The sequence below is a fragment of the Lithobates pipiens genome, unplaced genomic scaffold (genome assembly GCF_037356315.1).
Source record: "Lithobates pipiens isolate NorthernLeopardFrog02 unplaced genomic scaffold, aLitPip1_a1.2 Scaffold_13, whole genome shotgun sequence".
NCBI lineage: Eukaryota > Metazoa > Chordata > Amphibia > Anura > Ranidae > Lithobates > Lithobates pipiens.
In genome coordinates, this window is record NW_027507718.1 from 228,396,621 (window position 1) to 228,540,799 (window position 144,179).

At 43.8% G+C, this 144,179-nt stretch overlaps 1 protein-coding gene and 1 long non-coding RNA gene across 4 annotated transcripts; one reads left to right on the plus strand and one right to left on the minus strand.

The window, feature by feature from the left end:
* Positions 1-14,624: 14,624 nt before the first annotated feature.
* ACER1 (alkaline ceramidase 1) lies at positions 14,625-88,862 on the minus strand. Of its 3 annotated transcripts, none has more exons than XM_077476302.1 (7): positions 88,716-88,862; positions 84,808-84,904; positions 38,039-38,153; positions 37,683-37,821; positions 23,973-24,110; positions 19,024-19,161; positions 14,625-15,271 (listed from the first exon to the last, which is right to left on the minus strand). In XM_077476302.1, exons 2-7 carry the CDS (start codon positions 84,901-84,903, stop codon positions 15,094-15,096), a joined length of 804 nt encoding a protein of 267 aa, XP_077332428.1. In that variant the 5' UTR covers position 84,904; positions 88,716-88,862; the 3' UTR covers positions 14,625-15,093. The 3 variants fall into 3 exon arrangements, with proteins under 3 accessions (XP_077332428.1, XP_077332429.1, XP_077332431.1); XM_077476303.1 differs by lacking the exon at positions 88,716-88,862 and adding an exon at positions 43,722-43,796; XM_077476305.1 differs by lacking the exon at positions 88,716-88,862 and adding an exon at positions 61,130-61,214 and having other exon boundaries at positions 84,808-84,875.
* On the plus strand, positions 42,476-65,965 carry LOC143974683 (uncharacterized). Its single transcript, XR_013272262.1, has 3 exons — positions 42,476-42,746; positions 60,875-60,968; positions 65,858-65,965. It is a non-coding gene; the product is annotated as an uncharacterized LOC143974683 (long non-coding RNA).
* Positions 88,863-144,179: the final 55,317 nt, after the last annotated feature.

Sequence of the window (144,179 nt, forward strand, 5' to 3'; positions counted from 1 at the left end):
CAAAAAACAAAGTACCCCATGATTAGTGGGTCCTACGCTATCCATAGACTGGGAGATCCTGCTCACTAATCATGGGGTACTCTGTCGCAGCAAGTGGGCTTAAGCACATATAGCAATATGGTGTGACCAAATCCTCATATTTTTTGATCATGTTTTTTGAATATGTCTAGGTGTTTTAAATAAGCTTTGCTGGAGTTAAATGACTTTTTTGCATGTATGCGCTATAATATTTTGCTCTCTCTTTTTTTTTTATATATGGAAGGGGAGCACGGCAAGAGTCAGTTTAAACATCTTACAACTACCAAAATAGGAAGGGGGAGTGGCACTCCCACACCCCTTCACTTACTTCCTGGCATCACAGCTCTAGCACATGGGGGGGGGCTGTGGTATGGAGGAAGGGGTAGGGGAGAAGAGGATGCTAATGAAAAACCACTCCACATAAACTGTTGGTGGAAACATTGGAGGCAGGATCTTTTCCGCGTAGGCCACCTACTTTACATTTAATGATGAGAACTTTGGGAAGTAGCAAAGAAAATACTGGGGTACAGGGGACTAGGGAAAGTGCAGAAGCTGGGGTCAATCCTGGAATGGGAAAGACGAGGAATAAAGTATATTGCCCATCTCTACCAAGATGGAAACGTTAAATCTTTCCAGGAATTGAGAGAGCTATATGGAATCCCGAACAAATCCTTTTTTAGATACCTGCAGGTCAGACATGCATTGAAAGAACAATTTAGAGGGAGGATAATAGAATGGAGTAAGATACCACCACTCCTGAAAGTTTTTAGTGCAAAAACATCAAAAGGTTTAATATCAAAAATCTACCGAGCATATAGAAGGGGAATTTGGGAGTAACGAGGGCTCTGTCAAATAGGAAGAAATGGGAAAAAGATGTGGGGAGTAGATCTGAAATACAATGGAAAAGAATTTTGGAACTTGCCCCACTAGTATCGTTGTCCCCATCCCAGAAGGTGTCACACTTATTCCTATTATACAGAGCCTATTATACCCCATGCAAGCTTTTTTTGTTCGGCCAAAGATTGGATGCTACTTGCCCCAGATGTGGAAGGGCAGACGAGGACTTGATCCATATGTTTTGGAGATGCCCGAAGTTATTCCGTTACTGGAGAAAGATAGTGGGAATTATGGAACAGGTATTCAAAGTCTCCATAGAAATGCAAGCCATGCTATGCGTGTTGGGATGGATGGAGTGTGAAGGTAAACCAGGTAATATTCAGCTTGCAATTCTGAGATGTTTATATCAGGCAAGGAGACTCATTGCGCAAAGATGGCAATCGCCCCCATACCTCCATCAAGTAGAGAGTGGGAACAAGGTATGAACAAGGTCATTTAGAAGGAAAGAACGTCATACATTAGACAAGGTGCGCTTAGGAAATTAGATAAAATTAGATAAAATTTTGGAGAAAAAAAGAATAACCTTAAATTAGTCAAAGAGATATCGAAGTAGGAAGAGAGCAAGGATAGGAAATAGACAAAAGATGAATGGTGATCCAAGGAAAGGCAGGTGTTAGGTGAAAGGTGGATGAAAGGGAAGGAAGCAAGTGTGTGTAGGTATGGTGAAATATGCGTACAGGGAGGAAGAGTTATATACAACTTGTTATCTATGACTCCCATTAACCTTTTAGAAAAAATTACATTTTCTTTTTTTTTTTATCATTACTTTATATAAAGTAGAGATGGGAGGAGTGGGCGGGTAATTTGGGTGTGGGTAAATGATGATGAATTGTATAATGTAAAATGTTTTAATAAAGATATAAATTTTTAAAAAATTAAAAAATTTGACTGCTAGTGAACATAACGAATATGAATTTATCCAAAGTTACGAATTATCGTTAATAACGAAACCCATATCTAAATGAATGGAACGTAACAAATTAATAATAATAAACAATAATAATAAAAACATATTATGATTATTTATTATTATTTTGTTCCATTTCATTTGTTTAGATGCGGCATTCGTTATTTATGAATATCCATAACTTCGGATAAATTCGTATTCGTTACGTTCACTAACAGCCAAATTTGAAAGGAAATTCCAATACCTATAATTTATTAGTTAGTTATTATTAGTTAGTTATTATCTCATTATCTCAAATTTTTGGATTTTTGGATTTTTCGTTCTTTTGAATTTTCGGATTTTCTGTTCGGATTTTTGAATTGTCAAATTTTCGAATTCTTAATTTTCTGATATCTGAATTTACAAATTTCAGAAAAAAACACAGAAAGCGAATGAAACTAAAACAAACACATTTTTCGGCAGTGAACATGTATACTTAGATCTTTGGAGAGAGATACTGTAAGTACACACTACAGCTATATATGTTTTGTTCAGATTTCATGACATAGATCAGGGATATGCAATTAGCGGACCTCCAGCTGTTGCAGAACTACAAGTCCCATGAGGCATAGCAAGACTCTGACAGCCACAAGCATGGCACCCAGAAGCAGAGGCGTGATGGGACTTGTAGTTTTGCAACAGCTGGAGGTCCGCTAATTGTATATCCCTGACTAGTGATGGCCGAACAGTTTGCCCGGCGGTCGTTTCGCGGCGAATTTCGGCTGTTCGCGGTCCGCCCGTTTGGTGGACTATTGGCGCCGTTCGCCCGGCGGACTTCCGTGTTTACTGTGTAAAAGAACTTTGACCTATGATGACACATCCATCATGGGGTACAGGACACTTGGACATTCCCCCTAACCTATAAATACACCCAATCCGGCGGCCATTTTACATTCTTTCTTCTGTCACTATAGGGAGAGGTTGCTGTGTGGAGCAGGGAGAGATTACAGTGACCCAAATCGCTAGCTATTTGGTACACAAAAGTTCTTTTCAGGACTGGTATAGGTGTTAGGTGTAGTTCAGGATAGGCAGTGCTGTGCTAGTGATTGTTGCAGCAGCCTGAGTGTCTTTTGTCAGTTTAGAGAAAGGGACAGGACGGTGTGTCTGCTGTAGGGACAGTCAGTTCAGTCATCATCATTAGCTGTTACTATCAGGTCCACAAAAGTGCTATTCCAGTTATTGTTCCAGTAGCCTCTGTTTTGTCAGTTTATATAGGGACAGGCAGGAAGCAGTGTGTCAGGCAGTGAGGGTCAGTTTAATCAGTAGCTGTTACTATTAGTTCCACAAAGATTCTTTTCAGGACTGGTATCAGTGGTATGGTAATAGGCTTGTACACGTATAATATTCTTTCTTCCAAATATAGAAAGAATATTATACTTGACTGCTGCCCTTCTACTGCAGTCTGCTAATCATTCACAACCCACTTGTTCCACAAAGCTCCTTATAAGGACTGTTAACTTGGTCTGTCTAGGGTGCTACAGTACATAGGGTTGAGTGAGGTACAGTCTGCCATTCTATAAGGACTGTTATCGGTCCACAATACATAGGGTTGAGGTGCACTACTGCTGACCGCTGCCCTATACTGCAGCAGTCCTTCCTCGGTATAGGGACTGACGTACAGTCTGCTAATCACTCACACACAACCTACTTGGTCCACAAAAGTCCTTATAAGGACTGGTAAGGTATAGGGTACTACAGTACATAGGGTTGAGTGAGGTACAGTCTGCCATTCTATAAGGACTGGTATCGGTCCACAAAACATAGAGTTGAGGTGCACTACTGCTGACCGCTGCCCTATACTGCAGCAGTCCTTCATCGGTATAGGGACTGATGTACAGTCTGCTAATCACTCACACACAACCTACTTGGTCCCTAAAAGTCCTTATAAGGACTGGTAACTTGGTCTGTCTAGGGTGCTACAGTACATAGGGTTGAGTGAGGTACAGTCTGCTATTCTATAAGGACTGGTATCGGTCCACAATACATAGGGTTGAGGTGCACTACTGCTGACCGCTGCCCTATACTGCAGCAGTCCTTCATCGGTATAGGGACTGACGTACAGTCTGCTAATCACTCACACACAACCTACTTGGTCCACAAAGGTCCTTATAAGGACTGGTAAGGTATAGGGTACTACAGTACATAGGGTTGAGTGAGGTACAGTCTGCCATTCTATAAGGACTGGTATCGGTCCACAATACATAGGGTTGAGGTGCACTAGTGCTGACCGCTGCCCTATACTGCAGCAGTCCTTCATCGTTATAGGGACTGAGAGTTTTGTCACACAGTCATTTAAAAAATGACAGGCAGAGGAAGAGGCAGGCCCTTCCGCAGGGGTGGTAGGGGTAGGGCAGGAGCAACAAGTGGGAAGTTGCAGAAGGTGCGTTCAATTACTTTAAAGGACGCACCAGACTTGGTTGAGTGGCTCGCTCAGCCTTACTCTTCTGCACCCTCCTCATCCTCTCAATCTGCACCCTCTTCTTCACTCTCTGCTATGTGCACCCCCAAAGACACTACCACCAACAACACCACCACCACCACCACATACCTTCCGCTTGAGTCACAGGAATTATTTTCCGATCCATATCAAGTGGACATTTCTGATGCACAGCCACTCTTGGTATTGGATCAGGAAGAGGAGGTAGCAACAACCGCTACTCAGCAGTCTGACGACAGTACCCAGATCAGCCCAAGGAGGAGGTTGGTCCCCAGTGTTGCTGCCTACTCCGAGATCTCTACTTATAGCGGTGGGGAAGGTGACGTTGATGATGACGTGTCTAGTGATGTCACGTGGGTGCCCACAAGAGAGGAAGAGGAGGGGAGTTCAGAGGGAGATATGGACCAGCAGATAGGGAGGAGAAGCAGGAATAACTTACATTGCACAGAAGGGACAAAGCAGACTGCAAATGTATCAGGAGCGAGTCATCGACCATGTACGGTCACATCTGGCGCTCCCAGGACACCGGCACATGGCTCCGCAGTGTGGGCTTTTTTTAACGTGTCCGCTGCTGACAATAGCGTTGCCATCTGCAATCTTTGCAGTCAACGCATTAGTCGTGGTAAGCCCAACACTCACCTAGGGACGACCGCCTTAAGAAGGCACATGAGCAGCCATCACCGAGCCGAGTGGGAGCAACGGAACACACAAAGCCACACTGCAGGCTCTCACCATCCAGCTTCATCTTCTACTTCTCCTTCTCCTCTCTCCTCACAATTGTCCTCCACTCCACCTTCCATCACGCCAAGCTCACGTTTTTCTGCAAAAAGGCAGGCTTCCGTGGGCCTAATGTTCGAGCGTAAAAAAAATGATGACGCCGGATAACCCTCTTGCCCAACGGTTGATGGCTGGTTTGTCAGAACTCATAGCCCGCCAACTACTGCCATATAAACTGGTGGACTCTGAGGCCTTTCGCAAATTTGTGGCCATTGGAACACCACAATGGAAGGTCCCAGGAAGGAAGTATTTCTCAGAGAAGGACATCCCAGAGCTATATGGCCATGTTCAGCGGCAAGTGAATGTATCTCTGGCACACAGTGTCGGTGCCAAGATACATCTGACCACAGACACGTGGTCTAGCAAACGTGGGCAGGGAAGGTATATCACTTTTACTGCCCACTGGGTGAACCTTCTGACGGCCGTCAAGCATGTAACCCGTGGCACCCGTGTAGATTTGGTTTTACCGCCATGGATTGCATGCAGGCCTGACTCTTCTTCTCCTCCTTCTCCTACTCCATCCTCCTCCCTCTCCTCCTCAGCTGACTCCTCCTTTTCCGCTGCTAGCGTCTCTTCCGCTGCGCCGCCCAAGCTCCCCAAAACCTATTCGACATGCCAGGTGAGACGTTGCCATGCCGTGCTGCGTCTGTTGTGCCTGGAAGCCAAGAGCCACACTGGCCTGGCACTCCTTTCAGCTTTGCGTTCACAGTCAGATCAGTGGCTAACACCCCTCAATTTGACAGTTGGTAAAGTGGTGTGTGACAACGGTGCCAATCTGCTTAGCGCATTGAAACAGGGCAAAATCACGCATGTGCCATGCATGACACACGTCTTAAATTTGGTCGTGCAGCGATTCCTTGTCAAATAACCTGGGGTCCAGGACATCTTGCGGCAGGCAAGGAAAATCTCGGCCCATTTCAGAAGATCTTACACGGCCATGGCTCGCCTTGCTGACATTCAGCGGCGACACAATCTGCCGGTCAGACGTCTTATTTGCGATAGCCCGACACGATGGAACTCAACCTTCTATATGCTTGATAGGCTGCTCCAGCAGAAACGTGCAGTTAACGTCTACCTGTATGAACTCTGCGGCAGAACCAGTTCTGGGGAGCTGTTTTTTTTTTCACCGCGCCAGTGGCTGCTCATGCGCGACGCATGAAGACTTCTGCGCCCATTTGAGGAGATCACCAAACTGGTCAGTCGCAGCCATGGCGCCATCAGTGACATGGTACCTTATGCCTTCTTTATGGAGCGTGCATTGCGTCGTGTCATTGATCAAGCTGTGGAGGAGCAGGAGCGGGAAGTTGAGGAAGTCGCAATGCTGGATGAATTCCCAGGGGGGGCTACTCTATCTGAGACAAGTCAACAACAGGAGTCTGAAGAAGAGTCAGAGGAGGATGGTGCTGGGGTGGATGAGGAGGAGCAAGAAGAGCATGCTTTAAACCTTTCTGGGATCCCCGTTGTGCGTGGATGGGGAGAGGAGAATGAAGAGGACGACATTATCCTGGATGATGAGCAGGAGCCAGGCCACCACACCGCTTCCAGTTTAGTGCAAATGGGGGCCTTCATGCTCCAGTGTTTTAATAGGGACCCCCGTATAAAAAGCATAAGGGTCAAGGACCAGTACTGGGTGGTAACGTACTTAGACCCCCGGTACAAACACAAAATGGTGGAAATGTTACCGCCGTCACAGAGGGCTATCAGAATGCAGCACTTCCAGGCCTTGCTTTGAGAAATGCTGCATTCTGCTTTTGCGTGCGCTAGCAGAGGAGCAATTCCCACTCCCAGAGAAGGAGTTGCGGGTACCAATCCAACAGCGCCTGCAAGAAGAGGCCGGTTTGAAGATGTGTTGGTGACTTTGGATATGAGGTCATTCTTTCAGCCGACCCATCGACAGGTGTCATCCGGATCCAGCATCAGGGAACGCCTAGACCGTCAGGTGTCCGACTACATCGGGTTAACGGCCGATGTGGACGCTCTGAGGAATGATGAACCCCTGGACTACTGGGTGGGCAGGCTTGACCTCTGGCCAGAGCTTGCCCAATTTGCAATCGAACTGTTGGCTTGCCCCTCATCCAGTGTCCTGTCCGAACGTTCAGCGCAGCAGGCGGGATCGTGACCGATAAGCGTACTCGCCTAGCTCACGACAGTGTTAACTACCTCACATTTCTAAAAATGAATGAGGCATGGATCTCGGAGGAATTCAACACATGTGACCAGTAGACCATGTATATGTCGATAAACAATTTTTTTAATCGAGCACAGAGACCTTATTTCTTCATTTGGCTCACTTCCTTGTCCAAAAAAAGCACACCGTACTATTTGCCCCTACCCTCCTCTTTGAAGAGGTTGAGCGGTGTCATATTTCTACTGGGGCTGCTTATTATGAGGGGCTCCCACCATCCCTGTGCTGTGCTGACTTCCTCCTGGGGCTGCTTATTATGAGGGGTTCCCACCGTCCCTGTGCTATGCTGACATCCTCCTGGGGCTGCTTATTATGAGAGGCTCCCACCATCCCTGTGCTATGCTGACAACCTCCTGGGGCTGTACCTCTGCTGTGCATATTTTGAGGTGCTCCCACCATCCCTGTGCTATGCTCATTATGAGGGGCTCCCACCATCCCTGTGCTGTGCTGACTTCCTCCTGGGGCTACTTATTATGAGGGGCTCCCACCGTCCCTGTGCTATGCTGACATCCTCCTGGGGCTGCTTATTATGAGGGGTTTCCACCATCCCTGTGCTATGCTGACATCCTCCTGGGGCTGTACCTCTGCTGTGCATATTTTGAGGTGCTCCCACCGTCCCTGTGCTTTGCTCATTATGAGGGGCTCCCACATCCCTGTGCTGTGCTGACTTCCTCCTGGGGCTGCTTATTATGAGTGGCTCCCACTGTCCCTGTGCTATGCTGACATCCTCCTGGGGCTGCTTATTATGAGGGGCTCCCACCATCCCTGTGCTATGCTGACATCCTCCTGGGGCTGTACCTCTGCTGTGCATATTTTGAGGTGCTCCCACCATCCCTGTGCTATGCTCATCATGAGGGGCTCCCACCATCCCTGTGCTGTGCTGACTTCCTCCTGGGGCTGCTTACGGTGCAGGTGTCAGTGCTGTATATCACGGTGCTGATGTCAGTGCTGTATATCACGGTGCTGGTGTGAGTGCTTTATGTCATGCTGCTGATGTCAGAGCTCTCTATCACGGTGCTGCTGTCAGTGCTGTATATCACGGTGCTGGTGTGAGTGCTTTATGTCATGCTGCTGATGTCAGTGCTCTCTATCACGGTGCTGCTGTCAGTGCTGTATATCACGGTGCTGGTGTGAGTGCTTTATGTCACGCTGCTGATGTCAGTGCTCTCTATCACGGTGCTGCTGTCAGTGCTGTATATCACGGTGCTGGTGTGAGTGCTTTATGTCACGCTGCTGTTGTCAGATGACTCTATCACAGTGCAGGTGTCATTGCTGTATGTCATGCTGCTGATGTCAGTGCTCTCTATCACGGTGCTGCTGTCAGTGCTGTATATCACGGTGCTGGTGTGAGTGCTTTATGTCACGCTGCTGATGTCAGTGCTCTCTATCACGGTGCTGTTGTCAGTGCTCTCTATCACTGTGCTGCTGTCAGATGACTCTATCACGGTGCAGGTGTCATTGCTGTATGTCACGCTGCTGGTGATCATCTCCTGCACCCTCTTCTTTGCCTACCCTGGTCCCTGACCTTCCCTCTCCTCCATTGCCTTCATGCGCTCCACAGTCATGAATTGTCACAACAATTTCCCATATAAAAAAAGAATGCTTGTTGTTGTCGATCCCATATTCACCTCATACATGTGTTATGTCATTGGCCATGTGGTGAGACTATGTTTGCACAGCTATTAATTATTTTGTGGCTGCAAATTTGACCTGTAGGTTTGCGAAGTTCGCCTCCCATTGAAGTCAATGGGGCCCGCCGCAAACGTTCCGGTTCGCGAACTATCGGCCACGTTCGCGGTCTGCGTTCGCAAAACGTCCCGTCGGAAGTTCGTCCATCACTATCCCTGACATAGATTTACAACTTTAAGGTACTTGGTAATGCGTGAGATCCAGAGATGCGGTTACAGTTGCTGCAGGTGGTGTCAGGACAGCTGCATCAGATCTGTTTTTGCCTTCAGACTGACAGGAAGTGCCATGAAATTTTGTGTGACATCACATTTCTTTTCTATCAGCTCCTGGACTTTTGATTCCCCTTCAAAGTGCTCCTTCCAGTGCAACATGAAATTGCACAATCAGTGTGACAGCCTGGACCTGCATAATGTGTTTAACATTTCTTTCATTATTATATTCTTAGATAGCAAATACCTGGTTGATCCTGTTATTTCCCTCTACTTTTTTATTTAGAGTGGCAAGGCTATTCAAGCAGATCCTCTAACTTTTAGCTTTGCCATTCTCACTGTACATGCTCCAGTTTTCCCCTGGGAAAAAGGTGTGCTCTGCTTTGAACCTGAGTGTTAGATTAAAGAACTGATTCCCAGCATCCCTTTAAATGTGCATGTTCCTCTTTGTTGGCCATTGGGTGTTGCAGTCATTATCTGTGCAGTCTGTTCCAGACGTGTCTGACAGAGTGTAATCAAGCAACTAATTAGCAAATGGCACAGCTAAAGTCTGCACCATCCAGTGATCAGCAGGGAAGAGCATGCTCATCCAAAGGGATGTCAGGGATGTGTTTTTTTATATAAAACTCAGATTCTCAACTTTGTCACATGCTGAAACAAATCTCTGGAACACTATTAGACAGTAAGGTGTGGAGGTACACGGGCTACATCACATGGCCACAGGATAAAAACGGCAAAAAAGGTATCAGAGTTTAGTAAGTGATGCAATTTAATGTCAGGGCCCTTTTAAAGCAGAGCTTTACCATAAAGGGGAAGCTTCACTTGTCTGCCTCCCCCCCCCCCCCCACTGCCACATTTGGCACCTTTTAGGGGGGAGGGGGGAGCAGGTGCTTGGTTTTGACAGGTACCCACCGCCAATTCTGGCTCAGTTCACTGTGACGAGGTGGGCCGGGCGTTTGGCCCCCTACTCCTTCCCCTTGCAGCTGCTTGCACAGTAGCAAAATGGCTGTGAAGATGCAAGGCTTCAATGTCGGTTTCTCTTAGCCAAGATGGTGGCACCAGCACCAACGCTGTATCCTGGCCTAGGTCAACAAGGCCCAGGACTAGGCCCAGGCCCAGGACTAGGGCAGCACTTTGCAGGTAGGCAGCATGGAAAGAGTCCCCGTCAGCTGGTGCTACACTGTTAGTGAAGCACCAGTCTTATGGGGCAGACTGGGCTGAGAGGCAAATTATTATAGCGCCCCCATAAAGTGGCTGCACTGTATGTGGGCGGCTGCCATTCCGCAACTGTGGGGCGCTGCTTCCAATTTTGACTGTCCTATCATCGTGCACCACAAATCTTCCTCACTGTGCTATATGTTTTCTGCTGCACCATTGGCATAGTTATATCTTCTTAGTCCTATCCATAAAATTATCAGAAATTTGTGCTTAACCACTTGCCGCCCGCCATATAGCAGAATGGCCACAGCAAAGTTGTTGTGTTATTCTGATCGGACGTCATATGACGTGATCAGGATAACAGAGCCAGATAACAGAGCCAGCGCGTGCCATTTGACACACTGCAACTCCATTCGTGGTATGAAGCCTCTGACAGAGACTTCTTACCACGTGATCAGCTGTGACCAATCGCAGCTGATCATCGCGTGAACCAGGAAATGCCAATAAACAGCTTTCTCCGGTTCACGCTCACAGGGAGTGCTGATCTGTGGCTCTTCCTGTCAGTACATTGATTATCAGCACAGCCCCCATCGAAAGGTGCCCATCAGCTGCCAATCAGTGCCCAACACCTGCCAGCCTGTCCCCATAATAAACGAATGTCAGTGCCGATCATTGCCCACAACAGTGTGCAGTCCCGTGACCAGACTCACGGGGGTATTGACCAGCGTGGGAGCGAGCCACCGGCGGCGCGCTCCTGATGGCAGGGCGGCATTGAAGATTGGACGTGCATGTACGCCAATATGCCTGCCCGTGCCATTCTGTCGACGTACATCGTCGTGCGCTGGTCGGGAACCGGTTAATTAATTTGGATTTTCGGACAATGCAATTTTTAACGAAAAACTAAATTAATAAAAACTAATTTCGGGAGTAACTAAATAAATGTATTTTTCGGACGAAAACGAAATTCCGAAAAACAAAATATTTCAGTGTGCACATGTCTAATTTTCAATAGAGTAGGGGATGGTTATAGCCCCTGTCAGATTATTTTTTACCATCCCTGTCTCATTGCAGAGATTTCCCTTCATTTCCTGCCCCATAGCCAAACAGGAAGTGAGAGGAAATCTATGCAAATTAAGGGAATCCATTGCCTCCCCAGGCCTCTAGAACTAGTGTACCCACTTGAAAATTTTAGGGCGGGTCTTAAACAGCAAGGGATGTGGCATTGGCAGGAAGGGGTGGGTCATATTTAAAATAGGGGGTGCACAAGGTTAGTCAGGCCTAGGGAAGCACAAAACCTAAATACACTACTGGCCACCACCAGAGAATCGGCTTGGGTGAGGACACCGCTGGATGCCTGGACAGGTAAGTGCCTTAATTATGCAATAAGTACATCTAATGGGTATATAAAAGCACTTCAATTAGTACTTCAGTCCTTAAGGACCACCAACAAGTCACATTTTCCAGGCTTCAAGGCAATTGCAAGCTGGCTTTAACCACCTCGCGCCCGCCCTACAGCCGAATGACGGCCGTAGAGCAGGCGCGTTCGTCCGGGAGACGGTTCCTGGACGTCCTAATGTTTACTTCCGCAATGCGCGCCCCCGCGGGCGCGCATCGCGGAAGTTCTATGTTCGCCGTGTCCCCCGGGGACAGGCAAACACAGATCGCTGTAAACGGCCAATCGCAGCGGCCGTTTACAGCGCGATCGGCGTGTCCAATGGGAGATGATCTCATATGTAAACATATGAGATCATCTCTCAGCGCCGCTCTCCCTCCTCACACAGACAGAGTGTGAGAGGGGAGAGATGAACGGCTGCAGCGGCAGCCGTTCTGCTTTGCTTTGTTTTGATTAAAAAAAAAAAAAGTAAAAAAAAAGTGCCATCCTCCCCCAGCAGTGCCATCCATCCTCCCCCAGCAGTGCCATCCTGCCCCAGTGCCATCCACCCCAGTGCTACCTGCCCCCAGTGCCATCCACCCCAGTGCTACCTGCCCCCAGTGCCACCTGCCCCCAGTGCCACCTGCCCCCAGTGCCATTTGTCCCCAGTGCCATCTGTCATCAGTGCCACATATAAGTGCCATCTGTCATCAGTGCCACGTGTCATCAGTGCCACATAGTGCCATCTGTCATCAGTGCCACGTATTAGTGCCATCTGTCATCAGTGCCACGTATCAGTGCCATTTGTCATCAGTGCCACCTGTCAGTGTCACGTGCCATCTGTTGTCAGTGTCACGTGTCATCAATTCCACTTATCGGTGTCATCTGTCATCAGTGTCACACGTCATCGGAGCCATGTATTAGTGCCATCTGTCATCGTGCCATGTATTAGTGCCATCTGTCATCGTTGGCACGTATTAGTGCCATCTGTCATCAGTGCCACATATTAGTGCCACGTGTTTTCAGTGCCACGTATTAGTGCCACGTATAAGTGCCACGTGTCATCAGTGCCACATATTAGTGCCATCTGTCATCAGTGCCACATATTAGTGCCATCTGTCATCAGTGCCATGTGTCATCAGTGCCACGTATAAGTGTCATCATTGCCACGTATCAGTGCCATCTGTCATCAGTGTCACGTGTCATTGTCCTGGTGCTTCAAAAGTGTAATAAATAGTCAACAAGTTAGATGTGTAATTTATGTTCCTAGAACACATGATGGCGCTACCTGCATGTTGGGCCTCTCTATGTGGCCAGGCTGTGAAAAAGTCCCACACATGTGGTATTGTAATACTCAGGAGGAGTAGCAGAATTTTTTGGGGGGGTGTCATTTGTGGTATACACATGCCATGTGAGAGAAATAACCTATTACAATGACAATTTTGTGGAGAAAAAAAAATGAAAAATCTTAATTTTGCAAAGAATTGTGGGAAAAAAATGACAACATCAAAAACCTCACTATGCCTCTTACTAAATACCTTGGAATGTCTACTTTCCAAAAAGGGGTCATTTGGGGGGTATTTTTACTTTCCTGACTTGTTCGGGTCACAAGAAGCGAGATAGTCCACCAGTACATCAGATGTGATCAATTTTGTGCGATTCGCACCACAGCTTGTAGAGTCTCTAACTTTCACAAAGACCAAATAATATCCACTAATTTGAGTTATTTTTACCAAAGATATGTAGCCGTATAAATTGTGGCCAAAATTTATGAAGAAAAATTAATAATTTGCATAATTCTGTCACAGAAACAAAGAAATATGCGTTTTTTTTCAAAATTTTCAGTCTTTTTTCATTTTTAGCGCCAAAAATAAAAACCCCAGAGGTGATCAAATACCACCAAAAGAAAGCTCTATTTGTGGGAAAAAAAAGGACAAAAAATTCATTTGGGTACAGTGTTGCATGACTCAGTAATTGTCATTCAAAGTGTGAGAGCACCGAAAGCTGAAAATTGGTCTGGGCAGGAAGGGTGTTTAAGTGCCCAGTAGGCAAGTGGTTAAAGGATTGTTGTCTCTGGTTAAGTACACATCGCTATATAAACACCAGTCTGAAGGGCACTTGGTTCCGTAAGCATTTACAAAGCATCCATGGTGCACTGAACAGCTTTTTTGAACTAGTAAGCACCATTCCTCTCCACCCATGGAAATGTTCAGTACTGTTCTTAATAGGAGAAGCAAGAGTGTTATTTATCAAGTAGATCAGAGATATGCAATTAGTGGACCTCCAGCTGTTGCTGAACTACAAGTCCCATGAGGCATAGCAAGACTCTGACAGCCACAAGCATGACACCCAGAGGTAGAGGTATGATGGGACTTGTGGTTTTGCAACAACTGGAGGTCCGCTAATTGCATATCCCTGAAGTAGACCTTTGCAGTCATTATTGAACTTCAGTAGGCAGTTATCTGGCATTTAACACGCTTTCGGTAAAGTTCTGCAAAAGCTTTCAAAATATTTGATAAATACCTGCTGAAAGTGATGCAAAGGTTCAAAGCTAAGATAAAACATACCCATTTAAAATGAAACATGATAATCATTTCACCTGTGATCCTACAAAAAGATCTCGTCATCACATCTCTTTAAAACTGAATACATATGAAATAATTTGAATATTAATTAGAGTCACTCCGTGCCTTACTTGCAATTATTTAGCCAAAAACCTGTAGGCAGGGGAAGCTATCTCCGCCGGGAGAAGGAAGTGATTATTGCCAGCGGCTATACCATACAGATAGGTACACCATTGTGAATGGGGCCTTATAGCTGTAATCCAAACAAAAGTTAGGACCTTCAGGAGAGATAACATGGATCCACTCCATGGATTGCCCATTATTTACACTGAAAAAAAAATTTTTTTTTTCAAAACATCTTGATAGCAACTATTTTACACACAATTGTAATATATGTTGAATAAAACAGTGCTGTCCATAATATGTACACATAATTACAGAACACCTGATTGTGTTTCCCTGGCATTCCCCAATGCATAAAAGTCTGGATACAGTCATTGCAGAAAACAGTAACTTCCCTCCCAGACAAGGTTGATACAGGAAGACGTCCAATGATCAATATTTTGTGCTGTACAGGTCTACCTGTTAATCCCCATCCAGGTAAAAAATAACCACAATCTCTATTACTGTTATAGCTCTTGTTCCAGGATACACAACGGACATTATACCAAAGGCACATTTAGATGCCCATCAGGATTTGAAGTTCCATTTATCACAGGAGTGGGTCTGATGAGAGCCTTAATTGAACCCGCATAAGACTAATCTCAACTGCAGTAAATTCAGATGAAGATTTCTGATTTTGGCTACTTTAGTGTTGCAACATTTGATGGAATCTTATGAGTTAGCAGTGCTTTTTAACGTCTTTTTTCGTGGCAATGGCTAAATAGGGCAATCCAAATCTTGTGGACTTGAGCGGCCAATACTGAACTTGAAGATTACATTCAGGAATCTCATACTGAGCATCGAAGTAGGCAAATACGGTATTAACGTGGCATACAGTCAGACAAATGAAGATGTGCCTGTGAGAATCAAAAAAATAGACAGAAATCACAGTCAGCTACATGTACTGTATATGCAATAAATACATTCAAAAGAGATTTGCATTAAATACTATCACATTAACAGTAACACTGTGCTGCTTGGTTCATTTAAAGTGGAGAAAGGAAAATTCAAGTAATTGTAATGGAAACCTGCTTATTTCCTTGAAAGAGAATCATTATCTGCAAGTGTTACATTTACACATTACCTAGAATGAGTATGCCCAGACTGTGGACATTAGGCCAGTGGTATAAGTAAGGCAACCCCCCACCTTGCGCTGCGAGGCCGGCCAGTTAACTTTATGATATGATCTTTTCTTAAAAAAAGTAAATAGTGCAATGTGCCAATATCAGTGCATTGGCACTACAGTGATCCCGCCAGACTGCACTGCACACCAGCTGCTTGTGAATTAGCCCTTAATGTATATGTGTTAATATGTATGTGTGTTTATGTGTTTAGTGTATGCATGTTGATGTGTACATTTGTTAGCCCTTGTCCCTTGTACACACGGTCGAACATTCCGACGGAAAATGTCCGATCGGACCGTGTTGTCGGATAATCCGACCGTGTGTAGGCTCCATCAGACTTTTTCCGTCGGATTGTCCGACCAACAAAGTTTGAGAGCTGGATATAAAATTTTCCGACAACATGATCTGATCGGACTTTGTCCGATCGTTTGTAGAGAATTATGATCGGACAGAGTGCCACACATGCTCAGATCAAATTACGAGACTAAAGCTATTGGCTACTAGCCTGAACGTAGTCCTATCGTAACGAACTAACGTCATCACGTTACGAACGATCTGCAAAACCAGCTTTGGACATAATCCGTCAGAAAAATTCTGGCCGATTTTGTGGTCAGAATGTCCAACTGTGTGTACCGGGGCTTAGGGTCAAGTCACACTAGTGATACTATATGCCAGGGACAGGATTATTATGCAGATCAGAAGCAATACACTCTAAAGCTGGCCATACACCTATAGATTATCTGCAGATTTTCTATGGTTAGATGGAAAAAGTGCAACAGATTTCTCCATGTTCGCTAATCTGTGTGGATGGAGGAATCTCCCACTTTTTCCATCTAACCATAGAAAATCTGCAGATAATCTATAGGTGTATGGCCAGCTTTAGTGCCAAGCTTCTCTCCCTCACTGTTAAGATGAATGTGCCACTGTTTTATCATTGATGAAAACACTGCAGGAAGTCACGCGTCACCAATCCTGGCAGCGAGGAAATTACACCTGGATCCAGGTGAGTATTTATTATGCTCTGCATATAATCTTGTCGCTGGAGATTCTGCCTTATAGTTCTTGCACTGGCAGGTAATGGATAGTCAGTGGGCAATTTTCCTCCTACAAACCAGCAACATAAGGGAGCAATATTCCTCTCACTGGCCTCCAATGCAAGAGGGATTTATCTTCCTACTAACTACCAATGCAAGGGGGCAGTCTTCCTTCTATTGACGACCCAAGTAAACAGTATTCTTCATAATGATTGCACACCTAAGGAAGCTTTCATTCTTCTACTGACCACCAACTCAGGAGAGAATCTTTCTGCCTACTGACCACCAGTGCAAGGGAACATTCTTCCTTCAACTGGCAACCAACATAAGAGGGTATTCTTCCTTCTACTGACCACCAATGTTAAGGAGCATTCCATCTGACCATCCACATAAGATGATGTTCTTCCTTGTATTGTCCCGCCACATATATGAGCATTCTTTTTCCTACTGACCACACACGCAAGGGAGCATTCTTCTTTCTACTGAACACACACGAGGGAGCCATCTTCCTTCTACTGACCACCAACTTAAAGGAGAATTCTTCCTTCTTCTGACCACCCACATAATGGGGTATTTTTCCTTCTACTGATCACCAATGTACAGGGTAATTTTTTCTCACACTAACCATCAATGTAAGAAATGTTACATTTTTACTTAGTTTTGTTACATTATCCAATCAAGTGCAAGCAAAAATCTTTTTTTTTTCCTTGCACATGATTTAATATTCTTTGTGAAGTGAATTTTCACTTACCTTCAACTCTTTCATTAAAGCTATTATAAAGGCTGGTTTCCCCCCCAAAATAACAAACATGTTATACTTACCTGCTCTGTACAATTGCACAGAGCAGCCCCAAACCTCCTCTTATGGGGTCCTCCACTGTTGATCTCTGCTATGGGGCAGACGTCCAGGCTTGCTCCTAAACCAGGCTGTGTGCATCCATTGACACAAACAGCGCCACTTGGCTCCACCCTCCCACTCTCTCCTAACAGGATTTGATTGACAGCAGCAGGAGCCAATGGCTCCCTAAGTATTTAGGGAGGTGAGTGGGTAATACCGCTACTGTAACGCTATGACTTTAGAACCATTTTAACCGCTTAAGGACCGCTTCACGCCAATGTACGTCGGCAGAAGGGCACGGCTGGGCACAAGCATGTACAGGTACGTTGCCCTTTAAGTGCCCGGTCCTGAGCTCTGTGACCATGGCCGTGAGATCCGCGATCGGGTCACAGAGCTGAAGAACGAGGAGAGGTAAGTGTAAACAAACCTCTCCTTGTGCTTCCTACTGAGGCTGTCACTGATCGTCTGTTCCCTATTATAGGGAAAGATGATCAGTGGCGTCAGACGCCAAGCCACGCCCCCTACAGTTAAAAAAACAAACACACTTAACCCCTACACTGCCCCCTAGTGGTTAACTCCTTCACTGCCAGTGACATTTTTACAGTAATCAGTGCATTTTTAATTGCACTGATTGCTGTATTAATGCCAATGGTCCCAAAAATGTGTCAAAATTGTCAGACTGATCACCGCCATTACTAGTAAAAAAAAATTATTAATAAAAATGCCATAAAACTATCCCCTATTTTGTAGACCCTATAACTTTTGCGCAAACCAATCAATAAACGCTTATTGAGATTTTTTTTACCAAAAATATGTAGAAGAATACGTATCGGCCTAAACTGAGGAAAAATATTTTTTTTTATATATTTTTGGGGAATATTTATTATAGTAAAATGTAAAAAATAATGCATTTTTTTTTCAAAATTGTCGCTCTTTTTTTGTTTATAGTGCAAAAAATAAAAACCGCAGGGGTGATCAAATACCACCAAAAGAAAGCTCTATTTGTGGGGAAAAAAGGACATCGATTTTGTTTTGGAGCCATGTCACACGACCGCCCAATTGCCAGTTAAATCGACGCAGTGCCGAATCGTAAAAAAGGGCTTGGCCCTTTAGCTGGAAAATGGTCCAGGGCTTAAGTGGTTAAGACAAGTAAAAATTCACTTTTCAAATTGAACATGCTCTAGGGATCCAGTAAACCAGCCAAACTTTTCTTTTGAAATTCTATTCTCTATAACAGGGGTCTCCAAACTTTCTAAACAAAGGGCCGGTTTATTGTTCTTCAGACTTTGGGGGGCTGGACTGTGGCCAGCAGGAGTGGAAATTTTCCTGGCTTCAGTGGGAGTAAACATTCCCACATTTGGTGTTAGGGAGAGGAATAGTGCCACATCGTAGGCATCATAGGGAGGAATTATGCCCCATTATTGGTATCAGTGGCAGAAATGTTGCCCCATTGTTGAAGTCATATGGCAGAATAGTATCTCATATCAGTGAGAGGAATAGTGCCCCGGGGGTCTGGCATGCAAAGGGCCGCATCTGGCCTCTGGGCCTTAGTTTGGAGACCACTGCTCTATAATTCGATACATAACTCATATATATATATTAGCTGTTCTTACCAGAAGCTATGCAAGTAACAGAAGTTGATCCTTTTCCAAAAATTACAGCAGAGGCGATCACTAAGCCAGCAAGAAATGGCCAATAGCCACAAATAAAATGACATGAATGCCAAATTAATGATGTCCTTGTCAGTGCACCTGTGTATAATAAGTGAAAAAAAATATTATATGACCAGTTAAATGCTAAGGAGGTTTTACATCAAAAAAGAGACCTCCAATTCAGACTCCTACACTCCTTTTCCTTTTGTCACAATAGATATGCTACTATAATACATTTTGTATTATCATGAGTTATGACTACTCTGGTTCGGGAGTAGTTTGGTAAGGTGGATCCCTCGATGGTGCAGCATTAGAATAGTCTTAATTGAGAGTTAACTATTTGTTAATAGGGGAAAAAGAATTTTAATATACTTTTAATAGGTTAAATCAGAGATATAAAAAATGTAAATGAGGTGGAGTGGAGGGGCTGATGATGTCACAATACCCTCGTCCAATCAGAGAACGCCTTGTATTAACTAAAATATTGTCAGATTTGATAAGTAGATTGCTAAATGACTGCCCACCTGGATATAGTGCCGTCTTGGCAATTGATGCGGTCGGATCACTTTTGGCTCCGGTGTTCACTTATTGTGTACTGCAGCAGGCAGTTCCCCACGGCTTTATTAGGAGGCTGATACTGCTCTTATAGGTAAATCTTTTTTATTTTACCTCACTTTTGTGTCATCTTATTACTTAAAACAAACTATAATCGGTGGTCCGTTTAGAAGATTTTTGGTACTGACAGATATGACCTCCCTTTGTGATTTATATACAGGTGGGCAGTCATTTAGCAATCTACTTATCAAATCTGGCAATATTTTCCCAACTATGGAATACGGCTTGACGGCTCGATTGATTCAACGCAGGCTACCTTAACTATTTTCAGGTATATTTTTTCCGCAATTTGTTTTCTTCAGTATTACCCAGTTAATTCAATATAGCCCCTACTGCATCATTCTAATTGAAATGTCCATCTCTACAGATTGTTTTGGGGTCTCTGCGGTTTATCTGTGCGGCTTTCTTTACCCTGACTAGGTGCACAATACGGTGTACATTATTTTCTATTTTTTGGACTACACAATTTAATGAGCCTTGATCCACCTGGTAAGATGCTGTCTCACTTACCTGTTTACCCTAATTATTGTTCTTTATGCAATGTTTATATTCAATATTCATGTACAATCATGTGATTGTTGTTTTATTGTTTGTAATTTCTTTTCTTTCATATACCTCATTTGCATATGTATTATTAATTCATGTAACCTTTTTACCTTTACTTACTGTATTGGTAATCTACTTTCCTCTTCTTGATTCGCCGGAGCCGCGATGACGTCACTCCTGCGCATGCGCAGGGCCGGTGCACCCACTAGGCGGATTAGGCAGCCGCCTAGGGCGCACTGCCGCCTAGGGGCGCAGCCGACCCTTGCCTCCCCCTTTCTTCCTCTTCTCCCACCCCCAAGCTCCCGGCAGAGCCACTGACAGGGGACCCGGAGAGCAAGGAGTTCAGTGCGGCGGGCGGGTGGTAGCCGTGTGGTGTGCAGCTTCTCCCCTCTCCCTCCCAGGATTTCACAATGCTGGAGGGAGAGGGAAGTCTGTGTAACAAGGCAGGCAGCCAATAGCGCTCCTCTTCTGAGTGGGAGGGCGTGACTGCTAAGTTGCTCCGCCTCCCACTAACTCCTTAGCCAATCATATTGTCCAGCCCGCCACATTTGACCAAAAGATGTTGGCCAGAGCAGGGCAGGATGGAGAGGACACAACATACCTGAGCATGGGGAAGGTATGAGATAAAACCTGTCACAATGCTGGCTGCAGAAACGTATCAGTGTTCTCCTTCTCTGGTGCTGTGTGTAGGATATGCAGAGATCACACTGATCGGGAGGACTTCCCCTCCTCTTCTCACTCTGCTTCTTATCTGTGTTTTTATTTACACTTAAAGAGGAAGTAAACCCTTCCAAACAACTTGGACCTATAGGTAAGCCTAGATTAAGGCTTACCTGTAGGTCCAAGCAATATCTCCTAAACCTATATGGTTTAGGAGATATTTGCCCGAAAATGGGCACCGCTGTCTACGGCGCATGCGCCGTAGACAGCGGCGCGCAGGCGCACTAAATGCGGCAAATCCAAGAATGGATTTGCCTAATTTGTCGACTCCCGTGCGCATGCGCGGGAGTGACGTCATCGCGGTTGCGCCGCTGTGATTCGTCGGAGCTGCGAGACGCCACCAGCAACATGGATGCGGCGGACTACAGGGGACAGCGGCGACTTCGCTGGCTCCTGTGTCAGGTAAGTGACACATAATGAGCTACTATGCGATGCATAGTAGTCCATTATGCTTTACCTTTGCAGGGAAAAAGAGAGGAAGTAAACCCATCAGGGTTTACTTCCTCTTTAACACAGGACAGGAGAATGCTGATTAGACTTCTGCAAGACCTGCAATGACTGCTGTTTCTATAGCTATATGTGTCCATCCATGATTTGTTTGACCTTTTATTTATCTTTGAAGGAATTAGGTTGGTCAGGCTGGGAGCATCTCAGACCTGTTAACCATTTACTGTCCTCCTTTGCTTAAGAAATTATTGTTAGTTTTTTTGTTTTTTGGCACATTGTTATATCTTGTAAACTCCTGTTTACACAGTGCAGTGATCAATGTTTTTCCACACTGGTCACTGCTAGCCTAGGAAACACTTGTACTATGTCTGCAGTCTCTGACCCTCTCCTGTATCATGTCTGCAGTCTCTGACCCTGTCCTGTACCATGTCTGCAGTCTCTGACCCTCTCCTGTACTATGTATGCAGTCTCTGACCCTCTCCTGTATCATGTATGCAGTCTCTGACCCTCACCTGTATCATGTCTGCAGTCTCTGACCCTCACCTGTATCATGTCTGCAGTCTCTGACCCTCTCCTGTACCATGTCTGCAGTCTCTGACCCTCTCCTGTATCATGTCTGCAGTCTCTGACCCTCTCCTGTACTATGTCTGCAGTCTCTGACCGTCTACTGTACTGTGTATGCAGTCTCTGACCCTCTCCTGTACTATGTATGCAGTCTCTGACCCTCTCCTGTATCATGTATGCAGTCTCTGACCCTCACCTGTATCATGTCTGCAGTCTCTGACCCTCTCCTGTACCATGTCTGCAGTCTCTGACCCTCTCCTGTATCATGTCTGCAGTCTCTGACCCTCTCCTGTACTATGTCCGCAGTCTCTGACCCTCTCCTGTACTATGTCCCCAGTCTCTGACCCTCTCCTGTACTATGTCCCCAGTCTCTGACCCTCTCCTGTACTATGTCCCCAGTCTCTGACCCTCTCCTGTACTATGTCCCCAGTCTCTGACCCTCTCCTGTACTATGTCCCCAGTCTCTGACCCTCTCCTGTACTATGTCCCCAGTCTCTGACCCTCTCCTGTACTATGCCCCCAGTCTCTGACCCTCTCCTGTACTATGTCCCCAGTCTCTGACCCTCTCCTGTACTATGTCCCCAGTGTCTGACCATCTCCTGTACTATGTCCGCAGTCTCTGACCATCTCCTGTACTATGTCCGCAGTCTCTGACCCTCTCCTGTACTATGTCTGCAGCCTCTGGCCATCTCCTCTACCATGTCTGCAGTCTCTGGCCATCTCCTCTACCATGTCTGCAGTCTCTGACCCTCTCCTGTACTATGTCTGCAGTCTCTGACCCTCTTCTGTAGTACGTTTTGCAGTGTCTGACCCTCTCCTGTACCCTGTCTGCAGTCTCTGACCCTCTCCTGTACTATGTCCCCAGTCTCTGACCATCTCCTGTACTATGTCCGCAGTCTCTGACCATCTCCTGTACTATGTCCGCAGTCTCTGACCCTCTCCTGTACTATGTATGCAGTCTCTGACCCTCTCCTGTATCATGTCTACAGTCTCTGACCCTCTCCTGTATCATGTCTGCAGTCTCTGACCCTCTCCTGTACCCTGTCTGCAGTCTCTGACCCTCTCCTGTACCCTGTCTGCAGTCTCTGACCCTCTCCTGTACCCTGTCGGCAGTCTCTGACCCTCTCCTGTAGTACGTTTTGCAGTCTGTGACCCTCTCCTGTAGTATTTCTGCAATAAAGGGGGGCTACAGGTATGTTGGGTGGTGAGGGAAGAGGGCTGTGGGTGCAGTGGGTGGTAAAGCAAGGGAGGCTGCAGGCACAGTAGATGATGAGGAAAGGGGTCCCAGATGCAGTGGGTGGTGATGAAAGGCATGCCTAGGCACAAGTGATGGTTAAGGCGGGCCTGTAAAGAAAATTTTAATGTATAATTCAGGGCAAGGGGCTTCATAATCCAGAGCCCACCAAAATCTTCAGAACCAGGCCCATGATGCTCGTAATCCAGGCTGAACGGTCGCACTTGCAATTGGCCCTGGTGTTCACAGTGAAATAATTAAAACTGACAGATTGTCACACAATACACACTGGGATCTGTGATCAAAGAGTGTGTTGTGCTATTATTTAATGACACCTCACAAAGCCATGCAGTGTATGTTTTTTTTTTTTTTGGGGGGGGGGGGGGGGCGCAAGTAGCTGGTCTTGCCTAAGGTGCAAAATAGTCTAGCACCGGCCCTGCGCATGCGCATGGGAGCCGACATGAGCGGCATATCGCCATGATCTGCGGCCTGCTCAGTGCGCCTGCGCGCCACTGTCTAGGGTGCATGCGCCGTAGACAGCGGTGCCTGTCTTTTTGTAAATATCTCCTAAACCGTATAGATTTAGGAGATATTTCTTGGACCTATAGGTAAGCCTTAATCTAGGTTTACCTGTAGGTCAAAGTGGTTTGTAAGGGTTTACAACCACTTTAATCCTGGAACAAAAATCCACATTGTCATGCATTTGTGTCTATAAAGAGGAGCCAGGAAACATCTATTGTATAAATAAGATATACAGTAATTATAAACTCTGTGCACAACTTACTTTCTTATCTCCTTCACCAGAACATACAGTATGTGGATGGTTATACAGTTCAAAACATAGGCATTGACTGTAGGCTTCACAAATGACAACAGTGTACTGATTACTGCTGTGATGAAGATGACAACTCCAAATTGACTCCTGTCACATAATAAGACATATTACTTGGTTACTGCAGCCAATAAACAAATTAAATCAACTGCATCTGTACTGGTAAGTATGAACTATGACAATTGGGAGATACACATACTGTATGACGGATATGTGATTGGCTTTTATTATCTATTACATAGGGTCTGAGTCAAATTACCCATCATGTCCACCTTACTGTTAATGAACAACAAGGCCCAAGAGTGGCTTTCAAATCTGCCCACTGCCATGTACTGTCAAACAAAAGTAAAGTGGACCTGATGGGGAACAAATCTCTCAGTTCCTCTTCAGATATCGACCATCCATACTACAAAACTCCTCGGCCATGTACCTGTCATTATGATGAACACAGAGGCCAGGGAGGAAAGGAGCTACCACCAGGAAAGTGATGTTAATGCTTTATTGAATTTCTCTCATTAAATGGACTCTCTGAGATGCAATGTTTCCTGTACACAATCAGCATTTCACTTATTAATTTTACTCTTTCCTCTTTTTTTCTTTGTATCCTTTCATTTCCTAATATTGCGGACAGCAGGATTTTCTTCTTTGCGTGTTTCTGAAGGTTCAATACAGTGGCAGGTGATCGTAGCCGCATTAGTGTACTTGCAACGACACAGTTGGGAACTGTCCGTGATACTTTTCTGTTTACACTAATATAAGGTCAAGAGATGAGAAGGAAATCTGGGGACACCCTACTGACCATGCTCATTTTTATGCAAGCCCACAAAATAATGCTCCCCATTCCAACAAATATTTAGCTTGTATAAACGATATGTACAATTTAGCAATGCCTATAAGGTCAATCTGGAGGGGTTTTAAACTTAAAACATCAATAAAGTGTGACATAATGTGAACATGACTAGAACTCTGAAATACCCAGGGCATCCTGGGAGAGAATCCAGAAACAAGTTGATAAATAGAGGGGATAGCCAGATTACATCTTATGGTGGGATTGGTTTAAAGGGGACAATCAAATAGAACCTGTGCCTATTCACTGTACACACTGCACACATATGCCGCAACCCTTGTATTTACAAAATACGCAAAATTACTGTGCAACAGGTGACAGTCTCACTGACACACATAAACCTCAGGACAAATGGACTTTTTTTTTCAAATTAATCTTTTTCCATACTGTACATATGCCTTTCTGCACACAAAAAAGCATCACTTTGTCTGAGCCTTCCTTAATGTTGAACTGCATTAAAATCAGCAATCATTGAAACATGAACCCTTTTTTTCAGAATTATGTATTGTACACCATAGTTTATCATCTGCAGTGGTCAGGAGTAAGCAAAATACAATACAATGTATAGAGCGTTGATGGTTGGGTACACAGGTAATGCAAATGGGATCTTTGTATATACACACAGCACTGTACTGTCACCCTCATATAGTAGATGGTTGGGGTAGATAGATAGAACAAGATAGAGAGATAGATATAATTATATAGATAGATAGAATAAGAGATTATATATATATTGTAAGGGATCTTCCCGGGGTAGGGTGTGTTTGGACACAGTTCACAGCAGACTTGGAATTTATAAAGCAGATCTTGGCGTTTATTCGTGGTACAAACAGTCCAGCAAACAAAATATACAGCAACACCGTGCTTTCTAAGTACAACAAAAATAAAAGTCCTAGCCCGGCTGGGCGCTTACTAACAGGTTCTGCTCACCTATCTGACACTTACAAACACAGCGTCTTTCGCCTGGATATCGCAGGGTGAGTTTTAGCTCCAGCAGTGGCTGTGCTTGCAGCTTCCTTCAACACACAGATTGTTCATTCCCTGGCTGAGAAGCAATCACCTGCAGACCCTACAGAGCCTTTAGCTTCCCAGGCTAATTAGGATCCAAGCTCACCTGATCCCAAACCCAGAACTGGATCGGGGGATGTGGAATGACAGGTCCCTCTACCAAACCTACCTGCCATTCCATATAAACCCAGGCCCGGCAAAATTAAATAACAACTCAGCAGCATATCGCTGCTGAGAAACTGATCCATCCTGGATTTACCATCTCACACTGTGTAGCAACCTAGGTGAGATGTACACCCCCTCGATCACTTCTCCAGTGACATGTCTACATATCCCCCCCCTCTTTTTCAGACCGGAGGGCTGAGCCTTTTGTCCCCACAGACAACTTACCCTTGACAATGCGTCAGCATTTGCCTGTAATTTCCCTGACCTGTGTTCCACAGTGAAATTAAAGTTTTGTAGGGAGAGAAACCATCTAGTCACTCTTGCATTTCTCTCCTTGTTTAACTTCATCCATGTTAGGGGGGCATGGTCTGTCACCAACTTGAATTTCCTGCCTAGCAAGTAATACTTTAAAGATTCTAGGGCCCACTTCACTGCCAAACATTCTCGCTCCACAATGGCATAATTTTTCTCGGCCGGGGTTAGTTTTCTACTCAAGTACGTCACCGGATGCTCCTCACCATTCACTACTTGTGAGAGTACTGCACCTAAGCCTGTGCTAGAGGCATCTGTCTGGACCAGAAATTCTCGCCTGAAATCGGGGGTGACTAACACAGGTGGTTGGCACAAGGCAGACCTAAGGCTTTGGAAAGCCTCCTCGGCCTCTGGGGTCCACGTGACCATTGCTGTCTTTCCGCCCTTTGTCAAGTCAGTTAGCGGAGCAGCAACTGAGGCAAAGTTCGGCACAAATCTACGGTAATAACCCGTAATACCCAGGAAAGCTCTAACCTGTTTCCTTGTCAGGGGTCTAGGCCAATTCTGTATTGCCTCAATTTTATTTAGCTGTGGCCTAACCAATCCTCTTCCAACAATGTAGCCCAGATATTTGTTTTTGTTTTTCTGTAAAAATTCCTGAGCCTCCTGTTTCTGTGACACTGATAGAGTATCACCTACCTTGACTGGAGGGATTGGTTGTGACAAATTATTAACAGTATTTGTCGCCCCCAAGGATTCCCTGTCTTTCCAGGGCTTGATCAAGTTTATGTGATAAACTTGGAAAGGCTTCCTTCTACCTGGTTGGTGCACCTTGTAGTTCACCTCACTGATCTTTTCAACAATTTCATAAGGACCTTGCCACTTCGCCAAGAATTTACTCTCAACAGTGGGGACTAGTATAAGGACCCTATCGCCTGGGTTGAATGTCCTGATTCTTGCGGACCGGTTGTAAATTCTACTTTGGGCCTCTTGAGCTCTCTGGAGGTGTTCCCTTACCAGGGGCATTACAGTGGCTATACGGTCCTGCATTTGTGCTACATGCTCAATAACACTCTTGTATGGGGTGGACTCATTCTCCCATGTCTCTTTTGCAATGTCTAGTAGACCCCTAGGGTGATGACCATAGACCAACTCGAATGGTGAGAACCCTGTGGACGCTTGGGGCACCTCCCTAATAGCAAACATGAGGTAGGGTAATAAATGATCCCAGTCACGACCATCTTTTGCCACCACTTTCTTCAACATATGTTTCAAAGTTTTATTAAATCTCTCCACCAATCCGTCCGTCTGGGGGTGGTACACAGAGGTACGGATGTGTGAGATTTTAAATAGTCTGCATAATTCCTTCATTACTTTCGACATAAATGGCGTACCTTGGTCAGTTAGGATTTCTTTGGGGATCCCAGTCCTAGAGAACATATAAAACAACTCACGTGCAATTGTTTTAGATGCAGTGTTTCTTAAGGGTACAGCCTCAGGATAGCGGGTCGCATAATCCAGGACTACCAAAATATACTGGTGTCCTCTAGCTGACTTTACAATGGGACCCACTAAATCCATGGCAATACGCTCAAAAGGCACCTCTATAATAGGGAGCGAAACCAAAGGACTGCGAAAATGTGACACTGGGGCACTAACCTGACATGTGGGGCACGACTCACAGTATTTTTTAATGTCATCATATATGGCCGGCCAAAAAAACCTCTGGAGAACCCTCTCTCGCGTTTTGTCAGTCCCCAAGTGTCCCCCAAGAACATGGTTATGTGCCATGTCAAGCACCTGACGCCGGTACGGCTTAGGTACCAGAAGCTGTTCCACAATCTCATCTTTAACCTTATTGACTCTATAGAAAAGATCATTAGTCACCGAAAAATGTGGAAATCTTTTTTCAGCATCTGGTTCCTGAGGTACCCCGTTCATAACAGCAACCTGCTCTCTCGCATTTTTGAGAGTGGGGTCCTGTAATTGTGCAGTCCCAAAATTATCGCTAGACACCTCTAAGTCTAGTATATTTTGCTCAGTGGGAGGAGCCTCCTCCTCCCCAGCCAGGACCTGCAAAGGAAAACAATCATTTTCATCCTGCACATTTTTATCATTCACAGTGGACAAGGCAACCCCCTTAGAGGTATCCTCACTCCTTTTGGGGATTTTTCTTTTTTCCCAAAGAGCCCAGAATAATGGAAAATCGCGCCCCAATATTACATTATGCATGAGGTTTTTAACCACACCCACTTCATATTGTACGGTGCCTTGTTCAGTCCCGACTTTAGCCAGCACTATAGGGTACACTTTTGTATCACCATGTATGCACACAACACTCATATACTTTTTAGACTCTAAGTCCCCAGTCACCAGGCTAGCATGCACCAAGGTTACAAGGCTTCCTGAGTCCATTAACGCTTTAACAGGAAAGTCATTGATTGTGATGTTGCAGATTTGCGGTTCAGTCTCTAGTCCAGGAACTGCAGCACAAGATGGTTCCGCAAATAGCGACTGACGCCTGCTAGCGTCACATTCCATGGGTTCAGAGGTAAGAGGGCAATGGGCCGACACGTGTCCCGCCTCATGGCATCTCCAACACTGGATAGGGCCTGGTCTCTTTGGCAAGGAGTCCTTTTCAGAGCCCCTTAGCCACCCGGGACCATCACCAGTCTTTTGTCCCTGAGACACCACTTGAGCCCTTTTCCCCCCATCAGCACCCCTCCACACTCCCCCAATAGATGGAAGTCTCTTACCAGCTGACGGCACAGATCTGGCGCTCCGGGGAGGTGAAGATGCTGCAGGAACATCACGGAGGTAGTCCTCAGTCGCCTGGAACCTCTCCACAAGGTTGACAAGTTCGTTTGCATTCTTAGGATCACCTTGTCCCACCCAGCGTTGCAAGTCAGTAGGAAGGGCTCGGAGGTAGCGATCCATCACGACCTTCTCTAGGATTTGTGCAGGAGTAGAAGTGTCTGGCTCCAACCACTTTCTTGCCAAATGGATTAGGTCATACATCTGGGACCTCGCTGATTTGTCCAGACTGTAGCTCCAGTTGCGTACCCTCCGGGCACGGACTGCAGTAGTAACTCCTAGTCGGGCAAGCATCTCCTCTTTTAGCCGAGTATAGTCCTTAACCTCTTGCTCACTGAGGTCATAGTAGGCCTTTTGAGGTTCACCTGTTAAATAGGGCGCAATTACCTCTGCCCACTCAGCGGCTGGTAACTTCTCTCGCTCAGCCACGCGCTCAAATACTGTTAGATAGGCCTCAACATCGTCCTCAGCAGTCATCTTTTGCAGCGCTTTCTGCACAGTCCTTCTCCCAGAAAAAATCTCTGGAGCGGCTCCCTCCATTGTGGGTGGATTAGCAACCACAGGCGCCTCTCGATTTACTATCAGGTGCTCGATAAGTTGTTGTTGGCTTTGGCGCAAAGCTTGCAACTCTTCCTTATGCATCCGCTGTTGTGCAGCCATCATCTGCTGTTGTGCAGCCATGGACTGTTCATGTCGTCTATTGGCCTCTGTCTGCGCCTGCTGTTGTGCAGCCATCATCTGCTGTTGTTCAGCCATGGACTGTTCATGTCGTCTATTGGCCTCTGTCTGAGCCTGCTGTTGTTGCAAACTCACTTGCATAAACTGCTTCAGCATCTCCTCCATGTTGCTGGACTGTTTTTGGAGTGTAGTTGCAGCTTTCACCCAGGACATCAGCAGCTGTAGCCAAGTCTGTCCACACCGTTGCCCCTAGCAACCGCGTTGCCCGCTACCTCCACCAATTGTAAGGGATCTTCCCGGGGTAGGGTGTGTTTGGACACAGTTCACAGCAGACTTGGAATTTATAAAGCAGATCTTGGCGTTTATTCGTGGTACAAACAGTCCAGCAAACAAAATATACAGCAACACCGTGCTTTCTAAGTACAACAAAAATAAAAGTCCTAGCCCGGCTGGGCGCTTACTAACAGGTTCTGCTCACCTATCTGACACTTACAAACACAGCGTCTTTCGCCTGGATATCGCAGGGTGAGTTTTAGCTCCAGCAGTGGCTGTGCTTGCAGCTTCCTTCAACACACAGATTGTTCATTCCCTGGCTGAGAAGCAATCACCTGCAGACCCTACAGAGCCTTTAGCTTCCCAGGCTAATTAGGATCCAAGCTCACCTGATCCCAAACCCAGAACTGGATCGGGGGATGTGGAATGACAGGTCCCTCTACCAAACCTACCTGCCATTCCATATAAACCCAGGCCCGGCAAAATTAAATAACAACTCAGCAGCATATCGCTGCTGAGAAACTGATCCATCCTGGATTTACCATCTCACACTGTGTAGCAACCTAGGTGAGATGTACACCCCCTCGATCACTTCTCCAGTGACATGTCTACAATATATATATATATATAGATAGATAGATAGATAGATAGATAGATAGATAGATAGATAGATAGATAGATAGATAGATAGATAGATAGATAGATAGATAGACAACATAATTTAAAAACAAAGAAATTAGCAAAATAAATGAATATAGACAGATAGAATTAAGATAGATAAGAAAGATGCATAAGAAAGATAGATAGATAGGGACTGGCCAGAGAGCCACACCTGTGTGGTTATATATATATTATATCGATTTTATATATATATATATATGTAGAAAGTATTTGGATTGGAGCACAGATGTATCTTATTTCTATTGTGTAGAGCGGGTCAGTGACCAGACCTGAACCTGTATATCTCCTACAGCTTGTGTCTATCTGCCCCATATTGGCACTATAGGGGTTATTTACTAAAGGAAAATCCACTTTGCATTGCAAGTGCACTTGGAAGGAAAGTCGCTGTAGATCCGAGGGGGACATGCAAGGGCTTCCACTCATTTCAGATCTACCCCTTAGATTTAGAGCGACTGCACTTCTAAGTGCACTTGCAGTGCAAAGTGGATTTGCCTTTTCTAAATAACCCCCTATACCTAGTGAAGTATGCTACAAGCAAATAAGTATTTTGCATGTTGCAGAGTAGAGTAGAGTGGAGTAGGGACTGGCCAGAGAGGGATTACTTTGTGACCTAAAAATCCCTGTATGTGTATAGCAATTCATCCAGAACTTTGACTATTACAGGAAATTCTCATGATACTTGGCTTCAAAATAAAAATAATCCTCTGTAATGAGGGAATGCAGTCTATACCATTCTCTTTGCTTCAACATGAAACAGGAAAGGTGCGGGGTGACTTTTTGTTAGTTTGTCTGCTGTTGGGCACATTAGAACAAGAAGAGACATTGTCAGAGTTCCCCCTTACATCAAGGTCCACATCAGAATCCCCCCTTACATCAGTTATCCTTGTCAAGGTGCCCCCTTACATCAACTGTATGCATCTGAGTGTTTCAGTACATAAAACTGTCCAGAGCAGAATCCCTCCTTACAACTGTCTTCATAAGAGTCCCCCCTTACATCAAATGTGCTCATCAGATTCTTCACTTACAGTGGGTATAGAAAAGAATAGCCCCCTTTAAAATTATCACATCTTGTTGCTTTGCAGTCTGAAATGAAGACAGACACTGTTTTTATTTTATACAGCTGTATTTACTCAGTACAACTTTACAAATTACAAATTACAAACTGTACAAATTAACTCAGTATAACATCCAAATGAAAGATATAACATAAACATGTCAGAAACAAAATTCAAAAACAGAATCACTGAGTTGGAAAAGGGATCACCTTCTCCTAAAAGTGACATGTAAACGCAATCAGGTGTAGCTAACCACCTTCTTAATGGCTCACAAAGCCATTTGATCTCAACTGTGATCAGCTGTGGTCATTTTCATTAGCTCAGCATGAAAAGAGCTTTCCGGGAGCATTTCAGTTCCTGATAGTGCAACTGAAGCAAACAAACAACTATGGGTGGCAAGGCACTGTCAAAAGATCTCCTGGGTAAAACTGTGGACAGGCACAAGTCAGGAGATGGAAACAAAAACATTTAAAATGCTTTATCAATGCCTAGAAGCACAATGAAGTCTATTATTAAGAAGTGTAAGGTATTTGGTATAACACAGACCCTCCCTGGATCAGGACGTCGCTCCAAATTGGATGAAAGAGCCAGGAGGAATCTGGTCAGAGAGGCTACCAAGAGGCTTTACAGCAACTCTGAAGCAGGTACAGGAATTTATGACAAAGAGTGGTCATTGTGTGCATTTGACAACGATATCACAAATTTTCCACAAATATGGCTTGTATGGGAGGTTGCAAGAAAAAAGCCACTCCTCAAGAAAGGCCACATGCAGCCACGACTGAGCGCACCTTGAAGATTCTGAAGCCACATGGAAAAAGGTGTTGTGGTCAGGTGTTGTGGCCTCAATACCAAACAATATGTCTTGCAGAAATCCAATACAGCTCACCATCCAAATTTACTATAGAAACACCATTCCTATAGTAAAGTATGGAGGAGATAATATCCTGTTTATGGAGGTGTTTCTCTGCAGCACGGACTGGAACACTTGTCAGGATAGAAGGAAAAATGGATGGGGCAAAATACCATCAAATTCGAGGAAAATCTGCTGGCCTCTGCCAGAAAGTTGTCAATGGGAAGAAGATTTACCTTCCAACATGAAAATGACCCAAAGCACAAAGCAAAAATAAACACACATTGGTTGAAGGAGAAAAAGTTGAATGTCTTTACATGGCCTAGTCAAAGCTCAGACTTAAACCCCATTAAAAATCAGTGGAATGACTTGCGGTTATCATACATTCACCATTAAATTTAACTGAACTTAAGCAGTTCGGCAAAGAATAGTGGGCAAATATTTTACAGTCTAGATGTGCAAAGTTAGTAGAGACATAGCCCAACAGACTAAGGCTGTAATTAAAGCAAAATGTTGCCCAACAAAATACTGACACAGGGGGGTGATTTTTTTTTCCAACTCAGTGATTCTGTTTTTTTTATTTGTTTTCTGACATGTTGGTGTTATATCTTTAACTTGGATGTTATACATTGCTGGATAAACCAAAAGAAGTGTTTGTCTTCATTTCAGGCTGCAAGCATTACAATTCGATTTTTTTTAAAGGGGGTTGATTATTTTCTATATCCACTGTACATCAAATGTCCTCATCAGAGTCAGCCCATTTACATCAATTGTCCCCATCAGAATCTTTCCTTATATCAATTGCCCCCCATCAAGGTCCCCTCTTACATAAATTGCCCCCGTCAGAGTTCCCTCTTACATAAAATGTCCCCATCAGTGTTTTCCCTTACATAAAATTATCTCCATCAGAGTTCCTCTTATTATATAATGTCCCCATCAGAGTCTTCCCTCACATCAAATGTCCCCATTGGAGTCCCTCCTTACATCAGATGTCCACACCAGAGTCCTCCCTTTCATCAAATGTCCATATCAGAGTCACTCCTTATATAAAAGGTGCCCATTGGAGTAGCCCTTACATGAATTGCTCCCATTAGACTTCCCTCCTTACTTAAAATGTCCCCATCAGAGTGCCCCCTTGTATCAAATATCAGAGTCCCTTATTACTTCAAATTTCCCAGCCAGAGTCCTCCCTTAGATCAAATGTCCCCTTCAGAGTCTCCCCTTATATCAGATGTCCCCATCAGAGTCCCCCCTTACATCAAATGCTCCCATCAGAGTCCCCTTTATTATCAATTGCCTCCATCATACTCAGGTGTTCCGTTCACCCCCATGCAGGGGGTCCAATTGATGTCAATTGGCACACAGTGGCTACATGAACACAATGTGACATTCACACAGGTGTGGGTGCACAGCTCTGAACACACACCGTCTGTGCAGCACTATAGAAATCAATGGAGCCATGCACATAGTCTACGCACAGAAATGTGTGCCGTGTACAGCAGTCTACAAAAAATGTAGAGCACAGCTGCGTCCAGGGTCATACATATCTGCAGACTTTAGACGAGTATGCTTGTAAACACGTACAGTATATACATACACATGTGGGCCCCATTCACACTTCGGCATACACAGGCAGAAGCACTTATTTCTGTTCTTGTTTTTCTGTTTGTGATTCTGTAAACATTCTAAAAGCACGCTAAAATGCGCAATGCACTTGTAGTGACGTTATTTCTTGATGGCACCCCAAACGCGGGTAGCCGTCACGCATTTTTCTGCAAATTTTTCATGTAACAAAACACATGAAAAGTGCACAAAAACCCACGACACAAGACGCGCTTGGCTCTGTTGATGATATTCTTTAGCGAGTTCTTGGGGTGCAGGAAGGCCCATTTAAATTAATTGTGCAGCGCCAAAAAGGCGCAAAAAAGCGCTACAAACACATTAGCGTCACTCAAGTGTGTACGAGCCTGAAAAGTAACTAGAATTGTATGTGTCTAAAGCCGCGTACACACGTAGCCGTCTGTCCGACGTACTTAGTCTGGCGGACTTCCCGCCAGACTGTACGTCGGACTTTCCGAACGGGCTACTTGCCCACACACGGCACTTTTTCAGCGGACTAATACGGCGTACTAAGTCTGCCGTACTATCCGCCCTACTTTTGAAATGAACGGACTCGCCCACACACGCGGAGGAAAGTCCGCTCATTTCGAGCGCGTCTCCAGGTAGGCGGGGCCCACGAAGGATACGTCGCTGGCCCCGCCGCCTGGTATGGACTTAAAGGGGAACCCCAGCGCTGAAAAAAATCGGCGTGGGGGTCCCCCCAGGTCCACATCAGACCCTTGTCCGAGCACGCTACCTGGCCGGCCAGGAAAGGGGGGGACGAGCGAGCGCCCCCCCCTCCCGAGCCGTACCAGGCCGCGTGCCCTCAACATGGGGGGGGTGCTTTGGGGGAAGGGGGGGCCCTGCGGCCCCCCACCCCAAAGCACCTTGTCCCCATGTTGACGAGGACAAGGGCCTCTTCCCGATAACCCTGGCCATTGGTTGTCGAGGTCTGCGGGTGGGGGGCTTATTGGAATCCAGGAGCCCCCTTTAATAAGAAAAGAAAAAACACAACACATGTTTTTAAAATAATTTATTGCACAGGTCCGGTGGTCTTCCGTCTTGGGGGGGTCTTCTCGCCGGACTCCTCCGCTATCTTCTGCTAGCTCTTTTACTAGCGGAGGAGCCCGTTTTCGGAGCTGTGCAATAAATTATTTTAAAAACATGTGTTGTGTTTTTTTCTTTACACTTTTTTCCACCCGGTGAATGGGTACGGGTACGTGGTACCCCAATACTTATTCACATAGGGTGGGGGGCCGGTATCTGGGGGCCCCCTAATTAAAGGGGCTCCCGGATTCCGATAAGCCCCTTGCCCGCGGACCCCGACAACCAATGGCCAGGGTTGTCGGGAAGAGGCCCTTGTCCTCATCAACATGGGGACAAGGTGCTTTGGGGTGGCCCCCCCTTCCCCAAAGCACCCCCCATGTTGAGGGCACGTGGCCTGGTACGACTCAGGAGGGGGGGTGCCCCCTTTCCTGACCAGCCGGGCTGCATGGGTACGGGTACGTGGTACCCCAATACTTATTCACATAGGGTGGGGGGCCGGTATCTGGGGGCCCCCTAATTAAAGGGGCTCCCGGATTCCGATAAGCTCCTTGCCCGCGGACCCCGAAACCAACGGCCAGGGTTGTCGGGAAGAGGCCCTTGTCCTCATCAACATGGGGACAAGGTGCTTTGGGGTGGCCCCCCCCTCCCCAAAGCACCCCCATGTTGAGGGCACGTGGCCTGGTACGACTCAGGAGGGGGGGCGCCCCCTTTCCTGACCAGCCGGGCTGCGTGGTCGGATAAGGGTCTGATATGGACTCTGGGGGGGAACCCCACGCCGTTTTTTCGGCGTAGGGCTTCCCTTTTAAGTCCATACCAGGTGACAGGGCCAGCGAGGTGTCAATCTTGCCAATGGAGGCGGCGACATTGACTTCCTGTGTTAGTCCCTTGTACCTGGAGCCGCGTTCAAAATGAATGGACTTTACTCCATGTGTGGGCAAGTCCGTTCATTTCAAAAGTCTGGCGGATTCCCGCCATAGTCCGGTGGTTTGTCCGCCACACATAGTCCGCCGGAAAAGTCCGGTCATGTGTGGGCAGGTCCGCTAATTCGAAAAGTCTGGCGGACCTCCGCTTCAAAGTCCAGCGGTTTGTTCGCTGGACTAAGTCCGCCGGATAGTCCGAACACGTGTATGCGGCATGAAGCTCACTAGTAATATTTCAAACAAAACTTTGTATGAAAATTCTTAGGAAAATTGTCACAAAAAATATTAGTACCTCGTTCAAAAGTATTTCAAGTTTACTTTTAACGTTTGATTTTCGAATGAATGGATTCATTGAAAACCCCATACACATACATAATTTCATACATTGGGGAGGAATTTTCCATCCTGCTTTTTTAACATTTTCTTGTTGCTACAGTCAAAAACGAACGTGTTTTTGACCCCACTAACCAATGTTCCTACAATGAAAAACGTCAAACAAAATGATTCTAGTTTATATCTAGATTTAGAAGCTGCAGAGGACCCAGTCACACATAGGAGTTGAGGGGATAAGAGACTGCAAAGACTCAGCCACACATGAGGCAAAAAGCAGTTAAAGTGGTTATAAAATCAGAATGTTTTTTATTTTAATGCATTCTATGCATTAAGATAAAAAAAACGTGTATGCAGCAGCCCCTTTCAGCCCTCCTAATACTTACCTGAGCCCATCTCGATCCAGTGATGTTGCACAAGAGTCTCAGCTCTCTGGGACTCCCCTCCTCATTGGCTGAGACAGCAGCGAGGCGCTATTGGCTCCAGTTGCTGTCAATAAAAGTCAGTGAGCTAATAAGGAGAGAGGGGGCGGGCCCGATCTGCGGCTCCCTGTCTGCATGGACACACAGAGCATCGGCTCAGCCCAGGTGCCCTCATAAGCAAGCTGCTTGCTGTGGGGGCACTTGGCAGGAGGGAGGGGCCAGGGGCATCAGCAAGGGACCCGAGAAGAGGAGGATCTGGGCTGCTCTGTGCAAAACCACTATCACATGTTTGTTATTTTTAAACAAAAAAGAAAAGGAGACTTTAGGCTGCAGAAGACACCACTGCACATGGGAGGACACAGTACACACACAGCCTCATAGGAAAGAGGAGCAGTAAAAGATACCGTATGAAGGGGATATAATACACTACCAGCAGTGGTGGCCACTCATGCAGGGCGCAGGGGTGCCATCCCCCTAATCCATTTGCCTGGCCCCTAATCTACTTACAGGGTGCCAGATGCATGGATTCCAATGTTTTTTTTTTTTCTTTTTTAGAAGCACATGATTAGATCCAGAGGCTCTAATTGACTTAAAAAAGGGTGGGCTCGGGGCACAGAGCACTACCCCATCCCCCCCAAGAAAATTGAGCACCAGCTGCCACTGACTACCAGTGCAAAGACAGACCGGAGGTATACATGGATAAACAATGCATTAATCCTACCTGCTTGTGATGAATCTGGGGAAGTGAGGCTGAGGAAACCATATAGAATAGCCAAGGCAAATAACCCACAAAATGGAGAGCTCGTCAAGTAACTGGCCGAAGAAACTAAGGGTCATGTGGTAGTACATGGAGAAGAGACCTAAAGTAAAAAAAACATTTTATTACTGAATCCATCTTATCTTACTAGGATGGTAAAACATATTTAAAAATATACAGAGAGCAGTACATTTTCATTTGGAACAATAAACTTCTTGGTTGGTTAGTTGAAAGATACTAGAGCAAAAAATAATATGTGCTTTATATACTCTATGCATATCGATATAGACACACATAAACAAGCGTGTGTGCAATCATACCAATCACGGTGAACAAGATCCAGACTCCGTGAACCATCAGTGTCCGTCTGCAGGCATATGGGTGTAACAGGTACATCATAAGGGGGCCCACAAATAGGAAGGAAATATTACTGACCTGCAAGTAATTTGTACAATATTAAATACTTAAATGGCAAATGCAGTTAACTGTTCTTTCACTCTTCATTTTCTTAGCATATTTAATGAAAAATAAACACATATGGTTTTAACCCCCTCCTGCACGTATGTAAATGTCCTCGGACGGGAAGGATGATATCTGGGTCATCGCTGCAGTAATGATAGAGATATTATTTTCTTCTGCTGGCGATTCCCTACAAAGTAAAAGTAATCCCCATGCTCATACGCAAATGTGAACATGCATGTAGTTTCCGCACGCCTATGTAAACGCCGATAGCACCACACATTTGAGGTATCCTCACAAGTAACGCTAAACTGGTTACATGTAATGGCTTTTAAAGTGTTGCCTATTTTTAGCTACTGTAGCTTAACCACTTAAGGACCAGGCCTCTTTTTCAGATTTGGTGTTTACATGTTTAAAAAAAATTTTTTTGCTAGAAAATTACTTAGAACCCCCAAACATTTTATATCGTTTCTTTTCTAACACCCTAGAGAATAAAATGGCGGTCATTGAAAAACTTTTTTTCTCACCGTATTTGCGCAGCGGTCTTACAAGCACACTTTTTTTGGAAAAAATGCAGTTTTTTGAATAAAAAAATAAGACAACAGTAAAATTAGCCCAATTTTTTTTATATTGTGAAAGATAATGGTACGCCGAGTAAATTGATACCCAACATGTCACGCTTAAAAATTGCGCCCGCTCGTGGAATGGCGTCAAACTTTTAGCCTCAAAAATCTCCATAAGCGACATTTAAAAAATTCTACAGGTTCGCGTTACAGAGGAGCCCTAATTCTAGGGCTAGAATTATTGCTCTCGCTCTACCGATCACGGCGATACCTCACATGTGTGGTTTGACCACCGTTTTCATATGCGGGCGCTACTCACGTATGAGCTCGCTTCTGTGCGCAAGCTCGTCGTGACGGGGTGTTTTTAAAAACCTTTTTTTTTTCTTATTTATTTTAATTGATTTTATTTATTTTTACACTGTTTTAAAAAAAAATGGATCACTTTTATTCCTATTACATCCCTTGTAAACATCCCTTGTAATAGAAAAAAACATGACAGGTCCTCTTAACCACTTGAGGACCGCCGTATTGCCATTGTACGTCAGCACAATGGCACAGGCAGGCATAATCACGTACATCTACGTGATTGCCTTCCAGCGGGTGGGGGGTCCGATCGGACCCCCTCCCGCTGGTTACGGCGGTCCGATTCGGTCCAGGAGCGCTCCGTGATGAGGGGATGGCCGTTGGTTTTCGGCCACCCCCTCTGGATCGCTCCTGGCCAATGAGAAGCTTCCTCCCCTGTGTATTGTTTACACAGGAAGGAGGAAGTGATGTCATTCTCCTCGGGGCGGTCTTTTTGACCGGACTACGAGGAGAACAGTAAAAGTAAGTGTGCACCAACACTACACTGACATGTAGGTACACACAGGCACACAAACCCCCCCCGATCCCCCCCCGATCGCCCCCCAATCCCCCCCCCGCCCCCCCTCCCCCCCCAGTCACAGTGTCACTGATTGCATTGATCATTTCTTTACTGATCAATGCATTCAGTGTCAGTTGTGACAGTAAAAACTGTCAGGACAGTTAGTGTTAGGTCCAGGGTAGCCCCCTATCACCCCCCAATAAAGATTTAACCCCCTGATTGCCCCTAGAGTTAACCCTTTCACCCCCTTTTGCCAGTGTCACTAAGCGATCATTTTTCTGATCGCTGCATGTGTCGCTAGTGTCGCTAGGTAGCTAGTTATTTTTTTAGGTTCACCGCCAGGTTTTTATAGCGCTAGGTACCCCGATATACTACCCAATAATGTTTTTAACCCCCTGATTGCCGCTAGTTAACCCTTTCACCCCCTTTTGCCAGTGTCACTAAGCGATCGTTTTTCTGATCGCTGCATTAGTGTCGCTACAGTCGCTAGGTAGCTAGTTCTTTTTTTAGGTTCACCGCCAGGTTTTTATAGCGCTAGGTACCCCGATATACTACCCAATAATGTTTTTAACCCCCTGATTGCCGCTAGTTAACCCTTTCACCCCCTTTTGCCAGTGTCACTAAGCGATCGTTTTTCTGATCGCTGCATTAGTGTCGCTACAGTCGCTAGGTAGCTAGTTATTTTTTTAGGTTCACCGCCAGGTTTTTATAGCGCTAGGTACCCCGATATACTACCCAATAATGGTTTTAACCCCCTGATTTCCGCTAGTTAACCCTTTCACCCCCTTTTGCCAGTGTCACTAAGCGATAATTTTTCTGAACGCTGCATCAGTGTCGCTAGTGTCGCTAGGTAGCTAGTTATTTTTTTAGGTTCACCGCCAGGTTTTTATAGCGCTAGGTACCCCGATATACTACCCAATAATGGTTTTAACCCCCTGATTGCTGCTAGTTAACCCTTTCACCCCCTTTCACCAGCGATCACAGTATAAGTGTCACTGGTGACGCTGGTTAGCCAGTTAGTTATTTAGGTTCCCCGTCAGGTTTTTATATAGCGCCAGGGACCCCCATATACTACCTAATAAAAATTTGAACCCCCTGATTGCCCCTAGTTAACCCTTTCACCACTGATCACCGTATAAGTGTTACGGGTGACTCTGGTTAGTTTGTTTTTTATAGCATTTTATATTCAAATCCGGAAGGCAGTGCTTGGTTTTCGGGGTCCCGTACGTGGCTAGGCTCCCAAAAAGTCCCCCACATGTGGTATCCTCGTACTCGGGAGAAGCAGCAGAATTTATTTTGGGGTGTAATTTGACTTCTGCACATAGCATGTGTGAGCAATATATCATTTAGTGACAACTTTGTGCAAAAAAAAAAAAAGTTTGTAATATTCCCGCAACTTTTGGCAAAATATAAAATATTCCATGGACTCAACATGCCTCTCAGTAAATAGCTTGGGGTGTCTACTTTCCAAAATGGGGTCATTTGGGGGGGTTTTGTGCTATTTTGGCATTTTATGGCCTTCGAAACTGTGATAGGTAGTGAGGAGTTAAATCAAAAATTTGCACCCTTAGAAATCCTGAAGGTGGTGATTGGTTTTCGGGGTGCCGTGCGCGACTAGACTCCCAAAAAGTCCCACACATGTGGTATCCCCGTACTCGGGAGAAGCAGCAGAATGTATTTTGGGGTGTCATTTCACATATGCCCATAGCATGTGTGAGCAATATATCATTTAGTGACAACTTGGTGCAAAAAAAAAAAAGTTTGTAATATTCCCGCAACTTGTGGCAAAATATAAAATATTCCATGGACTCAACATGCCTCTCAGTAAATAGCTTGGGGTGTCTACTTTCCAAAATGGGGTCATTTTGGGGGGTTTTGTGCTATTTTGGCATTTTATGGCCTTCGAAACTGTGATAGGTAGTGAGGAGTTAAATCAAAAATTTGCACCCTTAGAAATCCTGAAGGTGGTGATTGGTTTTCGGGGTGCCGTGCGCGACTAGACTCCCAAAAAGTCCCACACACGTGGTATCGCCATACTCGGGAGAAGTAGCGGAATATATTTTGGGGTGCAATTCCACATATAACCATGGCATGTGTGAGCAATATATCATTTAGTGACAACTTTTTGTAAAAAAAATTTTTTTTTTTTGTCATTATTCAATCCCTTAGGACAAAAAAAATAAATATTCAATGGGCTCAACATACCCATCAGCAATTTCCTTGGGGTGTCTACTTTCCAAAATGGGGTCATTTGGGGGGGATTTGTACTGCCCTGCCATTTTAGCACCTCAAGAAATGAGATCGGCAGTCATAAATTAAAAGCTGTGTAAATTCCAGAAAATGTACTCTAGTTTGTAGACGCTATAACTTTTGCGCAAACCAAAAAATATACGCTTATTGACATTTTTTTTACTAAAGACATGTGGCTAAATAAATTTTGCCCTCAATGTATGACTAAAATTTAGTTTATTCGATTTTTCTTATAACAAAAAGAAGAAAATATCTTTTTTTTTCAAAATTTTCGCTCTTTTTCCATTTATATCGCAAAAAAAAAAAATCGCAGAGGCAATCAAATACCATCAAAAGAAAGCTCTATTTGTGGGAAGAAAAGGACGCAAATTTCGTTTGGGTGCAATATTGCATGACCGCGCAATTACCAGTTAAAGCAGCGCAGTGCGAAATTGCAAAAAGACCTCTGGTCCTTAAGGTGTTTATTGGTCCGGAGCTGAAGTGGTTAAATATGAGATCTGGGGTCAAAAAGTACTAGAACTTGGACTAAAATGCAAAAAAAAAAAAAAATTACATTAAAAAAAAAATATACCTTTAAGAGGTATGGGCGGAAGTGACATTTTGACGTCGCTTCCGCCCTCCTATGGTATAGAGACGAGTGGTGTCAGTAGAGCAAAGGTTGGTGTCAGTAGGGCACCCCATTCTTGGAATCCCATTCAACTGTAGCTTGATGGAGTGTGGCTACCATACGATCGTAGCCGTACGCTCACAAAACGCGCTGCATTCCAGTGACGTGAAGTAAACAACGAACGGCCTCCAGAGCACAGCAGAGAGGAAGAATTTATGACGACAACTGATGATCTCCCCCTGATGGACGATTCTTATATTTACATGCTCATAATGATCACATAAAATGTGAGTTGCCTGTGCATTTTTCAATCTATAAATTAAATTGTGTGTTAAAATCTATACCCAGAGGCGCCCCTCTCCTTGCTTTCTTTTAGAATCTTTTGGAACCTGGTTTCGGTTCCCCATCGGAGGCAGCCCTGAATGTGGTTCATCTATTGTCATATTTCCTTCCCTGCATTCATCGATTGTGGACTTATGTATGGACTTTTTGACATAATGTATATATCGAATTAGATATATTTCAGTTGTATCCCCCCCCCCCCCATTTTTAATTTTTATTTATTTTGTATAGATACTTTTTATCCCAATAGAAATATTTTCTCTTTGTGCCCCTAAAAATAAGATTTTTTTTGGACGATACTTATCACCAGTGAGTTGCGCCTAATTCAAGATGGGAGCGCCAGCACCTGTTAGCTGATTGAATAATCGGCATGGGTGAGGACACCGCTGGATGCCTGGGAAGGTAAATGCCCTAATGTTAAAAGTCAGCAGCTCCATTATTTGTAGCTACTGACTTTTAATTTTTTTTATGAAGGAGCCTGGAGCACTTAAAGATCATAGCTTTATGCAAGTTCAACAGTATGCATAAAACTACATAAAAATATAATAATATTATTATACCTATGTGTATAATTAATCCAGGGTAAGTTATAGGGATTTCAGATTCACCTTAGAGGCCTTCCACAAATTTAAAAGGCTCTGTGTCAAGTGTATCTATGAAGTTCATATGACTTCAAGGTAGATATTAATATAATTAATAATTTACTGCAGGAGGTATATCACTCATAAATAGCACATACAATGAGATTTTGTTTCAGATCTAAAAAAAAAACTAAAAGGAAATACAACAACTTAGTGCGGGGATACCTGACTTAATATAAGTGGAATGTTTTTGTAGGTAAGCCCTCATACTACCACTAATAATGTTGTTAAGTCATTATGATAGATCAAATCTGAAACAAATTGTGATCTTCATGTTACCTAGTCCAGGGTTTCTCAATTTTTTTCCAGTCAGGGCACCCTTTAAAATTATGGATGATCTTGAGGCACCCCCTTCTGAAATGTAAAAAACAAAACTAATAATTTTACATAATGCAGCAGCGTCCATAAATGTAAGACACCCAACATTAGGAGGTGATTTTTTTATTTTAAAGCAAATATTTTTGCACACTGGTGCTGACTATTCCAGCATTTCTTCCTCTTTTGTTCTCCCTCACAAAGCTAATGTGACCCCAGTGATGACAGAGAGGGGTGGGGGTGGGGGTCAAAGAAGGAGTCTGTACAGGTACCCAATGTCCTCCTTATCAACCAATGATGTTAGTGGTTGTTAGGATGCTGGTAGCTGACCAGCCCAGTACCCAAGTATGTAAGGTTGCACAATGAAAACCTTTGGCTTTGGGTAACAAAAAAACAATTTTGATCCACCTGTTGGCTTGTAGACAATTTTTGGGCAATTTGGAGCAATTTTAGGCATGTTTCCAAGGCATCCCTGAGGAGTCCAGACAGCACTCCAGGGTGCCTAGGCACCCTGGTTGAAAAAGGTGGGCCTAGACTGAGATAGATAGACAGATTGACAAGAAAAGACACTGGCTGTGATATACAAGTGAATTGATTGCCTAAATAAGGCTATTACAAGACAGTCATTCTTCAACTAATCCATAACCACTCTGAAAATAGTTGCCAAAAAGGGGTAAAGTCTACAGTAGGGGTAGGCAACCCTGGAGAGATGGAGATATACCTGAACAACATGGAAGAAAAACAAAATGTCCCCAGGGCGCAGCAAGCTTTTTAGCAAAACTCAATTAAAAATGTAATGAAGGCCTATTTGAAGAGTTCAGGGGTAAGAGGTAAGGCAGAGTTCATGGGTCAGTAGTAAGCAATGCAGAGTTTGAGGTTCAGTAATAAGTGATGCTGAGTTCAGGGTCAGTAGTAAGTAACACCCAGTGCAGAGTTCAGGAGTAAGTAATGCAGAGTGCAGAGGTCAGTAGTAAATAATGCAGAGTTCTGAGGTCAATAGTAAGTAACAGGGGGTCAGTAATAAATGTAGGGGTCAGAGACAAAGCACCAATTTCCACCCCCCTCTGTGGAAATTCACTCACCAGACCTCAAATGCTGTGGCACCCTGCAGAGACCTCCCAGGTCTCACACTTTAGAGCTGAGTAGGTACCTAGAATGGCTCTGTATTCACATTGCCACTCTGATCTGGGGGCTGGCAGCAAGGCAGGGTCACAGATTAACCATTGCATAGCTGCGATTGACAGGTAGATTGTAATTGACTGGTTGGTAACCTCCAGTTTAAATTTTGTAGCCTAGGCATCATCTGAACAAATTATAGAATTGAAAGTAAATATTAGGAATATGATCAGAATGTGCTATACAATTGTGAGTAAATTCTATAGACACATAAAAGAAGATACACAATAATATTAATAGTAACAAAAATACAATGTTTTGTCAGCATATATATTTTTGTAAAATCTATTTTAAAAAAATAATATGGCTTTTAATGCGCATTGTCAGGGCACAGGTTTATATTAACGATATAAATTCCATCTGGTGGAGAGGTAGATGCCTACTATACTATATATATACTTTACATAAAAAATAAGATTTTAATCAATATCTCAATGAACTCGAGAACAATTTTAAAAATTTTGACAAAACTAATTTTTATAGAACATTGTTAAGCTCATTACATTAAGGGTTCATAATGTAATTTAGATGACAAAATCTTCAGTTTTACAAAAATTAGTTGACGCAAAAATGAATGCACCCCACAACAAAAACTGCTCCATCTAGTATTTTGTATGACCTCCATGATTTTTAAGGACAAGTCTTCTAGGCATGGAATGAACAAGTTGGTGACATATTGCATCATCTATCTTTTTCCATTCTTCAAGAACAACCTCTTTTAGAGCCTGGATGCTGGATGGAGAGTGATGCTCAACATGTCTCTTCAGATTTCCCCATAGGTTTTCGATTGGGTTTAGATCAGGTGACATACTTGGCCACTGAACCACTTTCACCCTGTTCTTCTTCAGAAATGCAACAGTAGCCTTAGATGTATGTTTTGGATCATTAATATGTAGGAAAAGTGCATGACGACCAAGGGCACGGGGTGATGGTAACATATTCTCTTTCAATATAGAGCAGTACATTTGTGAATTCATGATACCATCAATGAAATGCAGCTTGCCAACACCAGCAGCACTTATGCAGCCCCACAGAAGGACACTGCCACCACCATGTTTCACTGTAGGCACCATGCATTTTTTTTTGTACTCCTCACCATTGTGACGCCATACAGTTTGAACCCATCGGTACCAAAAACATTTATCTTGGTCTCATCAGTCCAGAGTCCCAGTAGTCTTCTTTTTTTTCAGCATTGGCCCTGGCAAATTCTAGAGAGGCTTTTTTGTGCATGGGCTTTAGGAGAGGCTTCCTCCATGGATGACACCTATTCCTCTGTAGTGTTTGCCGCATTGTGTCACGGGAAACAATCACCCCAGTTTGGCATTCTACTTCTTTAGCTAACTGCAGTGAACTTGCATCGCGGTTTTCTTCAACCCTTCTCAACTGAAGACAGTCCTGTCGGGGCCAAGAACAGCCTGGATGTCTCTGACATAGTTGCAGTTCCATCTTTGTTCAATTCTTGTATCACTTTTGCTACAGTATTCTGACTGATAAGTAAAGCTTTGCTGATCTTCTTGTAGCCTTCACCTTTCTTGTGTGAAGAAATTATTATCTTTCTCAGGTCTTGTGACATTTCTCTTCCATGTGATGCCATTGCTGATGGCATGAAATGGAAAGGGTTTTCTTTGTAACACCCTTTTATAATCAACTGTCTGCTGGACACCTGTTTAATGAATAATTACAATTCCTTGAAAAATTATTCATGGCCCTTTAAATTTTCCACATTTAGTCATGTTACAACCAAAAACGTAAATGTATTTTATTAGGAATTTTCTGATAGACCAACACAAAGTGTCATATAATTGTGAAATGGAAGGAAAATTATAAAAGGTTTTAAATTTTTTTTACAAATAAATATGTGAAAAGTGTGGCGTGCATTTGTATTCATCCCCCCTGAGTCAATACTTTTTGGTGTAATTACAGCTGCAAGTCTTTTTGGGGATGTCTCTACCAACTTTACACATCTAGAGAGTGACGTTTTTTCCCATTCTTCTTTGCAAAATAGCTCAAGCTCTGTCAGATTGGATGGATATCTTCTGTGAACAGCAATTTTCAAGTCTTGCCACAGATTTTCAATTGGATTTAGGTCTGGACTTTGACTGGGCCATTCTAACACATGAATATGCTTTGTAGCTCTAGGTGTATGTTTAGGGTCGTTGCTGGAAGATGAACCTCTGCCCCAGTCTCAAGTCTTTTGCAGATAGGTTTTCTTATAAATTGCCCTTTTTTTGGCTCCATCCATCTTCCCATGAACTCTAACCAGCTTCCCTGTGCCTGCTGAAGGAAAGCATCCCCACAACATGATGCTGCCACCACCATATTTAACGTTGGGGATGGTGAGTTCAGGGTGATGTGCAGTGTTATGCTCCATACACACGGTCGGACATCCGACAACAAAATCCATTTGATTTTTTCCGACGGATGTTGGCTCAAACTTGTCTTGCATACACACGATTACACAAAGTTGTCAGAATTTCCGATCATCAAGAACGCGGTGACGTACAACGTGTACGGCGGGACTATAAAAGTTCAGCACCACGCGGCACCCTTTGGGCTCCTTCTACTGATCTTATGTTTATTGCATGTTAGTAGAAGTATAGCCTAGTCACTTAGCAATGTATTTTGTCAGCTCCATTGTACTGCTTTCCCCTAAACACCCCCTAAAATTTGTACAAATGTTATTTTTTTTTGGTGGGCCGAACTTATTTGGAACCCTCCCTCCCCCCCAACTGCTAAGTCAGCTGATACCAATCCTCTATCTGCTGACTTTGGCAACCCATACACACTATACTTACCTCTTTTGTGGTCAGATTTATGGATGAATTCACCAAATCATGTAGTGCAAGGGCCTGCCTGAATACTTTCAAATGCTACTGTTTAAAGATTGTTTTTCATATTATTACCTTGATAGGTAATAGCAGAATGTAAAAATGTGCTTCCATTTGTTCAGTGTGTATTTTAATGTTTTGTATTATGACACTTCTTACCTGTCCAGTGGGCTGCCAATAGTGTAAGTAAGGAGGGGCTGGCCAAAGTAACACACATTATTTATGCATTCAGCTCTCAATGAAGTGGAGAGGGTTACCTGCCCAAAACACCCCCCCCCCCCCCCTAAATTTTTACAATGGGCCATCAGATGGGGTGAGGAATCTGATAAGTGGACCTTATACTTTTGTCTTTAAATACTCATTTCAAAAAATGTTATACTTATGTTGGACAAAAATGTTTGTGTCTAATCTGATTGCAGTGTTGATGTGCAAAATTATTTTTTTTTTTTCTTGTTTGACTCCACAGTTTCCTTCAACACCACAGGAATGGCCGACTGTGGCCTCCCACTTTGCCACCCGTTGGGACTTTTCCAATTGTGGAGGTGCAACTGATGGGAAACACGTTAGCATCGTCCCAACCCCCAACTTGGGGTCCTACTATTATAATTACAAGGGGTATAAAAGTATGGTGATGTTGGCGGTGGTGTCAGCTACTTATGAGTTCCTGTATGTGGACGTGGGGAAAAATGGCCGGATGTTGGATGGTGGAGTGTTTGGGTAAGGTCCATACTTCCCATTAAAGTCATTCCTCTTCAATATGTCCACCATCTCCAACATCTCTACAAAGGACATATTTGAGCCCTTAAATCTTCTCCTCCGCGATCGAGACGTTTCTGGCTCCGGGCTTTCCTCATCCTCCTCGTTGCTTTAATTAGCACGCACCTGCTGTGTCTCCACCATATGCTCTCCCCACTGCGCCGAAAGAGAAGGGGTGGGGAATAGACTAGACAGAACGTCAGGGACAGACGGAGTTTCACGCATGTGCACTGTATATAAACCATAACACACGTGGGTCGTACATATATCTGTGAATAGAGGAAGCAATAGCGGAAGCGCTGATCGTTCGAACAAAGGTACAATTTAAACTTGGTACATCACTAGCCTATACTGCTTCTAGATTGAGGCCTATATTGGGTCAAGATTATGAGAGTTTAGCCTGACATTAGGGTTTCTCTTGTGTTGTGTCTTGCAGAGAAAATGGATGGGTTCAAAGATTACAGTTTTCTGCCTATTTTCATAGACAAGTACAGGGAGCTGCCCTGTCTATGGAAGGGGAAACACCCCCATTATAACAATAAATTTAAGAGGCAGGCAGCACTGGAGAAACTGCTGGAGTTGGTGAAGCCGGTGGTCCCCATGGCAGACATCACCTATTTAAAAGCAGAAATTGGTGGCCTGAGGAGTACATATCTGAGGGAGCAAAAGAAGGTCCAGGATTCCATGAGATCAGGAGCTGCAGCAGATGACATTTATGTCCCCAGGCTGTGGTACTATAAGAGATTGCATTTTCTGTTAGACCAGACTGGAATTCCTCTCAACCCTTCCTTCCATGCTTCCTTCCACGCTTCGTTTCACCCCAGCTGAGGCTTCTAATGCCCACACTTGGCCTTCCAGCCAGGAAGAAGTGGAGGAGCCCAGCTTGAGCCAGGTATAGTATTGTTCTACATATTTTTTGAGTAAAAATTATTGAGGTTAACTAGATGTGATTATTGATGATTTAATAAAGTGTTTTACATATCAATAGACAGCAGTAGCCAAAAATAATTGGGACAAGAATGAAAAATGCTGGGCTCAGAATGAGTCTTTTCTATTTGTTAACATTCAATTTTGCAACAGTCATGAGTCGAAAATTGTGTGTGTTTGATGAACCAAAAACTAAAAGTATGTCCCTTTTTCATACACAGGAAGACCTCAGCCAGGAGGAGGGTGTGGAATGTGGCAGTCAGGAGGTGGCTGTGGAATGTGGCAGCCAGGAGGAGGTAGGGGGTTAGTGGCAGCCAGGAGGAGGCAGGGGTTAGTGGCAGCCAGGAGGTGGGCAGGCCTAGGAGCCTGACAGAATCTCAGGTCCCTTCCCTCCGCCTTCCAACCAAAAGGCCCAGAAAGGGGAGGAACGTGGAGGAGTCAGCACTCAGGTTGATTGGGGAGGCTTCTGCGGCTCTCAAAACCACCCCCACTCATCAAGAGGCCTTTGCCGCCTTGGCTACCTACAAACTGGAGAAAATGGGGGAGGGGCAACGCCTCATGTGTGAGGAACTAATTTACCTCACACCAAACAAGGAGGCGAGGGGCGAACTAACCCCAAAAACCCACCTGCGTGAGTTGGACCATACTCCCCCTCCTCCTCCTTCTGCCACACCTGCAACACCACAGCCAAGCGTGGAAGGAAGACCAGAGAGTGATGGCCTGGGTTCAGTCTGCTCTGACAAAAGATGCAGGCTCCTGTATGACCACAGCCTGGGGACATAGATGTCATCTGTTGCTGTTCCTGATCTATTGGACTTCTGGACCAGACTGTACTACCTTATATATGGACTCCTCAGGCCACCAATTTTGCCTTTAAATAGTTGATGTGTGCCCTGGGGGCCAAAGGCTTCGCCAATTTCACCAGTTTCTCCAGCATTGCCTTCCTCTTTATTTGATTATGACACCCAATAAAGGTTTTTTTGTTAAAGAAATACTTGCCTATGTGTTTTACTTTAACCACTTGCTTACTGGGCACTTAAAACCCCCTCCTGCCCAGACCAATTTTCAGCTTTCAGTGCTGATGCACTTTGAATGACAATTGCGTGGCCATACAACACTGTACCCAAATTACATTTTTATAATTTTTTTCCCACAAATAGAGCTTCCTTTTGGTGGTATTTAATCACAGCTGGGAGTTTTATTTTTGGCTAAACAAACAAATAAAGATGCAAAATAAAAACAAAATAAAATATCATGTTTAATAGTTTGTTATAAAATTTTGCAAACAGGTCATTTGTCTCCTTCATTGAAATGTGCTGATGAGGCGGCACTGGTGGGCACTGATAGGCTGCACTGGTGGACATTGATAGGCTGCACTGGTGGGCACTGATAGGCACAGTTAAGGTGGCACCGATAGGCACAGATAAGATGACACTGATAGGCACAGATAAGGCAGTACTGATGGGCACAGATAAGGCTGCACTGATGGGAAAAGACGGGCACAGATAAGATGGCACTGATGGATGGCACGGATGGGTGGCACTAATGGGCCCTGATAGGTACCACTGATAGATGGGACTGATGGGCACTGATAGGTGGCACTGATAGGTGGCTCTGAGAGGTGGCACTGCTGGGCACTGATGGGCGGCACTGATGGGCACAGGTAGATGACACTGATGGGCACAGATATGTGGCACTGAGGTGCAGCACTGTTTGTTGAGGCAGATTGTGGGCACTGAAAGGTGGCACTGTGGGCACTGAAAGGTGGCACTGTGGGCACTGATGGGTGGCACTATGGGCACTGATGGGTGGCACTATGGGCACTAATGGGTGGCACTGATGGGTGGCACTTTTTCCTATACTTGGGTGGCATTGGCAGGGGGCAGGTGGGCACTAATGAGGTGGCCCCAGCTCTCCGTGATCGGGACTGAAGTCCCTCTTACGGCTGGCGGAGGAAAAATAGCTGATTACCGGCTCTGTTGTGATCACATGATCAGCTGTCATTGGCTGACAGCTGATCATGTGGTAAGGGGTCGGGATCGATCCCTTGCTCCGATCTGTGATCAGGCGAGTCTCATAGACTCGCTGATCACAGAGCGCACCGTGCGCGCCCCTCAGGGGGCGCACAGGCTGCTCGTGCACGGGACAACGTCAATAGACGTAGTCCCGGGAAAGCAGGTCCACGCTGTAGCCGTCATTCGGCTATAGGGCGGATCTCAAGCGGTTAAAAAGGACAGTTTATTTGCGAGTAGGCAGGTACATTTCAAAAATACAAAGTCAAATTAACAAGGGACACCAACAATAAACAACCTCCTCGAGATTAAAAAATGAAACAATAAAATAAAAAGATAATAATGGTGTTGTGGTAAGTTGACACACAAAACACACAAAAAAAATTACAAAGATGACCAAAATTTTAAAAAAAGGAGATCTTGATTAAAGAAGCAACCCCAAAAATTTTTAAAAATATTAAAACATAAAAATCTAAAATGATTCGGGAGATCCGATGAATAAAAATATTCTATTCATGAATTCAGGAGAAAGAATAAATAAAGAAGTTTATGAGAAGTCTGTGTGAATATGAGCAGCAAAACAACTTCATTCTTCTAGCATTATAAAGAAAAAGAGAATGTGATGCATTAAACAATTTTTAACATTGCAGCGTGAGGAATGTGCTATAGCCATTACAAATGCTAGTTTTGCCAGACCGAGCGCTTCCGTCTCGTAATTTATTGTGATCATGCGTGGCACTTTGTGGGTCAGACTAGGCTACACACGATCAGAATTTACGCGATCGGATTTTGTTGTCGGAAAATTTTAGATCCTGCTCTCAAACTTTGTGCGTCGGAAATTCCGACGGAAAAAGTCAGATGGAGCCCACACACGGTCGGATTTTCCAACAACATGATCCGATCGCACATTTTCTGTTGGAAAATCTGAAGTGTGTATGGGGCATTCGTTTTTCGCCACAGATAGCATTTTGCTTTTAGTCCAAAAAGTTCAATTTTGGTCTCACTTGACCAGAGCACATTCTTCCATATGTTTGCTGTGTCTCCCAAATGACTTCTCGCAAACTACAAAAAAGACTTCTTACAGCTTTCTTTCAACAATGGCTTTCTTCTTGCCACTCTTCCATAAAGGCATGATTTGTGGAGTGCACGACTAATAGTTGTCCTGTGGACAGATTCTCCCATCTGAGCTGTGGATCTCTGCAGCTCATCTACAGTTACCATGGGCCTCTTGGCTGCTTCTCTGATTAATGCTCTGCTTGCCCCGTCTGTTAGTTTAGGAGGTGGACGGCCATGTCTTAGTAGGTTTGCAGTTGTTCCATACTCTTTCCATTATTGGATGATGGATTGAACAGTGATCCTTGAGATGTTGATGAGCCCTGCTTTAAACTTCTCCACAGCTTTATCCCTGACCTGTCTGGTGCGTTCCTTGGCCTTCATGATGCTATTTGTTCACTAAGGTTCTCTAACAAACCTCTGAGGGCTTCACAGAACAGCTGTATTTATACTGAGATTAAATTACGCACAGGTGGACTCTATTTACTATTTGGGTGACTTCTGAAGGCAATTAATTCTACTAGATTTTAGTTAGGAGTATCAGAGTAAAAGGGGCTAAATACAAATGCACGCTACATTTTTCACATATTTATTTGCAAAAACATTTTGAAAACCATTTATCATTTTCCTTCCACTTCACAATTATATGCCACTTTCTGTTGGTCTATCACATAAAATCCCAATAAAATACATTTATGCTTTTGGTTGTAATATCACAAAATGTGGAAAATGTCAATGGGTATGAATACTTTTTCAAGGCACTGTAGATTTACCTGTAGTTGAATTCTTGTTAATTAGAATTTTGTTGTTTAAAATGTAGCTTTGCTCCTTAAGTCTGGTACACACGATCAGATTATCAGATGAATATTCATCCATTTTTTGTTGCATGCTAATCTCATATCGAAAGTTAAGAGGTTACTCAACATTCTCGTAAAAATTCTCGTACAACAGAATTCAACTTCTGAAGTGATGTAATGTGTTAAATTGTTTTGTATGTGTTCTTTTGTTTCTGAGCATGCATAGTCTTGCTCTTACGAATTTTTCAGATGAAAACAGTACTAATTATACAAAAATCGGATGTTGAGTTCATATGCGACAAATATTTTATAGCCTGCACATTCAGTTTTTGTTGTCCAAAAATTCAGAATCGGCTGTTGAAAGCACCATACTAACGATCAGAATATCGGCAGATTGTTCGTCAGATGAAATTTTACTTCCAATTTTCTGATCGTGTGTACGGGCCTTAAGACTTTCCTTGGGGTAATTCATTTTTGCAGCATGGTCTTGAGCAAATTTGTTAGGAAAAATACTTTTTCGTGTGTGCAAATTAATAAATCTTGGTTGCAATCAATGGTCCCAATTTGTCGGAGTATCTTGTAGTATAGTGTCCCATTTAATTAATGAACTAATTTATGCTGAGCACTGTATACATATAGAGGCTTCACCAAAGCATTACAACATGTACCGACACTTGAAACTCTAGACTGGCCATACATGGATCAAAATTTGTCTGGCTTAGCATTGACTGGCCAAATTTTGATTTATGTATCGGGAAGGGTGGTTGTACAGAAGTCAATCTACTGATCAGCTTCTGTACAACTGCCCTGTCAGATTTTTTGCCCCTCAAACCGCTCCACGGCTCCTCCCCACTATCAGAATACAAAGGCACAGCAGGAGGATTTGAGGAATCACATTTTTTTTTATTGTTCAAAGTGCTGTTGATTGAAAAAAAAAAAAAAATATATGAATCATCCATGGGCTGCTTAAGAATGAAAGCCTTTCCCAAATGAGATAACAGTCTAAAAAGAAAAGCAATATACTGTATATTAAAGACAAGAGAGATTTATCAGTAGCTATGTTGCAAAACCAGTTGTGGGAACATTTCAAGTAAATCAGGATAAATAATTAAATGGCTGTTTTATTTAATATATATTGGCTTTCTTCAGCGATACGTTTTCAAAAGATACAAAATGACTTACCTAACATATACATAAAGGGTCAGAAATAACAGGATAATATTTTTAAAAACTCCTATTTAGTAAAAATATCTAGCAATTGAAATTTTACAGTTCTCCACGGGTCTATATCTTAAATATGGATTAGACAGGTAAAGATACATGCAGGAGGTATGTGTATCCTTATAGATAACCCCTATGGCAGTAGTTTAGAAAGGATGACATTGGGTTAACATCCACTTTAACCCTTCCCTATCCTATCTAAAAAGCTTAACAATATTTTTTTTGGCTTGAGCTACACTTAAAAAATGTAGCTGTTCCAACTTACAAACAAATTTAACTTAAGAACAAACCTACAGAACTTGTTTGTAACCCAGGGACCACCTGTATATGTAGAAAGTTACTGGGCCTGATTTACTGAAGTAGATGCACATATTGTGTGCATATATGTGTTGTATTGATGTGGCTGCAAAACAGGATGAACAACCAACTGGTATCCAAAAATATTTACTATATATGCACGGTTTGCAGAGAGATATGCACAACAGTGGCTGTACTTTATTCGCTAACAAATATAATTCACTAAGCAGTACATGCTCCAGTGTCTTAGCATACACCAGCTAAGTGCTGGCATGCCTATGATAGGAAGTTTCCCTACTGACTTTGAAGCTATTTTATATCTGTTAGTGATTTTGCACACACTTTTTATGTAAGAACAATACAATATGATGTGTACACCACAAGGGTTCTTGGTAAAAAAAAAAAGCTATAGTGCATGCGCACAACCCATCTGGCATATAGCTTTTGAACAGTGGCCCCCAATTAATTTTTTTTGAGGCGGGCGCAAACCCCTCCAGGTCTTTACCTGCAAACAGAGCCTCCACCCAGGGCTGTCACGGCTCCCCTGATACCCAGCGGCTTCCATGTTCCAAATCTTCAGCTTCCTGATTGGCCGCTGAAAGTGACGTGATGGCGAATTTTGCCAAAAACTAAAGTGGGAGGGTTTGAGACACAGTGCTCTGCGCCCTGAGGACAATGTCAAACAGGCCAATTAGAGCCTCGGGCTCTAATTGTGTGCTTGTGACAAACTGACGGAGCTAATAGACTGCTATTAGTCCGGCAACCTGCACAGAGGAACGGTATATTTTTAAATAATTTATAATATGTCTAACATTTTTCACCTTTAAGATGTCAAAAAATGTTAGCCATATTGTCATTTTTTTTTTAAATATATCATTCTACGTACTTTGCGGGGGGGGGGGGATTCTGAACTTTGGGGGGGGGGGAACAGTGCCCCTGCGCCCCTTATGGACTGGCCACCACTGGTGCTTTTGAAGGCTGCTCCTTTGTCTGGTGCATTCTCATTTCATTACATACATTAAGCAATGGCAGTGCTTGGCATAAATCCAACCCAACCACCAGAGTATCTTTGTCTTTCCAGTTTTAATATATGTATATATGTGGTTTTCAAGTTTGCAAATTAACATCACACTATAATCTTAAAGCGGTAGTAAACCCGCAATTTTTTTTTTTTTTTTTTTTAAACCTGCAAAGCAAAATGCATAATGAGCTAGTATGCACCGCATACTAGCTGATTATGAAATACTTACCTTAGAACGAGGCCCCGACATCTGGCCCGATCCACGCCGAGGGAGCCGACATGCTCCCTCGGCGTCTCTTCCGGGTATCGCGGCTCCGGCGCTGTGAGTGGCCGGAGCCGCGATATCGTCACTCCCGCGCATGCGCGCGGGAGATTTCAGTCCGGCCGCACGAGCGCTGCCGGATTTTCACGGAGAGAACCCCCTTGTGCGCATGCGCCGCTGCAGTCAGCGGCGCATACCGAGGGGAATATCTCCTAAACCGTACAGGTTTAGGAGATATTATTTTTACCTACAGGTAAGCCTTATTATAGGCTTTCCTGTAGGTAAAAGTTAAAAAATCGACCATACTACCACTTTAATGCAGAACTATAACCTATTATTAAAACATATTATTACTATAATAATATATTAACTATTATACATAACTATTATTAGAACATTGCTGGTAGAAAGTTTTTTATAGAAGAGACTCTCCCTGGAATCCATAAAGACTGGCCCAGACAGCTGTTGTGAAAGTATCTCTCAAGGTGTGCAAGGTGCAAGGTACGTCATGCACCTAATTCATGTACCAGTCTAGAACTTGTAATTTAATTTGGTGCATGCTGCTTTGTTTTTGGAATGCATGCAAGACACTTTCACAAAATTTGTCTGTGTCAGTTTCTCTCTCTGTACTCAAAAAGAGAGCTAACCTAAAATAGCTCCACTTTCAGACGATAAGAACTGTGTTTTACTTTGAATTTGGTGCAGGCATTGGGGGGATTTACTAAACATGGAGAGTTAAAAATTTGGTGCAGCTTTCCATAGAAACAGATTCCAGGTTTTATTGCCAAAGCTTAATTGAACAAGCTGAAGTTAGAAGCTAATTAGCTATAATGCACATCTGCACAAAATTTTGAGTGCTCCAGCTTTAGTAAATGAACCCCATTGCGTCACAGTGTAAAAGTGGTGCACTACTTGAACTTGGTGCACGATTCGATGTCAGAATTAGAGTGTCACAGATGCTTCATGAGTTTGGCAAAACACATTCACGAGAAGGACTTGACGCCAGAAAAGTGTTTCTGTAGCTTTATTGAATCCCCCCCCCCTGTTTCTTGCCTGGCAGTAAGGATGAGCCGAACACCCCCCGGTTCGGTTCGCACCAGAACCTGTGAACAGACCTAAACTTCGTGTGAACTTTAGAACCCTATTAAAGTCTATGGGACTCAAACATTCAAAATCTAAAGTGATAATTTTAAAGGCTAATATACAAGTTACTGTCCTAAAAAGTGTTTGGGGACCTGGGTACTGCCCCAGGGGACATGTATTAATGCAAAAAAAAGGAAGCAGTGATTTTAATAATGCTTAAAGTGAAACAATAAAAGTGTAATATTTCTTTTAATTTCATACCTGGGGGGTGTCTATAGTATGCCTGTAAAGGGGCACATGTTTCCCGTGCTTAGAACTGTCCCTTCAGAAAGTGTAATTTCTGCAGGAAAAAAAGTAATTTAAAATCACTCGCGGCTATAATAAATTGTCGGCCCCCGTAATACAGAGAAAAGTCATTGATTAAATTAAAAAAAAAAAGTGTGGGGTTCCCCCAAATTCAATTACTGGGCCCTTCAGGTTTGGTATGGATATTAAGGGGAACCCCGCATCAAAAAAAATAAAAATTACATGAGGTTCACCCTAAAAATCCATACCAGACCCTTTATCCGAGCACGCAACCTGGTAGGCCGCAGGAAAAGAGGGGGGGGACGAAAGAGCGCCCCCCCCTGAACCGTACCAGGCCACATGCCCTCAACATTGGGAGGATGCTTTGGGGGTCACAGACCCTTCAAAGCACCTTGTCCCCATGTTGATGAGGACAAGGGCCTCATCCCCACAACCCTGGCCGGTGGTTGTGGGGGTCTGCGGGCCGGGGTCTTATCAGAATCTAGAAGCCCCCTTTAACAAGGGGATCCCCAGATCCCAGACCCCCCGTTTGAAATGGTAAGGGGGTACAAAAGTACCCCTACCATTTCACAAAGAAAGTGAGGCGATTCAGTTCGCATTGTGCGCTATACAAGTATTTCATTCATTCATTCATTCAATGTTAAAAAAGACAAACACACTTTTGAAAAAGTCCTTTATTAAAAATTAAATAAATGAAAAAAAGATTCCAGAGGTGGTAATCCACTCTTGCTATCCAGCAACGGATGATCATCTCTCTGGGGTTCAGCGATAGTTGATCTGATCCAGCGATGGGTGATCTCTCCGTCCAGCACAGCGCAGTCCATCCATCCTTCCTTTGTCTCCACTGGCAGAGACACTGGCAGCCTGACATTTCTTATATGAGGAGGGCAGGGCCACCCGTCACCTGACCCTGCCCCCCTCTGACGCAAGTGGGGAAGCCTGGCTTCCCCAATGACGTGTGGGTGACCCCGCCCCCCTCTGATTTAACGCAGGAACCCCACGTCATTTTTTTTAATTTGACGCTGGGTTCCCCTTAATATCCATACCAGACCTGAAGGGCCTGGTAATTGAATTTGGGGGAATCCCACGCTTTTTTTTTTTAATAAATGACTTTCAATGACTGTTCTCTGTATTACGGGAGCCGACAATTCATTATAGCCACGAGTGAGTTTGAATGACTTTTTTTCCTGCAGAAATTACACTTTGTGCAGGGACAGTTCTAAGCACGGGAAACATGCGCCCCTTTACAGGCATACTATAGACACCCCCCAGGTATGAAATTTAAAGGAATATTACACTTTTATTGTTTCACTTTAAGCATTATTAAAATCACTGCTCCCGAAAAAATGGCGGTTTTTAAAACTTTTTTTTGCATTGATACATGTCCCCTGGGCCAGGACCCAGGTCCCCAAACACTTTTTAGGACAGTAACTTGCATATTAGCCTTTAAAATTAGCACTTTAGATTTGTCCCATAGACTTGTACAGGAGGCTTTTCGAATTTGCCACGAACACCCCAAATTGTTCACTGTTCGCCGAACAGGCGAATAGGCAATGTTCGAGTCGAACATGAGTTTGACTCAAACTCGAAGCTCATCCCTACCTGGCAGCAATGTTACCTTTGAATGTACACTGGGCCGTGCATGCACACATATCAGTGTACATTCTTGGCATGCCATGGGGTAGGGATTCAGTACCTATCATGTGCATGAACAAGAGTTAGGTAAATAGCAAATACAGATGGCCAAAAATGCCAAACTCAGAAGAATACTAGGCAAGGATGGAAACATGGGTGAGGGAGCTTGCAGTGCTGGCGGGGAGTTAACCACTTAAGGACTGAGCCTCTTTTTGAGATTTGTTGTTTACAAGTTAAAAACAGTTTTTTTGCTAGAAAAAATACTCAGAACCCCCAAATATTATAAAAATTTTTAACACCCTAAAGAATAAAATGGAGGTCGTTGCAATTCTTTCTGTCACACCGTATTTGTGCTGTGGTTTTACAAGCGCACTTTTTTTTGGAAAACCCACTTTTTTTAATTGAAAAAAAATTTGCCCACATTTTTTTTATATTGTGAAAGATAATGTTACATTGAGTAAATTGATACCCAACATGTCACGCTTCAAAATTGCGCCCACTCGTGAAATGGCGACAAACTTTTACCCTTAAAAATCTCCATAGGCGACGTTTAAAAAATTCTACAGGTTGCATGTATTTACAGAGGAGGTCTAGGGCTAGAATTATTGCTTTTGCTCTACCGATTGTTGTGATACCTCACATGTGTGGTTTGAACACCGTTTTCATATGCAGGCACTACTCACATATGCGTTCGCTTCTGCACGCAAGCTTGGCGGGACGGGACACGTTTAAAAATGTTTTATTTTTATTTTTTCACTGTTCTTTTAAAAATAAAATTGTGTCATTTTTATTCCTATTACAAGGAATGTAAACATCCCTTGTAATAGAAAAAAAGCATGAGAGGACCTCTTAAATATGAGATCTGGGGTCAAGAAGATCTCAGATCTCATATTTACACTAAAATGCAATAAAAATTTTTTTTGCCATTTAAATAAAATAAAAAAATGGCCCTTTAAGAGCTATGGGCAGAAGTGACATTTTGAGGGGGGGCCCCTCTCCCGCCACGATGAAAGTGATCTTGCGGCGAACCTGCCACAGAGACCACTATTATCGGAAAACGGGCCGCTAGCCGAAGAAGAAGAAGATACCGGGGTTATGGCAGCTAGATCCGGAAGTGGTTAAAGTTTCGCTAAACCCACATCATAAAAAACTATCAATAAATGGTGTAATTCATGCTGTTCATACTCACTCATTCACTATGAGATTAGTTTTCTGTATTCTGCAAAAAACCTGGTTGATTCTGCTGCTCTCTATCTCCACCTTCTGTTCCAAATCAGCTAGGGATTTTGCAGCTGTAGTGGCAACTCTGCACATGCTCAGTTTTCAGTGAGTTTCTATGCTGAGCATTTCCTCCCTATCACATCTAAGCAGCCCATGTGACTATAGTATACACATGTGGGTGTATACACAGTGGTAAATGACAGCCCGCTCCCTCCCTCCTCCTCCATGTCTACTAACTAGCTAAACACAATGGGGGCAGGATATTACATGTAGATTAATGGAGGCTTCACCTCCCTCTTATTCTAGGACACAGGCTGGAGGAGGGGCATGACACAGCCTGTGACTGTCGGAAATCCACCCACACATGTTATTTAAACAAAATAATAAATATTTGATTTAAAATACATATTTGTATGCCAATTTAAAAAAAAAATATATTGATATTATTTATTTATATTTCTACTCTGTATTACAAAGGCTGTTTTTTTTTTTTTGTTTGTTTTTTGAACATGCAACCAGCAGCAGAGGACTAGGATCTGCTCCTGCGTATGTTGCCCTGCAGACAGGCTGGGAAAGATCTGGATCATGTGACAGCTGTATATCGATTAGGAAAAAGGTACTTAGATTTTTTTTTTTAAAATTATTATTAAGATAATTACAGTGCCATCATCCACCTACAGATATAGTAGAAACAATGTTAATTAAACAGTGTGTGTTTAGTATCACTTGAAACCAGTATTAAAGCCAAAAGTAAGCATTTATCATATTGCAGCTTACCAAATCTTAGATGTGATGGCTGCATTAGTTTTTCATTTGATGATCTGGCCAGAAAGTCTGTTGCTTTGCAAAAGCGCAAGCTGTCCTGCAGATGAAGCAGTTAGAGGGATAAGAAAAACAATTTAGCACTTACAGGGGTGCTTACAATGATCTCCTTTTTTCTATTTTTGTAAAACTTTTATCCCAAAAGAAAAAAAAAGTGCCCCTTGTGCTCCTTCATCCAGAGAGGGGGCACTCTAACACAGAAGGTATGTTTACTGGCACACATCTGGGAAAACAGAGGGAAAAAAGCCTAAAAAAATAAAGTTAATGCAGCCACCACATCTAATGATAGCTAAGCTGCAATATATTACTTTGTGGGTTTTGGGTTCAACACCGCTTTAAAGTATAGTAAAATTTTAATCTGCCTCATTCAGCTACAGGTGCACATACAGCATAAAGCAATCACGAGACTTTTTGATTCACTGGTCAGCTGACACAATGTGTGTGAACTGCTGTTAGAGATACAAAGTACAATGCACATTACAGGGTCATGAGGATGTAATTAATACAACTCTCTTGCACAATTTCCACCCTGCCTTTTTTGATCTTTAACCTACACAGTATCCTGATTAACAGAATTATAGCAGGTGGTGCTTAAGTCAACATTCATAAAATAAAATATAATTGAAAATGTTTTGTGAATACTAGATTGAATTGCAACTTTTTAATACACTTGACTGATCCCATTTACTAATATATTCTGGGCTATAACAGCCCCCTATAATGCCACCAAGAGCACCAGGACTTGTATAGACTTTTTTTTTTTTTACTATTGATGTTTGTTGGCAAGCTTTTCTTAAAGTGAATTTATACTCTATTATATAGTTTCAAAGGTAACAGTGCTGCCTAAAGCCAGCCATGCAAAATTCAGCTGGTTCAGCAGGGACCAGTTGAATTTAAATCCATAAATGGACAGGCTGGTTGGACAGAAGTTTACCTGGTTAAGTCAGTTTGGTTAAGCAGGCCATAGATGAACCATTTTTTTTTCAACCAGCGGGTTGAAGGATAAAAAAAATGACTCGATCTCCCCAACCACATGCTTGATGTGGATAGCGGAATCCTCTACACCAGAGGTCTCAAACTGGTGGCCCTCCAGCTGTTGAAAAACTACAAGTCCCATGAGGCATTGCAAGGCTGACAGTTAAGAGCAAGACTCCCAAAGGCAATGGCATGATGGGACTTGTAGTTTCGCAACATCTGGAGGGCCACCAGATTGAGACCCCTGCTCTACACCATGGGTCTTCAAACTATGGCCCTCCAGTTGTTCAGGAACTACAATTCCCATCATGCCTAGTCACGTCTGTGGATGTCAGAGTTTCACAATGCCTCATGGGAAGTGTAGTTTTGCAACAGCTGGAGGGCCGTAGTTTGAGGATCCCTGCTCTACACTGAGCCTTTGTATTCTGACAGCAGGGGGGACTTCTCCGCTGTCAGAATACACTGATCAGCTTTTCCGGCTATAGCTTGGGGAGCTGATTGAACAGGGAAAATCTGACAGGCTAGTTGTACAGTAGTTGGTAGATCAATTTCTGTACAACCAGCCTGCCCATTAGTTTCAGGGGCCTGGCTTTATGATTAAAGCGGGAGTCCACCGGGACTCCGCGTTTTTTTTTTTTTTTAAAGCCAGCAGCTACAAATACTGCAGCTGCTGACTTTTAAAATAGTGACACTTACCTGTCCAGCACGCCCGCGATGTCGGCACCCGAAGCCGATCGCTAGGTCGTCTGTCGGGTCCTGCCGCCGCCATCTTGGGTATGGGAATCAGGAAATGGAGCCTTTCGGCTTCATTTTCCGGTTCCCTACTGCGCATGCGCGAATTGCGCTGCGCAATAAGGACGCTCCCCGCTGCCTCTGGGAGCTGTGTGTTTCCCAGCAGGCAGCGGGGCACTTGCGGGAAGGGGCGGGCACTTGCGGAAAGGGGCGTAAGTTACGCCCCTTTCCGCAGAGAGCTGTCCCGGAAGTGGGTGCAGTTACCTGGATTATCCAGGTAACTGCACCCCCCTCCCCCCTGAAAGGTGCCGATTGTGGCACCGGAGGGGGGGGAGGGTTCCGATGAGCGGAAGGTCCACTTTAGGGTGGACCTCCGCTTTAAGCTTTGCAAAAAAAAACACTTCACTGTCCAACATCCTTTGAGCTTAATTCTCTTTGCACTATATCTAACTATACAATTTACACCTTTATGGAACTGTCTCCCTAGCATGAGGATGTCAGTGTGCATATCAATCCCAGTCCCTGAACTTATGCCAAAATTATGGCAGACAGTTTTCTTTACCATATTTTTATTGAAGATTTTCCAAAACAAAACGCATTACCAGGAATCAAATAAGATATTTTCAGGTTTCCATCAATAATGTATACAATATATATGCAGATTAAAAAAAATAACAACCGCATAATACCAATACTTATCCAATTCAATGCAAATAAAGTCAACATATAACCAGGTCGGTTGAACCGTGCGTAACCATAGGTCTGCAACACAATAGTGATAATGGGTATGCCTCCCACTCAACGGGACACCCCAATGGGAACAGACTATGTCCAGGTGGAAGCATAGCCAATCATCACTTCTAGGTATGTTTCTTATTATCTTTTACACATTATGGTATTGAATACAGTGAAGCTCACCAAACAGCGAATAGACGCTAGGGTCAATGGTGGAGAGTAGATTAAGCTTAATTTATATGTCACAGATAAATAGACCCTTTACGCGATATAGTAACTACAAGCATGGGCAAGGGGTAACAAGGTAAGGATACCCTGTTACCATCAAAATCCTAGAAATACGTTAATCAGGCATTTTTGTAAGGACCATCATATAACAAAATTTATATAGTAAGTGGAAAAATACTGCACTCCTAACTAGATAATTATAAAATAGTGGATAGCAGCAGCTACTATGTATGATACACACAAAAAAACTGTAAAATATAAAGGAAGGTAGCTGCACTGACAGTGACACTCCTATTATAAAATCAGAGGTAAATAATTAAGTAAATTAATGTACAAACAATCAAATGTGAAATACCACCAACCAAGGTGTACAAATAAATAAAAATGATATCGTGGGTGATAATAAATTATGAAAGGTTAAATACCATAAATCAAATAAAAGTCCAAGTGATAAAATAAGTGGTTGTGATAGATTTATGCAATCTTCCGTCACCAATACGTGTTGAACACCATAAAGAATGTACGCTTACCAGAGGCAAGCATCAACCAGCTGATAAAACACCCAATAGGGTCCCAATGGAAGATCCCGTATGGTAATTCACGTATAGTAATTCAAAGGCAGAGCGTCAGGAACACAAAATCCCCATGATCGACTGAGGAGACTCCCGAACATGAGACAATTGTCACCCAAAAAAAAAGGAAAAGGGGGCTTGAACCACGTGGTACACACACTATCACAAGTATGAGACTGCAGGCCTGGTTGGCTTAAATCAGGTTTGGTATCCACCCAGAGACTGGCTACATCAATCACCTTGCAGGTGGACAGGCAGACAGGGAGAATGCATAACAGCCAAAACCATAATGCCTGCAGCAGCTGTCATGGAACAGGAGCATTTATACGCTTCTAATAAAATGGCTTCTAAAAACCTTCAACTTTAGGATTGTAGGTCCTTATAACCTATCAGTTAGGATTATATGGGTGTTTCTCATAGTCAGTAGTTGATAGAACTGTGAAATTCACCAGTGAAGTTTATACTGTAGCACAGCAAACCATACAGATATAAAAAAAAAATTTATCTGTTGTACCCAAGTTCCTATACGTCTTTCAGGCTCTACCTATTCACATTCCTTCGACCAACTTCAAACAAGTGAATGCCCTTTTCACTAGATTTGTATGGACTAATGGGGGCCCAGGATATGGAGACGTCTTTTGACTCTACACAAAATGCTTGGGGGACTGGTGGTCCCAGATATCCAAAAATATCATCAAGCTGCTCACCTTACACAAGTGATTGACTGGTGCAGACACGGTGACCAAAAATGATGGACCCACCTTAAATAACAATTCAGAATCATCCCCTCTATAGGGCCCCCTGGTGTTTTCGGGCTATGCCCTCGATATTTAAAGCACACCCTACCATAGGCAATACCCTTAGGGTCTCCCATAACTTGTGCAAAAACCCGGCCATTACCACAACTAACTCACCTTTATACCCAGTCTTGGGTAATCCCGGCTTTCCCTCAGGCCTACGAGGAGGCTCGTTTCAGAGTCTGCTGGACTCAGGCTGTTTCTAAGTGTCAGATTTCCTCAATTCGGACAGCTGGCCATCAATCCCAACTCTGATGCAACTCGATGGCTTATTTGCTCTAGACTTTTGGAGGGCACTCCAACTCCACCATTTCCTATGGACATTAGGTCCCCCAACAGAATACAGAAAAACCCAAACCCCATTTTAATCTCACTACGAGGCAGAAAGTACACTGCCTCACACCCTCTCCACAATGTACTCTATACTGATATCTCCGCCTGAAAAATTCCGACATCCAAGTCTTTTTAAATGGGAAACGGATCTAGGGCAGTCTTTTACGCCTGAACAGGATGGACAAATAATTAGGTTTTCCCCAATCAGCTGTTCACCAGCAGGGCACTAATGAGAAAATCTGCTGGGCCTGCATCCCTTTAGATGTGTTCCTATTGGGAGTATCTCACCAAAAGTGAAATTTTTGTTCCAGGGGATGCCTGAAATCTGACTTGTATCTTAGTGCAGACTTCTGGGGAAATCGGTGCGCCATATTGCATTGCATTTTCAGAAAACTGAAGAGTGAAAAAGGAAAGGTAATTTTTAATAACATTCAATTACAATATGACTTGTGTTGCAATTGTATACGCTATATTATTTTTTTATATTTGCCCCACGAAAGTGGCGTTACCCTTTAACTACTTGCGGATCGCCCATTGTCATTGTACGTCAGCTGTTTGAAGTGGAATACTGTTGTTATGGCAGCAGATAGCTGCCATAACCCTAGTATCCGTTTCAACAACGGACAGTTTTATTTCAGATGAAAGTGGTCTCCGTGGCGGATTCGCCGCAAGATAACTTTTATCGGGGGTGGGAGAGGGCACCCCTTCCAGCTGTGCTCCAGCCGTCTCCGGCGCTTACCAGAGCCATCAGTAGCAGTGGAGATTATCGCATCCTTTCCCTTGTTAGACTGGATGCCAAGGGAGGGGGAAAGATGGCCCCCGCTCGGCTCCATAACATTGAATGATGGAAGCAACGTCAATCATCACTTCCGACCAATGGTCTTAAAGAAGTAAAAAAAATTGGGCAAAAAAAAAAGACATTTTTTTTTTTTATTGCATTTAAGTGTAAATGTGAGATCTGAGGTCTTTTTGACCCCAGATCTCACATTTAAGAGATTCTGCCATACTTTTTTCTATTACAAGGGATATTTACATTCCTTGCAGGAATAAAAGTGACCCAAAACATTTTTTTTAAAGGACAGTGTAAAAATAAAAAGTTAAATAAATAAGAAATTTTTTTTTTAAATGCCCTGTCCTGTCGAGCTCGCATGCAGAAGCAAACATATACATAAGTCACACCCGCATATGAAAACTGTGTTCAAATCACAAGTGAGGTATCCCTGCGATCATTAGAGTGAGAGCAATACTTCTAGCACTGGACCTCTTCTGTAACTGAAAACTTGTAACCGGTAGAAATGTTTAAATGGAGATTTTTAAGGGTCAAAGTGGGCGCGATTTTGAAGAGTGACATGTTGGGTATCAATTTACTCGGCGTAACATTATCTTTCACAACATACAAATAAATTAGGCTAACTTTACTGTTGTCTTATTTTTTAATTCAAAAAAGTGTATTTTTTCCACAAAAAATTGAGCTTGTAAGACCGCTGCGTAAATATGGTGAAACGTGTAAACACCAAGTCTAAAAATAGGCTGGGTCCTTAACTAGTTAAACCCTTTTATACATAAAACACTTAGGGTATGAATAGCACTAAATTTGTAGCCTAGAGTCATTAGTCACAATAGGCAGTCGGATTGTGGAAATCTAATGAAGCTAAATCTAACGATCTAATGACAAAGTATCTATTTGTAGATGGTCACATATTAAATACAAACTTCAAGCATCTAATACAATTTATTTTTGGATGCATGCAAATCAGACATTGGATAATAAGGATTAAAGGCTTGACATTAAACGTAACACTTTTGATGCATTTGCTACCACACTCCCCTGACCCCTAAACGTATTTCAATCATCTACTCATACCTCACTCATTTCAACCCATACTGCCCATGCCTATATCCAAATTGGAGAGAGATATATCAATACCAACTGACAGCAAAATTTGTCCACAGTCACCTCTAGAACCATTACTTTTTTAGAGTCAGGCTTTAAAGTCAGGCTGGGAAATCTCCACCATTTATAATCTAATACTGTAAATGATTTAGAGGATGCAATGTAGTTGTAGTTGTGCATTAATGGTGGACTTGCCAGTAGCTGGGACCAAAATATTTAAACCTTTATAAAGTTGATTCTACACCCACATCCTCAGATTTCCATAGCGCCTTTTTATTTCCTATTTTACCTCTTCACTAAACTCCAACATAAATCGATTACCTGCAGTATATTTTAAGGCAACTAAGCAAGCTATACCTCATACTTGAAAAATCAATTTACATGGTTTGCATAGGTGAGACAGAAAATGTACACATTTTTAATTAATGATAAGCTAACAGGAATACATAAATGGTTTCTTAAGACATGGAGACCTTGGACTGAATCTGCTCATCCCTCTCTACCAGTAACCGAACAAGTTTATAGCAAGCAACACTAAAAGAAGGTAACATCTAGGGACTGCAACACTCTTCTTTTCACCCATTCTTATTCCATCGATATCTCTCAATTCTCATCCCTCTTTCCTCCTTTTACTCTTTCATTGAACACCTATGAATCATACTCTAGGCCAGGGATATGCAATTAGCGGACCTCCAGCTGTTGCAGAACTACAAGTCCCATGAGGCATAGCAAGACTCTGACAGCTACAAGCATAACACCCAGAGGCAGAGGCATGATGGGATTTGTAGTTTTGCAACAGCTGGAGGTCCGCTAATTGCATATCCCTGCTCTAGGCCTTAACACCAAAGCCTAATCACGTTACCATTACTTATAAGAACATTTCATATAAGTCTAACGCATCTCCTTATTATAGAAGGAGACTATGTACATGATGCGCCTTGTTTCCTCTTTTTAACCTTTTGTTGTTTCTTTCTTTGATTGCTAAAATTACCAACTTATGTTTTTTTTTGGACATGTACGTTAAACAGAATGTAATGTGTGGTGTTAAGATTCCATTGTCCACAACCAATGTGCCAACATGTATGTGGACTCTATGCCCATAACTTTATTTTTACCAAAGGGATACATTTGTCAATCAAAAGCATTCAGGTGTGTCAATGGAGTGGCTGTACAATGGTTTTTCTTCATCTTATATAATAATACACATTTACTTTATTATTGTGCTCGTTGGCTCATTAGGCAACGCTGCATATGTGAAATGCCCTAGCAGTTGCAGGTTTTCAGTGGCAGAGTTTGATTTACTAAAGTCAGATAGGCCTGTTACTATACAAGTAAAATTGCACTTTGCAGTGGAATTTTCCCTAGAGCCTAATGAACGTGGTGAAATCTCACCTTGCAGAATATACTGGATCAAGTTAAGGAAAATGCTTGTACACGATTGAATGATGGAAGTCAGAAGAGCTTTGCCTCATTCACGAAGCTCTGGAGAAAATTCCCTTGAAAGGTATAACTTCTCTTGCAAAGTGAACAGCCTGTTTGCTGTTAGTAAATAAACACAACTGTCAAATACAGAAATAGATATTTAGAAAGTGAAAAGAGAGGGTGTAACGTGCATTGCACAAAGATTTATCAAATTTTACCTTTTTTACAGTTTACATCATAAGAGCTTTTAATACTTTGACTGTCAAGTGTGTATTACAAAGTTGTGGATGGCCAATGTTACATTTAATATGCCATGGCAGTCAAAGGAATAACCCCTTAATGCCAGTGCCTGCCAGCCCTTTAAGAGGTTTCTGATCATGTGATTGGTGTGATTGGCTGTCACAGCGATCACATGATCTGAAAACTCCCGGTTGCAATCAGAGATCGGGAGCTTCCCATTAGCCAATGGTAACTGTGCTGAGAGTGCACAGGGAACGCGCTTTAAGCATAGCTCTGTTTATATTCTGGTACGCATATATGTGGCCGTTCAGTGTTAAGGCCCACAATTAAGTTAAGGCAGACAATGTTCAAATCTACCACTCATATGAGATCTGACAGCACTGTACTGACAAAAGTTGCTTTGACATACATTTGTGCAATTACCATGAAAAAAAACCAATACAAAATCAACCACACCATGCTTTAATTCCATAGGAATTGCACTTATGAGGCCGCGTACACACGGGCGGATTGTCTGTCCAACTTAGTCCGCTGAACAGTGTTTCAGCGGACAATCCGCTCGTGTGTGGGCTTCAGCAGACTTTTTCAGCGGACAGTCTGACGAACAAAGTCTTACGGAATTTCCGTAAAACAGTCCGTTCAAACTTGGTTTTGTCCGTCCAAACTTGGTTTCAGCGGACAGTCCGCTCGTGTGTAGGCAAGTTGGACGGACTAAGTATGGCGCATGCTCAGAAAGGGTTTACACGGCCGAAGGTTGCATTGCAGTGTATAGGACGTCGTTTTTCTAGTCCCGTCGTACGTGCTGTACACGTCATCACGCATGCTTTCAGCGGACTGTCTGCTCATCGTGTGTGGTCAAGTCCGTTCATGCAAATTTTGAACGGACTGTCTGTCGGATTGTCTGCCGAACTTAGTTGGGCAGACAATCCGCCCGTGTGTACGTGGCCTTAGAAGGCCGGCCACAAGCCAGCCTGAATTTGTAGGAGGAGTCGGGCTGTACTTAAACCCGCCCTCCTCCTCCTTTTTTCTGTTGGCCTTCTCTCTCATATGACGCTTTGGACATTTTTGCGTAATTTCCGGGCGACTGTCTGATGTAATTTCCGGGTATTGGCACAGCAAGGTGGACATGCGCTGCAATCTGAGACTGTTGTCTCCTCGGGTAAGATTCTGGGGGAGTTTTGTGGCTTGTTGGCGGCCCACGGGGGGCCTGTGCAGCAGGCGGGTTTGGTGCAGCCACAACCAGTCAATCGTTAGACATGCAAAAGTAGGCTTTGTTCAATAGTGGAAAGATGGGATGGTAAGTGATCAATCTCCTCTGTCTTCGCCATGCAGTCTTACTATCCCATTGTTCACATCACAAACAAACAATACCCTCCCTGCCTGAGGGTATTGGTTTTCTTTAGTCTGATGTAATTGGTTAGGAAGGGAAGTGGCTATTTGATCTTTTGCTGGTTTAAAATCATTTGGTAGTGTGTTTAGTGTGTTTTGGCTAGGGCTACATGGGATATTTTTCACAAACGCTGAAATTCAACATTCAGAGGCATACAGTCAGCACAGCAATCTAGGTTAGTGCTTCAGTCTTCAGCCCTCCTACCATAGGGGGGCTCCAGTCTTTTAGCAGTCAGCAGTAGGGGGGAGCCCGCTCCTCAGGCCATTAAAGGGGGAGGGGGTCCACAATCATCACAGGCATGTTACCACACAGGGCATGACCAGGATGTCTGTCATCATTAACTATATTTCTACCTCACACGTACCTTGCTCCAGGGTCCATTTCTCTGCATAGAGGGGGATGTTGGAAACGGGGGGGGGGGGGGTCATTTGTTCCACAGGTGACATTAGGAGAGCTTAGGCTGCTGGTCTCATCATAGTCTGTGTCTCAATGATGCTGCTAACTGGTTTGTTGTCTTTCATATAGTTGTTTTTCACTTAGCTGTTCTATGTCAACTGTTATACCATACGCTTGTCATATTTCTGTGATTTTTTTCTTTAGGATTCTGTTGGGTGTGTGTGTGTGCTTTCAGCCAAATCTGTTCAGTTTCAGTGTGCTCAGTAAGTGATGCATTTAACTTTCACAGTCTGGCGGTCACAGGGTCCACTCACATGGGGGATCTACGGCAGACGCATACTTCCAGGGCACCTGCCAGGGGTCCTTTACACTATTAGTCATTGTGGAACCTTGACACGTTTTCAGGTTCTGAAGGCCTGAGTGAGTGTTTTTAATTGACCTGTTGCACCGCAGGTTACACGGCCATCATTTTGGCATAGTGTACGCTTTCATGGGCACATGAGGGCTTGTTTATGGGGTAATGGAAGGCAGCTGGAGGGGTTAAGAAGGTTGGTTAGGGTCTGGTGGAGTCAGTTGGTATGTGATGTTTGCTTATGGTGGTTTGTTTCGGTTTAATTTAGGTCATGTCTCAAGTGGCGGACATTGAGGACTATGTCTCCATCCCCCCATCTCCAGCTCGGGGTTCGAAACATAGCAGCAAGCCTTCTGGGATAATGGACCGTCCGGAGACTGATGGCGGAGTTACGTCTTAGGGGTATTTCATACCCAGCATCATCCTGCAAGGAGGAACTTTTTAGACTTTTATTTCCTAGCTCTTCAGGTTCCAGTGCTTAAAAGGTCACCCTGCGTACGGTCGCTACGTCTCTCAAACAGATTCACTCCATCCTGAACTCTCTGGCTAGCTCAGGAGTTACGGGCCAGGGTGGAGGTTTTGGAGAGCCGTCTGGATCCGGCCCCTGTGGAACTTGTGGTTTCTGGGATCGTAGCAGGTTCTGGCGTCCCCATGGTTTCAGACCCCATGCCATTGGCTGTAGGTACCAGCGCTGGTGTCCCCTCTGTTACCCCGGCTCATTTTGTTCCCGGGAATATCAGAAAATACATTTTATAGGGCAAGGATGTCAATTTGGAATCTTTGTTCATTGCCGCCCATGATGTGACTGACAATAAGTCTTATGCCTGTGGTGATGTGTCAGTCATTGTCAAGACTATGGACCGCAGGTTGAACCGCAAGCTCTCTATCACTGAATTTGTCTTGGCTTTCAGCATGTTCAGGGATATTGCATGCCCATTATCTGTATGCAGTGGTGGAACTGGGTCATAAGTTTGGGGGTATGGCGTTTTTTACGATTGCCATCAATTATTTTCTGCTAAAGCCACTGCCATGTTTGCCCAACATCAGGTAGTTACGGTGTGAAGTGGGGTGGACACAGCTTTTTTGTATACATTTTTCTGGGCTGAGGTCACTGGTTTGCTCAACATGCCAGTCATCCTCACATACTGCATATTGGTGCCCCAATACTAAACTACCTGTTCCAGGCACGTCCAAGGCTTTCCCTAGTTCCCCACCAGCCCCGGCTCAGACAGCCGCTTTTGACAAATTAGGTCGACTTATTCGGTATCTGAGGAAATCTCAGATTTGTAACAATTTCAATCATGGGGTTTGTAACTATAGTCAGTATTGTCTTTTGCACGTATGCCCTAGTTGTTTCAGGGCTCACTCAAAGTCGCCCTGTTCCCTGAAACAAGGCAAGAGCAGTTGACTAAGCCGCATCAATGTGGCATATTTACAGGCTTGTTTAACCTCTCACCCATCTTCCAGTTTGTGTCTGTTTTTGGTGGAGGGTTTTACGAGGAGCTTCCAAACAGGGTTCATCACTTTGCCTTCCAGGACATTAGAGTGTCCCAATTTAAGATCAGCAGTGGCATATACGGAGGCAGTAGATGCACTGCTCCAGTCTGAGCTGAACAGAGGGATTTTTATCGGTCCATTTTGTACACCACCTTTTTGATATTGGAGGGTCAATCCTCTTGGGTTGGTCAATGGGAAGTTTTCAAATAAACTACAGTTAATTTATGATTTGTCTGCCCCTCATTGCTCTATGGTATCTAGCTTAAATTCCTTAATCTAGTCAGAAGAGTTTTCTTTCAAATATGCATCTGTGGACAAGGCCATCCAACGAACCATCAGGGTTGGGGAGGGTGCCTGGCTGTCTAAAGCAGACATAGCAGATGCTTTTAAACTTCTTCCAATCTTACCAGCACTTTGGCAGTGGCATGGGGTAAAGTGGAGGGGGTTATATTATTTTGCTACCAAGCTCACTTTTGGTTCCAAAAGCAGCCCCTGGTTGTTTGACACCTTTGGGCAGTCGCTCAGTTGGATTCTTACTCATGTGAAAGGTTGTCATGATGTCATTCATTACTTGCATAATTTATTCCTTATAGAGAGTTCCAAGCAGGCCCCTGCTGATCTACGGAAATTAGTATCAGTTTTTGCAGCACTCAATGTTCCGCTGGCAGTCAAGAAGATGGAAGGCCTGATGACGGCACCTTTTTGGGTATTACCCTGGATACGCAGGCCATGCAGTCTAGTTTACCTGCAGACAAGCTTGGTAGATACAGAGATTGTATCCATTAATTTACTATCTCTCAAGCTTGTTCCAGGGTGGAGTTGCAATCTTTGTTGGCATGTTAAATTTCGCAATGAGAATCATTCGGCAGGAAAGGTCTTTTATCTCTAGGATGGTAGCTTTGTTGCCATCAGCCGCTGACTCTGACTCTCGGGTCAAGCTTATACAAAATAGATGGTTTGAGGAGATATAGCTCAAGCTGTCCAGTCTGTTTTATGCATAACAAAGATAGCAATATTGGTTCAGCCTTCTGAGGTACAAAACAAGAGGCAATGCCTGGAGCTAAAAAGATTAAAGTTTGCTGCATTGTGTACATTGTTTTCCTTTATAAGCCTAGCAATGCTAACTTGTGCAGTTACACTGCATTGGCTTTGTAGATGGGGAAACCAAAAAACAACTTTGTGGGCTCAGAAGAAAACCTATTTGATGAGTGAAGGTTTTTGGCCATAGTATATTTTTTTTCTTCATTTCATTAATGTAATCAAGGCTTTTTTTCAGCTGAAACTTGGTAGAACTCAGTTCCACCACCTCTTATTCAAGCCCTCTGCTCCCTGCTGACCACTATTACTTGAAAACACAAAATTCCGTATTCTGTGCTTATAAGTGACAGCTTGTTCCCCAACAGCTCCCACAGATCAGATCTCCCGAGTGGCTCCCACTGAGTGAAGGATGGGGACAAGGGAGATGCAGGTACACGGGGTGCAGTGCAAATACCAACATCACCACTGGATGATCTCCCTGCAAGTGAGAGAGGTGGAGACAACTATAGTATGCAGGGAGGTGCTAGAGCTGGCTGGATGCTTCAGCTCAATACAGCAACAAAAATAAGACGTGTGGAAGATGGTGGAGCTTTTAAGAAGATGGGGGCAGTAGAGTGGGATTGTATGTAGAGGTCAGAGCTGAATAGGGGTAATTGTGAGATGTGGATATGGGATGCAGAGGTAAGCAGCTGTGGAAGAAGGCTAAACTTTGCACTCTGTATGCAGCGCACCCCTGAACTCTGCACTATTTACATAGCACACCCTGAACTATGCAGTCTGTGTGTAACCCCCTCCATGAATTCTGCACTCTGTACATATTGCACTCCTGGTATTTAATGACCCTGTTAAGACCCTTCCACTGTTAGTGAAATTTGATCACACCCACTATTTAATGAGGTTTGGAGGGTGTGTGTAAGGGACGTTGGGTCATGATTGAGTTCCTGTACCTATTTTCCGAGAAAAAAAAGCCCTGACTGTAATAATAAATAAAAGTCTTAAAAGTGCTATGGGACCCTGTCTGTCATACATTATCTTCCTCAATCAGAGATCTAAAAACACTTAGCAGATATCTACTCTGTCTGGCTGTATAATCATTAAACCAAGCTACAATAGCATATGGCAAATAATGACAATACAATGCATATAGAGTAAAGCAATATTTAGTATCTGCGCTAATCATTTACTTTTTATAGCTGCACAGATCTTTGTATTGTAATCTCTTTAACCACTTAGCCCCTGCACCTATATATCCCTAATGGACCAGAGCAATTTTTTCATTTCAGCTTTGGGCCTATTGATTTTGGGAAATGTAGCTGCAATAGTATACATATACATACATATACATATATGAGGAGGTAAGTAAAACCTTGGACAGAGGGGTAGCGGTGGACGTGGTATACTTGGATTTTGCAAAAGCGTTCGATACAGTTCCACACACACGGCTCATGTGTAAGGTAAAGTCTACAGGTTTGGAAATATCAGTTTGTAAATGGATAGAAAACTGGCTAAAAAACAGAATTCAGAGAGTAGTGGTTAATGATTCTTACTCTGAATGATCTAAGGTTATCAGTAGTGTACCCCAAGGTTCAGTTCTGGGACCCTTACTTTTTAATATCTTTATAAATGATATTGGGTCTGGGATCAAAAGTAACATTTCCGTATTTGCAGATGACACCAAGCTATGCAGTAGAATAATGTCCTTACAGGATGTCTCCAATTTACAAGCCGACCTCAATGCTCTGTCTAATTGGGCGACTATGTGGCAGATGAGGTTTAATATTGAGAAATGTAAAGTTATGCACTTGGGGCCTAAGAATATGCATGCATCATACATACTAGGGGGAGTACAACTGTGGGGATCCATAGTGGAGAAGGATCTGGGGGTTTTGGTAGATCATGAGCTCAATAATAGCATGCAATGCCAAGCTGTGCTTTCCAAAGCGAGCAAAGTCCTTTCTTGTATTAAGAGAGGTATGGACTCCAGAGAGAGAGATATCATTTTGCCCCTGTTCAAATGATTAGTAAGACCTCATCTGGAATATGCAGTTCAGTTTTGGGCACCAGTTCTCAAAAAGGATATTGGGGAACTGGAGAAAGTGCAGGGATGGGCAACCAAACTGATAAGAGGCATGGAGGAGCTCAGCTATGAGGAAAGATTAGAGGAACTGAATTTATTCACTCTTGATAAGAGGAGATTAAGGGGGGATAAGATCAACATGTACAAATATATAAGGGGTCCATATAGCGAACTTGGTGTTGAGTTATTCACTTTACAGTCACCAAAGAGGACAAGGGGGCACTCTTTATGTCTAGAGGAAAAGAGATTTAATCTCCAAATATGGAAAGGTTTCTTCACAGTAAGAGCTGTGAAAATGTGGAATAGACTCCCTGCAGAGGTGGTTCTGGCCAGCTCAGTGGATTGCTTTAAGAAGGACCTGGATTATTTCCTAAGTGTACATAATATAACTGTGTACTGACATTTATAGGTAAAGTTGATCCGGGGGAAAATCCGATTGCCTCTCTGAGGATCAGGAAGGAATTTTTTCCCCTGCTTTAGCAAATTGGATCATGCTCTGCTGGGGTTTTTTGCCTTCCTCTGGGTCAACTGTGGCTATAGAATTGGGTATATGGGATTGTATAATATTATTATTATTTATTTATATTATATATAGATGTTTGTAAGTTGGATGTTTGAAAGTAGGGGCCTGCCCTATATGCTCTGCAGAAATGGCGGAACAAGGTGTTGGTTTTGCCACAACATTGTAAGCCCTCAAAGTGACTCTTGGTGGGTGCTGGAGCGCCCTGCTGTGAACGATTATATCAAGAATTGTAATTACATGCCATTGTTGAACAGTGGTAGAAAAATTGACCTTTGGTGGTTGTGGTGCTGGTGCCACAACACTATAAGCCCTCACAGTTACTCTGGGTGGGCACAGGAACGGGCCCTCCTGTGAAATATTATATCAAGAATTGTAATTACATGTCCCTGTTAAACAGGGGCAGAAAAATTGGGCCTTAGGCACTGGTGCTGGTGCCACGACACTGCAACCTCTCCCATATACTCTAGTTTTATTGCAGGAATTAGCCCTGCTGCAAAGCATTGCATCAAAAATTGTAATTAAACGCCTCTGTTAAACAGGGGCAGAAAAATTGGGCTGATGGCACTGGTGCTGGTGCCACCGCACTGCAACCTCTCCCATATACTCTAGTTTTATTGCAGGAATTAGCCCTGCTGTAAAGCATTGCATCAAAAATTGTAATTAAACGCCCCTGTTAAACAGGGGCAGAAAAATTGGGCTGATGGCACTGGTGCTGGTGCCACCACACTGCAACCTCTCCCATATACTCTAGTTTTATTGCAGGAATTAGCCCTGCTGCAAAGCATTGCATCAAAAATTGTAATTAAACGCCCCTGTTAAATAGGGGCAGAAAAATTGGGCCTTAAGCACTGGTGCTGGTGCCACCACACTGCAACCTCTCCCATATACTCTAGTTTTATTGCAGGAATTAGCCCTGCTGCAAAGCATTGCATCAAAAATTGTACTTAAACGCCCCTGTTAAACAGGGGCAGAAAAATTGGGCCTTAGGCACTGGTGCTGGTGCCACGACACTGCAACATCTCCCATATACTCTTGTTTTATTGCAGGAATTAGCCCTGCTGCAAAGCATTGCATCAAAAATTGTACTTAAACGCCCCTGTTAAACAGAGGCAGAAAAATTGGGCTGATGGCATCACCCAGAAACAGAAATGTTCTTCCAACATATCATCGGAGGAGAAAGAGGATAGACAATCAACATAACAGGACAGTCACTCAGCATCAGCATAGGCAGTCTTGAAGGGATGTGATATTTCCCAAAAAATTATTCGGTTACATCAGCTTCAGGTACTTGGTAGCTGTGGGTGATCCAAGACTGATTCATCTTGATGAAGGTCAGTCGATCAACTGATTCGGTAGACAGCCACACCCTGTGATCCGTAACAAAGCCACCAGCAGCACTGAAGGTGCGTTCCGAAAGAACGCTGGATGCAGGACAGGCCAGTAGCTCAATTGCATACTGTGCAAGCTCTGGCCAGTGATCCATCCTCAAGACCCAGTAAGCCAGAGGATTTTCGGTGGGAAAGATGTCCAAGTCTGACCTTGCCCCTAGGTATTCCTGCACCATGTAAATTAGACGCTGGCGATGGTTGCTGGAACCGATCATACCTTGGGGCTGCGGACTAAAAAATTGTCTGAAAGCATCAGTCAGACGGCCACCTTCTCCACCGCTCCTTCTGACCGATGCCTCAGCAACACGTTGTCCAGGACCAGGAGTTTGTAACCTCCCAGTCTCTGGGAACGCGTTGCACAGACCTTTCTGCAAGGCCTCCCGGAGATGTCTCATCCTCTGTTCCCTCTGCGATGGCAAGATAAGGTCGGCAACCTTACCCTTGTACCGTGGATCAAGGAGAGTGGCCAGCCAGTAATGGTCCCTCTCCTTGATCCGAAGAATACGAGGATCCTTCTGCAGGCTTTGCAGGATCAGGGAGGCCATGCAGCGTAGGTTAGCTGAGGCATTCAGTCCGGAGTCCTCTGGGTCACTAAGGACAACATGATCCGCAGCTACCTCCTCCCAGCCACGTACAAGTACACGTGTTTCTTGGGACTGTAAATCATCCCTACAAGACTGCTGCTGCTGCTGATGCTGAGTGCCAGCCTCCACCTCCATGCTGACACAATCATCCTCCTCCTCCTCTTCCTCCTCCTCATCCTCTACCTGTGTGATGGGTGGCACAGCAGGAACACTGTCTGGATAAAGGGGGCCTTGAGAGGCAAGGAAGTCCTCCTCTTCCTGCCTCTGTTCTGCCTCAAGTGCCCTGTCCATTATTCCACGCAGCGTATGCTCCAAGATGTGGACAAGAGGTACAGTGTCACTGATGCATGCACTGTCACTGCTCACCATCCTTGTGGCCTCCTCAAACGGTGACAGGACAGTGCATGCATCCCTGATCATGCCCCACTGGCGTGGTGAGAAAAAACAGAGCTCCCCTGACCCTGTCCTGGTGCCGTAGTCGCACAGGTACTCATTGATGGCCCTCTGCTGCATGTGCAGCCGCTGCAGCATGGCCAACGTTGAGTTTCACCTGGTGGGCATGTCACATATAAGGAAGTTCTTGGGCAGGTTCAACTCCTTTTGGAGCTCAGCCCACATGCACACAGACTTTCCTGGCCTGCTTCTGGACATCCTGTAAGCCGGGGTACCCGCCCAAGAACCGCTGCACCACCAGGTTAAGGACGTGAGCTACACAGGGCACATGGGTCAGTTATCCCTGTTGGAGGGCGGAGAGGAGGTTGGTGCTATTGTCGCAAACCACCATTCCTGGCTTAAGCTGGCGTGGCGTCAACCACCTCTCGGCCTGCCCCTGCAGAGCTGACAAAACATCCGCCCCAGTGTGGCTCCTGTCCCCCAAACAAACCAGCGCAAGCACGGCATGGCATCGTTTTGCCTGCGTACTTGCGTAGCCCCTGGAACGCCTACGGAGCACCGCTGGTTCTGAGGACAGAGCACTGGAAGAGGCCATTGAGGAAGAAGAAGAGGAGGGGGTGGAGGAGAGAGGTGTGTCACAACCAATAGTAGCATTTTGGAGGCTTGGTGGCGGAACAACCTCCAACACTACTGCACCTTGTCCTGCATCCTTCCCAGCTGCCAGAAGAGTGACCCAATGGGCCGTGAAAGACAGGTAACGTCCCTGTCCATGCCTGCTGGACCATGAGTCAGCGGTAATATGCACCTTACCGCTGACCGCCCTGTCCAGCGAGGCAAGGACATTGCCTTCCACATGCCGGTAGAGAGACAGAATTGCCTTCCGTGAGAAAAAGTGGCGTTTGGGGACCTGCCACTGAGGAACCGCACATTGTACAAACTCACGGAAGGGGGCCGAGTCTACCAACTGAAAAGGCAGCAGTTGAAGTGCTAGCAATTTAGCCAAGCTAGCATTCAACCGCTGGGCATGTGGATGGCTGGGAGTGAACTTCTTTCGCCGGTCCAGCAGCTGGGGCAGGGACATTTGCCTGCTATAATCGGACGTGGGTGTACTGCTAGCAGAGTGCCCGGAAACACTTGGCTGTGACACACCTAATTCTACACCTTCATTCCTCTCAGAGCAGGTTTCAGAGAAGCTGAAGGTCTAGTGGGGTTGGAGATGCCAGCTGATGAGGAGCAAGGAGAGGGCCGCTTTGTTCTTTGGTGTGGGTCTTTGAGGTACGCTTGCCAACGAGCTGCATGGCAGGTCAACATATGTCTGGTCAAGCATGTGGTGCCCAAGCGGCTGATGTTTTGGCCACACGAGATACGCTTGAGACATATGTTGCAAATAGCAGCGGTGCGATCTGATGCACTCGTCTCAAAAAAGGCCCACACCAAAGAACTTTTAGCATAACGTGCAGAGGCAGCACCCTGCACAGGCGGAGCTCTGCGGTGTGATTCAGTCAGTGTGCTGCCCCTAAGCTGGCCCCCGGAGGGCATCCTGCCTCATTGGACATGTGCCTCCTCCTCCTCTCTCCTACCAGGCACCCACGTGGAGTCAGTGCCCTCATCATCCCCTCCCTCTTCATCGCTGTAGAAAACCTGGCAGTATGCTACAGCTTGTGGAACATGACTGCCAGATTGCTGTCCTTCTTGAGCATCCCCTCTCTCTGCATTCACGCTACTACCTTCCTCTAGCTGAGTGTCATCATCAGAGGCTACAAAACACTGGGCATCCTCCTGCAGCATGTACCCAACACTGTGCTCAAAGAGTTCAGGAGACTCCTCAGGAGGACGTGGTGGGTCTAGGGAAGGAGTCACTGATGATGACATTGAGAGGAGGGAAGACGATGCAATGGCAGCTGCTTTGCTAGTACCCTGAGACTGGGTGAGAGAGGATGAGGAGGATGAAGAGGGCTTGGTCATCCACTCTACCAAGTCGTTGGCATGTTGCGGCTCAACATGTCCAGCTGCCGAAAAGAAGGACAAGCGTGTCCCATGGCCACGTGCTGATGGCAATGCACCGCGTCCACGACCAGCACTGTTGTCTCTAGACACAGAGCCTGCTTGCCCTCTTTTATCGGCTCGCGCCTGTCTGCCTCTCCTTGCTGGCCTTCCAGACATGGTAATGGCCTGAAGGGAGTTGGGTAAAAAAGCAGTTGGGTAGTGTATATTGTGATAGAGGCACACAACACCCACTAACTCCTGCAGATGCCTTTATTATAGAACACCAGAGATAAAGGGGTATATACAGATGTATACTGTGCTGTGCTGGAGACACACACAACTTCCAATAACTCCTGCAGATGGCAAGTGGGCTCAAATAGAGAACAGCTATGTAGGTGGATATAGCGGTATGTACTGGGTACAGAGCACGCAGACAGCACGCACTAGCTCCTAACACTACTGACTGCAAGCTCTATTATAAAAGATAGATCACTAGCTATATAGGTGAGGTGAATATAGCGGTGTATACTGCGGTCAGGGCACGCAGACAACAACCACTACACAACAGCAAGATGTGTTGAAGGTACACAGAACACCCACTGCTTCAGACGCCAACACACTACACAAGGCCGCCGCGCTGGCGGCCTTATATAGTGTGGGGCGTGCACTACACAGCCTGAGCTATGATTGGCCACAGGCATCCTGCCTGTGGCCAATCATGGTTCTCCTCGCTGCTGGCGCTGTGATTGGCCAAGCATGCACTGTGACCCCGCATGCTTGGCCAATCATGAGCCAGCAATGCACTGCGCCATCGCAGTGCATTGTGGGCCGTGAGCGCCACACGAATTTGGCGCGAACGGACCAAAATGTTCGGACTTCGCCGAACGGAGGAACAGCCGATGTTCGATTTGAACGTATGTTCGACTCGAACACGAAGCTCATCCCTAACCAACACAAAAACAAACACAGTAGTTAAAAAAATGCACATTTTATTCTGTGATATGTCCTGTTTATATCCATTCTTCGTTCTTCTTAAGACCTTCTGCTCTCTAGCTCTCTCATCACCTCCTCCCATGCTCGCCTCCAGGACTTTTCCAGAGCCTCTCCAATCCTGTGGAACTCCTTACCCCAATCTGTCCAATTATCTCCTACTCTATTAGCATTTAGATGATCCCTCAAAACCCTCTTCTTCAGAGAAGCCTATTTTTGCCCACACCGTATTTTCATTTTCTCCATCTGATCATCCCTGAAGCTACTATCCTTTGTTCCACTTGACCCTCCCTTCTAGATTGTAAGCTCTAACGAGCAGGGCTCTCTGATCCCTTGTATTGATTTGTATTGTAACTGTAATGTCTGCCCCCATGTTGTAAAGCTTTGTGCAAACTGTTGGCGCTATATAAATCCTGAATAATAATAATAATAATCTATGTAAGATTAAATTTCTTGTAAAAAGCATGGTAAAAAAGTTTAAGAAAAAAGTGTTTTATTGTTAATGCAACGCTACAACAAATGAACAAAAAGGAATGTTTAAATATGTTCAAATAAAATTAATAAACATGAATAAAAATATCTTAAAATTAGCTAAAAGAAGAAAGCTTAATTTGTCTTGGATACAGAATGGTATATGGCTGTAAAACTTAGGCTAGGTTCACACTGGAGTGGGTGGTTGTGGGTACGGGACAGTGAGTAAATCGCACCTGTTCCTGCACTCGCAAACACCCGCAGCCAAACCGCACTGCTCCTTTGCAGATGTGTTAGCCTGCCATTTATCAATGGCACCCCCACGCATCTGAAACCACAGCACATTGGTTGTTGGTTGTGGGAAATTCGGAAACTGCATAAGCGCCATGCGATTTTCTTCCTGCTGTGGTTTAAAAATGGTGCAGGAACCCCTTTTCTGCATTAATGAGCTGCCGTGCCTGGGCAAAACGCAGTGGTGGTGCGTCCATAACGGAACACAGGTGCTGCCCCCTCTCTCCAGCCACCCCCTCTATGACCAATGGATAGATTCATCCATGGCTGCCACTGCCACTCCCTATTCAGGTGCCTAGCCCCTTTTCGAGCCTAAATTACAGTGGCAGGGTGTGTTTTTGAAGCACCTGATTAGAGCCACATGCTCTAATAGGGGTCGAAAAAGGTGACTTGTGAGCACCATGTGTGTTAGAACAGTGGATTAATATTTGCTTTCCTAACACTGAACCGCCTCTCCGTCATTCAGGTGCTTGGGTCTGTTACCCCTCACCTGATTGGCTGAAACAACCGGCGCTGTGATTGGACTTCTATCAGGTGGAGAGGAAGGGAGGAGAGAATGGGAGGGGATGCATGGAGGACACCGCTCGCCACTGGCAAAATGTGTCTCGCAATGCAGCATAGATGTGAACCAAGCCTAAAAGCTGCTATGCGCAGTTCAAATTGCAACGGATTTTTGCTGAATCCAATCAGATACAGCCATTGTTCAGATATTGTGACAGCTGCAGGTGACCCTATGTGAATGCAAAAGTCAGAAGGGGAGGTTCATCTATCCGCTCTGTTAGACTGGCCATACATGAACCAGTTTTTTTTCAATCAGCCAGCAGACAGATAAAAAAAAATGGATTTCCCTATCCACACAAGTGAGGCGGATGGAGGAATCCTCCCCGCAGTGTTATTTTATTCTGATAAAAAAACAATTTTCATAAGAAAACTGTTATGTAAATAATGTATTAGGTACATACTTTTTTATTCATAATAGACAATGAATTATAATATAATGGTGGTGGCTAATACTGCCAGTAACATTCTTATTTTGTCTACTATATATTAATTCATATCATTTTAAAAGGTACGCCTTTTAACCACTAGAGATCCGCGCTATAGCCGAATGACAGCTACAGCGCGGACCTGCTTTGCCGGGACTACGTCTATTGATGTCGTCCCGTGCACGAGCGGCCTGCTCTGTGATCAGCGAGTCTATGAGACTCGCCTGATCACGGATCAGAGCAAGGGGTCGATCCCGACCCCTTACCACGTGATCAGCTGTCAGCCAATGACAGCTGATCATGTGACACAACAGAGCTGGTAATCGGCTATTTTTCCTCCTCGTGCTGACAGAGCGAGGAGAAAAAAAAAAAGTCGATCACCGGCGGCCGTGATCGGGACATCAGTCCCGATCACGGCCAGCTTAGCAGTGCCCACCTGCCCCCTGCCAGTGCCACCTAACTAATAAAAAAGTGCCCCCCATCAGTGCCACCCATCAGTGCCCATAGTGCCACCCATCAGTGCCCACAGTGCCACCCATCAGTGCCCACAGTGCCACCTATCAGTACCCAAATCTGCCTCAACAACAGTGCTGCACCCCAGTGCCACATATCCATGCCCATCAGTGTCATCTACCAGTGCCCAGCAGTGCCACCTATCAGAGCCACCTATCAGTGCCACTATCAGTGCCCATCAGTCCCATCTATCAGTGGTACCTATCAGTGCCCCTTAGTGCCACCCATCTGTGCCACCCATCAGTGCCGCCTTATCTGTGCCCATCAGTACTGCCTTATCTGTACCTATCGGTGCCACCTTATCTGTGCCTATTAGTGTCGCCTTAACTGTGCCTATCAGTGCCCACCAGTGCAGCCTATCAGTGCCCACCAGTGCAGCCTATCAGTGCCCACCAGTACCGCCTCATCAGCGCATTTCAATGAAGGAGAAAAATGACCTGTTTGCAAAATTTTATAAAAAACTAAGAAAATTATTATTATTTTTTTTATTTTGCATCTTTTTTTGTTTGTTTAGCAAAAAATAAAACTCCCAGCTCTAATTAAATACCACCAAAAGAAAGCTCTATTTATGGGAAAAAAATGATAAAAATTTAATTTGGGTACAGTGTTGTATGGCCGTGCAATTGTCATTCAAAGTGCATCAACGCTGAAAGCTGAAAATTGGTCTGGGCAGGAGGGGGGTTTAAGTGCCCAGTAAGCAAGTGGTTAAAATGCATATACCACCCCAGAAATATGATCAGTTCACATTGAAATCTCATTAATTATGGTTCAGCTCAGACTTGTCTGCCCCAACAGTGAGAATACAATATTTCATACACCCAATTGCATACCGTATTGTAGTATTCTGCCACATATTCGGAATGCAGATAGTTGGCTTCACACCAGTCCACCTCTGAGCTATGTCTTGCAAATATATTTGGAGGCATTCTAGGTGAAGAAAACAAAAAAAAAAAATTCTTGTTAAAAAGCAAGATCATAAACAAAAACTGTGTCTGTCTCCATTTCAGGCTACAAAGCAACAAAATGTGATTACGGTATTTTAAAAGGGGGGTGAATGTTTATGATAAAATTGTCCTGTCCCCCCCAAACCCTTTTCTTTTATACTCAACCTGGCTCTCCCATTAATCTCAATAATCTCAGAGTTTGTTGTTGCACCACAGGGGGGCATGGGGGTGTAGATTTTCGAATGGGTAGATTTTCGTATGAAAAATTCTTTGGAAAAGAATGTTTTAAGAAAGTTTGTTTTACAATACAACACAATTTCTCCCAAGGGCATTAATGCAGCAAAAAAGTCAAACTATTGCACAAAGAACGTAAAATGAATATTTCTTTATTGGTACAAAATTAAAATTAAAATTCCAAAAATAACATACTGTTTAAAATATGAGCACTGGTATCTGTGACCCCAAGTACAATCACAAGGAACAATGTCCTCAAAATGTAGCAGATAACAAATGTTGTATATGGGAATTTCCAATTCAAAATTCCTGCTCAGAAATCTCCACCACGTTTCGATTACACTAATCAAGATCTTCCTCAGGAGGATTAGGACATCTGGATAGGATATGAGGTTTTCAGTGGATGTCCCACAGTAAAAATAACAGTACTAGGCTCGGTTCACATTGGTGCGATGCCAAACATTGCATGTGATTTGCAGTGCACTGCCTGCTAGTCCGGTGCGATACGGGAACCCACACTGAATTCGCAGGGTTTCCCACATCGCACCTGTGTGAACCGAGCCTTAGGAATCCAAAACTATAGATATTACAGGCTGCTTCCAGAAAAAGCAAATAAACCCAGCATCCCTCAGGGCAAGTAGGTTTTCTTAAGATTACCAACACACACAAAAAAGTTCACACACCATTTGTTATCTGCTTTGTGTTAAGGACATTATTCCTTGTAATTCTATTTGGGGTCACAGATGCCAGAGCTCATATTTTAAACAGTATGTTCCATTTGGAATTAGAATTTTCATATTTGTACCTATAAAGAAATATTCATTTTACATTATTTGTGCAATGGTTTGACTTTTTTGCTGCATTAAAACCCTTGGGAGAAATCTAGTTGTATTGTAAAGTATAATTAATTGGGCGAGCAGTACCTCTATACCCAGCCATCCATATGGACATCCTTTGCAAAGAAAGTTTGTTTTTCTAATCATTGGTGGGTCAAGTCGTCATTCGTTTTTGACTGCGGTGATGAGAAAATTTGAAGGAGCAGGATGGAAAATCTTGCCTGAATGAATGTATTTCTAATGCAGTTCATATATTATGGAATTTTCTTTTCTTTAACCCTGGGTTAAAGGAAAGAAAATTGCTTGAATCCTCCATCATCACTGTCAGTGTTGATGGGGGAATTCCTCCCGCAGCGCTATTGTGTTCTGCTGCCAGCAAAATACAAGGATAACTGCCAGAAGCTATAGCACAGATCATATGAAAAAAAAACAACAGGTTGGTTGTACTAAAGTCGATCGATGGACCAACGACAGTACAACCAACCTGCCTATAGATGGATCGTAATTCAGCCAGTATCTGCTGATTCGGCCAAATTTTAATCCTTCTATGACCGGTGTTAAAGCACATGTAGTTTTCATTTGGTAAAGTCTATTCAGTCCAAAATCAAATGTTTTATTTTTTATTTTTTTTATTTCTCTTTTCTAATCTAAAATTCAATAAAAAATATAAAAAAAGAAATAAAATGAATTAATATTATAATAATTAATTTTCAACGACCTTTCAATATTCTGAGAATATTCCGAGAATTTTCGTACAAATTTTCCTAATGATTTTCTTTCGAAATTCTATCCATCTTTGACCCGCTTTAAGAAAAAAAAAAAAAGCCTTGGTCAGAAAAAGTGTTATTGGATAATGCACGGTGCTTTATTTAGAATTCTGAAAAGGCTAATTCTTTGTAAAATGACCTGGTCACAAGTGCACCTGTCATCTGGTGCAAAGGGTAACAGCCAATCTGTTTCCTGTTGCAAATACAACCTATCAATTTACCAGGAACCAGAAACTTGTAAATGGATGTTCACGAAGTGCTTCATTGATCTCTGTTCTTAGCGAATAGCCTACTCAAATATTGATTCAGCCCACAAATGGTTGTGCACGACAGGTGAGCTTTAATAATAACCAAGTCTATATTTTGGCTTAAAAAGAAACATATCCTATGACAAATATATGACTATCATATGACTACCTTTAAAATTTGTAAGCAATCATTCTTCAGTAAAATAAAAAATCTTCTATGCTAAAATAAGAACAACATTTTAACAAATTTTCAGTAACACAGTTGAGCAGAAATGTTGCTCAACTCACGTCAACAAAATGATAATCTGATGGTTACTGATATTTTAACATTTAATTTGTCGTCCAAATACAATACCGATTAAAAGGGTAGATCCTTTTTCTATTTATGCAGGTGTTTGTGCAATCAGTTCTAGGAAAATAATACTAGACAAGGTGCTTCATAAAACTTTTTACTGGATTTATGTATGCTCAAATAAAAAAAATAAAAAAATATTTGTATAACTAAAGCCCCATACACACTATCAGATTATCTGCTGAGTTTTTCCTTCAGATTTACTAAAACCATGTAGTAGAAGGGCCTGCCTGATTGCATACACATTGAAACTCCTAAGGTTTGTCCTCATATTATATGGATTTGGTAAATCTGAAGGAAAAAACTCAGCAGAAAATCTGATAGTGTGTATGGGGCTTTAGTATACCTAGCAGTCAGCACTGTCCATTAACGACTGTTCGTAAACTAATAATACAAAGAATATTATGCTAGCACACAGCTGATTAAACCTCTAGATATTACTTATTACATTTCTAGCCAAGATTTTCTTGGCAGGAGCATCCTATGACTAAGTGCTAAACATACAAAAAAGTGTCAGATATTCTTGTGGTTCCTTCTACCCATTGTCAATAATATCTGGAAAGTAGAAAAAAAGAGTATGATCTTTTTCTTGCTACTGAATAAATTGGGTTGGAAACATGGTAGATCAGCACCTGCTTGGCTTTCCTCTACAGTTGGGATTTCCAGTGCATTGAGTGCTTATTGCCACCATGTGTAATAATATTCATGTAGCATCCACAATTGCATACTGATGTCATGTACCCGTCCCCAACATCACAGTCTTCTTCAGTCATCTAAGGACTGCTTTTAAATTGCTTTAGGCTGGGTTCACAGCATTGCGAATTAGATGTGGGTTCCCTGCATCCAGTTCGCAATAGCAGGAGATTTTGACCCGCTCTCTATGGAGTCAGTTCACATATCTGTCTTGATCTCCAGACATTGAGAATTAGATGTGGGTTCTCCGCATCCAGTTCGCAATAGCAGGAGATTTTGACCCGCTCTCTATGGAGTCGGTTCACATATCTGTCTTGATCTCCGGCCATTTCAAATTAGATGTGGATTCCCTGCAACCAATTCGCAATAGCAGGAGATTTTGACCGGCTCTCTATGGAGTCGGTTCACATATCTCCACTGTGGCTCTTGTGCGAATTTGCATGTGTCTTTTGGTCCGTTTCAAGTCCAAATTCTGCCAAAAATTTGGCCTAAAATTGGACCTAAAACGGCGAACGGGGGATACCGGACTCCTGCTGGGAGCAGGATGGTGTGAAGTCAGCCTGATGCAGTATTTGGTATATGACAGCTCAGGATGAATTAGAAAAAGAAGAGTTATCGATAAACTACGAATAAAAACATCTCACGAAAAAAAAATCATACTTACCTAAGAGGGACAAAAGTAATTCCGAGCCCAATGTGTCACTGCAGGAGAACTGATCATGTGTGAGCAACTTAGATACAGGGAGAAGTATGTAGTGTGACACATGGTGAACAGGTTGCGTAGGAGGTATGACAGAAGGTGTGACAGAGATAATAAAGGACTGGTGTATGTATGCTTCCCAGTTTGTCTGTGTCACAGGTCACACTGGTTGTATTAGTTCTACAGGCTGTGTACACCATGCAGTTGTCATAGAAGGCATTGCGTCCCACTGATAAGCAGAAATGCCTATACTGCACAAAGCTTTATGTGTCAAGACATACTAGTGGTTGTGATCCTTAGATCTAAGCTGGGATACCAGTCTTTTTTTTTCTTAATGAATGAACGTGTGATAAGAGCTCACAGAGTTAACAGCTGAGCATATAGATTACAAAGAGCTGTAAATAAGGGAATAATCTAGGAAGGTATATGATGACTGCATGTACTCACAGACAGAAATCTTATCTTGTCTTATCTTTACTAACTAGATGATTTGCAAAATTTCTCCCTAAAGAACTACACCTATGTAGTTATGTGTGGTCATCAGTAAAATATATCTTAGGGTCATTCACACTAAAGCCTGGTACACACTACTAGTTATCTTTTTTCTTTAACACAGCAGGGCTGAAAAAAAACCTGAACGCTCTGGAGGAGCCACTGTACTAACTATGCAATGTTAGTATAGTGATCACCCCTTCTGTGTTATTGTGTTCTAATGGGGGGGGGGGAGGGACTGTTCCCGCTGGGAGTAGGGGACAGTTATAATTGCTAGGCTATAGCAGCTGCTAACAATAATTACAGGTATCGATCGTACATTCGGCCTGCCCATACATGGTTCAAATCTTGAGATTCAAACCGTGGATGGACTGCCTAAAATCACTGATCGGGAGCCAATCGGAAGACCTTTTTTGGCCATGCCCTGAATGGCCAGCTTCTGTTGGACCAGCTGCAGTGCACACAGGCCAAATTTCTACTGGTTTCTTTTGAACCCGGCTGATGCCACCTGACATTTGGCCCATATGTACCAGGCTTAAGGCAGGCCATAGAGTATGCAATTTTATTTCTTTCAACCAACTAACTGTGTTGATGGGGGAATCCCTACCGCAGTGCTATTGTGTTCTGCTGGCGGGGAGCACGGGGAGTGTTCCCCACCAGCATAATACAATAATCACTGCTGGCTGCCATAGCTGCCGGCAGTGATTGGGCAAAAAAAAAAAACAGATAGGCTGGTCAGTTGGTAGATTAACTTCAATGGAACCAGTATGCCCATGGTTCGAAATTCAATCGATCTCTGCAGAACTGGACAAATTTCCATTCAGCTATGTACAGCTTAATCACTTGCCGACCAGCTGCCGTAATTTTACGGCGGCAGGTCGGCACGATCCCGCGAATTGTGGTAGCTATACTTCGGCTTGCGGGATCAGGATAGCTGCACAGCGGGGTTGCCAATGCTTGTGGCCGAAGGTCGCGATGACCACCGGCCACGATTGCGGGCACGAGAAGCAGAACACAGAAGTGTGTGTGTAAACACACAAATCCCTGTTCTGTTCTGTGAGGTGTGACAGATCGTGAGTTCCTATTAACTTGGAACCACAACCCGTCACTTCTAGGCCAGTCCCCTCCCCCTTCAGTTATAATCACTCCCTAGGGAACGCAGTTAACACCTTGATTCCCCCCTAGTGTTAACTCATTCCCTGCCAGTGACATTTTTACAGTAATCAATGGAGTTTTTAGCACTGATTGCTGTATAAATGGCAATGGTCCAAAAAATTTGTCAAAAGTATCCGATGTGTCTGCCATAATGTCGCAGTCCCAATAAAAATCGCAGATCGCTGCCATTACTAATAAAAAGTAAATAATAATAAAAATGCTATAAATCTATCCCCTATTTTGTAGACGCTATAAATTTTGTGCAAACCAATCAGTATACGTTTATTTTATTACCAAAAATATGTAGAAGAATACATATCGGCCTAAACTGAGAAAAAAGTAGCTTTTTTTAAAAAAAATGGGGATATTTATTATAGCAAAGAGTTCAAAATATTGTGTTTTTTTTTTTCAAAATTGGCGTTCTTTTTTTGTTTATAGTGTAAAAAATAAAAAACGCAGAGGCAATCAAATACTACCAAAAGAAAGCTCTATTTGTGGGAAAAAAAGGACTTCAATTTTGTTTGGGTACAATGCTGCACGACCACGCAATTGTCAGTTGAATCAACACAGTGCTGAATCGCACAAAATGGCCTGGTCATTCAGTAGCCAAATCTTCTGGGGCTGAACTGGTTAAAGCTGCCAACGAATGTTTATTCAAACATTAGTACGAGAATTCTCAGTACATTTCACGGCTTGTCATTACATGTCATTTAAAAGTACTTTGACATTTTGGTTTGCTTTTAACATTTAATTTTGGAATGAATGCACTTTACGAACGGAAAACCAAATACACTGGGAGGGATTTACTAAAACTGGAGAGTGCAAAATCTGGTGCAACTCTGCATAGAAACCAATCAGCTTCCAAGTTTTATTGTCAAAGCTTAACTGAACAAGCTAAAGTTAGAGGCTGATTGGTTACCATACGCAGCTGCACCAGATTGGTCCAGTTTTAGTAAATCTCCCCCACTGTCAGAAATTCATCCGTTCCAGAAATTTTTTCCATCCTGCTCCTTTGAATTTTCTTGTCAGCTTTAATTGTCAGCTTTAAGCAATCAGTTATGTGAGTTATGATAAGCATTACCGTGTGTTGCTTTAAGGCAGCCTGTTCTTTGTAATTGGACTGCCAACTCACCACAAATGTGTTTTAAAGCATGCATTGCCACAATGCATAAGTGTGAATGGGCCCTGGGACACTGAGCAAAACACCAATTAGATGTAATATTAGTGTCCTGAAGTTACAATGTAGTATTGCACCTTGTTCACACTGAATGCAACTTTAAAATCTTGCTACTTCAGCGCAATTGTGATTTCATGTGCAGCTTGCCAACTTCTGTGCGACTTGATGCACAGATGTCTATGCAAATCGCACATGAAATTGCCAAAAATAGCGCAGAAACCTTTTTAAAATTGGTACAAGTGAAAGCCACAACTATATGAACAGTCCCATAGGCACAAATAGGGTGCGAATTGTCATTGTCATTTTAAACTGTCAAATCGCATGATAAGTCACACCGCTGTGAACGGAGGGCTTAATCTGATCTGGGTGAAACAATGTGGTTTATTTACTATAGGGAAAAAGACTGTGAACTCTGCAAGAGCAGTTGCTTCAGAGATAAAGTGATTGTAAAGGTAAATAAAAAAATAAATAAAAAAAATAACATAAAACATATCATACTTACCTCCACTGTGCAGCTTGTTTTGCACAGAGTGGCCCAGAACCTGCTCTTCTGGGGCCCCTCGGAGAAGCGCTCACCCGAAGGGATTACTTTGCAGGCAAGCTCCCAAGTCCAGCATTTGGCGTCCATAGAGGCCGAATGCAGGACTCGGCCCCACCCCCGGCACTCGCTTCATTGGATTTGATTGACAGCAGTGGGAGCCAATGGCTGCGCTGTTATCAATCTATCCAATCAAGAGCAGAGAGAGATCACTTCCTCGTCGGGTCAATTCCGAGGGTTCAGGTAAGTAAAATGGGGGAGCTGGGGGGCCGGTCACTGCCAGGTGTTTTTTTACCTTAATGCATAGGATGCATTAAGGTGAAAAAACACAAAGGTTTACAACGCCTTAAAGTGGTTGTAAACCCTTACAAACCACTTTGACCTACAGGTAAGCCTAGATTAAGGCTTACCTGTAGGTCCAAGCAATATCTCCTAAACCATATTAAACCTATATGGTTTAGGAGATATTTGCCCGAAAACGGGCACCGCTGTCTATGACGCATGCGCCGTAGACAGCGGCGCGCAGGCGCACTGAGCGCGGCATTTCCAAGAATGGAGCTGCCGCGTGTGTTTACTCCCGTGCGCATGCGCGGGAGTGACACCATCGCGGCTTCGCCGAATGACAGCGGCGGAGCTGCGAGACGCCACCAGCAAGATGGATGCGGCGGACTACAGGGGACAGCGGTGACTTCGCTGGCTCCTGTGTCAGGTAAGTGACACATAATGGGCTACTATGCGATGCATAGTAGTCCATTATGCTTTGCCTTTGCAGGGAATGAAAGAGGAAGTAAACCCATCAGGGTTTACTTCCTCTTTAAGTAAATGAGCAGAATCTCTGCTGACTTCCATCATCCAATCATGTGCAAGCAAAAGTGATGTTTTATTTTTATTTTCCTTGCACGTGATTGGATATTCTTTCCAAAGCTCTAAGCTCTGGAGCAACTGTACTTGCAAAGAGTCACTTTGCAAAGTGCACAGTCTATTTGCCTCTAGTAAATCAACCCCAATGCTGTCTGCAGCTCTGAGTCACAGCCTCATGTAAAGCCTCATATACATAGAAGGTGTTGCTATCTCTGCTAGATACCTTTCCTCTTGGCAGCAGCATTTTGGCAGAAAAAAAACGCCTGACGCTTGTGTGTGTGCAACGCTTTTATACGCGTCAACGCTTGGGCAACAATTAATTTCAGTGGCCAGAATAATAATTTATTCTGGCCATTGAAATTAGTTAATGCTCAAACTTTAACCCTTTGCTGCCAACTCACGTACCTGTATGTCATTTGGCTTCAAGTGGTTGTACTGGAGTGATACCTGCAGCTGTGGGCATTGCCCGGGTACAGTTGTTTAGAGCCACCAGTCAGCTCTCTTGTAATAACAACCGGATCAGCTAAGCAGCTGCTCGGTTGTTATTACAAGCAGTGGGAGGGGACATCCTAACATTAACAAGCGTTTAGAGGACTCAAGCTTTTTTCTGCCAAAACGCCATTGCTTCTGGATATGATGGATGTGGGGATTTGTTTTCTGCCTCTAAACTCTCTGCTGTCTCCTGCTCCCAGGGGTGGACTGACCACTCAGCCACTCGGGCACTGCCCGAGGGCCCTGGGCCACTAGGGGGCCCCATCAGGGTTGTCAGCCTCCGTAAAACCAGGGACAGTATGTAAAAATGTGTGGGTTTTTTACATCTGTCTCTGAAATGTCCCTTACAGACATCATTTTTGTCTAAAAATCCCAAGATTATAGCTGCCCCACCTCTCCAGTACCTTCTCAGACAATAGAAACATGTCTGTGTATACTGTGTGTACATGTATGGGTATACTGTGTGATTGTATACTGTGTGTGTGTGTTTTTGTATACTGTGTGGCCCCATAATCTCTGATTGCCCGGGGGCCTCATGAGTTGTCAGTCCGCCCCTGCCTGATCCGTTCTTCTGTTATTACCCTGATAACTCCTGACAACCTCTCAGTCACATATGATTAAAGCAGCCTGAGTTTTGTGTTGGGGAGGATGCTATAAAATTAGCAGAGTCCTGAACTATTCAATGATCAGCTCTGAAAGTCTCTACCTATGAGGAGAGGGGGTGTGTGCCTCTCCTCCAATCAGCTGTCTTGGCTGTATGCCCAGACTTCACTGCATTGTTGAACAGGAAGAAAAAATCTCCTAACACGATCTGAACTTTCTAAACAGTATATAAAGATGAACGCAGCAGATATACATGTAAAAGTTATGTAGGGAGATTTGTTTCATCCCTGTGTATCATCTGTGGCTGTTCACTTCAATGGGTATATATGAGGGTTTACATCCACTTTAAAGTAAGAGTAAAAAAAACTGCCAGATGTACCTATTACCCACATTAAAAACATCCAGTGTGGATGAGGCCTAGGTGTCATATTGACTGGTCTGGTTTCATGTAGCATCAATGCAATAGATAGGCTGCTATGTAAACCCAGCGTTTCATATTTCTGATTTGTGCCTGTAGTACCATGTACTTGTATGAACAATTATCTTGTTCTCTTTGTATTGCTTCTTTTGTGTGAAATCCCTGGTTTTCCTGCCTGTCACGCTGCTTTCCTATTAAAAACTGACCACACTAGACACAAGAACACAGCGTGGTCAGTTCTCTAGCTATACTGGGAACTCATTCACTGGGAAGCGTACTGCTGATTCTCCTCCACTCCAGCTCTTATGCAGCTAAGAACAGAGAGGATGTGATCACTTACAAAAAAGGGCAACAAGGTGTTTATAATGTTTTTTATTTATATCTATACACAAATGTTTTGCCTTTCATTTCTATTGTAAACTTAATTGTTTTACATTGTGATAGTTTACAATCACTTTAAAAAGTAATTTCTGCGCTCTTTCATATTTCTGGTCAAAATCATATATTAATTTCCACAGTGTGTTTTAATTATTTATAGTCAACACCTAATAATCTGAATGATATTGAAGTTTGTAAACTTTTGTGAAGATCCCCACACATTTACTTCTTTGAATTCTATGACATATATGCATTATGCCCTGTGAGCATAGAGATTGCCTTCTGAACTACAGAGGTGCTGAGAGGAGGAGTTTCAAGAGGCAGCAAGGTACCATGGGGATCCCCTGATGAAATCACGACCTGTGATGTAATGTATAGGGAAGTTACTGGATTAAGGAGCAACCAGAAGTGACGCATAGGGATGTTTGTAACAACCCACATTGTTTGATCTGCCTGTCATTTTCAGCATTGCTGTAAGTAGCCATTTTTTAAACATAAATAAACCTATTTGAGACATATTACGCTATGGGATCTTCCTGCTTATTCCCCCGCTTTCATTTGCCATGGATGAACGGGCAAACTAACCAACTAGGAGCCATTATTGCAATACAGCACTCTTAAGGACATCATCCCTGGTTTCCAAACTCAGGAGGGCTCATCATTAGAAATATCTGAGTGGCATTTCTTACTAATTTAGAGGTAAGCGCATAGAGAGCACTGAGTGGAACACACAAAGAGTACACAGTGCCTGCCACATTGCTGCACACCAGCACTTTTTGCACTAATTTGCACGTTTACTATTTATGGATGGACTTTTATGGGTATCACTACTCAATATAAATAGGACTGTATTGGTACACCTACACACTTAAAGGTGTACACAAAGGATCATTTGATACTCGGCACTTTATGATAATCTTGCACCATTTTACACTATTTAGTGTTCGTTCAATTATCATTTAATATTTAGCACCTGATGATGATTTTCACAATTTTGCACTATATTAATTGTTTGTTTTAATAATCTGCACAGCAGCAGCTATTTTATTTACTTTATGAATTTATGGTAATGTGTTTTGCGCATTTTTTGAAAATTATTTATTTGCGTAGTTTGCACAGTAGCAGTTTGCACAGCAGCTAAATAATTGCATGCACAGCAGCAATTTGCACTAGGACTCACCATTAGTATTGGTATAATTATTGATTTATTGCACTTTATCTATGAGGTAGAATACATATCAAACAAGGATATTCCATCTTTGTAGTAATATATGGTATATAGTTTGTGCTGATCACCTTTTTTATTAATAGAGCAGGGGTGTCCAAACTTTTTTTCAAAGAGTGCCAGATTTGATGAAGTGATCATGCTTGAGGGCCGACCATTTTGCCTGACATTCTTTAAACTATTAAAATTCGGTCTAAGTGTGTTCGTTCACACTAATACACTGCCCAACAATAATTCTCTTGCCTTTGTGACTGTGTGTGGTGAACAGATGAGCTTGGGCATTTTATTTGGATATACTGTATTTATCGGCTTAAAACATGCACCTTAACTTTAAAAAGTAAGTTTCAGGAAGAAATCTTACATTTTGAATAAAGAACTGTGAAGAAAAATAAGGGTCAGTGAACATCAATGTAGCCTAATCAGTGCCCATCTGCAGACTCACAAGTGCCATGAATTCAGCACCCACCATATTGCAATGAATGCAGCACCCACCGTATTGCCATGAATGCAGCACTCACCGTATTGCCATGAATGCAGCACCCACGATATTGCCATGAATGCAGCACCCACTCCATTGCCATGAATGCAGCACCCACCATATTGCCATGAATGCAGCACCCACTCCATTGCCATGAATGCAGCACCCACCGTATTGCCATGAATGCATCACCCACCATATTGCCATGAATGCAGCACCCACTTCATTGCCATGAATGCAGCACCCACCATATTGCCATGAATGCAGCACCCACCATATTGCCATAAATGCAGCACCCACTCCATTGCCATGAATGCAGCACCCACCGTATTGCCATAAATGCAGTACCCACCGTAATGCCATGAATGCAGCACCCACGGTATTGCCATGAATGCAGCACCCACTCCATTGCCATGAATGCAGCACCCACCGTATTGCCATGAATGCAGCACCCACTTCATTGCCACGAATGCAGCAACCACTCCATTGCCATGAATACAGCACCCACTCCATTGCCATGAATGCAAGACCCACTCCATTGCCATGAATGCAGCACCCACTCCATTGCCATGAATGCAGCACCCATCGTATTGCCATGAATGCAGCACCCACCATATTGCCATGAATGCAGCACCCACTCCATTGCCATGAATGCAGCACCCACTCCATTGCCATGAATGCAGCACCCACTCCATTGCCATGAATGCAGCACCCACTCCATTGCCATGAATGCAGCACCCACTCTATTGCCATGAATGCAGCACCCACTCCGTTGCCATGAATGCAGCACCCACATTATCATTAATGCAGCATCCACATTGACATGAATGCAGACTCACCATTGCCGTCAGTGCAGCCTGATTCATGTCCATCTGCAGCCTTGAGGAGACAGGGAGGGGGCAGGACGTGCGCCGACAGACAAACAGGAGAAACTCCTGTTTTCTTGGCTGCCTCTTTAATTGAAAGTCTCCTCCAGTGATGGACAGAACAGTTGTACAATGGCAGTGCAGGAGACAGGACTTCCTTTTACACAGGATGCCGTGTAAACAGGAAATACTCCTGTATCCTGTAGGGCACTTGTCCCGTCCCCTCCAAGGCATTTAAATCTTTTGTGGCCCCGGTGCTAGGGGATTCGTTTGGGGCCACAAAAGATATATATGTCAAAATTACCAGGCGGGCCGTCTGAAACCGGAACATGGGCCGCGATTGGCCTGCGGGCCGGACTTTGGACTTGCCTGCTATAGAGCGATTATCAATCTCAAACTACAAATCAAAAGAGAAAACACATTAGTTATCATATTATATAATCAACCCAAAATATTATTTACATATAAATATAAATAAAGATATGTCTTGTGTAGTGGTAATCCAGGCTATCTTACTCAGGACACAGCCACAGCGTGACCTGTGAAGGAGGTCTATCCCAGCGGCCATAGGAGCCCCACAGATGGTAAAATCAGATCAAAAATCTGATATCTAGTTGAAAAGCAGATTAGAAAAATCGGTGATGGTATTAAACGTGAAAATAAGTTAGGAAAGGTAATCAATGGAGCCAAAAATCTAAGCAGCCAGCCTCAACGATATTTCAAAAACACTGCCGCAACGCACTATAAGGGTAAATAAGTAAAAAAAAATCACAGTCATACATACAAGGGCCAATTAACCTACCAGCAAGTCTTTGAGTGTGGTAGGAAACCAGAGTAAATCCACACAGGCACAGGGAGAACATGCAACAAACTACAGGCAGGTAGTATCATGGTTGGGATCTGAACCAGCACCCTGTTTGCTGCTAGGCGAAAGTGCTAACCACTACACCACTGTGCTGACCAGTGTTCCATTCCAAACTTGTTGGAAGGCAGCAGCCTATGAATTAATGGACCTGGGATTGTCGCAGTGGGTATATCCCAAGCCAGGACTGCTGATTAGGGATGAGCCCCGTGTTCGATTCGAACATCGGCCGTTCAACCGTTCCACAAAACCAGAACTTTGTGGGCCGTTCGCATCAAATTAGTGTGATACGAACGGCCCACAATGCACTGCACCAGTCGCAGTGCATTGCTGGCTGATGATTGGCCAAGCATGCACTGTGACCCCGCATGCTTGGCCAATCACAGCGCCGGCAGCAAAGAGAGCCATAATTGGCCACAGGTTGGATGCCTGTGGCCAATTATAGCTCAGGGGCTTTAGATAGCTATGTTACAGTGAGTGTAGTGTTCAGGGAGAGACCCCCCCCCCATTGCTGGTGTTGTGTAGTTGATTTGTGCAACACAGGCATCTGCCTAATATTCAGTCAGTGTAGTGTGCCTCCTGCACAGCATGCACCTGAATCTACCCCCTCGTTGCTGGTGTTGTGTAGTTCATTTGTGCAACACAGGCATCTGCCTAACATTAACATTAAATATTTTGGGTGCGGGGTTCCCCTTAATATCCATACAAGACCCAAAGGGGCTGGTAATGGGCTGGGGTAGAGGGAGGGTGATGGGGTAGCCATGCCATTTTTCTCAAAGATTTTCATCCATATTGTAAGGACAAGACATTACATTAAAGCCGCAAGCAGTTTTAAATGGCTTTTTTTTCCTTTACAAATGTCATTTTGTGCAGGGACTGTTCTAAACATGGGAAACATGTGCCACTTCACAGGCATACTTTAGACACCCCCCAGGTATGATATTTAAAGGAATATTTCACTTTTTTTTCACTTTATGCATCATTAAACTGACTGCTCCAGAAAAAACGTCAGTTTTTAAAACTTCTTTTTGCATTGATAAATGTCCCCTGGGGCAGGACCCGGGTCCCCAAACCCTTTTTAGGACAATATCTTGCATATTGGCCGTTATAATTAGCACTTTAGATTTCGAAAGTTCGCGTCCATTGTAATTAATAGGGTTCTAACATTCGTGCAAACTTTCGGTCTGTTAGCAGGTTCTGGAGCGAACCGAACCGGGGGGTGTTTGGCTCATCCCTACTGCTGATACAGCAGTACTGCTAGTCCTGTTGTGCCGGGCCCAGCCCTATCAGCTCAACAGGGAAGCCCAGGCACCTTCAAAGTTAATTTCTGCAAAATAAAAAAACAGGGCTTTCTAAAGCCCTGTAGGAGCAGCAATCTCAGTTTGATCAGATGCTTTGGAGCCTAGAGGAGAGATCTGGGGTCTAATAGACCCCAGATTTCTCTATAAAGAGGACCTGTCATGGCTCATGCTATTACATTTTCAAAGCTGGGACAGGGGAGGGGGCAGGGGTGGGGTCAAGGGCGAGTTAAAGAGTTAAAGGGGGCCCCAAAAGGTAGGCCAGACCAGCTCCTTTTTGCGGACCAGTGCCATGGATGCATCCCCAGACTAACCATTACCATGATGTGCCTGTCATTGAGTATTTAAAAGTGAGTTTTTACTATTTTGTCTTAAATATACTTAAATATACTTAACAGTCTACACTCAAAGGCGCCTGCATTCTTTTTTTTTTTTTTTTTTAAAGTCACCTGATATCAGTGCGCACTTCATGCAGTATTTTTCCTATGTATATGTGAAAATTCTTACCAGCAGTTAGACCATAAAGAAGTATTTTAAAAATGTCAGCATTGGCAGCCTCCATATTTCTTTTTTTAATAGTTTTCCATTAAACTCAATGTGCATAGTCAATCCATGTCATTTGTTTTATCTGCCTAATCTTATTTTATCAAAGAGAAATGACTACCCTTCCACTCACTTGGGGGTAATTAGACCAAAATGAAGTTTTTTTGTAAGAACTAACTTCAAAGGTGGAAAAGGCTTCCTTAGCACTGTACAGTCTGGCTTGGTCTAGAGGAAAGTGTCAACTTCTGATTCAGCCGGACCATTTGTTCTTTTAAACACTTCCTTTTCTTAAAGGGAGAGGGGGAGGTCACAGATCAAAAACTCTTACATACTGTATACTCATGTTGTTAATGGACCAGTCTATCCAAAACAGATTTTTTTGTTTTCAATAGATGCAATTAAAGTTCAATTGAAGTTTTTTTTTTTTAAAACAGCAACATTTTGGGGGCTATTTAAAAAAAGATATTGCTGTGTTAATGTTTTGGCATTAATACTAAGCCCCGGTTTACACTGCTGCAACTTGTAATGTGACTTGAGAGTTCAAAGTCGCATGACAACTCACGCCCCATCAATGGCAATGGAACCATTCTAATCAGTGCAATGTAAGTCGTTCCGACTTAGAAAAAGGTTCCTGCATGACTTTTGTGCAACTTCAACACGACTTGCATTGACTTCTGTTAAAGAAGTTGTATGCAAGCCACAATGAAGTGACGCAGGGATGTCGGATTCAAAGTTGTGCGACTTTGAAGTTGCAGCAGTGTGAACAAGGCCTAAAGTCACAAATGATGCCTTAGGGCTTGGTTCAGACCTATGCAAATTGGATGTGGGTTTCACTGCATCCAATTCGCATGGTAGGAGATTATGACAGGCTCTCAATTGCACCGGTTCACATGTCTCCGCTGCCAATTTGCATAGGGGTCCTGTGCGTCTTTTGGTTTATTTCAACAGGGACGCACCAGACTCCTGCTGTGAGCCGCATGTGGCAATAGTGTGAATTCAACCTTAATTTTTGTAAAATATATGAAATGTCCGTTTTGATTTGTTGCCTTTCGCGGAGTGAATGTAACATTCTAAAACATTCATTGATAAGAGAAAAAAGTCTTAGGCCCCTTCTTTCACATGTGTCCGTTTTTCATCTGTCAACGAATGGATGAAAAACGGACATCAGTACATCTCTATGGAAAAACGAATGTAAATGGATGATCACCCATTTAAATCCGCTTCCTTCACCATCCGTTTTTTGGAACGGATCAAAACCCTGTTTTTCTTCCTTTAAAAAAACAGATCGAAAAACTAATGTAAACAAACAAATGGTGTATTTTTTGCATAAAAAAATGTCTCCAGGACTTAAGTGGTTAAGGACTCTAGCTGGTAGATGTAAAAAAAAAAACGGATGTAAAAACGGATGAAAAGCTGATGACAACCTGATGAAAAACGTGAAAGAACTGATCAAATGAACGGTCCACATGTGTCAAAGCTAAAGCCTGGTACACACTATTCGTTGTTTTTTTTTTTCCGTTCAACCCAGCAGGCTGAACAAAAAAAAAAAACTCATGGCTTTGGAGGAGGCTCTATACTAACTATGTAATGTTAGTACAGCGATCTCCCCTACTGTGCTATTCTGTTCTGACAGAGGGGATGGCCCAGATATTGGCTGAGAGTGTTGATTGGATGCTGATCTGCAGACCTTTTTTTTAGGTTGTGCCCCTTTGACAGAAGCCGTACACATGGGCCAAATGTCAGCCGGTTTCTATTGAATCGGCCAATGCCACCCAACATTCGCTTTGTGTATATGGCCGTTTAGATCATTTCCCCAGAAGAGGAAATAATATGAGAAAGGCCTCTGCGTAAGGAGATTCTAGTGCTTGTCACTAGGGATGAGCCGAACACCCCCCGGTTCGGTTTGCACTAGAACCTTCGAACGGACCGAAAATTCATGCAAACTTTAGAACCAAGTTAAAGTCTATGAGACTTGAACGTTCAAAATCAAAAGTGCTAATTTTAAAGGCTAATATGCAAGTTATTGTCCTAGAAAGGGTTTGGGGCCCCGGGTCCTGCCGCAGGGGACATGTATCAATGCAAAAAAAAGTTTTAAAAACTGAAGTTTTTCTCAGGAGCAGTGATTTTAATGATGATTAAAAAGAAAAAGTGAATTATTCCTTTAAATGTCGTACCTGGGGGGTTTCTATAGTATGCCAGTAAAGCGACGCGTGTTTCCCGTGCTTAGAACAGTCTCTGCACAAAATTACATTTTTAAACAAATAAAAGTAATTTAAAACTGCTTGGGGCTTTAATGTAATATCTGGTCCCGGCAGTATGGATGAAAATCAGTGAGACAAACGTCATGGGTACCCCCTCCCCCAAGTCCATTACCAGGCCCTTTGGGTCTTGTATAAATATTAAGGGGAACCCCACACCCAAATAAAAAAAAGGAAAGGCGTGGGGCCCCAGGCCCTATATACGCTGAACAGCAGTATACAGGTGGTGCAAACAAGACAGGGACTGTGTAGGTTTGTTGTTAAGTATAATCTGTTTGTAATTTTAAACTGGTACATTTTTATGACCCCTGTAACATTTTTTTTTGCTGTCTGTGCACCTCTTCAGAAGATTTCACCTCACTTTCTGTCCCAATGACAAATTTTGAGTTTTTAGTGAAACAAGGATTGGTGATAATGCATCAGTGGAGGGGAGACACGTTTTCCCCATATCAATTCTTAGCCCTTGTACACACGGTCGGACATTCCGACAACAAAATCCGTCTGATTTTTTCCGACGGATTTTGTCCGAAACTGGTGTTGCATACACACGGTCGGACAAAGTTGTTGGAAAATCCAACCATTCGGAACATGGTGACGTTAGTGCGTTCCAACGGGACTACGTTTAGCATAGTAGCCAATAGCTTTGCTCTTGTACGTTGATCTGAGCATGCATGGCACTTTGTCCGAGCAGAATTCTCTACAAATTATCGGACAAAGTCCAATCGGATCACGTTGTCGGAAAATTTTATATCCAGCTCTCAAACTTTGTTGGTCGGACACTCCGACGGAAAAAGTCTGGTGGAGCCCACACACAGTTGGATTATCCGACAACATAGTATTGCATCACATATTGTAATTACACGCCCCTGTTAAACAGGGGCTGAAAAATTGGGCTTTAGGCACTGGTGCTGGTGCCACAACACTGCAACCCCTCACAGATACTCTAGTTGGAGCACAGGAATGAGCCCTGCTGCAAAGTATTGCATCAAAAATTGTAATTACACGCCCCTGTTAAAAAAGGGGCTGAAAAATTGGGCCTTAGGCAATAGTGCTAGTGCCACAACACTGCAACCACTCACAGATATTGTAATTGAGCACAGCAATGAACCCTCCTGCAAAATATTGCATCAAAAATTGTAATTACACTCCCCTGTTAAACAGGGGCTGAAAAATTGGGCCTTAGCCACTGGTGGCGGTGCCCAGAACCAAAAATGTTCTTACAAGCTATCAGCATGATCAATGAGGAGGAAGAGGATAGTCACTCAGCATAACAGGGTAGTCACTCAGCATCAGCATAGGCAGTCTTGAAGGGATCTGACAATTAAAAAAAAAAATATTCGATTACATCAGTATCAGGTGCTTGGTAGCTGGTGGTGATCAAAGACTGATTCATTTTTATGAAGGTCAGTCAATCAACCGAGTTGGTGGACAGGCACACCATGTGATCGGTTACAAAGCCTCCAGCAGCACTGAATATGCGTTCCAAAAGAACGCTGGATGCAGGACAGGCCAGTAGCTCAATTGCATACTGTGCAAGCTCTGGCCAGTGATCCATCCTCAAGACCCAGTAACCCAGAGGATTTTCGGTGGGAAAGGTGTCCAAATCTGATCTTGCCCCTAGGTATTCCTGCACCATGTAAATCAGACGCTGGCTATGGTTGCTGGAACCGATCATACCTTGGGGCTGCGGACTGAAAAATTGTCTGAACGCATCAGTCAGACGGCCACCTTCTCCACCTCTCCTTCTGTGACTGACTGAAGCCTCAGCAACACGTTGTCCAGGATCAGGAATTTGTAACCCCCCAGTCTCTGGGAACGCAGTGCACAGACCTTTCTACAAGGCCTCCCTAGTCCATAAGATGTTTCATCCTCTGCTCCCTCTGCGACTGCAAGATAAGGTCTGCAACCTTACCCTTGTAACGTGGATCAAGGAGGGTTGCCAGCCAGTAATGATCCCTCTCCTTGATCTGAAGAATACAAGGATCCTTCCGCAGGCTTTGGAGGATCAGGGAGGCCATGCAGCGTAGGTTAGCTGAGGCATTCGGTCCGGAGTCCTCTGGGTTACTAAGGATGACATGATCCGCAGCCACCTCCTCCCAGCCATTTACAAGTCCATGGGTTTCCTGAGACTGTAAATGATCCCTAAAAGACTGCTGTTGATGCTGAGTGCCAGGCTCCACCTCCATGCTGATACAATCCTCCTCCTCGTCCTCGTCCTGTGTGATCGGCAGGCCAGCAGGACCACTGTCTGGATAAAGGGGGTCTTGAGAGGTAAGGAAGTCTTCCTCTTCCTGCCTCTGTTTTGCCTCAAGTGCCCTATTCATTATTCCATGCAGCGTGTGCGCCAACAGGTGGACAAGAGGGACAGTGTCACTGATGCATACACTGTCACTGCTCACCATCCTTGTGGCCTCCTCAAATGGTGACAGGACAGTGCATGCATCCCTCATCATGGCCCACTGGCGTGGGAAAAAAACCAAGCTCCCCTGACCCTGTCCTGGTGCCTTAGTCGCACAGGCACTCATTGATGGCCCTCTACTGCATGTGCAGCCGCTGCAGCATGGCCATCGTTGAGATCCACCTGGTGGGCATGTCACAGGTTAGGCAGTTCTTGGGCGGGTTAAATTCCTTTTGGAGGTCAGCCAGCCGAGCACTGGCATTATATGACCGGCAAAAATGCACACAGACTTTCCTGGTCTGCCTCAGAACATCCTGTAAGCCCGGGTACTTGCCCAAGAACCGCTGCACCACCAAGTTACGGACGTGAGCCAAACAGGGCACATGGGTCAGTTGTCACTGTCGGAGGGCGGAGAGTAGGTTGGTGCCATTGTTGAAAACCACCATTCCTGGCTTAAGCTGGCATGGCGTCAACCACCTCTCAGCCTGCCCCTGCAGAGCTGACAGAATCTCTGCCCCAGTGTGGTTCCTGTCTCCCAAGCACACCATCGCAAGCACCGCATGGCATCTTTTTGCCTGCGTACTTGCGTAGCCCCTTGAGCGCCTACGGAACACCGCTGGTTCCGAGGACAAAGCACAGGAAGAAGCCATGGAGGAAGAAGAAGAGGAGGGGGTGGAGGAGAGAGGTGTGTCACAACCAGTAGTAGCATTTTGGAGGCATGGTGGGGGAACAACCTCCAACACTACTAGGGGAAGACCCTGGACAAATGATTTTCTACGGAATAGACAAAATAAGAGGCCACTGGAGAGGGGAAAACAAAACGATCAAAATATCCAGGAACGAAACGAAATGGATTTTCAATTTAGATACCCTCCAGCCAAGGGGAATGAACATAGAATTAGACCTCAATTGCTTCTTAACTAACTTTTAATAGTTAACTGCTTGCCTCAGCATTGGATAATGCTGGACGAATATTCCGTAGTCAAAGTCGAATGTTACCCATACACACACATGATGTTACAGGATTCCGACAAGACCTAACCACATATATAAGTAGCCTATCTGCCCCAACACAAGACAATTCATGAACTTCATGGCCTATACCTTTGGGTTCAGGTCGAATGTTATTCATTCAAAATACATTAGATGTGTCGGAATTACAACAAGACTTGACTACCAGACACTTTAGGTATATGAGCGTCCCTTTATACACTTTACATTTACATTTAATTCTCAGTAGGTTAAAACATATTTTATATTTTTTAATTTCAATTTTATTTTTACAGTACGACCAAACAAAAAAATTGTTTTACCCCCAATTGGGAAGTAATAATAATCTAAATAATCTAAAAGTCCCCCTGTTGGAACCAAACACACAGTCACAAATATTACAATCACCTATAGGACGATTCTAAATAGACCTTCTCAGTACCTCCACATATATTTAAATCTTTTTAAGAATTTTAATTTCTCCCGAAAAACTTTCCTCTTGAAAAACTTTCCTCTGGAATAATTTCCTCTTTTATATTTATATATTAGTATGCATAAAAAAAACTTTTTTAAATATAAAAAAAACCTCTTAAATGATGTCACATAAATTTTATGAATTTTCATGCGTTTCCTTCAGTATTAATGTGTACCCCCCTTTTTTATGTATGAATTTTTTATGTATGAATTTTTATATATGTATGAATTTTTTTATATATATGAATTTTATATATGTATTTCTATACATATATTTATTTACTGTATTTTTATTGTCATTTTTGTTTTCTTATTCAATATTCCCCAGATAGAAGTAATTATAAACTTCCGGTTAAATGGGAAAATACTAAGGAATGTCATCTAAATTGAGCATGGTTTATGGGTAGGCTGCAGTGCTCCAAGGCTAATTTTATCTGTCTTCCCTAAGGGCGCTATAGGGGGAGTAACTGTGTTCATCCCCAGCAGAGTAAGGGCATCCCACACCCAAAATGGCGCTGTCAGTTCAGCGCAGGCGTAGTGGAGCACTGCACCCTATTTAAGCAGTAAGGTGCACCAATATGGCCGCTCCAGAGGACGTCGTAGTGACGAAACGCGTAGGGCGTGGCCACGTTGTGTGCACTCGTTTGAGACGAACGGCGGAGTTTTTCCTATACGCATATGCTTTTAATGTAAAATGTGAGTAGATCTTAATATTAATAAACGAACGATTTGGTTAAGAACGTATTACACTATGGATATGTCTTTCCTTATATAATTAACGTTGGATACCATACGGACGGAATAACGAAGCTTCACCCAGTGCACCAGCAGCAGCCAGAGAGCGACACAGTGGCTTACATTGTGAAGGTCCATCCAGCCCCACAGGGGCATTAACTCTGGTGAGAGCATTCACATACTATAGCACTGAGTGGCGCACCGGGGATGAAGTTCTCTAATTGAAAACCCGCACTATTTGCACGAGTGAATCAAATATTCCCTATTGACTTTTTGTACCAATTACAACAATAATCTGAAGAGGCAGTATTACTAAGCCAAATATTAATTTTGGACTTACATTGGACACAGATGCGTCTTCATGCGATTATTGGTTGAAAATATTCCAGACCCCTGGTTGTTTTTGATCCTTAGTTATTGTCTATCTGCACATTTTGCGTCTTCATGCGATTTTTTGGTTGAATTATTTCTCATCCTTGATTGTTCTGACTTTTAATTGCTTTTTTGCAAATTTTTTGCACATGTTTGCACAATCTGTTTTAAACTAGCACATTGTTGAATACTAACATTATTTCCACCATTTTGCACATTTAAATGAATGTTTACATGTTTTTAGTAGGTTGATACGTATAGGATAATTTAACACCCAATTTGGTTTTAATTACAATGGAACATGAATGTTGACTCCACACTAATCACACACAATTTTCTTTGGATAAAATTGCTTTAGGATATCTCTGCACGGTATCACCAACAGTTTTTCTTTTCCTTTTTATATAAAAAAAATAAACACTAGGTTTTGATGATAAGTTAACTCATCTCATCACTGATAGGGTTTAGCGCCATAACCTTTTTATTTTCACACTTTTCATTTCCCTCTCCTCCCCAATAAGGAAGTGAGGGCTTCAGGCACAGGCAGCTCTAACCCAGTATATTTCCTACTCTCTCTCCATTTTTCTAATTTTATTTCACATATTTCTATCACATTGGAGATCTGATTTTTCCATAGCGCGACTTTATTTATTCATTTATCTATACATGGGTCAGTTGTCACTGTCGGAGGGCGGAGAGTAGGTTGGTGCCATTGTTGCAAACCACCATTCCTGGCTTAAGCTGGCATGGCGTCAACCACCTCTCAGCCTGCCCCTGCAGAGCTGACAGAATCTCTGCCCCAGTGTGGCTCCTGTCTCCCAAGCACACCATCGCAAGCACCGCATGGCATCTTTTTGCCTGAGTACTTGCGTAGCCCCTTGAGCGCCTACGGAACACCGCTGGTTCCGAGGACAAAGCACAGGAAGAAGCCATGGAGGAAGAAGAAGAGGAGGGGGTGGAGGAGAGAGGTGTGTCACAACCAGTAGTAGCATTTTGGAGGCATGGTGGGGGAACAACCTCCAACACTACTGCACCTTGTCCGGCATCCTTCCCAGCTGCCAGCAGAGTCACCCAATGCGCCATGAAAGATAGGTAACGTCCCTGTCCATGACTGCTGGACCATGAGTCAGCGGTAATATGCACCTTACCGCTGGCTGCCCTGTCCAGCGAGGCCAAGACATTGCCTTCCACATACCGGTAGAGAGCCGAAATAGCCTTCCATGCGAAAAAGTGGCATTTGGGAACCTGCCACTGAAGAACCGCACATTCCACAAACTCATGGAAAGGGGCAGAGTCTACCAACTGAAAAGGCAGCAGTTGAAGTGCTAGCAATTGAGCCAAGCTAGCATTCAATCGCTGGGCATGTGGATGGCTGAGAGTGAACTTCTTTCGGTGGTGCAGCAGCTGGAGCAGGGAAATTTGCCTGGTACAATCAGACGTCGGTGTACCGATAGCAGATTGCCCGCAAGTACTTGGCTGTGATACACCTAATTCTACACCTTCATTCCTCTCAGTGCAGGTTTCAGAGAGGACTGAAGGTATAGTCGGGTTGGAGATCCCAGCTGATGAGGAGCAAGGAGAGGTCTGCTTTTTTCTTTGGTGTGGGTCTTTTAGGTATGCTTTCCAACGAACTGCATGGCAGGTTGACATATGTCTGGTCAAGCATGTTGTGCCCAAGCGGCTAATGTTTTGGCCATGCGAGATATACTTGAGACATATGTTGCAAATAGCAGCGGTGCAATCTGATGCACTCGTCTCAAAAAAGGCCCACACCAAAGGACTTTTGGAATAACGCACAGAGGCAGCGCCCTGCCCATGCGGAGCTCTGCAGTGTGATGCAGTCAGTGTGCTGTCCTTAAGCTGGCCCTTGGAGGGCATCCTGCCTCATTGGGGATGTGCCTCCTCCTCCTCTCTCCTATCAGGCACCCATGTGGAGTCAGTGACTTCATTATCCCCTCCCCCCCATCACTGGAGCAAACCTGGCAGTATGCTGCAGCTGGGGGAACATGACTGCCAGATTGCTGTTCTTCTTGGGCACCCCCTCTCTCTAGGCTCACGTTACTGCCTTCTTCTAGCTGGGTATCATCATCAGAGCCTTCAAAATGCTGGGCATCCTCCTGGAGCATGTACCCAACACTGTGCTCAAACAGTTCGAGGGACTCCTAAGGAGGGCATGGTGGGGCTAGGGAAGGAGTGACTGATGCCATTGAGCCGAAGAAAGAGGCTGCGTTGGCAGCTGCTTTGCCAGACAAAGTACCCTGAGCCTGGGTGAGAGAAGATGAGGAGGATGAGGATGGCTTGGTCATCCACTCTACCAAGCCTTCGGCATGTTGCGGCTCAACATGGCCAGCTGCCGAAAAAAAGGACAAGCGTGTCCTATGGCCACGAGCTGATGAGGATGCACCATGTCCATGACCAGCATTGTTGCCTCTAGACACAGAACCTGCTTGCCCTCTTTTATTGGCTCGTGACTGTCTGCCTTTCCTTGTTGGCCTTCCAGACATACTAATGGCCTGCAGGGAGATGTACCTTTACAAAGCTGGGACGTATATACTGATTATACTGCAGCTAGCAAAATCAACAGCCTGCCTGTAGTATTATTAGTATGAGAACACCAGCAATTGGGGTAGCTTTATGTGCACACTGTGCAGAGTACACAGTACACCAACTGTAATTACCTCAGCTACCTGCCTGTGGTATAGAAACAGCAGAACACCAGCAATTGGGGTAGCTTTAAGTGCACACTGTGCCGAGTACACAGTACACCAACTGTAAATACTGCAGCTGCCTGTAGTATAGGATCAGAAGAACACCAGCAATTGGGGTAGCTTTAAGTGCACACTGTGCAGAGTACACAGTACACCAACTGTAATTACTGCAGCTGCCTGCGGTATATACGATAAGAAGAACACCAGAAATTGGGGTAGCTTTAAGTGTACACTGTGTAGAGTACACTGTACACCAACTGTAATTACTGCAGCTGCCTGCCTGTGGTATAGGATCAGAAGTACACCAGCAATTGGGGTAGCTTTAAGTGCACACTGTGCAGAGTACACAGTACACAAACTGTAATTACTGCAGCTGCCTGTCTGTGGTATAGGATCAGAAGAACACCATCAATTGGCATAGCTTTAAGTGCATAGTGTGCAGAGTACACAGTACACCAACTGTAATTACTGCAGCTGCCTGCCTGTGGTATAGGATCAGAAGAACACCAGCAATTGTGGTAGTTTTAGGTGCACACTGTGCAGAGTACACAGTACATCAACTGTGATTACTGTAGCTGCCTGTGGTATAGGATTACACAGTACACCTACTGTAATTACTACAGCTGCCTGCAGATAAGATGAGCAGAACACCAGCAATTGGGGTAGCTTTAGCTGCACACTGTGCAGATGACACAATACACCAACTGTAATTACTACAGCTGTCTGCGGATAGGATCAGCAGAACACCAGCAATTAGGGTAGCTTTAGGTGCACACTGTGCAGATGACACAATACACCAACTATAATTACTACATCTGCCTGCGGATAGGATCAGCAGAACACCAGCAATTGGGGTAGCTTTAGGTGCACACTGTGCAGAGTACACAGTACACCAACTGTAATTACTGCAGCTGCCTGCTTGTGGTATAGGATCAGAAGAACACCAGCAATTGGGGTAGCTTTAGGTGCACATTGTGCAGATGACACAATATACCAACTGTAATACTGTAATTACTACAGCTGCCTGTGGATAGGATCAGCAGAACACCAGCAATTGGGGTAGCTTTAGGTGCACATTGTGCAGATGACACAATATACCAACTGTAATTACTACAGCTGCCTGTGGATAGGATTAGCAGAACACCAGAAATTGGGGTAGCTTTAAGTGCACACTGTGCAAAGGACACAGTACACAGGAACGAATCTAGCTAAACGGAATACAGTGTATATATATATATATATATATATATATATATATACAACACCTAGGATGTATATATATATATACACAATACACTGACTGCAGCTAACTGACTAGCCTCCTGCTTACTCTATCTAACTCAAATTAAATTAAATCACACTGTCTATCTCTCTCTCTCTCTCTATCACCACGCCAGAACACACCACACAAGGCCGACTTCCAGGCGGCCTTATATAGTGTGGGGCGTGTACTAAACCCCCTGAGCCATAATTGACCAAAGTCACCCTGGCTTTGGCCAATTACAGCTCGCTAGACAGACGGCTCTGTGATTCGCCAAGCATGCGGGTCATAGTGCATGCTTGGCCAATCATCAGCCAGCAATGCACTGTGATGCCGCAGTGAATTATGGGCCGTGACACACCACTCAAATTTGGCGCAAACAGCCCATAACGTACGCATTCTGGTGAACGGCCGAACAGCCGATATTCGAGTCGAACATGGTTTCGACTCGAACATGAAGCTCATCCATATTTGTCACTGATAGTATAAGAATCAGCTACTGCAGAGAGGGACCTGCTATACAGAATTGATACAATGTTGCAGAAATAGAAACTTTTTTGTTTACTTTAGAATACAATATGATCTGTGAAATTTGCTGAAGGATTGAGTTTGGTCTCTACAACATTGTATCACTTTCTGTATAGCATTTCACCCCTGCACTAGTTAAAGGGGCGTTCCGGCCAATACATTTTTTTTTTTAATTCAGCAGCTACAAACACTGTTCCCGCGATGTTGGCCGCCTCAAGGCCGATCCATCCATTTGATCCATTGCTGGTGCCTCCATCTTAACGAAGGGAAAACAGGCAGTGGAGCCTTGTGGCTTCACTGCCCGTTTCCTACTGTGCATGCGCGAGTCGCGCGGCGCTTTGTGAATGGCCCCATTGTTTTCTGGGACACACACATGTCCCAGAAGGCAACAGGGCCGCTCACCGAAGAGGAGGAAGCGCCGCGGAATAGGAAGAGGCAGATTAGGAAGACTGCCTAGCAACAGTGGCTTCAGGTAAGTGAAAAAATGTTTTATTTATTTATTTATTTTAAGATTATTAATGCATTTTTCTTTTGGGTGGCCCTCCACTTTAAGTATGGACTTTAAAAAAAAAAACATTTATACTCATCTAGGTGCATCTGTCCCCCCGCTGGCTCTGCAGTGAGAACTGAGTGATGAACACTGTTGATCACTCAGTTCTCCCCTCCGCTCTGAGCAGAGAGTTGGTGATGGCCAATCTCTGGCTCCCTGCTCCCCAGGGCTCACTTTAGTGCTGGCCTTTAGAGGGGTTGGAGGGACTAGCTCAGGCTCTCAGGGGATTGCTGATAGGTTGATCCAGGTGCCAGTCCAGGCTTTTGGGTCAATGGGTCTTTCCAGAGCCAGGACCGGGTTCTGTGACATTAGCCAACAGAGATTTTTAGCCCGCTATTGCCAGAAAACAGGTCACAGGAGTGCAGAACAAACTGCACTTCTTTAATCCATAGGAGAAGTACAGCCAAAGAAGCTTTGGCCATACTTCTTCTGTAAATACTTTTTACTATGATCATTAGCTCCATCTAATGGTCATAACACAGTATTTCCCAGATTCACTCAATTCTTGTAAATAAAAAACATTCACACCTGAATATAAAAAGTCTAAAAACATTTGATGTTTCCCTCTTTCGCTCAAAATGAATGCACATGCAGTTTCACAGGGAAGTCCAACAGGTTCTCTTGCTGGGTCAGAGCCAGAGCTTCTAAATGTGCAAAGTTCATGCTCCTTTATGTAGCACTTAAGTTCTGACTCAGTAGTAGACATGTGCAGTTCGTTCGGAATAAATATTCAGACACATTTTTCAGTATTCGGAGATTCGGATATATCCGAATACCCGAATTACAGTAAAGACTAAGTTTACTCAATTCTCCGAATAACTAAATGAAATTCGTCTGAATTTCCAAAATTCTAATTTAAATCGAGTTTTACATTGAATTCCAGTCGAATTCAAACTGTAAATATGTTTTTGAAATCAAAGACTGTACTTGTTATTACCATTTCGAAATAATGCTGTTTTAGTTAAGCCAAAGGTGAGTAATTTTAACCACATGCCGACCGGGCCATAGCCGAAAGACGGCTACGGCGCGGTCGGCTTATTCTGGGAGGGCGTCCATGGACGTCCTCCCAGAATCTTGCTCCCGCGCACCCGGGAACATCTATCCGGACCCGGCGCATCACGGATCACTGTAAACGGCCATGCCAGAGTAAACAAACCGGCATCACGTCATGATGCTGGTTCTTCCCTCCCCTCTCTGTACCGATCGGTACAGTGAGAAGGGAGAGGGGGAGAGATGGCAGCAGCGCCTTGGGCTGGATGTGTACTACCCAGAGCGCTGCTCAGTGACAATAATATGCAGTACTCTGCCCATACTCTGCCACACTGTACAATACTCTGCCACACTGTGCAATATTCGCCAATACTCTGCAATAAATTTAAAAGAATTGAAAATAATTTTACAGACCGCCTCACGCCGGTATACGTTGGCAGAAGGGCACGTACAGGCAAAATCATGTACCTATACATTGCCCTTAAGAGGCGGCGGGGGCATGCGCTTGCGGGAAGCTCCGTGAGTCCGGTCGCCGGGCCTGCGGACTCGATCGCCATGGGGATACCCACAATCGCCTCACGGAGAGGAATAACGGGGAGATGCCGATGTAAATAGCATCTCCCCGTTCTGCCTAGCAGCAAGTGACACTGATCTCTGCTCCCTGTGATTGGAGCAGAGATCAGTGATCTGTAAAACACAGCCACGCCCCCCACAGTTAGAAACACGCCCCTAGGACACACTTAACCCCTACACTGCCATCTAGTGGTTAACCACTTCACTGCCAGTGTAATTTACATAGGAATCAGAGCATTTGGATAGCACTAATTGCTGTATAAATGACAATGGTCCCAAAAATGTGTCAAAAATGTCCGATGTGTCCGCCATAATTTCACAGTCACGATAAAAAATCACTGATCGCCCCCATTTAAAAAAAAAAAAAAAATTTATAAAAATGCCATAAAACTATCCCCTATTTTGTCAACGCTATAACTTTTGCGCAAACCAATCAATAATCGCTTATTGCGTTGTTGTTTTTACCAAAAATATGTAGAAGAATACGTATTGGCCTAAACTGAGGAAAAAAAATGTTTTTTGGGGGGATATTTATTATAGCAAAAGGTAAAAAATAATGCAATTTTTTCAAAATTGTCACTCTTTTTTTGTTTATAGAGCAAAAAATAAAAACCACAGGGGTGATCAAATACCACCAAAAGAAAGCTCTATTTGTGGGAAAAAAAGGAGCCACGCCACACGGCCACGCAATTGTCAGTTAAAGCGACGCAGTGCCGAATCGCAAAAAGTGCTCTGGTTAGGATGGGGGTAAATTCTTCCAGGGCTGAAGTGGTTAATAGCGCAAAAAATAAAAAACCCAGCGGTGATTAAATACCACCAAAAGAAAGCTCTATTTGTGTGAAAAAAAGGACAAAAATTTCATGTGGGTACAGTGTTGCATGACTAAGTAATTGTCATTCAAAGTGTGAGAGCACCGAAAGCTGAAAATTGGTCTAGTTAGAAAGGGGGTTTAAGTGCCCAGAGGTCAAGTGGTTAATCATTTCATAAAGATTTTTCTTTTGTTTCTTCACTTTGCCACATTCGAATCGTAAAAAAATTAAAGTTTTCGCTTTGGCCGATTCAAAATGCATCGATTCGAACGTTTCAAATCGGAAAAAAAAAATCCGTAAATTCGAAGAAAATGTGAAAAAGACATAGAACAAATTCCGAATACGAATTCCGAATATGAATTCCAAATTTCGGATTCAAATGACTCAACAGAATTTAACTAAATAACTAGATTAACGAATCTAAACAAAACCAAACAACGTTTTTCGTTATGCACATGTCTACTCAGCAGGGGTTGTGTCAAACCGATGCAAAGAGTACGCCGAATTTGAAATGCCTGCACATCCATTCTTGCTTTATCAGATCCCAAAATTGTAAATCAAATTTGTGCCCAGATTTGTGGTAAAATATCTAAACTAATTTCAATTGCTCCTAAATCTCAGCACCAAGAACAATGTACACATCCTTTCAATTAATCATAAAAATGTGGTCAGAGACCAGAAATGTCAAATCTGCTTATTTCCCACTGCGGTCCTGTTAGAAACTTCTCTGCAGTTATAAGGCACATTCACTATTTGGATGCACCCCATAGATCAGTGACTCAGTCTGCATTTGCATATATATATATATATATATATATATATATATATATATATATATATATATATATATATATATATATATATATATATATATATCCCATTTTTTAATGGCAAATCAAAGTGGCATATATTCATAAAAACAGCAACTTGAACAGTTGGCAGCCCTGATCTGCTTCTAACATTTGCCTGAAATTAGCAGAAAAGAAGCCTAGAGCGCTACCTGCTGGCTGGAAAAAATATTGGAAGCAAAAGTAAAGCCGAGCCGAGCCTAACAGACACACATAAAACAGCACTCTATAGATCCAATACAGTATACATTAAAATCATGATTGTACCAAGGCTGGAGGTCAAAGCAGTGTCCGTCATGAGCCAAACAGGCTAATGGAGGTAACCACTTACTGCTTCTGTGAAAACATGTATAAATGTATCCCCAATCAGGGCCAGATTAAGAACATTATGGGCCTGGTGCTGAGGATTTTGGTGGGGCTTTTTATAAAAATAAATAAATAAAAATGCAAACAATGTTTTGTTATAACAAATTAAATTAAAAAGAGAGAGGGAGGATGAGAGAGAGAGAGAGAAAGGGGATGAGAGAGGGGTGAGGGGTAAGGAAGGGAGGATGAGAGAGAGGGGGGGTGAGAGAGATAGAGAGAGAGGGGATGCGCATGAGCATGCATGGGAGTGACAGCAACGAAGTCCGGCTAAGGCAAGTGACTAAAGGCACAGAACCCGGAAGGAAGACCGGGTGAAGATGGAAGCGCCCAGGGTATGCCGATTTGAACACAGTGCAGTGCTGGAGGGGGGCTCAGCCTGACAGGTAAGTGTACCCTAATGTGCTAATATGTTGTGCATACTAGTACATTATGGAACCTACCTCAGGGCCTCTAAAAAGTAGTAATTTTAGCGAAGTTTACTACTGCTTTAATATCACAAGATCCAAGGAGCCTCTCATAGGGCCCCCTACTGACCCAGTGGCCCTAGGGCATTGCATAGTCGTCAACATTTTAAAAATATTTTCAGGGACACTTTTTTTTTGCCAGTGGTATATTTAGAGTAGCTGACATACCCTATGTTCCTCTATACATCACAATAGTAATCACAAAATTAAATGAGTACTAATAATGGGCAGAACAAATATGAGAACTGAGAGATTTCCTTTAGTTGAACTAACAAAAGTGTGCCCATTTTAGAGCTGGTAACATTGAGGATATTCAGTATAATTTTAAAGAACAGTTTTTGGGTGTAAGAGGAATAGGGGAGGATTATGGATGGTATAAAAGTAGGAAATATGTGCAGGTGAGGGAGAGGAATGTGGAGGGTCTAACAGTGGGCACTATGTACAGGAGAGGAGTGTGGAGGGTATGGCAGAAGGCACTATGTACAGGAGAGGAGTGTGAAGGGTATGACAGTGGGCAGTATGCACAGCAGAGGGAGTAGAGGGTATGACATTGGGCACTATGTATAAGAGAAGAGTTGAACTAACAAAAGTGGGCCCATTCTAGAGCTGATATCATTGAGGATATTCAATATCATTTTAAAGAACTGTTTTTTGGGTAAGAGGCATAGGGGAGGAGTATGGATGGTATAAAAGTGGGAAGTATGTGCAGGTAAAGGAGGAGAGGAATGTGGAGGGTATAACAGTGGGTACTATGGACAGGAAAGGAGTGTGGAGGGTATGGCAGTTGGCACTATGTGGGCAGTATGCAGTATATTAATTAATTCTGGTTATTAAGTTACATTTATACATATGTAAATTATGCTAAGCTTCTCTCAGAATGTAGCGTTGGTGCATTTTTTTTTTGGTTGCTTCAAAACATTTCTCTTAATATATGGATCTACACGACTGATGTGCACGGCCACATAGGCTAACACTGGGCAGCGTTTACAGGCATAAAAAACACTGAATGCCTGAAAATGTGTAATTTTTTTTCAGTGTGTGACCGTCCCTGCTCAACAGAAGTCAATCATTTGATCTACTGCTGTTGAAGAGCTTACTTGTGACACACATTGGGAGAGTGGCCTCTAGAGGATGGTTTCCTGTGTTTGTCTTGTTTGCTTGATGATTATATACACTGGATGCATTAACATCATTGGAATGAGGCCCGATTCCTTTTGATTTGTGTGCAGTGTGGAGCAGAAGCGAGCTCCTAGGATCACGCACCCGGCTGCACCACAGGATGAAGACGTGGAGAAGCTTTGTGTAGGATGCTTTTGAGAAGTGACAGCTATTCAGATCATCTAAAAGCCCTGAAAGCAATTACATACTTGCTAAGGGGGCAGAATGTGAAGCTACAGCTAGATAAGACAGCCGAGAAGAGGGGTAAAGTACAGCACAAGGTTTCTCACAAGGATTACACCCATGTTTACCTTCACCATCACAGGAGTGTGCTCTTTCTCTTATTTAAAACCACTCACAGTTTTTCTCTCCCGATACAGTAGCGCTGAGCTCAGCTTTTCAGAACTAATTTCAAAACAACTAGGCTTCTCTTAGCAACATCCTTAGCAACAACCTAGGCCAATCAGGAGTTTTGGCTCTTCGCCCAATCAGAAAATGGGTCCCACACCCTCCTCTGATTGGCCAGATTGAGAATCAGTGTTACAACAGGGGAATATTCATTCCTGGGTGGGCTCATGGCGCAAAGCTCTGAGCCACAATCCCACATATTTTTAAACATATTAGACCCTATGGCTCTAATCAGGTGCTTAAAAAAAACACCCCTGCCGCTGTAATTCAGGCGCCCGGCATCCTAAAAGGGGCCAGATGCCTGGCTATGCATGAATCTATGTATTGGTCATATAGGGGGCGGTGTGGAGAAAGGGGTCACGCCCGAGTGCCCCTAATGGATGGGCTGCCGCTGGTCCTAGGAGTTTCAGTCAGGCCTCAAGAGGTATGTAAATTGCCTACATTTATAGCAAGGGCATTATTCAACTTTGGGCAGAGCTGCACAGTTTGATTTTGTCTACAGACATTCCTTATCTGCATAGGCAGCTTTTTCGTAAAGGTGAACTAACCCTTTAGGCTGAGTTCATACCTCCAATGGATGCAGCTCACAGCAGGGGGCCGATGCGTACCTGTTCTCCATTTCAGGGACAAATGAGGGCTGAATTTTTGCCTGGATTTGACCCTGAAATGGAGCCAAAGACACACAGCGTTACTGTGCAAGCTCCACAGCCACAAAGGAGATGTGTGAACCGACTCCATAGAGAGTCAATCATAATCTCCTGTCATGTGAATCGGATGTGAGGAAATCCACATCCAGTTTGCATAGGTGTGAACCCAGCCTAAAGCTATTAAAAGGCATGAGAGGAGTTGCCAGTGTTTTTAGGCAGTGAATTTAATTAAATCAAACATCCTACAAAGACAGATGACTCAGATCCAGTCCCTGCCTCATTCAGTTTGTGCTGAGGATTGATTGAGATTCTTTGCAGAGGAAAAAACATTAGAATCAGCATTAACTTAAAAAACGCACTGCCTGTGCGATCTCCTGTAGGTGTAAATATATTCTGCACAATCCAAATGTGCATTTGCCTGTACCAGATTGCATGGTACCCCAGCAGTGGCGTCGACTGTGCGTGCGTGACCGCGTGCGGTGGATTGAGGAAGGCCTGAGCAGCGCCTGTGATTCCTGTAATGGTAAGTGCCTCTGCCGCGGACCTCGGGCTCAGCCTTCTGCACTGCACTCATACTCTCTCAGTCTAGCCGCCTCTCCGTTCCGCAAACATTTCCCTGCACTTCTCAGTCATTCTCCACTCAAGCTGGGCCCAGGACAGGGTGGATGATCGCTCGGGTGGACTGGAGCATGAGGGTGGGTGACATTTTGGGGATTTCTGCCAGTACCATTTATGTCAAATCAGGAGGTGTCACTGACTCACTACTACAACTAGTCATCATCACTACTACTACTACCACCATCATCACTACTGCTACTACCAGCTAGCTGTATAAAGGACAGGCAATGTATACCTACATACCCTGATCTGTGAGGCTGAGCTATATAACCTGATCTGTAATGCTGAGCTATAGACCCTGATCTGTAATGCTAAACTATATACCCTGATCTGTGAGGCTGAGCTATATACCCTGATCTGTGATGCTGGGGCTGTATACTCCTGTTCTGTGATTCTGGGGCTATATACTCTGTCCTGTGATGCTGGGGCTGTATACTCCTGTTCTGTGATTCTGGGGCTGTATACTCTGTCCTGTGATGCTGGGGCTGTATACTCCTGTTCTGTGATTCTGGGGCTGTATACTCTATCCTGTGATGCTGAGCTCTATGCTCCTGACACTATGGGTGGAAGCAAGTGGAATACAGTGAATGGAGTGGGTGGATTATATAAGAGGTGGGGCTTATGAGAAGTGGGATGGAACTAAAACTTCACCAGCCACTGTACCCCAGTAACACACAGTCCACATTCCTGTGTGATTCAGGTGTGAACCAGAGTTATTAACCACTTCCAGTCCAGCCTATAAAAGAATGATGGTCAGGAAGTGGTTCTGTTATCCTGACTGGGCATCATATGACGTCCAGCAGGATAACATGCTGGCATGTCAGTCTTACACGACGCATCTCCGATCATGACAAGAAGCCTCTGACAGAGGCTTCTTATCACGTGATCAGCTGTGACCAATCATAGCTGATGATCGCGAGAACCAGGAAGTGCTGGTAAACGTCATTCCTCGCTTCGCGCTGACAGGGAGAGAGTGATCGGCGCCTCTCCCTGTCAGAGGGGTGGTCTGTGCTGATAATCAGCACACTGATTATCAGCACAGCCCCCATCAAATGTACCCATAAGCTGTCAATCGGTGCCCAGTCAGTGCCCCATAATAACCCCCTGCCAGTGCCCAATAAAGTGCCAATCAGTGCCCACCACAGTGCAAACCAGTGTCCATTACAGTGCCAATCAGTGCCCAGCATTAACGCCTGTCAGTACCTGCCCAATCAGTGCTGCCCATCAGTGCCATATATTAGTTTCCATCAAGGCCACCTGTCAGTATCAATCTGTGCTGCCTATCAGTGCCAATCAGTGCCACCTGTGCTGCATATCAGTGTTACCTATCGGTGCCCATCAATTCTACATATCAGTGCCTCCTCATCAGTGCCCATCAGTGCCACCTTATCAATGCCAAGTCATTAGTGCCCATCAGTGTCAGTGAAGGAGAAAATCGAATTTTATAACAGAAACAAAGAAATACTTTTTTTTTTTTCAAAAATGTCGATCTTTTTTATTTTTTTTATCAAAAACTAAAAACTGCAGAGGTGATCAAATACGACCAAAAGAAAGCTCTATTTGTAGGACGAAAAACGATAAAAATTTAGTTTGGGTACAATGTTGTATGACCGTCATTCAAAGTGCGACAGCACTGAAAGGTCAAAATTGTCCTGGGCAGGAAGGGGAGAAAGTGGCTGGTATTGAAGTGGTTAATTTACATTTGCCATTCAGTCACGATAGTTATTCACCAGTGTAACTTATTGATTAACCACTTAAGGACCGCCTCATGCCCACGTACGTTGGCAGAATGGCATGGCTGGGCACAATCACGTAGATGTACGTGATTCTTTAAGTGCCCAGCTGTGGGTCGGGAGCGCGGCACCGGCGGCGCGCTCCCGACCCGGTCCTGTGCTTCGTGACCGTGGCCCGCGGGACCAGTGGACCCAATCGCCGCTGGTGTCCCGCGATCGGGTCACAGAGCTGAAGAACGAGGAGAGGTCTGTGTAAGCAAACCTCTCCCCGTGCTTCCCTGTGTGGCTGTCACGATCGTCTCTTCCCTTTTATAGGGAAGGACGATCAGTGACGTCACATGCCAGGCCACGCCCCCCTATGATAAAAGAAATACATAACGTCATACATAACACTACACTGCCCCCTAGTGGTTAACTCCTTCACTGCCAGTGTCATTTACACAGGAATCAATGCATTTAAATAGCATTGATTTCTGTATATCTGACAATGGTCCCAAAAATGTGTCAAAAATGTCTGATGTGTCCGCCATAATGTTGCAGTCACAATAAAAATCGCTGATCGACGCCATTACTAGTAAAAAAAAAATATTAACAAAAATGCTATAAAACTATCCCCTATTTTGTAAACGCTATAACTTTTGTGCAAACCAGTCAATAATCGCTAATTGCGATTTTTTTTTACCAAAAATATGTAGAAGAATACGTATCGGCCTAAACTGAGGAAAAAAATGTTTTTTTATATATTTTTTGGAGATATTTATTATAGCAAAAAGTAAAAAATATTGCATTTTTTTCAAAATTGCCGCTCTATTTTTGTTTATAGCGCAAAAAATAAAAACCGCAGAAGTGATCAAATATCACCAAAAGAAAGCTCTATTTGTGGGAAAAAAAGGACGCCAATTTTGTTTGGGAGCCACGTTGCACGACCGTGCAATTGTCAGTTAAAGCGACGCAGTGCTGAATCGCAAAAAGGGGCCTGGTCCTTTGACTGCAAATTGGTCCGGGGCTTAAGTGGTTAAGCTTATAGTTCTCATCAGATAGAGGTGGGGTGAGGCAAGTGCTGTCTAGTTCAATCAATCATCACATCTGTTCCCCCTTGCAAGGAGACAGTATACACAGCAGCGGTCAGATAGAGTCACTCTACATTACCAAGGCGTGAGTCTCACCTAATTCACAGCCTGGTCTTTTGACACTTCCAGACAGCGCTGTGAGGGTTTAAACAGACTCCAGTACAGGTTTGAAGCACCGCAGAATGAGGAAGGCAGGCGTTAAAGTTTCCAGAAAGTACCTGCTCCAATCTGTTGGCAGGGGGAGGAGTCCCCGCTCTGCAGAGGAGGATAAAGAAGTGCTGCCATGTATACCTGGTTGTGAGTTGGAGAAGAAGATGGCGCAGTTTGGAAGTATGATAGAGAATTGGAAAAAGTACGCAGGTGTTGGTTTCAGTCTGAGCGATGTGAAACCTGTCCTGCCTGACACTGGAGTGCGGTATACACTGAAGGGCAGGCTTGCCCTGTATATGGCTGGAGGCTACGAGGCCTTGGGACTAATCTGTGAGAAATGTTCCAGCCTGGCCACACATCTGAGGCCTTGGATCGTCTGTGGACATTGTGGAGAACACAACACCTGTTTGAAGTAGTCTCTCCAACTCTGCGGATACTACAGGCTGATTGGGTCAAAAATGACCCTATCCTGGCTGGGAGTGATATCACGAGCCCAGCTGCCATGACCAGAGTTGTGCAGGGAGCTGCTACCCCTGTCTTAACGACTGCCCCAGGATCTAACGCTTCGGTCGCTCCTGGAGGGCACAGTCTGGCCCAACTGCTCGCTCTAATGTGGGCTAAGAATCTACAACAATGGATTGTAGGAGGAGTAAAGGAGTTCATTACAACTTGTGTTAGGAACTGTTATAAGACTGTTGCCATAGGAGACAGCACCTCTACACATGCAGATGCGGTATCTTGCTGGATGCCTTTACCTGCATGGCTGTCTACCTGTAGAAGTCTCAGAGTTAACATTGCAATTACCTAAGGGTGTCCTGGCCCTAACCCTCTCTTCCTCTCTTTGCATTCAAGAAGTGTCTGGCTCTCATGAATTCATCTTGCACTACACTCACCATGCCTTGTAACCCACTTTATATGGAAGGATGTCAGCTGTTCCTGGCTCTGGAGGTTCTAAAGGAGGCCTGGGACCTTGCTACACCTAAGAATAAACATACATACTCACCTCTATGTTGCAGCATAGGTGTGATGCTGCAACTGCCCACATCAGCTCTAAGACTGGGAACTAAGCGATCACATCACCGCTGATCACTCAGTTCTCTGTCTCCTCGGAGCGGAGAGCAGTGACTGTCAATAACTAAAGCCTGCTATAAGCTGACTCTGGGTCACTGAAGAGCAAAACTATTTGCACTTCTGTGACCCACAAGAGATGTATAGCCACAAAAGCTTTGGCCATGCTTCTATTTTAAAGCGGAGCTTCACTCAAAAGTGGAACTTCCGCTCATTGTACTCCTTCCCCCATCCAGTGCCACATTTGCCACCTTTCGGGGGGAGGGGGAACAGGATACCTGTCTTTCACAGGTATCCTGTCCCCACTTGCAGGAGCCTCAGCTGCAGGTATTTGCGTCATCACTGGAGCACCCTCCTCCTCCCTCTTCCTCCCCAGCTGCCAGGCCAGTAGGACCGGAGCCTCGTGCATGCATAGTAGGGTTCCCGGCGTGAATCCGTAAGGCTACACTGCCGGGCTCCCTTACTCACAGTGGAGGTGGCATGCCCCCGACAGTTGATGAAAACATCAGCTGCGATGCCTACACCACTGGACTCCAGGACAGGTAAGTGTCCGATTATTAAAAGTCAGCAGCTGCAGTATGTGCATCTGCTGGCTTTGAATTTTTGCAGCAGTGGGCGGACCTCGGCTTTAAGTGTTGACAGGCCAGGAGGTTCTGGGATAGAACTGTGTGTTAGGTAGGACACTTATTGGGGAGACATGTAGCTTTAACACTTGAAATAATTGTGTTCCTATCTAGTGTTAAGGAAATGGATAGTAATTTAATAATAACATTGTAAAGTGCAGCGCAAACTGTTGGTGCTATATAAATCCTGTATAATAGTAATAATAATCTTGATAATACTGACCACATTGAAAGAACTGCTTAGGTTGGGTATACACGTACCAAAAATGGGGCTGGGTGAAGCAGGAAATTGTCTCTGTTCAACAGAAGCTGGTTGTTAGATTTCAAAATTTGTGATTATGGAGTTTTATGGGGAGATAAAAGGTTTAGCCTTGAATAAAAAGTTTACTTTTCAAGGAATGTGGGCTAAATATAGATTTTTTTTTTTTACTGTTCCAGCGACTAGAATAGGCTTCATTGTTTATTTTGATATTTGTGGTTCATTTGTTATATGTATGTAGATTTGGTACCAGTGAAAAATAATAGGAAAATAAAAATTGCTGTAATGTTTCTTTTCTGGTTATCTGCATGGCTTCGCACAATCCCACCCATGTAGGGGTTAACCTAGAAACAGGCTGTGCCCCATGCAGGCGGACCAAACATTTAGAGATATGCAGTTCCATGACAGTATCTTGGTGGTGGGGCTAAACCTTTAGTGTGATGCCATGCAGACGGTCAAGAAAGGAAAATTATAATGTATTTTACAACGATTTTCAGTTTTTGGATGTTAGCCCTTGTACACATGGTCGGACATTCCGACGGAACATGTCCGATCAGACTGTGTTGTCGGAAAATCTGACCGTGTGTGGGCTTCATCGGACTGTTTCCGTCGGAATATCCGACCGACAAAGTTTTAGAGCTGGGCTATAGGACAAAGTGCCACGCATGCTCAGATCACATTCCTAGACCAAAGCTATTGGCTAATAGCCTGAATGTAGTCCCGTCGTAACGAAATAACGTCGTCACGTTACGTATGATCGGATTTTCCGACAACTTCGTCCGACCGTGTGTATGTAACACCAGTTTCGGACAAAATCCGACGGATTTTGTTGTCGGAATGTCTCACCGTGTCTACAAGGGCTTAGACTTTTACAGATATGATATGAGATCCTACATCTGTACACCTCCTAATAAGGAACGAGACAGTAAACCTGGATGAGAGTTTTGCCTGAGCCTCTTCCTGCCAAATGGTGTTGCTTTTAAATTTAAATTGACACTTACATATTAACACATCTTGCCTTTGCGAATGGTTTTGTTGTGGCCAGTGTCTGGATTTTTTGTATGGTCTACATATACATAATAATGGAGATCTTTTTTCTGGTAGAGTAGGTTACAGTAAGAAGAGAACTTATACGGTAGCTGCAGCTAGCTAGGGAAACCACAGTAAACTTTGAATTTTTATACAAATAAATTGTCATTGAGGTTTATTTACTAAAACTGGAGAGTGCAAAATCAGGTTCACTTCTGTATAGAAACCAGTTTACAAGTTTTATTGTCAAAGCTTAATTTAATGAGCTGAGGTTAGAAGCTGATTGGTTTCTATACAGAAGTGAGCTTGATTTTGCACTTTCCAGCTTTAGTAGATAAATCCCATTGTCCCATTACCACGCAGCTTGCATCAAAGCGATATTAAAACCAAAAGCAAACATTTATTATATTGCAGTTTTACAATTATTAGATATGATGGATTTTTTTTTAATTTTATTTTTTAAGCTTTCTTTTATTTTCACCTGGTGATCTGTCCAGTATATCTGTTGTTTTTAAAAAGAACAATCTATTCTGCCGGTGTAGCAGTTGTAAGTATAGGACAAACCATTTAACACTGACAGGGGTGATTGCAATGGTCAGCTTTTACTTATGTAAAACTTTTATCCTAAAGCCTCGTACACACGATCGGATTTTCCACAAACAACACCTCTGACTTTTGTCCAAAGTCGTGTGCCTGGATTTTGTCTTGCATACAAACAGCACGGAATTGCTGGCCAACAAACATGAATGTACTGACGTACAACATGGTTTTTCAGCTCTTTAGCACCACCCTTTGGGCTCCTTCTGCTAATTACAGGTTAGTATAAAGTTGCGGAATCAGAGGAGTTCTTGGACTAAAAATTATGTCATATGCCTTTGCCACGGGAGCTCCAGGAGAATAATCCAGATGTTTTTCGGAATTATCTCCGGATGACAGGCCCCTGCTTTCACCAACTCTTGGCATTGTTGACCCCCTATTTTAAGAAGCAGGACACATGCATGAGGCTTTTATTTTATTTTTTGGTTGAATAATGATTTGATTTGTTATATTTTCTATATTTTTGGATGCATAGAATGCACTTTTTGGTTAAGTTATATTGGCAGATAGCATGTCTAATTGTATTTGTCTTCTTTTTTTAATGCACAATAAAAAAATGTGGAGAATAATACTTGGCTATGTGTTTTTTATGTGTTTTGTGCAAGTTCTCCCACTTAAAAAGATGAGAGCGGCTTGTAATTATCATCATAGGTATACCTCAACTATGAGAGACAAAATGTGGAAACAAATCCAGACAATCACATTGTCTGATTTTTGAAAGAATTTATTTGCAAATTATGGTGGAAATTAAGTATTTTGTCAATATCAAGTTCATCTCAATACTTTGTTATATATCCTTTGTTGGCAATGACAGAGGTCAAACATAAGTCTTCACAAGGTTGTCACACACTGTTGCTGGTATGTTGGCCCATTCCTCCATGCAGATCTCCTCTAGAAAAGTGATGTTTCGGGGCTGTCGCTGGGAAACACAGACTTTCAACTCCCTCCAAAGGTTTTCTATGCGGTTGAGATCTGGAGACTGGCTAGGCCACTCCAGAACCTTGAAATGCTTCTTACGACGCCACTCCTTCATTGCCCGGGTGGTGTGTTTGGGATCATTGTCATGCTGAAAGACCGAGCCACGTTTCATCTTCAATGCCCTTGCTGATGGGAGATTTTGCACTCAAAATCTCACGATACATGGCCCCATTTATACTTTCGCGTACACGGATCAGTCATCTTGTTCCCTTTGCAGAGAAACAGCCCCAAAACATGATGTTGCCACTCCCATGCTTCACAGTAGGTATGGTGTTCTTTGGTTGCAACTCAGCATTCTCTTTCCTCCAAACGCAACGAGTTGTATTTCTACCAAACAGTTCTACTTTGGTTTCATCTGACCATATGACATTCTCCCAATCTTATTCTGGATCATCCAAATGCTCTCCAGAAAACCTCAGATGGGCCCGGACTTGTACTGGCTTAAGCAGGGGGACATGTATGGCACTGCAGGATCTGAGCCCCTTGTGGCGTAGTGTGTTACTGATGGTAGCCTTTGTTACATTGGTCCAAGCTCTCTGCAGGTCATTCACCAGGTCTCCCCGAGTTTTTCTGAGATTTTTGCTCACCGTTCTTGTGATCATTTTGACTCAACGGGGTGAGACCTTGCGCGGAGCCCCAGATCGAGGGAGATTATAAGTGGTCTTGTATGTCTTCCATTTTCTAATTATTGCTCCCACAGTTGATTTAATCAAACCAAGCTGCTTGCCTATTGCAGATTCAGTCTTCCCAGCCTGGTGCAGGTCTACAATTTTGTTTCTGATGTCCTTCGACAGCTATTTGGTCTTCACCATAGTAGAGTTTGGAGTGTGACTGTTTGAGGTTGTGGACAGGTGTCTTTTATACTGATAACAAGTTCAAACAAGTGCCATTAAGGCTGGGTTCACACCGGAGCGATGTGGGAACGCCGCGAATCCGCGGCGTTTTCTCGCATCGCATGCCTCCCGCCGGCAGTTCATACTGCCCTATGCGGACTGCTGGGAGTGTCAGTGAAATGTTAATGACACCCCCAGATCAGTTCGCATATCGCAGTGCGATCTGCAAACTCGGACAGGAATCGGATTGCATGGTGTGAACACCCATGCGATCCGATTCTGCTGCGGACCAAAAAAAGGGTCCCGTGCGAGTTTGCGGCGGGTGCGATGCGAATTCAGCCATACTATCTGTATGGCTGAACTCGCATCGCACAGAGATCGGATGTGATTTGCACTGCAGTGCGGTGTGAATCACATCCGGTTCTCGCTGCCGCAGCGGTGTGCACCCAGCCTAATACAGATAATGAGTGGAGGATAGAGGAGTCTCTTAAAGAAGAAGATACAGGTCTGTGAGAGCCAGAAATCTTGCTTGTTTGTAGGTGACCAAATACTTATTTTCCACCATAATTTGCAAATAAATTCTTTCAAAAATCAGACAATGTGATTGTCTGGATTTGTTTCCACATTTTGTCTCTCATAGTTGAGATATACCTATGATGACAATTACAGACCTGTCTCATCTTTTTAAGTGGTAGAACTTGCACAATTGGTGGCTGACTAAATACTTTTTTGCCCCAATGTACATTTAAAAAATATCATGTAAAATTAACATCAACATAGTTGTATCTTTGAAATTAAAAACTACAGGATAATGGCATTGTGGTAACTTGCCCAAAAAAAAAAAAAAAAAAAAAAGCATAATAATATTATTCTTGATATCACTAGAAAAAAAAGCCTTTGAAAATTTGTTTGCAATAACTCCATCAGTATCACCAGCAAAGCAACTTCATTATTATCCCATTAAAGAAGAAGAGAATGTGCACTGCATTTCGAGATTTCATAATTTGCCACGTCACGAATGTTAATTCTCCATTACGAACGCTAGTTTACAAGACCAACAGCTTCTGGCTCATCCTTGTTTATGAGCATGCATGTTTGTACTTTGGACTTTTGTCCAGCGGACTTGTGTACACACGCTCGGAAAATCCGACAACAGACATTTGTCAGTGGAAAATCCGACAACAATTGTCCGATGGAACATACAAACGGTTGGATTTTCTGCCAACAGCCTGTCATCACACATTTCCTATCTGAAAATCTGATCACGTGTACAAGGCTTTAGGCTCCATTCACACTCGTGCGACTTGTCATGCAACTTTGGACATCAAAGTTGTATGACAAGTTGTTCCCCATGTTTTCCAATGTTAAAGCGGTTGTATACCCGCTGAAGTTTTTTTTTTTCCCCTGACCTGCAAAGGAAAAGGAATAATGAGCTAGTATGCACCGCATACTAGCTCAATATGAAATACTTATCTTAGAATGAGGCACCGACATCTGGCCTGATCCACGCTGAGGGAGCTGACATGTTCCATCGTCATTTTTTTCCGGGTATTCTCCGGCGCTGTGAGCGGCTGGAGCCGCGATATCGTCACTCCCGCGCATGCACGCGGGAGATTTCTTACCGGCAGGGTCCGGCATCTACCGGACTTTCAGCTGAGAATCCCCTGTGCGCATGCGCTGCTGCAGTCAGCGGCGCATTGCGAGGGGAATATCTCCTAAACTGTACAGGTTTAGGAGATATTTTTTTTTACCTACAGGTAAGCCTTATTATAGGCTTTGCTGTAGGTAAAAGTCATAAAAATGACTATACAGCCACTTTAACCATTCATATATGCGTGACTGCAGCAACTTCAAAGTAGTTCATGCACTATTTTGGTCTGACTGAAGAGCCCTCAGAAGTTGCATGAAAGTTGTACCTGAATGTTATACAATGCAACTTGGGTGCAACAGTGGTCTATTATCACTGGTCAAAGCCAAAGTTACACCCATCCAAAGTTGCACTCCGAAGTCGGTGCATCTTCGGAGTCGTACAAGTGTGAATGGAGTCTAAAAAGAAGAATAAACTGTTGCTGTAAGGCTCCATTTCCACTTGTGAAACCTGTCCTGCGACTTGGGACTGCAAAGTCGCATGACAAGTCAAACCCCATGATTTCCAATTAGTACCATTGATATCTGTGTGACTTCAAGTTTGCGGCGACTTCAAAGTAGTCCCGGCACTACTTTAGTCCGACTTTGATGCGACTTGAGGTCCATAGATCTCAAGAATACACAGGCATTGCTTCAAGTCGTGGCAAAAAATGTCAACAAAATCGCATAACTTTCAGGTCGCAATAGTGGAAACCTAGACTTACTGTTTATAAATTGTAAGCTGGAGTTTGGCTTTAATTTGTTTAGTGTATCTAAATCTGCTAGTGCATGTAACACTCACCTCCCACCAGACTGGCAATGCTACTGTCCAAAGGTGACGTAGGCACTCCACTGGCCAGATCACCAGGGAAAATCCAATATTATGAAATAAGAGAGTAAAAGTTTTTTTTAGTATTTACATTTTTTGTAGCATTTATGTTAATTATTCAGTTGAATTGAGAATGGTTTTATGCTATGTGATTAAATTGAGAATGTCGTTATGAATTTAGTATTTATTATTAATGATTATAAATTGATGTTTTTTAATGATTAAATGTATTCGTTATTGCTTGTGTGCTGGTATTTGCTTGTGAAAGTAAGTCACCAAGATGTACAGCAGTTTTGAAATGTAAAAAAAAAGACGTATGATGATTTTCAACAACCAATCAGACTGTATAGTGGGGTGTATATACGGCTACAAGAGAATGGCGGCAGGTAAGCTTCCTAATGACCTGAAATGCGCGCTCGCCCACACAGATGTCACTTCTGGTACGCTTGGCTCTGATTTTTGGTGTATTGGAATGCACGCCGCAACTTGGAGGAACGGTGTTGTTCCTGTTCTACTGGCTGTACATGTTAGTGCTGACTTACTAGCACCTTAAAATGAAAGTGTGCATTTTATCACAATTTTTACCTGTTTCATGAAATATATTGCACTATGATGTATACTTTGCTTTTGCCAAGCTCTATTATCATACAAGCATAAGGAGAAATCTAAGGATTGAATTTAAGTGAAGGATCATCCCCCTCTGACCCATATGGATCTTCCCAAAGGATCTGATTATTATGAGACTTATTTTACTTAGTTAGACGGTGAGTGTGTATTTCTTGCACCCGAGTGATGGTGGAGCACGGATAACCAAGATCACTACACACACTCTCTTTTTGTTTTGGTGTTTGGATTTTTTTTGAGGACTATCTCATCTTTTGGTTCACTATATTGATTTTTAGTGGGTTATTTATTATGCACCAATGATTCCCTAATTCCAAATTTGTTTTGAATTTAGCTTTTTATATATTTTTACACATATTTTATTGCATTGTGTTCAGCAGACTTTATTTACAGTTTTCAGCAAAGAACATGAAAAAAAACAAGCACAAAATGTGCAAAATGAACATCACGCAAACATATACGCAAATGCATTTTATAATGTATTAAAAAAAGACACAAAAAAACTGTATACATTTTCACAATGCAAAATGTGAGTTCAGCCATAAACATTAGACAACTGACCCCTAAAAACAATGAGAGAACTAAATATTGTATCTTTTCTAATACTAGCATGTATGTATATTCTATAGAAGAACATTTTAATGAGGGGTTATAAGTGTCGAGGACAGCGGGAAACGCACCAACCTGTTTCTTCAATCCTACACTGAGTCCGTGATTTGTTTTTACATGAATGAATACAGGTGGATATAGAAGTGCAGCCGTTCGGGTAGTTCCTCTACAAGAACATTTTATTGCTTGTCTAAACATGAGAACAATGGATGACAGTATGAAAAAGTTTCTTTCCAATAGATTTTTTGATTGGGTTGTCACACAAATAACAGGGTACAATGTTAGGCACAATAAGGGGCAATCTCAAGCTATACATACGTAAAATAAATAAATGAGTTAAGCTGGCCATAGACGGAATGAAATGTGAAGATAGAACTCAAAAGTTATACCGGAATGCTACATACTGATTGAATTTAGTTAGATTTACTTCTGATAAACAGACGAGTTGGAAAACTTGTCAATGAGCAACTGCAGCTGCTGATCAGTGTATTGTGACAGTGCTGAGTCAGAATACAGGGGTACATTTACTAAAACTGGAGAGTGAAAAATTTGGTGCAACTCTGTATAGAAATCAGCTTCCAGGTTTTAGAGTACGTTCACACTGAAAGAGGGTTTGAAATCGTGCGAGTTCAGCTGAACTGACACAATTTCAAACCCGCATTTCAGTGCGAGTTCGGGGATGATTTGGAAGATATCTGTGCAGCTTCATGCATAGATGTCTCTTGAAATTGCCCCTGAAGTTGCCAGAAGTAGTGCAGGAACTAATTTTGGAGAATGAGGTGACAAAACAACGCACCACATAGCTAACCTTGACAAACTTATCCAAATACATTTGAACATTAAAAAGACTAGGTATTGACAGAGAAAAGGAGGTCTAGAAAAATGTAGAATGGTAGTATAGTATAGTATGGGAGAGGGGACAGATAGGAGTTAAGGGCATACAAGGGTATGGAAGGCAGGAAGGAAGAACACCATTGTCCCCTCAGGGTAACCAAAGTCATAGAAAAACACCTTAAATGTACAATTGTCAAAGGTAGGTGCGTTTGAAAAAGTGTTTGATCCAAGGGACACAGATCTTGATCCACGTAACAATTTTATTATCGTTCTTTCAAAATCATGGTCTCTTTAGTCCTGATCATTCATGATCGGTACTGTTACATTTTTATTGCCTTTGGAATGTCTAAGTACAAAGTTCCAGACTCCCAACCTGAGACTCCAGTAAAGAAGATGACCCAAAGTTAAACAGGTATACAGTGAGGCAGGAAGTGCTGAATAACACTATTCTTAAAGTTTTTGGAGGAAATCAAAAGGAAGTTCTCCAAACAGAAAATAAACCATTGGGTTTAAAAGAGGAAAGGACCACATTCTCTAACATTAAAACCCCATGTTTTCCTCAGATATCTGAGTTTTCAAATTTATATTTAACCACTTTCAGACCGGACCATTTTGCTGGTAAATGACCAGAGGTCTTTTTACACTTTGGCACTGCGCTGCTTTAACTGGTAATTGCGCGGTCATGCAATGTTGTACCCAAACAAAATTTGCGTCCTTTTCTTCCCACAAATAGAGCTTTCTTTTGATGGTATTTGATTGCCTCTGCGATTTTTATTTTTTGCGATATAAATGGAAAAAGACCGCAAATTTTGAAAAAAAATGATATTTTCTACTTTTTGTTATTAGAAAAATCCAATAAATTCAATTTTAGTCATACATTTAGGCCAAAATGTATTCAGCCACATGTCTTTGGTAAAAAAAAAGTCAATAACTGTATATTTATTGGTTTGCGCAAAAGTTGTCACATCTACAAACTAAGGTACGTTTTCTGGAATTTACGCAGCTTTTAGTTTACGACTGCCTATCTCAGTTCTTGAGGTGCTAAAATGGCAGGGCAGTACAAAACCCCCCCAAATGACCCCATTTTGGAAAGTAGACCCCCTAAGGAAATTGATAAGTGGCATGTTGAGCCCATCGAATATTTTATTTTTTTGCCTCAAGCGATTGAATAATGACAAAAAAATAATTTTTTTTTTTTTTTTACACAAAGTTGTCACTAAATGATATATTGCTCACACATGCTATGGGCATATGTGAAATGACACCCCAAAATAAATTCTGCTGCTTCTCCTGAGTACGGGGATACCACACGTGTGGGATTTCTTGGGAGCCTAGCCGCGTACGGGGCCCCGAAAGCCAAGAACCGCCTTCAGGTTTTCTAAGGGCGTAAATATTTGACTTCACTCCTCACTACCTATTACAGTTTTGAAGGCCATAAAATGCCAAGATGGCACAAAACCCCCATAAATGACCCCATTTTAGAAAGTAGACACCCCAAGCTATTTGCTGAGAGGCATTTTGAGTCCATGGAATATTTTATATTTTGACACAAGTTGCGGGAAAATTACAAACTTTAATTTTTTTTTATTTTTTTTTCACAAAGTTGTCACTAAATGATATATTGCTCACACATGCTATGGGCATATGTGAAATGACACCCCAAAATAAATTCTGCTGCTTCTCCTGAGTACGGGGATACCACATATGTGGGACTTTTTGGGAGCCTAGCCACGTACGGGGCCCCGAAAACCAAGAACCGCCTTCAGGTTTTCTAAGGGCGTAAATATTTGACTTCACTCCTCACTACCTATTACAGTTTTGAAGGCCATAAAATGCCAAGATGGCACAAAACCCCCACAAATGACCCCATTTTAGAAAGTAGACACCCCAAGCTATTTGCTGAGAGGCATGTTGAGTCCATGGAATATTTTATATTTTGCCACAAGTTGCGGGAAAATTACAAACTTTTTTTTTTTTTCACAAAGTTGTCACTAAATGATATATTGCTCACGCATGCCATGGGCATATGTGAAATGACACCCCAAAATAAATTCTGCTGCTTCTCCTGAGTACGGGGATACCACATATGTGGGACTTTTTGGGAGCCTAGCCGCGCACGGGGCCCCGAAAACCAAGCACCGCCTTCAGGCTTTCTAAGGGCGTTACAGTTTTGAAGGCCATAAAATGCCAAGATGGCACAAACCCCCCCAAATGACCCCATTTTGGAAAGTAGACACCCCTAAATTTAGGGGTACACTAGTGAAATTAGGTAATAAATGGCGGGTGCCCTGAAACTATAAAAAAAATAACTAACCAACCAGCGTCACCTGTAACAGTTATATGGTGATCACTGGTGAAAGGGTTAACTAGGGGGCAATCAGGGGGCTTTATGCGGTAGTATATGGGGGTCCCTGGCGCTATAAAAAGCTGCGGCGAACCTAAATACCTACCTGCCTAACTAGCGTCACCTGTGACACTAATACAGTGATCAGAAAAACGATCGCTTATTAGGCTGGGTTCACACTGGAGCGATGTGGGAACGCCACGAATGCGCGGCGGGTTCCCGCATCACATGCCTCCCGGCGGCAGTTCACACTGCCCTATGCGAACTGCTGGGAGTGTCAGTGAAATGTTAATGACACCCCCAGATCAGTTCGCATATCGCAGTGCGATCTGCAAACTCGGATCGCATGGTGTGAACACCCATGCGATCCGATTCTGCTGCGGACCAAAAAAAGGGTCCCGTGCGAGTTTGCGGCGGGTGCGGCGGGTGCGACACGAATTCAGCCATACTATCTGTATGGCTGAACTCGAATCGCACAGAGATCGGATGTGATTTGCACTGCAGTGCGGTGCGAATCACATCCGTTCTCATAAACCGCTGCAATGTGAACCCAGCCTTAGTGACACTGGCGACGGGGGGTGATCACGGGGTTAAACCTTTATTGGGGGGGTTAGGGGGGTACCTTAGAACTAAAGGGGGCTAACCCTAACTGCCCTAACAGTTATTACAGTCACAAATGACACCCGCCGGGTGATCAGGGGGTTAAACCTTTATTAGGTAATAAATGGCGGGTGCCCTGAAACTATAAAAAAATAACTAACCAACCAGCGTCACCTGTAACAGTTATATGGTGATCACTGGTGAAAGGGTTAACTAGGGGGCAATCAGGGGGCTTTATGCGGTAGTATATGGGGGTCCCTGGCGCTATAAAAAGTTGCGGCGAACCTAAATACCTACCTGCCTAACTAGCGTCACCTGTGACACTAATACAGCGATCAGAAAAATGATCGCTTATTAGGCTGGGTTCACACTGGAGCGATGCGGGAACACCACGAATCCGCGGCGGGTTCCCGCATCGCATGCCTCCCGGCGGCAGTTCACACTGCCCTATGCGAACTGCTGGGAGTGTCAGTGAAATGTTAATGACACCCCCAGATCAGTTCGCATATCGCAGTGCGATCTGCAAACTCGGATCGCATGGTGTGAACACCCATGCGATCCGATTCTGCTGCGGACCAAAAAAAGGGTCCCGTGCGAGTTTGCGGCGGGTGCGGCGGGTGCGACACGAATTCAGCCATACTATCTGTATGGCTGAACTCGAATCGCACAGAGATCGGATGTGATTTGCACTGCAGTGCGGTGCGAATCACATCCGTTCTCAAACCGCTGCAATGTGAACCCAGCCTTTTAGTGACACTGGCGACGGGGGGTGATCACGGGGTTAAACCTTTATTGGGGGGGGTTAGGGGGGTACCTTAGAACTAAAGGGGGCTAACCCTAACTGCCCTAACAGTTATTACAGTCACAAATGACACCAATGCAAAAAAATAAAAAAATAAAAAAAAAAGCAATTGGTGTCACTGTGACTGGGGGGGCAGGGGTAATTGGGGGGGTGATCGGGGGGTAAAGGGGGGGTGTGAGTGTGCCTGGCATGTTCTACTGTATGTGTGGTGTGTTGGTGCAACTCACCGAACCTCTCTCCTCGGTGCCGGAACGAAAAATACCGACACGGAGGAGAGAATACATCACTTCCTCTCCTGTGTTTACATTACAGGAGAGGAAGTGATGTCACGGAGGATTTCCATTCGTCGAGAGCGATCGCGAGGGGGTGGCCATGAATGAATGGCCGCCCCCTCATCCCGGATCGCTCTCGAAGGAATGCCGACCGCCGCAGGCACCGGGGGGGGGGCCCGATCGGGCCCCCCACCCGCGGGCAGGCAGGGACTTATATATACGCCCATATGCCTGCCCGTGCCATTCTGCCGACGTATATCGTCGTGCGGCGGTCGGCAAGTGGTTAAAGAGAGGCACACATATGAGGATTGCTATTTTTTTTTTAAATCTACAAGTCTTTCAAGAACTGTACTGAGGAGGATGACAAATACTATGTGAAGACGGGAGGCAATCTATGCAAAGAAATGATGCATTTTCCTCCCTGTGGTCCCCAACATTGCTGCAATCCTTTAACAGTAATAAAGAGAACAAAAACTCAATATCTTGCCCAAATATTAGCAGGAGCAGCATCTTTCTCTTTGTGCTAATTTTCTCAGCCAAGCAGATTCTAGCTCGGATTTTCTGACTGCAATTTACAAAATGAAATCTGGCTCCCATATATAGAACATAAATACTTTTCATCGTCACTCAGTGTGACTAAACATACTCTATAAAACATTTATTGAATGGACATAAGGACCATCACAGGCAGTATATGACTGAAGTCAGTATGCATGAAAAGTATATAGGGGTTGATTTACTAAAACTGGAGAATGCAAAATCTGGTGCAGTTGTGCATAGAAACCTATCAGCTTTAATTTTTTTTCTGTCAAAGCTTAATTGAACAAGCTGAAGTTAGAAGCTGATTGGTTTCTATGCAGAGCAGCACCAGATTTTGCACTGTCCAATTTTAGTAAATCAACTCTCCATAGGTTTTGTTCCGTTACTTTAAGCAAATTCTACTAAGTATTCTTCAGTAGTGCAGAAAATGCTAATAGACTCAAAGCAAAGTAATTATCCTAGGAATGATCCTCTGCTTGGTCTGATGCGTTACTATTTTTGCAGCTTCTTTCTACTCCTTGACCCGCATAAGTGTAATTCTCTCTTCAAAAAGTAAAATTGCTGCTGACATTAGTCCCCTTTAACAAATGCGGACCATTTAGGTCTGCCTGTCAGTTTTTTAGGCGGACTTGGAAAAGACGCTCCATACAGTTCTATGGAGCGGCGGATGTCAACAGTGACATATCCACTGACATCCGATCCGCTAAATCCAGGCAGACGAAAACCCTTTTTTTCTGTCCATCTGGCGGATTGGATGAAAACGGACAGGCGTATCCATTTTCATATGATCCTCCATAGTAGAGATCTGACAGGTCCGTCTTTCCACAGTGAGCAGAGACAGACCTGTCATCCGTCGGCTCAGCAGGTATCGACAGAGTGATCTGAACTGAGCCTGGGTTCACACTAGCGTGATCTCAGAGACCGCATGTGATTCACACTCTGAGAAATGCGAGTTCAGCGATACAGTTGTATGGCTGAACTCATATTAGATTCACACAGAAAATAATGCAGGGACTTGTTTTTCCCCGCACTAGAATCAGATCGCATGGGTGTTCTCACCTATGCGATCCGATTCCTGTACGAGTTCACAGTTCGCACTTCAATCTGTGAACTAAACTGGGGGTGTCATTAACTTTGTTAATGACACCCGCAGCAGTTCGCATAAGGCAGTGTGAACTGCCTGCAGGAGAGAAGCAATGCGGGAACCGGTGCTGTAATCGCTCTGGTTCCCGCATCATACTAGTGTGAACCCAGGGTAAAGGGTTGAGTTACTAAAACTGGAGAGTGCAAAATCTGGTGCAGCTTTGCATAGAAACCAATCATCTTCCAGGTTCTTTTGTCAAAGCCTAATTGAACCTGCTGAAGTAAGAAGCTACTGTGCACAGCTGCACCAGATTTTGCTCTCTCTCTAGTTTTAGAAAATCAATCCCTGCATGTATCTACCGTCTTTTTTCCTTTATTTTTACCTAGTGATACTGCAAATAAAACAATTTCTGTTCTAGGGTGACAATGCTTGCTAACTGTACTGTATCATTAGAGAAGCAGCTTTGTCACCCTAGGCTGCTCACTCTTGATTTTGACTACAAAACACTTTCCTCACTCCTCATCTCCATTTTTCTCTGGATCAACATTTTTTTATTTATTAATTTTTTTGCACTTATCAAACAGATATAATAAAAAAATGCATTAAACAGTACAACATTTACATTCACTTTAGACCTACTTCACACAGGGGCGACCTGTCAGCCAAATCAGCCGCCTAACAAGTCGTGCTCCATTCTGTACAATAGAACCGTCTTAATAAGAGCGGTGCTCCAACTTAGAAAAGGGTTCCTGTACTACTTTGGGGTGACTTTAGAGCGGCTTGCATTGACCTCTATACAGAAGTCGCTTTGCAAGCCGTGCTGAAGTGATGCTCTTTGGGGTGGCTTCAGAGTCGGACAACTTTGAAGCTGCCCCTGTGTGAACTGGCACAAAGATCCCACACACTGGTGTCAAAGTAGAATGTGCAACTTCATCTCTTGATGTTCTTAAAGATATCGCGTATTGAGCCAAAAGCAAAGAGACATGCTGGTATGGCTTCTTTCAAATTGGCCCTAGTGTGTGTATGTATGTAAATATGTGTTATAGGGACCATGGATTGTTAGCTCCTTAGAGCAGGGACTGATGTGAATGAACTCCATGGCCACTGATAAGGGGGACCACCGGGGGTCTGGACAGGAAGGGGGATAGATGCGGCAGGGCAGGGGGCAATTACAGGAATAAACCACTGTGCTGCTTACCCTGTAGCAGCTCAAAGGTGGTTTGCCCCCCCCCCCCCAGCTGCATTTAGCTGCTGGAGGGAGAGACAGCCCAGCGGCACCAATCCTCCTCCCTGTCCCGCTCACATCTGATCCCCCCTGTGTGCGCTGCTTGATTTCTTCTCTGGCCAGGCACTGCGGGTACACTGGGGAATGTGTTAGCTGTCAACACTGAGAGTGGGGAAAATATGTAATTTAACTGTGCCCTTCCTTTTCTGAATGGACACAGTGAACGATCGATAATAATCGCTCCTGTGTCCATTGATAACTGAGCTTACTTACATAGTTACATAGTAGGTGAGGTTGAAAAAAGACACAAGTCCATCAAGTCCAACCTATGTGTGTGATTATTGTATTTATCAGTATTACATTGTATATCCCTATATGTTGCAGTCGTTCGGGTGCTTATCTAATAGTTTCTTGAAACTATCAATGTCCCCCGCCTGTGGAAGGGAATTCCGTAATTTAAGGTTAAACCTTTTTTTTTCTAATTTTAATGAGTGGCCACGAGTCTTGTTAACCACTTGCCGACCGCCGCACGACGATATACGTCGGCAGAATGGCACGGGCAGGCATATGGGCGTATATATAAGTCCCTGCCTGCCCGCGGGTGGGGGGCCCGATCGGGCCCCCCCCCGGTGCCTGCGGCGGTCGGCATTCCTTCGAGAGCGATCCGGGATGAGGGGGCGGCCATTCGTTCATGGCCACCCCCTCGCGATCGCTCTCGACGAATGGAAGTCCTTCGTGACATCACTTCCTCTCCTGTAATGTAAACACAGGAGAGGAAGTGATGTATTCTCTCCTCCGTGTCGGTATTTTTCGTTCCGGCACCGAGGAGAGAGGTTCGGTGAGTTGCACCAACACACCACACATACAGTAGAACATGCCAGGCACACTCACACCCCCCTTTTACCCCCCGATCACCCCCCCAATTACCCCTGCCCCCCCAGTCACAGTGACACCAATTGCTTTTTTTTTTTTTTTTTTTTTGCATTGGTGTCATTTGTGACTGTAATAACTGTTAGGGCAGTTAGGGTTAGCCCCCTTTAGTTCTAAGGTACCCCCCTAACCCCCCCAATAAAGGTTTAACCCCGTGATCACCCCCCGTCGCCAGTGTCACTAAGGCTGGGTTCACATTGCAGCGGTTTGAGAACGGATGTGATTCGCACCGCACTGCAGTGCAAATCACATCCGATCTCTGTGCGATTCGAGTTCAGCCATACAGATAGTATGGCTGAATTCGTGTCGCACCCGCCGCACCCGCCGCAAACTCGCACGGGACCCTTTTTTTGGTCCGCAGCAGAATCGGATCACATGGGTGTTCACACCATGCGATCCGAGTTTGCAGATCGCACTGCGATATGCGAACTGATCTGGGGGTGTCATTAACATTTCACTGACACTCCCAGCAGTTCGCATAGGGCAGTGTGAACTGCCGCCGGAAGGCATGCAATGCGGGAACCCGCCGCGGATTCGTGACGTTCCCGCATCGCTCCAGTGTGAACCCAGCCTAATAAGCGATCATTTTTCTGATCGCTGTATTAGTGTCACAGGTGACGCTAGTTAGGCAGGTAGGTATTTAGGTTCGCCGCAACTTTTTATAGCGCCAGGGACCCCCATATACTACCGCATAAAGCCCCCTGATTGCCCCCTAGTTAACCCTTTCACCAGTGATCACCATATAACTGTTACAGGTGACGCTGGTTGGTTAGTTATTTTTTTATAGTTTCAGGGCACCCGCCATTTATTACCTAATAAAGGTTTAACCCCCTGATCACCCGGCGGGTGTCATTTGTGACTGTAATAACTGTTAGGGCAGTTAGGGTTAGCCCCCTTTAGTTCTAAGGTACCCCCCTAACCCCCCCAATAAAGGTTTAACCCCGTGATCACCCCCCGTCGCCAGTGTCACTAAGGCTGGGTTCACATTGCAGCGGTTTGAGAACGGATGTGATTCGCACCGCACTGCAGTGCAAATCACATCCGATCTCTGTGCGATTCGAGTTCAGCCATACAGATAGTATGGCTGAATTCGTGTCGCACCCGCCGCACCCGCCGCAAACTCGCACGGGACCCTTTTTTTGGTCCGCAGCAGAATCGGATCGCATGGGTGTTCACACCATGCGATCCGAGTTTGCAGATCGCACTGCGATATGCGAACTGATCTGGGGGTGTCATTAACATTTCACTGACACTCCCAGCAGTTTGCATAGGGCAGTGTGAACTGCCGCCGGGAGGCATGCGATGCGGGAACCCGCCGCGGATTCGTGGCGTTCCCGCATCGCTCCAGTGTGAACCCAGCCTAATAAGCGATCATTTTTCTGATCGCTGTATTAGTGTCACAGGTGACGCTAGTTAGGCAGGTAGGTATTTAGGTTCGCCGCAACTTTTTATAGCGCCAGGGACCCCCATATACTACCGCATAAAGCCCCCTGATTGCCCCCTAGTTAACCCTTTCACCAGTGATCACCATATAACTGTTACAGGTGACGCTGGTTGGTTAGTTATTTTTTTATAGTTTCAGGGCACCCGCCATTTATTACCTAGTCTCACTAGTGTACCCCTAAATTTAGGGGTGTCTACTTTCCAAAATGGGGTCATTTGGGGGGGGTTTGTGCCATCTTGGCATTTTATGGCCTTCAAAACTGTAACGCCCTTAGAAAGCCTGAAGGCGGTGCTTGGTTTTCGGGGCCCCGTACGCGGCTAGGCTCCCAAAAAGTCCCACATATGTGGTATCCCTGTACTCAGGAGAAGCAGCAGAATTTATTTTGGGGTGTCATTTCACATATGCCCATGGCATGCGTGAGCAATATATCATTTAGTGACAACTTTGTGAAAAAAAAAAAAAAGTTTGTAATTTTTCCGCAACTTTTGGCAAAAGATAAAATATTCCATGGACTCAACATGCCTCTCAGCAAATAGCTTGGGGTGTCTACTTTCTAAAATGGGGTCATTTGTGGGGGTTTTGTGCCATCTTGGCATTTTATGGCCTTCAAAACTGTAATAGGTAGTGAGGAGTGAAGTCAAATATTTACGCCCTTAGAAAACCTGAAGGCGGTTCTTGGTTTCGGGGCCCCGTACGCGGCTAGGCTCCCAAAAAATCCCACACATGTGGTATCTCCGTACTCAGGAGAAGCAGCAGAATTTATTTTGGGGTGTCATTTCACATATGCCCATGGCATGTGTGAGCAATATATCATTTAGTGACAACTTTGTGAAAAAAAAATAAAAAAAAATTAAAGTTTGTAATTTTCCCGCAACTTGTGGAAAAATATAAAATATTCCATGGACTCAACATGCCTCTCAGCAAATAGCTTGGGGTGTCTACTTTCTAAAATGGGGTCATTTGTGGGGGTTTTGTGCCATCTTGGCATTTTATGGCCTTCAAAACTGTAATAGGTAGTGAGGAGTGAAGTCAAATATTTACGCCCTTAGAAAACCTGAAGGCGGTTCTTGGCTTTCGGGGCCCCGTACGCGGGTAGGCTCCCAAAAAATCCCACACGTGTGGTATCCCCGTACTCAGGAGAAGCAGCAGAATTTATTTTGGGGTGTCATTTCACATATGCCCATAGCATGTGTGAGCAATATATCATTTAGTGACAACTTTGTGTAAAAAAAAAAAAAAAAATTATTTTTTTGTCATTATTCAATCGCTTGAGGCAAAAAAATAAAATATTCGATGGGCTCAACATGCCACTTATCAATTTCCTTAGGGGGTCTACTTTCCAAAATGGGGTCATTTGGGGGGGTTTTGTACTGCCCTGCCATTTTAGCACCTCAAGAACTGAGATAGGCAGTCGTAAACTAAAAGCTGCGTAAATTCCAGAAAACGTACCTTAGTTTGTAGATGTGACAACTTTTGCGCAAACCAGTAAATATACAGTTATTTACTTTTTTTTTACCAAAGACATGTGGCTGAATACATTTTGGCCTAAATGTATGACTAAAATTGAATTTATTGGATTTTTCTAATAACAAAAAGTAGAAAATATCATTTTTTTTCAAAATTTGCGGTCTTTTTCCATTTATATCGCAAAAAATAAAAATCGCAGAGGCAATCAAATACCATCAAAAGAAAGCTCTATTTGTGGGAAGAAAAGGACGCAAATTTTGTTTGGGTACAACATTGCATGACCGCGCAATTACCAGTTAAAGCAGCGCAGTGCCAAATTGTAAAAAGACCTCTGGTCATTTACCAGCAAAATGGTCCGGTCTGAAAGTGGTTAAACTCCCTTCCGCAAAAAAAGTTTTTTCCTATTGTGGGGTCACCAGTATGGTATTTGTATATTGAAGAAAAAAGGCGAAAATTGCGCTACAGAATAAATAAAACCACAAAAAAATTATTAATATATAGATGCTGCAGTTCAAATATATACCAAAGAGTTATATATGTGTGTAAATAGAAAAAAGAGAAAAAACTGCACAGTCCCTAATATCTCATATTAGGATTTGAACATCTCCCCCAAATGAAGTGAAGAATAAAGATGTGCAGTATTACATGAAAATACCATACACACCAAGCCTATTATGTGACATATATCAAACCACATATGGTGATAAATATATAACAATAGCACTAATTTACATAATAATGTTATTAAATACATAAACAGTGAATTTCAGTGATAACAGTGCTCAGAATGAACACAAAAAATAAACACAAAATAAACGTGCATGAATGGTTAATATGTCCTCATTAGAATAGTCCTTGTGAGAGTGCAGAAAAGCAAAATTTGAGTGCGATTGAAAAACACTCCATATAGTGTAAAACCATTTATTAAAAATAAAAGTAAAAGGGAAAATTTAGAGAGAATTTAAATGAATACAGGCATATCATCAAAAGGAAGCGTCGGCCGATCGCAACTCCTAAAGCGTATCCCAATTCTGCCGCTGTTCTAGTGAGGCAAAAACGTAGCGTGTCACACCGCCCTACGCGTTTCGTGATAAATCACGTCGTCTTGGCGTACCCTACACTATATGGAGTGTTTTTCAATCGCACTCAAATTTTGCTTTTCTGCACTCTCACAAGGGTACTTGAGTTCCCTAAGTACCCTTGGGTGCAAGCCATCTGGTCCCAGTGATTTATTAATGTTAAGTTTCCCAAGTCTAATTTTAATTCTGTCCTCTGTTAACCATGGAGGTGCTTCCTGTGTTGTGTCACGAGGATAAA

What these genes read in the sequence shown, in the direction of transcription:
- ACER1 (XM_077476302.1), bottom strand. Translation starts at nt 84,903, where the DNA reads ATGCCTCCAAATATATTTGCAAGACATAGCTCAGAGGTGGACTGGTGT. An exon ending in TGGCAGAATACTACAATACG is followed by an intron (nt 38,154 to 84,807) that starts GTATGCAATTGG and finishes AATTACTTGCAG; the next exon opens with GTCAGTAATATTTCCTTCCT. An exon ending in TGTTACTTGCATAGCTTCTG is followed by an intron (nt 15,272 to 19,023) that starts GTAAGAACAGCT and finishes TGATTCTCACAG; the next exon opens with GCACATCTTCATTTGTCTGA.